This window comes from Lynx rufus, unplaced genomic scaffold (genome assembly GCF_022079265.1).
Source record: "Lynx rufus isolate CCGP_SWC_20201006 ecotype Redwood Valley unplaced genomic scaffold, mLynRuf1.p SCAF_3, whole genome shotgun sequence".
In the NCBI taxonomy this organism is placed as follows: Eukaryota; Metazoa; Chordata; class Mammalia; order Carnivora; family Felidae; genus Lynx; species Lynx rufus.
The window spans coordinates 201,066,092-201,208,680 of NW_025814845.1; the positions used below are offsets into that span (position 1 = coordinate 201,066,092).

At 54.6% G+C, this 142,589-nt stretch overlaps 2 protein-coding genes across 2 annotated transcripts; both read right to left on the reverse strand.

Moving 5' to 3' along the window:
- Positions 1-8,460: 8,460 nt before the first annotated feature.
- On the reverse strand, positions 8,461-83,151 carry MYOM2 (myomesin 2). Its single transcript, XM_047092079.1, has 37 exons — positions 83,029-83,151; positions 78,082-78,200; positions 75,612-75,755; positions 72,001-72,139; positions 71,727-71,884; positions 70,482-70,574; positions 63,740-63,828; positions 63,613-63,663; positions 61,089-61,253; positions 56,812-56,973; positions 54,309-54,450; positions 52,084-52,283; positions 51,396-51,449; positions 47,526-47,653; positions 43,553-43,736; positions 42,150-42,324; positions 40,486-40,607; positions 39,422-39,609; positions 37,219-37,345; positions 36,620-36,798; positions 35,491-35,605; positions 34,389-34,545; positions 34,200-34,306; positions 31,697-31,741; positions 31,019-31,155; positions 26,290-26,434; positions 26,120-26,179; positions 24,895-24,962; positions 19,961-20,074; positions 19,682-19,769; positions 19,123-19,161; positions 15,738-15,843; positions 14,514-14,677; positions 14,272-14,308; positions 13,037-13,059; positions 9,891-9,946; positions 8,461-8,775 (listed from the first exon to the last, which is right to left on the reverse strand). The coding sequence occupies exons 1-37, from the start codon at positions 83,149-83,151 to the stop codon at positions 8,461-8,463; spliced, it is 4,518 nt and encodes a 1,505-aa protein (XP_046948035.1).
- Positions 83,152-122,136: 38,985 nt separating this feature from the next.
- Positions 122,137-124,155, reverse strand: KBTBD11 (kelch repeat and BTB domain containing 11). Its single transcript, XM_047090737.1, has one exon. It carries the CDS (start codon positions 124,153-124,155, stop codon positions 122,137-122,139), a length of 2,019 nt encoding a protein of 672 aa, XP_046946693.1.
- Between the last annotated feature and the right edge of the window lie 18,434 nt (positions 124,156-142,589).

Below are 142,589 nucleotides of genomic sequence, written 5' to 3' on the forward strand. Positions count from 1 at the left end.
AGGCTCCTTATTTCTTAAAGAATGATCTGGCCTGGGCATGCCATGGGGGACGTCCAGGCAGGCTGGTGGCTGAGACGGGGCTGTGTTGGCCACCTGGTGCCCACGGCAGTGCCTCTCTGGCCCTCCCAGTGACAGGACATGGGGCCCTATCTGTCGTGATGGTTGTATGTCCGAGGGATGGCTCCCAGATCCCTGAGCGGGACAGTCCAGGTTATGAGACTGGCAAGGGGCTGGGAGATTTACGTACATGTCAAAGGGAGGTCGGAGGCATAGACACAGGAAGACTCCAGGCTACAGAGTTTCCTCAAGCTCACGTGAAGGCTGTCTTCATCAGGGCCTAGAAACTTCCAGACAGCTCAGAAAATGTTTGGGGCTGGCGGGACATCAGCTGAGCACTGCAGACAGACTTCGTCCAAGTGTAAGAACAGAAAGTGGCTGGGGTGCCTGGGTGTCTCAGTCAGTTGAGCGTCCGACTTCGGCTCAGGTCACGATCTCGCGGTCCGTGAGTTCAAGCCCCGCATCAGGCTCTGTGCTGACAGCTCAGAGCCTGGAGCCTGCTTCAGATTCTGTGTCTCCCTCCCTCTCTACTCCTCCCCTGCCCATACTCTGTCTCTCTCTGTCTCTCAAAAATAAATTAAAACAGTAAAAAAAAAAAAAAATCAGAAAGTGGCTGGGATGTGGAATCTTCCTCGTGGGACATTGCCCAACATTCCCTTGGGGCCCGCCTCCCTCACCTCTTGAACTGAAAGGTGAGTTAATGCCATTCCGTTGGGAACAAGGCGGGAGACTCGTGTTGGTCTGACCAGTCACAGGCGCCCCGCACACGCACCCCTGGAATTCTTTGGAAACCCTCTTAGTAGAAATCCCTCCAACCCAGAACCCCAGAATGGAAGAAAAGCTTTCTGTGAAGCACCCGGGTGATAGACTTTCCCCCATCGACATTCACACAAACCTACCTTTGTTTAGTTAATAAATAATTTGAGTCCTTAAAACAAAACAAAACCAAACCTTTATAGCAAGTACCTACCCAGTAATGAAACACTCTGGGTACCTTTTGCCACGAATGCGCATCTGTTTAATGCCGTGCGCGTACTTTCTATGAAATTTAATTTCTAAATCTATTTATCGTTTTTAATTTTCCAAGTCATTAACGTTCACATGTGGATTCCCACTGAGCTCCCCGGTTAAAACGTTTCATGGGGGGAAAGTACGTGTTTTGCTGAAAGGAACACATTTGTTACCCACTGAATGAGGTGCACAAATGAAATCCGAGCGCTAGCAATGGTACCTGTCTCCCTCTTGGCCATCGGAGTAAATCCCCAGAACGTGTCTCCTTCTCCAAAAACAGTGAGCCGCTCTGAGGTGCTGTAAGAGATGGGATTCCCTGTAATGTCTCTTGACTAAAGAAGCTAGTGGGGGACCCTTAGGGAGCAGCTGGTTCGTGCAAAGGGACTGCGGTCCCCTTTGCTTCTCTGCCATGCATCTCGGGGATCAGGGCTCATGTGATGTAGGTGAATTGCACTAAACTCTGCAGACAAAGTGGTTCATTCCTGTTCCCGGGTCTCCATCCACAGGAAGTTTTACTTTTGCCAACATGCCCTTCCGATGCATAAACCAAAACGAAACAAACACACGAAAAACAGCGATCCCAGAAAGGAGTCTCCAGCTCACGTTCTCATACCCTTTCATTCTGGCCAGGCCTGAGAGCAGAGAGGAAGAAAGTAAGAAATGAACTATTTCTTTAAAAACAGGACATGAGCAATCTTAAAATTTAATTTTCAGAAGATGCAAAATCCTTCTGTTTCTCCCATGAGTTGACCGGGGTAGCGCATACATTCCCCCAGCTCTAGAAGATATAACTGAGGCAGGACATCTGGCAAGGCATACAAGGTGCTGATTTAATATATCGCAAAGGGATTACCACCATGGCGTTGCCATCACATAACTATGATTTCATTTTGTGGTGAGAGCTTTCCGGGTCAGCTCTCTTAGCAGCTTTCCCATATATAATACCGTATTGTTGGCCATAGTCACCCTGCTGCGCACGGGACCCCCAGAGCCCACTCATCTTAGAGCTGGAAGTTTGCTTCCTTTGGCCAACACCTCCTGTTTCCCTCGCCTGCCCCTGGTAATGAGCATTCTACCCCCTGCTTCTGCGGGGTCTCCCTTATTAGAGTCTGCATATAAATGAAACCATACGGTGTTTCTGTTCCTCTGACTCCTTTAGGATAATGTCCTCAAGGCCCATCGCTGTTGTCTACAATGGCAGGATTCCCTTCCTTTTTGTGGCTGATATTCCACTCTGTGTGTGTGTGCGTGCACGCACGCATGTGTGTGCCTGTGTGCGTGCACATGCGCGTGTGCACGTGTGTGTCTGTGTGCGTGTGCATGCGTGCGTGCACGTCTGTATGCGTGCGCCTGTGTGTATGTGTGTGCACGCGTGCGTGTGTGTGTGCACACGTGCGTGCGTGCCTGTGTGCGCACACATGGGTGTCTCTGTGTGTGCCTGTGCACTCATGTGTGTGTGTGCGCGCGCGCACGCACACATCTTTAACGGTTCATCCATCCATGGACACTTAAGTTGTTTCCACGTCTTGGGGATTGTGAGTAACATGGCAATGACCGTCGGGGGGCAGGTGTGTCCGGAGACAGTAATTGCGTTTTCTTTGGAGATATGCCCACGAGCATTAACAGATTCCAGTGACAAGCGGCTAGTAGGAACGTGGAAAGCTGCAAAGAAGTGTTGCGGTCGGCTGTCCCCTAATTAGCCTTGACTCAGTTTTGGAGCTGATGACCTGGGACGTCATCGGTTTGGTGAGCACAACGTTGGTAAACGAGGACTCACTTTTCAGCTATTCACAGCCCCACACGCCCAGCCTGCTTCCCGCTCGGGGCAGCCGCGTCTCAGGGGAAGCCGACTTCTGGGGCTGACTTATGTTAACTGGTATCTAACTATTCTCAAGAGGTGACCCTAGAAATGGCAGAACTGATGCACATTTTTAACAGACGGCTGGTTTATTTAAAAGCCCCACCTCTACCCCAAATCACCACATTCTGTGATCACGCAAATCCTAAATTTACTCTTTCTGTAATGAGCTATTGGAATACAGACCACACCCCTCATAAAAGGCATCGTTTCTTCTATTTTCATAGGTAAAAGGAAACAAGGCTTAAAGAGTCCAACGACCGGCCCGTAATGAAAAAGCTGCCCGGCCACTGAGCGGGGACGCAGTGCAGGACGCGTGGACCCCGCGCACCTTGTTGTCCTAGGCCCGGGCGCGGTCGTCAGCCGGCAGCCACGGGTGGGAACAGGGGAGGTCGTGTCCGGGTCACGGGTCCTTCCCAGGGCAGCAAGCCGTGAAAAGGAAGCGTGACCCCCGACATGGGCGTTATCAGGGGAGCTCCCAAGTCCCAGCCGGAAGTGCAGCCAGGGATGCTGGCAGAGGGCGGGGGAAGGGCGTGTGCGGACAGCTCAGAGGTGCAGACACGGGAAGGGGGACTGAGCGGAGCACAGACGAGTGAACGGTGCCATCGGGCACCACAGTAAACACGGACATATTGAACACAGAATGGCACGGGGCCCAGGAGTCCCGTGCGACGGTGACAGACAAGGCAGAAGTGCGTGACGACGAGCGGAGCAAGGACCACAAAATGGCACAGGCACTCTTGGAGCCACGGGAAAGTCCGCGGGTACCACCCCCGGGGAGCATTCACCTGGTCTCCACGTGTCCCCGCAGACGGCTTGTGAGCCGCAGGGACACGCGGCCGCTGTGAGGTCCCTGCAGCCTCTGATCCCGGGACAGAAACACACTGCTGTGACGCGCAGACACTCCACGCGCCTCCGCACGGGCCACCGCGGGGGCCACCACAGCCGCGTGACCGTCAACGTATGCGTCAGCCAGATGGGCCTGCAGGAGGCCGGCACCCGTGAGGACAGAGGAGCATGTGATTCGGGGGACCGAGTGGACAAACCCCATCATCCAATCCGCTGGGGCCCGAGTGGAGCGAAAGTGAGTGGGAAGGTGGACTCACCCTGCTTGAGCTGAGACAGACTTCCTCTGTCCTCGGACACCAGCACTCCCGCCTCTCGGGCTTTCGGACTCAGGCTGACGGCCACCCCCCCCCCCCCCGTCTCCTGGGCCTCCACCTGCAGACGCGGTCGGTGGGATTTCCTGGCCTCTGTGACCCCGTGAGCCCTTCCTGTAACAGATCTGCTCATCCTGATCCGTCTATGGGCTATCATCTATCTATCCATCATCTGTCTGTCTACCTATCTATATGTCTATCATCTATCTATATATCTACATATCTATATATATCATCTATCCACCTATCGTCTATCTATCATCCATCTATCTCCGTATCTATCTATCCATTGTCTACCTATAATCTATTGATCGGCTATCATCTATCTCCTAATGGTTTTGTGTCCCTGGAGAACCTTAACTAGTGCAAATAGTAATGCAACCAGGGATGCATAGCTTGAATTTAATCATCAGTAAACATCAGCAAACCCCAATTAAGAAAGACTCTACAGGGGCGCCTGGGTGGCTCAGTCGGTTAAGCTTCCGACTTCGGCTCAGGTCATGATCTCACAGTTCATGGGTTCGAGCCCCATGTCGGGCTCTGTGCTGACAGCTCAGAGCCTGGAGCCTGCTTCGGATTCTGTGTCTCCCTCTCTGTCTGCCCCTTCTCCACTCATGCTCTGTCTCTGTCTCACAAAAATAAATAAATGTTAAAAACAGTTAAAAAAAAAGAAATACTCTATAAAATAACTGGCCTGTGTCCTTCAAAACTAACAACATGAAGAAAAGGAAGGGTGGGGAGCTGTCCCAGGTTTGAGAAAAGTCAAGAGACGTGGCCAGTAAATGCAATACAGGATCCTAACCTGGGTTCTGGATTCAAGGGAACCTCTGGAGCTTATGACTGGGATAACTGGCCAGGTCAGAATGTGGATTCTGCATTACAGTTCTGTACCAAAGGTAAATTCCTTCTACTTGATAACTGTACGGTGGTAACATAAGAGGATACCTTCGTCTTCGTTCGAAGGAGACATAGACACAGTGTTAAGGGAGAGAGACCAATGATGTGTGTGACGTGTGCCGTGTGCTCTCATGTGGTTCTGAAAACAGTGCTATTTCGGCTCACCGAATCAGCGCCTCAGCCGGGCAGCCTTGTGCTTCTCACGGCTGTCACGGGAGCACGCGATTCAAGGGAGCAAGTAGGGCTCCCAGGGCCCGATGGCGTCCCCTAACCGAGCCGTGAGCGTTCCTCACCCCCGTCCCCTGATCCTAGGCCAGCGCAGTCTCGACAAGAGCGGTGTGGATTCCAGAAAGGAACTAAAGGCAGACAACCACTCTTTGGAGGCAGAGCCCAGTCATTTCTAGACAGTTAATGGATGACACCGATACCTTCCCCAGGTACTTAATCCCTTCTGTCTCCCAGGAAGTAACTGGTAATCGTATTGGGATCACCTATGCTGTGCTGCAGAGATACAGCAGGTGGGATGTGTGATAAAACATATGAGATGACCCCAGCACCAGGTCTTGGATTCTGGTCCCACGGTCCAGGACGAGGAACCAGGTGTCGCTGGAGAAACGGCCGAGTCTAGGGCTGGGCCAGGGTAGATGCAAGGTGAGCCCGCGGTGTCCGCGAGAGCCAGGTCAGGAAGGGCTCAAAACAGCAAATGGAAAAGGACCTGGGGTCAAGCCTAAGAAGCCCGCGGGGGCCAAAGTGGGACAATCTGGGCAAGGAGAGCAGTCGCTTCATAATGGATCGTAACCCAGAGTAGGAAGGAAGTCTCCTGACTCCATGCCAGTATACATGAGTGGCTGAAGAAAGAAAGAAAAGGCAGAGAAGAGACTCGTGTTTCTTACCGAAGAACCCTAAATACCGTATGCAGACGCTCTCCCTCCAAGAGGAGGGCTCCCAGCCCGCAGACCCCTCCCTTGAGGGCGGAAGGGCCCTCGGCACTCGCACTCGGATGCAGGCACAGACCAGGAGAGGGGGAGTCGGTCACGCTGCGGGGAGAAACCACCGACACCCCTCGTCACGTGAGGAAGGTTAGCGCCACCCTGATGTGTGGCTGCGGGCCGCCCGCCAGGTCTTCCCAAAGCCCCCACCCCCCACCCCGGGCCCATCAGGAGGGGCCGTCGGACAGACCCAGACCGGACGGCATCCTCAAAACCATCGCGCTCTGGAGAAACAAGGGGAGACGAAGTGTCGGGGACCAGACCGGGGAGAAGTGGCAGCCGGGTGCCAGTGGCGTCCGGAGACGGCGCGGGTGCGACCAGCGGGGGGGTCCAGAAGCCGGCTGCAGCGGACAGCCAGCCTACCAAGGTCGGGCTCCTGAGCTCCCGCAAAGGTGCGGTGGAAGCCACGTGTGGGGCGGGGAACTCTGCGCCGTCTTCGCAACGGTTGTGTGAGCCTCAGGTTGTTCAAACAGAACAAGCTCGTGTCTGAGATAGTGTAAGCCAGGGGGCGCCTGGGGGGCTCAGCCACCTGAGCGTCCGACTTCAGCTCAGGTCATGATCTCACGGTTCATGGGTTCGAGCCCCGTGTCGGGCTCTGTGCCGACCGCTAGGAGCCTGGAGCCTGCTTCGGAGTCTGTGTCTCCCTCTCTCTGCCCCTCCACCACTCATGCTCTGTCTCTATCTCAAAAATAAATGAACATTTACAAAACTTAAAAAACGTAAAATATCATAAGCCAAACTGGAGACAGCGAAGAGGTCGGTGGCTGCCAGGGGTTGTGGGAGGAGGGAGGACCAACAGGTAGAGCACAGAGAGGTTTGGGGCAGTGAGACTATGCCGTTACTCTATAATGACGGACACATGTCATTATACGTTTGTCCAGACCCTCAGAATGTACGACACCAAGAGGGACCCTGATGTAGACTGTGGACTCTGGGCGATGACGACGTCATCAGTTCTAACAAATGCACCGTCTGGTGGGGGTGCTGGTGGAGGGGGAGGTTGTGCGTGCCGGTGGGGGGGTGGGGGGCAGGGGTGCCCAGGAAATCTCTGCACCTTTGTCTCAAGTTTGCTGTGAGCCTAAAACTGCTCTAAAAATATAAAGTCCACCAAAAGAAGTGATAGGGCTTTAAGAAATTCACAAGCGTTTCATTCTTTCCCAACGAACTACGATTGCTGAACAAAAATGACTACTGAAACTAGAAAATAAGCCAGTTCCGTTTAACCCAATAAAGGCCAAATAACAGGAAAATCTGTCTGTGCCCACCCTTGCCAAGATGTCTGGGAAATACGCTCCACACTACAGTACTAATAGAGGCAGCTGGAGTTCGCCTGCCCGACACAGAAGGTAGAAATACTTGTGGAAATTCTGGAGGGTACTCACTCTACCTGCTATAAACCCCCTCAACCACCTGGCGATATCAGAGACGTATTTAAATGGCAGAGTTTCTTTTATGACCTTGGGAAAATATAACACAATCTCATGGAGTCTGGATTGGCTTTAACGACAGAGAGAGAAAATAATCTGAACCACCAAAGCTTTTTCTGATAAACGTCACGTGTCTACTACAAAACTAAAATATGGAGGTAGGATTTCTGCGCCCAAGGGATTTCAGCCTCTTCCCAAAAGAAGGAAGAAAAAGTTCAAAGGAAGGCTGGGTCCATCCGTGCATTTTAACTTCACCGAGAGACGGACGGTCGGCCAAATTTCCGGTGTTCCCCAGGCCACTGCTCCGCTCCTTTCTAACCGCTGCCTCGTTTCTTGGGAAGCCCCTGATTAATCAGCACGCTGAAAAGGAACACAGCCACCTGCACATTTTGTGGCCCTCTACAGAGGTGTTCAGGCCCACGCGGTGATAACACGTAACAGTGCCTGTAGACGAAGTGCCCCTTCTTAGGACGCCCTCCTGGCCACCACCCCTGGAGGGGGCCCAGCACGGCTGGGCTCTGCCCGCCGCCCCGGCTCTCCGGATCACAGGCCCACGCGTTCGTGCTCCTGGCCACGCCACCACACGTACTTAGGCCCAAAAAGGGAGCAGGTGGAGTCAGGTACGGCTTCATACAGGAGAACCACGAGTTGTCTTTTAAAGTTTTATTCGTTTACGGCAACAAAAACCAGCGTGTACCCGGTAACACGTGCATTTAAGGCTCTACAACCAGGATTTCCGAGCGGCTGGATCTTGTCTACACACAGACTACAACCACCAGGAGGCCTGGGGCTTTGCACCCCGTGCCAGCATCGATGGAAACCGGAGCGGCCACCTTGCAACCCGCCCTCTGCGGGAACCCGCAGACCTAGCTCCGTCAGCCTAGTGCAAAACCTTAGCTTTTCCCCTTAGGTGAACATAAAATGCCAAGAATCAAATGCCAGAGTTAAAAGCATAACGCGTGACGGCCTATCGGCACACGTGGCATCCCCCGGGGCCGTGGTCACTCACTGGAACGGGTGCGCAGCACTCAGCGGCCTGCCCCCCGCCGGCGGCCACCCCCCTATTCCGTCATGGAGGCAGACGCCGGGATGAGCTTCGGCTTCGCCTGCTGGGGTGGTGCCACGTCGGGGATCTTCTCCCCGTACTTGTACACGCTGACGGTGACGTCGATCTTCTCACCTCCGTACTTGTTCTTCACGTTGATGCTGTACTTGCCCGAATCCTCGGAGGTCACGCCCTTGATGGTCATGCTCACGTACTTGGCCTGCTCCACCTTGACCGAGAAGTGCTCGCTGAGCTCGATGTCCTTGTCGTTCTTGAACCACACCACTTCAGGGTCAGGGTTTCCAAACACGGTGCAGGTCAGGTTCAAGGTCTTCGGGAGGGAGGCGTGGGCGGAGAAGGGAGGGTTAGAGACAGAGAAGTCATAGCAGCCTTCCAAAGGGGCCCGGCTCCCCGTGACACTCACTGAAGCGTTTACCTATCCCCCACGTTCATTTGGCCAACACGCTCTTTCTGTGTGTAAGCACCACGCTAGACACGCGGGATCCGAACACAGCACACGTGAGCGAGTTCGCCGTTCCGTGAGGCAGCTCATGAGAAAAATCAGTGATAGTTTCCCCTCTTTGTTCTCAGTTTTAATCCACGGCCTGACAAGATTCATGCATTTAGAGGTAATGAAACTACATTTTACAGTAGACGTATTTGGCCTGTTTCTAAATTTCCTTTCTATTCCAGCTAATGGATCCGTTTTACCAACATCTTCTCTGGATTTCCTCTGGCAAATCCAGAGAAGATGTCTTCTAACCAGTAATCAGGCGCAGCAAATGCACTGACAACGTGTGCTCAGCCCATGAGCAGCTGACAGCACCAGCACAGCCTCGTTGTGAGGCCCACGGTTCTTCCGTCTCAGGAACTCGCTAGAATTTCTTTAGCTGCTCAAGAAAGGGCCTATAAATTTTAGTGTCTGGGCCTAAGAAAATTCTCTCGTGTCTCTGTCCCCTCGACACTGACTTAGGACGGCTGCAGACAGAGAGAGGTTCCAGTCGGATGTCGGCAACTCCACTGACAGGCAACAAACACAAACTCCAGGAAGTGGTTTCCGTTATAAATTCCAGAAGGACCTCGAAAACCGGAGTGCTTTTCTACCTTCCTGCCGGGCCAAGGGTGGCAGGGGGTGGGGGTGTGTCCCACCTTCTCGGTGAGCAGTTACCACCTGGAAGGACCAGGACCCCGCAGAGGCCCAGGGCCGGGAGCCACACCTGCCACACACCGGCTGTGTGACACCTGCGTCGGGCTCCGTGGCCCTGTGGGCCTGTGGCTTCAGAATATTAAACTCTGCCGTCCCCTGAGAACGTGAGGGTGACCAGGGGTAGCCTGAGACCGCCATCGGGGTGGGTGGGGAGCTCCCCGTGGTCCGGGCTCTGGGCAGCAACCCCGTCCCCGGGCTCCCCCTACACTGGGCCGCATGAGTCCCACTGTCCTTCTTACCTTGCCCTCCATGATGGTCACCACGTCAGGTAAGCCACCGATCACCTTGCCACGATCTGCAACATGAAGGCCACTGGGTTGAGTAAACCGTCCCCGGGACGTTTCTAGGAGCAGGCCCCGTGCCGCGCAGCAGTGGATACAACACGACACGGGAGGGGCCCCCACCACTAGGAGCGGGACGACGGCCGGGCGGACCCACTGGTCCCGTGAGGGACGGAACTGAGGATGAAGAGTTCCCCGAGGGCCACACAGGGAACCGGACACATGGTCCCTGGAAGGGAGAGGGGTCCCCTGCGTCTAGACAGCAGGACTCTCCCAGGGCAGTGGACTGTCCACTGTGTTATGTTTCCACTGTTTTCTGGGTTACGACGCTTGACATCCTAGAAACCTTTCTGCCTGGGAGACGGCGCCTCCCCCGGCAGCCAGTTCTCGGAGACGACAAAGGTCCCAGCCTGGGACAGGCCGCCAGCCCATCTGGAGCCAGCCCACCTGTACCCACCCCTGCACCCTGGAGGTGACCCCACCCCTGCCCCCAGAAGGCGACATCCCTCCACCGCACCTCCCCCACCCACCCCTGCCCCCGGGACATGACCCACCTCCACCCTGTGTCCCCCCCCCCAACCCCTGCACCGGGATGCGACCCCCCCCCTCTACCCTGTGTCCCCCACCCACCCCTGCTCCCAGGAGGTGACCCCCCCTCCACCACACCTCCCCCACCCAGCCCTGCACCTGGAGGCGAACGCCCTCCACCCAGCCCTGCACCTGGAGGCGAACGCCCTCTATATTGCATCCCCCACCCACCCCTGCACCAGGAGGCAACCCCCCTCCACCCCACCTCCCCCACCCACCCCTGAACCAGGAGGCAACCCCCCTCCACCCTGCGTCCCCCACCCATCCCTGCACTGGGTTGTGACCCTCCTCCACCCTGCATCCCACACCCACCCCTGCACTGGGTTGTGACCCCCCTCCACCCTGCATCCCACACCCACCCCTGCACCGGGAGGTGACCCCCCTCCACCCTGGGTCCTCCACCCACCCCTGCCCCTGGGATGCGACCCCCCCTCTACCCTGTGTCCCCCACCCACCCCTGCTCCCAGGAGGTGACCCCCCCTCCACCCCACCTCCCCCACCCAGCCCTGCACCTGGAGGCAAACGCCCTCTATATTGCATCCCCCACCCACCCCTGCACCAGGAGGCAACCCCCCTCCACCCCACCTCCCCCACCCACCCCTGAACCAGGAGGCAACCCCCCTCCACCCTGCGTCCCCCACCCATCCCTGCACTGGGTTGTGACCCTCCTCCACCCTGCATCCCACACCCACCCCTGCACTGGGTTGTGACCCCCCTCCACCCTGCATCCCACACCCACCCCTGCACCGGGAGGTGACCCCCCTCCACCCTGGGTCCTCCACCCACCCCTGCCCCTGGGATGCGACCCCCCCCTCTACCCTGTGTCCCCCACCCACCCCTGCTCCCAGGAGGTGACCCCCCTCCACCCCACCTCCCCCACCCAGCCCTGCACCAGGAGGCAACCCCCCTCCACCCCACCTCCCCCACCCACCCCTGCACCAGGAGGCAACCCCCCTCCACCCCACCTCCCCCACCCAGCCCTGCACCTGGAGGCGAACGCCCTCTATATTGCATCCCCCACCCACCCCTGCACCAGGAGGCAACCCCCCTCCACCCCACCTCCCCCACCCACCCCTGAACCAGGAGGCAACCCCCCTCCACCCTGCGTCCCCCACCCATCCCTGCACTGGGTTGTGACCCTCCTCCACCCTGCATTCCACACCCACCCCTGCACTGGGTTGTGACCCCCCTCCACCCTGCATCCCACACCCACCCCTGCACCGGGAGGTGAACCCCCTCCACCCTGGGTCCTCCATTCACCCCTGCCCCTGGGAGGCGACCCCCCTCCACCCTGTGTCCCCCACCCACCCCTGCACCAGGATGTGACCCCCCCCTCCACCCTGCATCCCCCACCCACACCTGCCCCCCGGGAAGCGACCCCCCTCCACCCTGTGTCCCACACCCACCCCTGCACCGGGAGGTGACCCCCCTCCACCCTGGGTCCCACACCCACCCCTGCACTGGGAGATGACCCCCCCTCCATCCTGCATCCCCCACCCACCCCTGCCCCCCAGGAAGCGACCCCCCTCCACCCTGGGTCCTCCACCCACCCCTGCCCCCCAGGAGGCGACATCCCTCCACCCCACCTCCCCCACCTACCCCTGCACTGGGAGGTGACCCCCCTCCACCCTGCATCCCCCACCCACCCCTGCCCCCCAGGAAGCGACCCCCCTCCACCCTGGGTCCTCCACCTACCCCTGCCCCCCGGGAGGCGACATCCCTCCACCCCACCTCCCCCACCTACCCCTGCACTGGGAGGTGACCCCCCTCCACCCTGCGTCCCCCACCCACCCCTGCCCCCTGGGAGGCGACCCCCCTCCACCCTGGCTCCTCCACCCACCCCTGAACCCCGGAGGCAAGGTGACACCCCTTCACCCCTGCCCACAGGAGGCGACACCCCTTCACCCCACCTCCTCCACCTGCCCCTGCATCCAGAAGCCCTATTCCTCTGCCCTGATCATCCCGGGGCCTGGTGCCAGGCAACTAGGGGCCTCCCCTACTGACCAAAACCCACAAAACCGTTCAAACTAGTCAGTCCTAAGTTGTTCCCCTGCCCTGCCTGCGTGTCCCACGGAAACCCGAACACAGGTCACGGCCTCAGCGCTCTCTTCACTCCCGCCTCCTCCACGCCTGACCCGGTGCCGCCCCAGGTGCCTGCGTCTCTAGCACCTGCGAGTGTGATGGCCTCTGACCCCCTGAGCCTCCCCTCTGCCTCCTCCACCTGTGGCTGCACCTGCCTGACATGTCGTAGAAGACCGGGGGGCAGGCGGGTGGAGGGCGGAAGGGAGGTGGAGGCCACACAAATGACAAGGAGCTGACAAGGGGAGGTGGGCTGGGCGGGGGCGCAGGGAGTGCCAGGATCAGGAGGGCAGGTGCCAGGAGTTCTGGAAGGTTCCCCACCCACGGAGCAGGTCTGCTGTCTATCAGTGAATACACGGCATTAAAACTCTACCATGGGACCCGCTGCCCCTCCCCAGATAATAAAGGGTGCTCGATACCGCATAACATATACTCACTCTTCTCTGCAAAAGCGGCTGCCCTAGGGATTAAAGGGGCGGAGAGAACAGGAAGTCAGTCACGAGAAAAGGCTCTGCACGACAAGCACCACGCACCTCAGGGCTTCGCCGGGCAGGGGGCGAGAGGAACAAGAAGTGTGTTCTCCCCTTGGAAGGACAGCAGGGCACAGGGCCCGAGGAACCGTAAACTGTGTGCATTTCTCCTGCCCTCTCCCCCCGGCTCGTAGGCTGGAGAGATTTCTTTCTTCACCAAATTCACCAGATGGCACTGGAGAGTTTTAGATATCTTTGAAAACCCTGGTTTCGGACTTATCTCAGCCGTCCGTTCATCCGTTCAGCCAACGTCTCCTGACTAGCCTAGCATGGCCGGTGACCGCTGTCCATTCTGGGTACTCCCAAATTCAGAGACACACTTAAAATCTCAAGTGATTCGTTAAACAGTTGCTCTGAACAAGGTGATATTATCCAGCGCTAAACACAAAGGAGGCTTCGAGCCATGAGAAGACACAGAGCAGCCCTGAGTGCAGATTCACTAAGACAAAGAAGCCGGCCTGAAAAGCCCACACATCCATGATTCAGCCCCGCGACCCTGCGGAGACAGCAAGACCGTGGAGACGGGGGACAGTGACCAGCGGTCCACAACGAGGGACACAGAGGATGTGGGAGGCACTGAGAATTCTCTGTACGATACTCTAGTCGTGGGCAGGTGCCGCCATACCTTTGTCCAGACCCACAGCCACTTAGAGGGAACCGTGACGTGCACGGCGGACTCTGCGTGGGGATGATGTGTCCGTGCGGCCTCATCGACGGCAACGGATGCAGCACCCAGAGGGGATGCTGATGGGGGGGGCTGGGTTTCGGGGACCCGGGAAAACTCTGCACCTCCTTCCCCATGGTGCTGTGATTAAATGGCTCTAGAAAAACAAGGTCTTTAAAAGGAACCTAAATACCTAACATTAAAAAATTGCTCTGTGCCACATTACCGTAATTATAACTATTGGAGAAATCCATCATTATAATCACTGAAGCAACCCAGGGTTATGGGGGCTCTAGAAAGTTACTTTATAAACACACGCACGGCTTAGGGGCATACCTGCCCCCCCCCCAACACTGAACGCTTCAACCGCCACTTTTAGGTCAGTTCCCTGGACAGGGCGCCCAGCGGCCACCCACACGCCCACGAGGTCGGTGGCCCCACGGACAGACAGACCGCCACGCACACACACAAATCTTACTTGAGCTGCTGGAATTCTGCAAAGGCCTCATCGAACGCTGGAAGGAAACATTTCAAACATTTTAATGGTTTCGTTGCCAATGTATTGGCTTAATGAAAACCGACAAAGAGCCAAAGACTAAACTGATTATTCGGAGAGAATCCTCTCCGAATGAAAATCATGAACCCGAGCGCTTCCTCTCCCAGCATTCTCTGTGGATCGCCGAATCCGAAGTTAGGGGGTGCTAAGGAATGTGATCTTACCCTGGCCGGACAGGTCGAGGGAGCGATGATGGTTATCTTTGCCGTCGTAAATCTCAAAAGTGTACTTTCCTTTATCTTTCTCCGTGGGCTCACAGATCTGCAGCCAGGCCATATCCTCGGTGCCTCCAACCCTCATGTGCTCACTAGACGCGATCTTGGCATCTCTTTAAAAAGAAATCAAAGGGGGCGCCTGGCTGGGGGGGCTCAGTCAGCTGAGCGTCCAACCTCAGTTCAGGTCATGATCTCGAGGTTCGTGGGTTCGAGCCCCGCGTCGGGCTCTGTGCTGACAGCTCGGAGCCTGGAGCCTGCTTCGGATTCTGTGTCTCCCTCTCTCTCTGCTCTTCTTCCCCTGCTCGTGTTCTCTCTCTCTCTCTCACAAAATGAATAAATGTCCAAACGTTTAAAAAACAAAAAAAAGAAAATATGGGCTAAAAACGTTGCCTACGCCCTCAGGTCAGAGCAGAGACAGCCCGTCCTGTTCCCCCTGCCGCGGCTGACGCCTCCTCCTTTGCGGGCGAATGCTGACCTCCGTCCTCTGTGCTCAGAAACCACTTCTCTGACAACTGTTTCAGAGACACCCCTGGGGTGTGGGTTGGAAAGAACCAGACCGCAGGAGCCCGCCTGTGCCATGACTATCACAAAGTCCCGGCTGCTTTGGGAGGGGACACCACCCACCTAGAGAGGCAGGAGCAGCAAATGTGAAACAGAAAACCTGCTGGTCTCACAGACTTCATCTTCTTCCACGTTTTACCTCTGGGCTTCTTTGGTGCTTCTCTTTTTTTTTTAATGTTTATTTATTTATTTTGAGAAAGAGAGAGAAAGCGAGCAGGGGAGGGGCAGCGAGAGGGAGAGAGACCACACTGTCAGCACAGAGCCCGACGAGGGGCTCGAACTCACAAATTGTGAGATCACGCCCTGAGACGGAGAACTGGACACTTAACCGACTGAGCCCCCCAGGCGCCCCAGTTGGTCCTTTTCTTTGCAACCAAGCTAGTGAGGAGCTGACAGACTGGAAACTGAGAATGTGGTCTCCACGTATTATTTTCCCGTCGGCGGTCTGCTGGATTGCAGATGAAATGTGCGTCGGCAACAGAGCCACGTTTGGCAAAACCCAGAAGGTGAGGACATTTGTCTCCGGCACCTTCAGGCATTTCTGTCTTCCCCTTCCGTGAGGCCCGCCTGCTGTCCCGGGCCAAGGCCACAGGGAATCACACTTGTACTTACTTGTGATACCAGTTCGCTTTCATCTCTTCGGTAAAATATTTCATGAAACACTGAAGCCTGATTCCTTCTGGGGTGCAGAGCACCTTGAGCGGAGAAGCGGACGCGCCTGCAGGAAACAGAAGAGATGCGGATCTAAGAAGGGCAGCGTGTGCGCCTTCGGAACGCAAGGCGCTACTGCCCCTTGGCGGCTCAGCTTAAGAAGGGGAGGAAAATTCTCGCAAACGGCGCCGAACACCGTTCGTTCTGTGTGAATTGATCCGGAACTGAAGTATGGGGGGGGGGGGGGGGATGGTGAGTCAGCAGAAATGATGCAGGGAGGGGTCAAGGAGGGGTCAAGGACAGGTCAGGGACGGGTCAGGGAAGGGTCGAGGACGGGTCAGGGACGGGTCAGGGACGTGTCAGGGACGGGTCAGGGAGGGGTCAGGGAGGGGTCAAGGAGTCCTAAAACTGCAGTTCGGCCTTCAAGCTGAGTAAAGACGGGATGAGAGGGAGAAGGCAGGAGAGGCGACAGGGGAGGAAAACCCACAACGTGAGAACAGACTTCGTGTGTCTGGAGCAGGAACGCGGCCTCGCGCGACAGGACACAGGGTCTGGGGGGGGCGAGGGGTCAGGACTCGGGAAGTTACGGCGAAGGCTGACCCGGAAGCAGAGATCGTTACTAGATGCGTAACTTCAGAGAACCGGCGTGGGCCCAGGGTATTCCATCACCCAGAAGATGCCGTGTCCATGCCCGGCAAAATAAAAGGAAACGATATGATGGAGAAGGACCTTCCGAACGCACCATCTCCTAACTGTGGTAAGCGACCTGGAGACTTCTATTCATCCTAAAGTCACAGCACCCCACGCGGTCATCGTACCTGCAGGCATCGCCGCACCTGCAGCCCGAGGTGCCGGACGCGCGGTAGCTCTGGGGCTTCAGGTGTGACAGCCTTCGGCTCCAAACCAGGTGGACATTCTCCTGGAAGGGCCGAGGGGTGTGGGGTGTGGGGATGCAGGGAGAAGCTGGGCAGGAAGACAGACGTAGGGGGAGGGAGGGAGGGCTGAGAGCAGAGGAGGGGCAGAGGCTTGCTCAGCGAGGGGGCATCTGAGGTGTGAGTCTGTGTGTGTGTGTGTGTGCGTGAGGCTGGGTGTGTCTGTACGTGTGTGTGTGTGATTCTGTGTGAGTGTCTGTATGAGTCTGTGTGTAAGTGTGTGAATCTGTGTGTGTGTCTGTGTGAGTCTATGCATGTGTGATTCTGTGTGTGTGAGTCTGTGTGTATGTTAGTGTGTGTGTGTCAGTCTGTATGTGTATGTGTGCGTGTGTGTGTTTGTGTGATTCTGTGTGTGTCTGCGTGAGTCTGTGCTTGTGTGTCTGTGTGTGTGTCTGTGTGTGTGTGACTCTGCGATTCTGTGTGTATATCTGAGTCTGCGTGAGTCTGTGTCTGTGAGTGTGTGTGTCGATGTGTGTGTGTCTGTGCGACTCTGTGTATGTGTGTGTGTATGAGTCTGTGTGAGTCTGTGCTTGCGTGTCTGTGTACGAGTCTTGCATGAGTCTGTGAGTGTGTCTGTGCTTGTGTGTATCTATGTGTGTGTCTGTGTGTGTATCAGTCTGCACGAGTCTGAGTGCATGAGTCTGTGTGTGTGTCTGTGCAATTCTGTGTGTGTGTGAGTCTGTGCTTGTGTGTATCTGTGTGTGTGTCTGTGAGTGTGTGTATGAGTCTGCGTGAGTCTGAGTGCATGAGTCTGTGTGTGTGTCTAAGTGTGTGTGTGAGTCTACGTGAGTCTGTGGGTGTGTCTGTGTGTGTCAGTCTGTATGTGTGTGTGTCTGTGTGAGTCTGTGCTTGTGTGTGTGTGTGTGTGTGTGTGTGAGAGAGAGAGACTGTGAGTGTGTGTGTGTGTGAGTCTGTTCGTGGGCACTGCCGATGCTCCCAGGAGAAACCGAGGGAGGCGAGTGTGCTGTGTCCCCGAGGGTGCAGGATGGAGACGGCCCCACCGACAGGTCCAAGAACAAAGGCCCGAGTTTCTGAAAGCCGAGGGGACCCACGGCACAGGGGATGGTGGCCCGTGACGAACGGCAGGTGGCATGGGAGCCCACAGACGTCGCTCCGGGACTAACGCAAGGCCGGGACACCTCGAGGTCGCCAGAAGTGTCCCTGCCGCCTGCGAGGGGCCCGCGGAGAGGACGGCCCGGGGCAGCAGGCGGGGCCCTGGGGGTCCTGGACCGTGGCACGGGGCGCGGGGGCCGCGGGGAAAGCGGTGCGCTCCCAGCACACACGTGTCTTTCAGCAGACGGCAGCGGCTCCTGCCCCTTTCCCTCAGGGGCTTCCGCACACGCGGGCCTGGCCTCTCGGGAGAACACGGTCTTCGCGTGTGTGCCCCTGGAAGCCCCGCGTCTGTTCTCTCACTACTCTGGCCCCCGCACACCCCGGCTCACGTCTTCAAGGACGGCGCTCGGCTGCCTCCACGGCGCGTGTGACACGACAACTTAACACAAGGTAGTTCCCAGGGGCGCGGGAGCGCACCTCCCAGACAGCTCCATCCGCCTTCCCCAGGGGCTCCACCACCACGAAGGCGTGTTTGGTCCCTTAATGACCATCGAGGCTAAAACTCACGTAAAACGTGGTCACGTTTCCTTGACCAAAAGTAGAAAGAAGTGAAATCTAGCCCACAGAGCCGTTCTGAGGAAACAACGAAAACCACAAAACCACAAGAAGCTTTTGAGGAGAAGGTCAGAAAGCCTGGCGACAAAGCACTTGGGTTTGGAATTGGACGTGCGCTACTTGGCGGGAGAGCCGCGGCTCGAGCTAGCGAACACCCACAGTTGAGCCGGGTTCCTGCTGCGGGCCTGGCCGCTTGCTCCGAAGACAGAACTTAGGGGATTTCTAGAAAGCCCACAGCGATAAGTGGTGTAACCCTTAGCATAAAACTCTACACGAATGCCAGCTAAGGTTACTGAGTTACTAACCGATCCCTTCATTGTCCGTTTCCGTGGAAGGGGACGTGGAGAGAAAGAATTTATTTGCAAAGCTAGAGAATGGCCTAATACGTACGACGCAAAGCCAGAGGCTTAAAATCTACGATTGCTGCTCCACATGGGTAACAAAGACGCTGACAGCAATTACGTGCACGGCAATCATCCAGACAAAGCGGCGGCAAATCGGAAGACGTGGCTAATCAGGAAGTCCCAACTGGGTTTTTTAAAATACGACATAGATCCTAAATACAGTGCTGGAGACCCCTTTAGAAAGCCTTGGGAGCGTTCGGCGGACGGCTCTGTCTGGCCCCCGGGCCGCCCGGCGTCCACGCGCAGGTGCCTCAGCCTTCCCCTTGCGGTGCTAAATGCCCGTCTCCGCGAACGAGATGTCCGCACCCAAAATAACTCGAAAGTTAGTGGGCATTTACTTACCGCAGACTCTGCTCATTGCCAAAACCATATCCTCGTACACTGAAAGGAAGAAGGAGAGGTGCCGTTACGACGTACGCTTTTATCAGGACGCAGCATTTTCATGTTTAATTAAATGGATACAGGAAATCGTCATGTTCATTTGAAAAATGAAACATTACAACGGTGACATTTATCCATTAAAGGTTCACGTGTGTCATAAATCCCTCTAACCTGTTCGCTCTTTAAACAAGGAACAAGAAAACCTTACGCCACGTAAATCCAACTATACCTTTAATTGAATTTAACTTCCTCGCTGTTTCAATCATTTTAACTGCATTAGTAATGGGATAAAACCTGGCTGACGATGACACGCTCAAATGGCGTTTCTAATGAAGGCGAAGTAACATCACACATTCTTCTAGAACACTGAAGCAGGTTAGAATGGAAATAAAACACAAATCTACTTTCTCCTGCTGCGTTACCGCCATAAGGACACGGACGGACGTGCCCTCATAGCACGTGGCATCCCTCTGGCAAAACGGATCTCTCGTTGCGGGGAGCAAAGAGGGTTTTGTTTTACCCTTGCCAGCGATCTCCAGGACAGACACATCTTGACCTCTGTCGTCTTTCAACGTTGCCTTGTATTCGCCGAGGTCCTTCTTTGACAGCTGCAAGAAAACATACCCCACGTGCATGTAAAATCAATGCCAAGACGGAAAATGTAAGAAGTGCTAATACGGTTTTTAGCCAACCCTGGGAATTCAGGCCACAAACTGGGAGACAGCGCAGGAGGTTTTGCAAATTATTAGAAAGACGAGCTTTTGTTTGGCCCTCCACCGTTTCACACAACACGGCGTACCTTCGGTATGAGGAGCTGACAAACTCCCTTCTCCAGGTCAGGCAACGTCTCCGTTTCATACAGAACATCATCCTTCAGCCATTTGAAAACTGTGTCTTTCTTAGTGTTTGCAACCTACGAGGCAGAAATCTTACGGTTAGTATGTAAATCGCTCCAGGAAAAAGTCTCTGGATTTTAAATCACAGACTTAAAAAAAAAATATATCATCAATGTTTATTATAGCCTCAGATAGAGGCTTATGGAAAAGCTGTCAGTCCTAATAATGGCCAATAGACTTCTAAATTCCAGCTTCTGAAATAATTAAGCCCTCACAGTTGCACACGGAAGGACAAATTGTCCTAGTCCGCGGAATTAAATGATGCGAGGCGCTTTTGGTTTATATGAAATGCCAGTAATAAAAACAAGTCATAAGCAGTGTATTTTAAATTTGCAGATAATATGAAATACTCTTAGACGTCCATAAGACCATTCATTGGCTGCTTTTTGGCAGTAGGACATTTCAGATGTGTCCTTATGGAGTGAATGCAACCATAACACAAGATAAGCCCACTGGGAATGGGAACTCCCCTTCTACTAAAATTCCTCACAAGTCAACCTCTGACGTGAGCTTGAATTTGAAACTAAGCTTTGCAGAATTCCAAGGGGGAGTACGCATGTCGATCCACACGCTGTGACACGTACATCATACGGGTGAGAAAGAAGCCTGGTTCCTATGAACGGGACGTACCGGCCACACCAGAAGGCACGGGCTGGACTTACGTCCATTTCATTTACAAGATGCATTTACATCCCACACGGGCTCAGCCACAGTGAGGCCAGTGTCGAACAAACAAATGACAAGTATCCAGAGAGCGAGACTCGATCCGATTGCGCGGGAGCACGGCCCAGAGCTTCCGCGTGGGCCCTGAGCTGGTGTCACTGGTGACGGCGTCAGAGCGCCATCCCCGGACAGCAGGGACTCTGAGTGTGCTACTCACACTTGCACCCCAGGCCACGGCGGCACGCCCACGAATGTCTGCTGAGCGGGTGGACGGACTGTTCCCACCAGACTGTGGGACAGGAGCTTGGTTCTCTAGCCGGAAGCAAGAGTTGACAGTAAATGGCAGGACGGACTGCATCCGAACAATTCCGGCAGACGACCTCCTGTCCCTAACCAAACCTCGGTATCCATTTTCAGTGCCAACCCTCCCCCTCACATCCTTCACCTCAAGTCAGTACTACTTTCCCTGACTCTGGTTTTCCCGGCTGCGTTGTCCTTGAGCGCTAAATAAACCCTTTCCAAGGGCCTCCCGCCTCTGTTCTCTACAACAGACACCCTCAACTGGCTTCCCGGTCCAAGAGCTGGGACGTTCTTCCGCCCCTGGAGGACTCTGGTCTTTCCTCTGTACTCTCTACGATCTCTCCCTACTGCTCCTAAAATACGGGCCCCTGAAATGTACATAAATACCTCGAAAAGACAGTAGCAAGACCCCCAAGACATCCACGTGGCACACGCCTGACTCACTCTCCAAGAGGGAGCGCCCTGAGTCCCCACGTCTGCTGTACAAGAACTTTCTAGAAGATTTTCTTCGGTTTCAGACTCAAGTTGCTTTTACTATAAACTTTTCTTTTAAAAGACGTTTTTTTCTGGGGCACCTGGGTGGTTCGATCGGTTAAGCGTCCAACTCTGGATGTCAGCGCAGGTCATGGTCTCATGGTTCATGAGATCAAGCCCCAGATCTGGCTCTGTGCTGACAGCATGGAGCCTGCTTGGGATTCTGTCTCTCTCCCTCTCTCTCTGTCCCTCCTCTGGTACCTCTCTCTCTCTCAAAATAAATACACTTTAAAAAATATATACATAAATAAATTAAAGACGGTTTTCTGTAAAGTTATATTATGAATTATGTACCCTTGCATAAATTACCTCCATGTATCTCAATGTCTCCACTGTTTCTTAAGTAAATTTTAAAAATCTGCCCAAGTATCATTAAGGGAAAAACTATGTAAAACAGGTGACAGAATCACAGGAGATGGGGACACAAGTACACAAATTAAGTGTGTTAAACTGCAAAATACTCAAATCCCAGTTAATATGTATTCAGTTTCTCCAACAGCTGTGTTTAAACACTTATAAATCGCTTTGGTCAGGCAATGTGAATCGTCCTCACGGATTATATGTGAAGGCACATACCACCGGGATGATAGCAGATGTACACGCAGAAGGAGAATTCCCATTTCGCCCATGGAGGCGGGTACTGAATGCCCACAATCAGGAAAAGACAATGACCCAACCACCACCAGCCCCTCTGCCCCGGCTGGCCAACGAGAGCTGCTGACTGTCTGAAGAAGAGACTTGGGCAGTTGCTGGGGTCGAAAACTTTGAAGATACACACCTTCTTTGCATTTGACAATCATCGGAAAACACTGTTGTTCTTCTGATCCTGTTTCCGAAGTAAACGGCCTGTCCTCGGGGACCTTGTGGAGTTTCCCTGTAAATACCGACTGTTCCCACTTGCTGACCAGACACCTGTAACTTCGGTGCCCGTCGGCTTCTTGTACTTTAAGGATGAGGTGGGGGCGCCGGGCGGCTCAGTCCGTTCGGCATCCCACCTTGGCTCAGGTCATGATCTCGCAGTTTATGAGTTCATGTCCCTAATCGGGCTCCGTGCGGACAGCACGGAGCCTGCTTGGGATTCCCTCTCTCCCTCTCTCTCTCTGCCCCTCACCCACTCACGTTCTCCCTCTCTCTCAAAAATAAATAAACATTAAAAAAAAATGTTTTTAATGAGTTTGTCTCTGCGTCTTCCTTATAAGCATACCGAAGAAAGACATCCAGGAATTTTTCTGAAATGGCTCTATAACAACCTCGAGTGTGTCAAATATCAAAACTTTAGCCTCAGTTATTACACACACAAAAAGGCTAGGAACAGGGCCTCTAGTTTTGAATTAGTCGCCAACACCAACAATGAGTGGGGACGAACAGGAAAGGTCGGGGTAAGCATGGGGTCTCAAGGCCCACCGGGAATGCACCGAGGGCGCCCACGGCCCTCGCGCGGCTGCCTCCTGCAGACCGTCCTTACCTCACGCCCCCTGTCCCGGGGCCCTGTGCCCCCGCCGCATGACAGCGCCCTGCACGTTTCTGCACCTGAGCACGGGCCTCCCCTTTACCCCGGCCCCTCATCTGACAACAGCAACGTGGAGAAGCTGGCATCCTGGTGCCCCTGCCCCGCCACCCCGGCAACCCCACTATCACCCGTCTCCTCCTGCCCCCCCCCACCGAATGCCAGCTCCCTGCACGGATGCACACCCGCATGGCCCACCTGCTCCTTCTCCATCAACCCATCAGGCCAGGGGCACAAGCGGCTGACGACTGAATCACCAGCACACAGCGCCCGTTCTCACCTCCTCAGACCGGCCCCTCACGCCGTGGTCCTGACCGTCGCCCGTTCTCACCTCCTCAGGCGAATGCCGCTCCATCCTTTATCCTACTTTCCTTTGCTTTCACCCCATAACTCTTTGTCCTCGACTTCACTGAGATACAGTTGACAATATCATTATTTAAGTTTAAGGGATACGATGTGATGATATGATGTATTCAGCTACTACGAGATGGTCACCACCTTAAGATTAATTAACACATCCATCCCCTTACATAATCACCTTTTTTTTTTGTATATTTATGGTTAAGAACTCGAAGATCTGCCCTCAGCAGTTTAAGGGTGTTATATGGTATTACCAACTATAGTCACCATGCTGTCCACTTACCAGCCCTAGAACTACTCATCTTACCACTGGAAGTTTGTGCTCTTTGACCAACTTCTCCCCAGTTCCGTAATCCCCAGCCCCTGGCAACCACCCTTGCACTCCGCTTCTGTAAGCTCAGTTCTTTTAGGTTCCACATATACGTGCGATCGTACGGTATTTTCCTTCTCTGTGCGACTTACTTCCCTTGGCACAATGCCCTCAAGGTCCATCCATGTTGTCACAAGTGGCAGGCTGCCCTTCCTTCCAAAGGATGAATAACACTCCACATTAAGGATACACACGCTGCATTAACCCATTCATCTGCCCACGGACACTTGGCTGCCTCCTTCGGCTGTTGGGAAAAATGCTGCGGTCCACACGGACGCACAGATACCTATCTGAGTTCCTGGTTTCAATTCCTTTCTCTGCCGGATCCTCAGATAATTCTACATTTAATTTTTGAGGACCTGCCTTACCATCTGCCACGACGCCCAGCCTCCGAATATCCACAAGTTGGCAGCTTCCGAGCTCCGTTGCTTTGTCCGTGCCCTGGGCCTCCCTGGAGAAGTCTCTCCAACCTGACTGCCCCTGGACCATTCCTGGTCTTCCTCCAGTGTCCACCCCAAAAACCCTCACTCTGTTGAAATTCTCTGTTTACCTTCTCTTTCATCTGCTCGTCTGTGAGTAGCTTGAGGAACAAAACCCTGCATTATCGATCTTCCCCAGCACCTATGATAGTGCCAGTCTTGCAGGAGATGCTGCTTAAAGTCTGGTCCCCCAAACAGAGATCTGTATAGTCAGTAGTAACTAAGGCTTACTTTACTATTCAATTGTTAAAGAAAAGCGTAAGGAGCATCTTATTCCCAAAACATACCTTTTATTTCTTAAAGAAACCACGTGAGCGGCACGGGAATCACCGGATGAATGTCATCGTGGCACACTGTCCCTGAGTTCACTCACCAAGATCTTAAATCTTCTAAACGGCCCACTTGACTTCCCTGGCATGCCACCATACCATAGTCCCCTCATAAAGAGCAGAGACGGGCACGGAAGTGTAAGACCACAACGTCCACAAGACGCAAAGTCGCTCGGCACGCCCACGTGCGGCGTTTCTTCGCGTCCTGGGACGGACGGCACACGCTTCCCCGAAAGGGCTCTCGCTGGCCCACGGATGACACCTTACCACTCTCTTGTTGGAGCTCAGTCCTCACCTTACAAACAAGTCGAACCTCGCACTCGTCTGTAACATCCCAGTGCAAATATTCAGCAAAATGAGGGCCTGGGGGGAAAATAGAAAAGTTTTAAAAGGGGGAAAAAATACACACACACACACACACACACACACATATATATCACACTCACGCAATGCATATATATATATATATATATATATATATATATACACACATATATATATATTACACACATACATATACACGTACATACATATATCACACCCACACACATACATATCACGCACAGGCACACATACACATATATATGTGTGTGTGTATCTATACTTGTGATGCATTTTGAGCAGAAGAATATAGCTTTTCTGTCTGAAACTGAGATGACATTTCTGATGGATGTACCCTTTCCTCATCACCACCCCCCGAATCATTCATGTGGTAAGTACTGAGTTCTGACCGGCCCCGGTCCCCAGAAGCTCAAGGTCATGGCCTCCAAAACACCAGCTCAGGTCCAGCATATGGGAGTGGCCTGGAGATCCAGCTCGCACTTTGCACGGTTCCCCAGATTGAATGGGGGACCATGGGAGACTATGTCGCTGTGGGATGGCCAGACCACAGAGGGATGGAAAATGTGTGTGGGGGGAGGGGGGGGTGGAGTGGGACCGTAAGGAGATCAGCGGGCTCAGGAGAGACTAGCTGGTCTGCAGGTTGGCCACAGAGCCCGGGTACCTCTGGTTACCCTGATCATGTCCCTGATTCGCAGTGACAGAAGTATGAACACTACATAGTGGATTCCGGGACTTTTAAAGGTAGAAGCAAGAAAAGAATACAGATGAAATCCATGTAAAGTGCAAAAAACAGAAAAATACCCAGATTTCTGCAGATAAAAACCATCTAACATCGCATTCATTTAAAATAGCATTTAGTCATTGGGCATTGAGCAGAATTGGCTTTAAACAAGCATTCAAATAAACACTGAGTCTGGGGGCTCCTGGGTGGCTCAGTCGGTTAAGCGTCTGACCTCAGCCCAGGTCATGATCTCGCAGTTCGTGACTTCAACCCCTGCATCAGGCTCTGTCCTAACGGTTGGGAGCCTGGAGCCTACTTTGGATTCTGTGTCTCCCTCTCTCTGCCCCTCTCCTGCGTGCTCTCTCTCTCTCAGAAATAAATAAACATTAAAATTTTTTTAAAAAAGAAAACACTGAAACTGCTGGGGGATCGTGCTGGGGGTGGGTTAAGTACATACCTTGCTTCCTGAGGAACTCCTTTCTTTGAAATTCAGCCTCATCCAGAATAGCCTTGAATGCTGAATTCAATATTTAAGGGGGAAAGAAATGAAAGATGTTTGCTTCTGTGTGGTCAACACAATTTTCTTTGAATTTTCTTTTACAGGCATACAAAAACAGTGTTGCATACCGTCTCCGATGAGAACCAGAGAAGACTGACTTTTGGCTTTTCCGTCGTGAATCTGCACAGTGTAGGTGCCTTCGTTCTCGATAGTAAATCGGTCCATGACCATCTCGATAATGCCCGTTGCTTTGTCGCATTTAATTCTGTGTTTCTGGAAGCAATGGGGGAAGTAGAGAGGTCTACAGTGAAATTCCGTCTTCCGGTCTGATCCCTGACGTTAGGTAGTGGCATAATGTCACTACTGCATCTTCGGGGACTGGGACGTACACAGAAACACAGAATGAAATTTTATCCACTAAACCTCTTGGAGAACGGCACATCCACCAAGGGACACAAACAACCCCTCGGTGACCAAGCCCGCGTTCTGCGTGGGAGCCGACGACGCCAGGAAGGCTCACTCCCCAGAACAGGCGCCTAGCGCGAGAAAATTAGACACGCAGGAGGGACGAAACGGTGTGCATGTCAGCGTGCCCCACGCTGACCACGAAACCACGGGGAGCCAGCAGCAACGCACCGCGTGGCCTGCGGCTCCGAGGCCGCCGTGTGACCAGGGCCACAGGAGCTGCGTGTCAGGTGGGCAGAGGTTTTCCGGAGGAGTGAGGAGGAACTGTGCGTGCCTTGGCAGTCCTGGCACCTTGCGCCCGAGTCCGTCCTGAGGCCACGACCCGACACGGCCTCTGAACGCTCCCAGCTGAGCGCCGGCCCCATGCCCTGCAGACTGGTGTGGGGAGCACTTGCCCGAACAGCCCTGGGGATCGGCGGGGTGCCTTCCCGTGAGATCCCCGCGGTGCCCGCCTGCCCTACAGGGCCATACCTTGCCCCGGTTCAGACGTCCTCTCGCTGTCCGCCCATCCGGCTGGACGGTAAATCCTCAAGAGCGAGGACTGTCCTCACCCTTTCCACCTGGCACGTGTGCGCCCAAACGAGCGTGTAGGGGATTCTCGACGAGCAAGTCAGCCTGTGCCGATCGGCTCATTTTGCCGTCTACGGCGCGGAGCTGGCTGCGGTCCCTGACCACAGCGTAGTTCCCCACCGACGCGTCCGACCGGGGACATGACCCCGTGCTGCCCAGCCCGCCCGAAGCCCGGCTTCCTTTCACGCTGCTCTCATCTTTCGTGCCGGGCTGCCACACGCTGACGTTTTGTGGTGCCCAACGGGCTCCATCTTACTCCCACCTCGGACACCACGGAATCTGAAACGAAGCAGGGCCACGGGGGTGCGGGGACCACATCCAAAGAACGAGTCGTCTCCGATGCAGAGAATCAGCAGGGAAAGGACGGCACCAAGGCACTGGGGCTCCGCCCTAGAGATGCTGCTCACGGCAGGGCCTCGACCTCCGCGGGCCCAGGGTGACCTACAGGACGGCCCCGGCCGGCTCTCGTCCTCCCATTAGGCTGAGCCCCACTGGGACTGTGGCAGTGACTCTCCAACCTGAATGACGACCTCGCTCCTGAGAAGGGGAGGCCCACCAGCCAGGAGAACAGAACAAACACCCGTGACCCGCGGTCAGCAGGCTAAGGAAACCCCATTGGCCCCCTAGAAAGTGCGCTCCATGACATGCCCCTTTCTAAGAGTTTAGAATCTCTGTCTGCAGGTAACTTAACAGAAAACCTGTGAACAGGGGGGCCTGGCGGGCGGGAGGGGGGGCGGTCAGTCGGTTGAGCATCAGACTCTGGATTTCAGCTCAGGTCATGATCTCTCAGTTCGTGAGCTCGAGCCCCACGTCGAGCTCTCTTGGAATTCTCTTGGAATTCTCTGTCCCGCTCTCTCTGCCCCTCACTCTCTCTCTCTCCCTCTCCCGCTCTCTCTGCTCCTCCCCCGCTTGCTCTCTCTCGTCTCAAAATAAATAAACATTATTTAAAACATCTGTGAACGGAGCCAGAGAAACAGGACTCACTTTCTGACAAACACCGCGTGTAATTTCCACGGTGCTCTCCTCTCTCTGAGACCACACTGACGCCTCAGCATTCCAAACGGCTGTGTCCCAAGAGACTTCAGAACACAGCTATTGGCAAAACAGCAACTTTGCCCGGTTTACCGGTGAGCGCATCTCCAGGAGCATCGGGCACCGTCTGAACTCTCCCGCAGGAAGGCCAAGGCCCCCGTCTTGGCCCGCTCCCCTCCGGCTCCTGGCATCTAGCTGTCACACCGCCAGCGCTCAGCACAGGCAGCACCAGGCTGGCCTGTCCCCCGCCCACCTCCCCCAGACTCACCCCGGGCACCCCCGTTCCCCAAGCCTTCCTAACGGCTTGGGCCTCTCCCGTCTCCGCTGCCCCTGAGCTCAGATGCCCCTGCTGCTCTGTTCTCAGTCCCTGCGTCCTCCCCTGAGGGACCCGGTCCTCCAGCTCCAGGGGACCCTCCAGGAGGGCAGGCTCACCTCACTTCTCTGTCCCTACTGCTGGGCTGGCTCCGGGGGACCATCAAAAACAATTCGCAAAACATACCCCGCGGGAGACAAAGACGACTACCACATTCTCAGTGGTTAATGATGAGGCTTCAGGTCCTGGCTCATCAAATACACCTTGTGGGTTTTAAGTGAATCAAACCTACTCCCCGGCCCTGACTTCCAGTCAACATTAAAAAACCACCTTCATAGTTAGAAATTGCAGTGCGATTTCACGGACGTACGGCACACGATATGTGCTTGTTTGAGGTCATTTGCGCCGTGTCCAGATGGGACGCTGGTCTGTGGAACGTGATGGAGAGACAGAAATGAGCAAGAAAGGCTGGCTTCAGACCGCTTTCCGGGAGAGAGAGGCCAGGGTAAGAAGCGGTACTGATCACAGAATGTGGAGTCACTCCTGGTGGGGGTGGGGGGTGCGGGGGGCAGGAGGAGGGGAAGGCCTGTAAGTAAGGGGACACTCAGACACCTGTAAGTAAGGGGACTCCAGGAGCCTCCTCGTCAAGTCTGAGAAGCACAAACACGGCACTCTCACCCCCCAGATTCTTAATACAACAGCCGTTTCCATTTTCTCGGCTTCCGCACTGTGGTATCTGGGCAGGTTTTAGGAATTCATTAGGCTTCTCGCCATTATGCAGCCAGATGAAGTTCAACGATTTTCCGGTGCCATAAATACAGGCTTTTATGTGACTTACGCAAAATAACATCGATCTTCACATGGGAAAGTCACCTGTGGATTGCTAATTAAGCCAGTGAAACAGCTCAGCCCTACTCCGAAAGATTAGCCACGCGGCAAAGACATCAGTTTTTAAAGCAAGGTCTATGCAGCAGGTAGGAAACGTTAATCAAAAGATGTTCTTCAAATAAAGTGCAATTACACTAACTTCCTTTTCATCTCCTGGCACGATCTCTGCTCGAAGAAAATGCCTCCAATTCCTTCATCATGCCGTACTCTCCCAGGGACAAGAGTCACGTTTCTGGCTTGTTTGCAACCAGGAAGAAAATACCGCTATCTGTCAGCCGATCCTCCCACGTCTACGAGTCTAACGTACGTCACTGTTTCTCAAGGTGAAGAAAAATCACACGCTCCTTGTCCATTCAGGATTTCTGCCCGATAGCCGCTCACGCTGCCAGATAAGCTTTACCAAACGCCCACCGGACACAATGCCCGCACTAGGGGTGAGGGGCCCGGTGAAAGGCACCTGCGTGGCTACAGCGATTCCCACATTTCAACCGCCCCGTGAACGTGTGTGCAGCACACACAGGGGGGAGGCGTTCAGGGGTTAGGAGGATGGTACACGGACCAAGGACACTTCACACTAAGCATCCAGGGGAAGAGCAGAGGAAGTACAGTCCCTAGCTTTCCGTGCAACAGTAACGAAAGGGCCCATCGAGCAAGGTTTTCCTTTAGCTGGATCTCCAGGTGTACTATAGTTACTAGACAAGAAGAAATACGTCGAAACGTAATCAAGGTTCCACAGCCAGAAAAGGAATATTTAGAATAACTGTAGGATTCGTTGCACACGACGAAAAGCAGAACAACGGTAAAAGCGTTTGAATCCCAGCACACAACACATTGTTGGCGATTCTGCTGGTCTTTGCCCAGATCTGCCATAACAGAGAGCAGCCTAAAAGTTCAGGGAAGGCGCAGAAACAGATTTACCAGGAGGTGCCTGATATGGGAAGTTCTCCGTGGGAGGGGGGCCCCCAGCGGCCATGTTGCAAAATGCATGCCTTCAAAACCACGATCGAGAATAAATACACCTATGCATCAGGGATATTCCCACGTCCCTCGTGTCACCTGGACCTTTTGATAAAACCAGGCTCAATGTCTCCGGGGGGGGGGGGGGGGTGCCTGGGTGGCTCAGTCGGTCAAGTGTCCAACCTCGGCTCAGGTCATGATCTCGCGGTTCGTGGGTTCGAGCCCCGTGTCCGGCTCTGTGCTGAGAGCTCGGAGCCTGGAGCCTGCTTCGGATTGTGTGTCTCCCTCTCTCTGCCCCTCCCCCGCTCACACTCTGTCTCGTTCTCTCTCAAAAATAAAAAAAAAACATCAACAAATTAAAAAAAAAAAAAAAACAGGCTCAACGTCTCTAAAACATAGTGTGTCATTTTTTTTAATGCTGGCAGGCTGGGATTCAGAGGGCTTCCGATCTCTTCTCTGGCCCAGGCCAATCTCTGAACATCCCAAGAATCAGCCATCACACAGGCATCTCACCAACCTGCTACACCCCAAATTCTACCGCTCAAACACAGAACCCTGACTTTAAAGAACTGACCTACTGAAGTAAAACCTGGCCCTCTTCAAAGCCCCAGATCACTCACACATGAACTCACCTCGCTGTCGGAGACTTCTCTGTCGTTAATAATGAATCGGTAGCTGGCATCTGGTGATAAGTGCTCAGCCTGGAGCCAGAAGCGAACCTGGCCCTTATCAAAAATCTCATAAGCTAATTCTGATTTCAAAGGAATTGCTACAGGAAGAAAAGAAATCAGAAGTCAATAATGCATGAATCCTTATGAGAAAAATTGCTACATATTGGTGGAAAATATCAATCCCAGTTATTAAATTTTTTGCGAACGTGAAGCCCAGGAGTACCGAATTGGATTATGAAAACCCAAAATAAAAACAAACCCCTCGTTAGCCTGCTGTGGTTAAAGGTGTGCCGTGCGAGCTTGTGCGCCCGTCGGCACAGCCTCACTTTCCTGGCTGACCCGACGGCTGCCAATGAATGTATGGATCTGTGTATTCAGTGTAACTCAATCGCCCAAGGTGCCATCTGACTGACTCGCTCGGATTAGGAACAGCCATGCTAAGCCCCAAATTCAATAAAAATTTCTACGAGTTACAGTACCAATTCGTTTTTGTTTTAAATGTGCAGGGGACACGCCTGTAAGCTGGGAGCGTGAAATGAAGGCGCTGTGCCCCAAAGAGCTCCTCCGTGAGCTCCGTGCGGCAACAAACACCCCCACTCCCCCGGTGGCGTCAGCCTGCAGGGTCCCCGGCTCACTTACTGGGATTTTTGATTTCGTTGCTCAGGGCCATCAGACGTTCAAGCTCTAAAATTAAGAAAAATACTCGTGTCGGTTTTGCCCTGTACATTCAGAAGTTTATAAACAATCGAGCGGAGATGGGACATCACCGAGATTTAATCTGGGGTGGTGTAAGAAACGTGAACCGGAAGTGAAAGCACAAGTCGGAGGTAAGCCACCTTCGAACACTCTCTTCGGCTGAGATCCTCACCATTTAATAACCCGGTCCCGACGGGCAGTGGGGTGTGTGAGGGCGGAGCCTTGGGGACAGCGGGTTTGGGGTGGGGGCGGCTTGCAGAGGGGAGGTTTACAGAGATCCACTTCCAGATCCTCTAATTCCATAGGATCCTAACATGGTTCCGGCAGGCTGGGGACAGGTGGTGGTCTGTGATTTTCTTCCCCCTGCAAGATGGCTTTCTTCCAAATGCTTCATCCCCCCCCCCACGATTTCACTGTGATGTATTATTGCCACAAGTTAACAAAAACAAAAATGCATCACTCCTGAGTCTCAAGGACAAGCTAAGAAACCCCAAAGGTTCTCAGCCATTTCTTCCCTGCTTCCTTCTTTCCTTCTCTCCTTCCTCCTCAATGAGAATTGAGAAAGGCAGCCATGGTCACGAAGGCATGTGTGAACACGCTGATTTGAACTCAACAATGAAGTTAGACTGCTCCTGACTGGACGGCTGGCCTGGCTTCCCGATGAGGTCTAAGGGTAGGAATCCCTGTAAATCAAATGGGCAAAACCTGCAGCTTCATCCACAAGACAGACGTCCAAAGTCCACATACGTTACAGAACATGCTGTAAATGCGCATCGTTCTCAACTATTTAAAAGGAGGGGCGCCCGGGTGGCTCAGTGGGTTAAGCGTCCGACTTCGGCTCAGGTCGTGATCTCGCGGTCCGTGAGTTCGAGCCCCGCGTCAGGCTCTGTGCTGACAGCTCAGAGCCTGGAGCCTGTTTCAGATTCTGTGTCTCCCTCTCTCTGACCCTCCCCTGTTCATGCTCTGTCTCTCCCTGTCTCAAAAATAAATAAAACGTTAAAAAAATTTAAAAAATAAAATAAAATAAAAGTAAAGACGCCATCTAGAAACTTAGCGATGGTGCCGAGGGGGTACAGACCACTCTTCAGGGTTACCAGGGGTGTTTGCAGCCTGAATGGTTTGAGGACCACTGAGTTGGGTCAGAAAAGGCAGCCTAAAAGGCACTGGAGCAGATTGTGGATGTGCCCCTGTCTCTGGGCACGGGCACACTGAGCGAGGACCCCACACGCAGACGCTGTGCAGAGCCCCCCGCTGGAGTCCTGCTCAGTCTCGTGAAATCTGCATTTGCTTCACCAGGCTTCCCAGCACCTGCACTGGACACGCAGGGGCCTGACGTCGGGGCAGGGGGCGCCTCCCGGCGGGGGCCCAGGCCGCTCCCGCCTACCCACACCGGACGGCCACTCTAGGTCAGCTTGCCTCGGGACCACACTGCCTCCGGCCACCACGCCACGGGTGGCCGCACGGTCTGCTCATCAGGCACGAGAGGCATTTTAATAGAGGGCTCGGAGGGACTCAGAAGCTTCAAGGACCTGAAGAAACCTGTCTGGAACTGCACGGTTCACCCCACATCCCGGTAAGGCTGACCTTGACCTGCACGTACGGCGGACAAGGGCTGGACACAAACAGACCGAAGCCCAGGCAGCACAAGAATCCGCCTCCCGAGGCTCCCTCGTTTGCCTCGCGGAGTCGGGTGTGTGAGCCCACCTGAGACCACCTCCCCCGAGCCCCGTGGCCCGAACAGACTTTGCTCATTTCCGCCTTCGGTCTCCTACTCCTAGGAGAGTGCGAGAGGTTGACTCTGCTGGCTAGACCCTATTTCACACGCAGAAAATGCACGTTTTCTTTTATCGTCCTGATTGTTCAATGTTGGGAGGGAAGGGGGCGTCTTCCGTACGTGTCCCCTGCATCAATCTCACGGGCTTACCTGCTAATATGCCCCTCCCTGCTTGCAAGCCTCCGAAATGTAGCAAAACCCAACGTTAAAAGCACAAGGGGGAAGCGGGGGCCGCCTGGAGGGCTCAGGTGGCTGAGCATCTAACTCTTGGTCTCGGCTCAGGTCGTGATCTCAGTTGGTGGGTCCGAGCCCCGCATCGGGCTCTGTGCTGACAGCGCGGAGCCTGCTTGGGTTTCTCTCTCTCCCTCTCTCTGCCCCTCCCCTGCTCACTCCCTCTGTCTCTCTCTCGAAATAAATAAATAAACTTGAGAAGAAAAGGCACAAGGGGAAGCTATAAAGGCAGCAGGTCCTGGGCCGGTGATTTGCGTGGCGGACGGACTACAAGCTCCAGAGTCTCCTCAGGCCCACGGTAGGTTTGCTTCTGTAAATGTCCCGCACCCCAGCCTCCCCCCGGCACACACCCTTTCCCTAAGTGAGTCCTTCCTGTGTTGCCGTCAATCTTTCCAAGCGTCACACACCGAACCTGGCGAGCCCACGTCACGTGGACCTTACCTTCTTCATCCAACACAAAACTGGAGGACACTCCGTCGGTGTCGCTTACGGACACGGAGTACGTTCCTAAATCCTCTTTATCCGGCTTTTTGAAGTACAGCTTCGAGCTGAAAGGGAAGAAGCATAGGAAACGTTACCGTTTGTGACGGTCCCCCGGAGTCCCAGCGGCCAGCTCCAAAGCGGACTTACTGGTCTCCCACCGTCTCGATCCTAAACTTCCCGTCGTCTCCGACCTCCTCGTAGGCTTTGCACCAAGTGAACTGGGAGGCGTCTGTCATTTCTTGGCAGTCAAAGCTCAGGTAGATGTTTCCTTCCTCGTCCACACCCGCACTGATCTCCTTCGTGCCTGCAGGGCGAGGACACAACTAGACGCCTTAGGATTCTTTTTTTGGAGGGGTGGCTCCTTTTACCCCGACTCATCAGGTTGCCTTCCACGGTCACCGAGGACGCTGAGTCGGACCCGTCGAAGGGCAAACCACCGCGGGAGCAGAGGGCAGAGCACGCGGGGCGTTCCGCCCATCCCCCTCTCTGCGTCCAGGCCCGCTGTGGAGAGTGTGTCGGCCAGGAAGACCCTTCCTCTCTCTGAGATCTGGCCCCTCACCCCTGCTAGGGGCCCGGGCAGCCGTGGGCACACGCGGGACCCCCTCTCTGCTCTCCTTCCCTGAGGGGCAGTGGGGGGGGGACTTCTGGCTACTCTGGGAGCAGGTGGACACCCGGCCCATCGCAGGCCAGTCCGAGTCGCCCCTCGGGAACCAGGGACACGTCAGCCTGGGCAGGTACGAAGAGATCACCGGTTTCCGAGAAGACAGAGAGGCACGGAACGCCGGGTGGCAGAAGGACATGAAGCCAGCCCCAGGGAGGGGAACCGCCGACCCCCCTGTCTGCGGCTCGAGCACACTCCTTCCCCACGTGCCCTGTGCGCCGACCTCGTCCTCAGAGGTCACCTCCACGGGGCTTTGGCTACTTGGAACCGCGAGCAGTACCAACGGCTTCATGAGCTCCTGGTCCAGAGGCAGCAGTGAAACGAAGACCACCGTCATCCCCGCCAGTTGCGGTCCTCCTCCACGTAAAGCTGCCACTGACTCTGCCACGTGGCCTGGGGCACCCCACCCTGACCCAAGGGTCTGCCAGGGCACGGGGCTGGCTGGACACACGCGCTCCCGTCTGCCACTCAGCTGCTCCAGCATCGCGACGGGACCCAGCTGTCGCCGCGCTCACGCGGACACAGAGCGCCCGCCCCTCCTCCCGCAGCCCGGCCACCGCCTCGCGTCGCTACGCGCTCCAGTCTCACCTGGTCTGGCCTCCACCAGCACCGGCTCAGACGTGTCCGACGGCCTTCCCACCCCACTGGCGTTCACGGCCCGGACCCTGAAGACATAGGTCTTACCCTGGTGCAGGTTACAGACCTTGGGAAGACAGAGAAAATACCCCATGTCAGTCGACAAAAGACACAGACTTTATACTTTTCACATTTTACCGTGAACCTGCTTTTTAAAAAAGCAATTCATTTTCCAGCTAGAACGGCTGCACGCAAGGAAGCAGGAAGGCCAGAGGTGAGACAGGCTGACGATCACTCCCAGCCTTACTTTGCAAGAGCAAACCAAACACTCACTCTTCAATGTTGATACGTTGTTTCTTTTTTCTCTGCATGTTTCAAAGCAGAATTAAAATCACACCTCCAGTTTGCAACCTGGGGTTCATACTTAACACGATTCTATGGGACGAAATATTATTTTCACGGTGAGTGCTAACTGCGCAACATATCCCATCATTTGGAGGCATGAAGATTAAATCATTTTCCTCTCGCACATACGGAGGTAATGTGTACCGCAATCCGCACTGGTAAGTAAAGTATACCTAAGTCATTTGTTTTGCTAGATCCTTAGAAGCTGATCGGTTCATTCAGAAGAACCCGATCTTGTTTTACGCTGTCGGCTTGCTTCCCAGAGGCTGATGCCGATTTACGTGTCTGAAGGTGCAGCCAACTCAGGTGTGGTCTTTCCGTACAGGCGTGTACGTGCCACGCCACGGAGACCCCAGTCAAGCGACGAAAACCCCTGGGTGAGGGCAGCTGGGGAACAAACCAGCCAGGTGGCCTCCTGCTCCAAAGACCAGGGTCACAACTGCCCCCAGTGATGGGCAAACCGTAGGTGCTAAAAATAGAAACACGTGGAGCAAGAACAGTGCAATCTTGTGAAATGTACTAAAGCTGTGCGTGTGCTTCTCAGGCAGACGTCTGTGAGCGATCCTGAATTATTCGGGCGAACTCCAAGGCCTGGAGTGCAAAAAACCAGTAGTGGAGACCGGGCACGGTGGCACCGAGCTATGCGGGCGGCCGCCTGGTGGCCCGGAGCCCGTCCGCAGCGGGACCAAAGTCACCCTCCCCGCGAGGCAGCGAGCGAGCAGAGGAACACGGTCACCTTTAAGTAACGGTTGGCGGTTGCTGCCTCGTTCACGGTGCTCCATTCTCCAGAATCCTCCTCCTTATAGTCCACAAAATACCCAGAAATGGGGCTGTTGCCCGTGTACATGGGCGCCTTCCAGAGCATGACCAGCGACGTGTCCCTGACCTCACAGAACGTCAGATCATAGGCAGGACCTGCAAAATGGAACATACCCCGTGCCCATGCATGCACACGCCGGCCGCACAGCACAGCCGCCGCCCCGGGTAAACACTACTTTTTCACACCACGGTCGTCGCTAATCTGCCTACTGAATGTCTCTATCGGCGTTTGTCCGAGAACGTCCGGGAGGAGCGTGCAGGGGGGAGTGGGGGGCGTCCGGCTGGCCCCACAGCCGCGCATGGGGCACGGGGGGCACTGCGGCCACCCTCGCGATGGCTCGTGAGCCCACATCGCTGCTCAGGACCAGCAGCCTGTCTCACAGACAGAGCAGGTGCACCCAGGTGGGGCATGCGTGTTACCCACGCCCACGCAGGAAACCTGTCCGCCGCAGGGCCCGCCCCCTGGCCAGCCCCATGCGTGCACAGGGCACTCGGGGCCCCAGAGGGGACTCGTACCAGGCTCAGGCATGGTCCACGCCTCACACTTGAAGAGCTCGCTGGGGTCCGACGACTGCCCGATCCCCGCCAGGTTGACGGCCGCGATTTTGAACTCATAGAGTGAGCCTTCTGTCAAGCCATCCACCTACGCGGATTATTCAAGTTAATGCATGAAATAAGCGTTGCGTTGCAGTCCATTCATGACTGACTCACGAATGAACCCCGAGGGAGGGGCCATGTCGGTAAACTGTGCAGTGATGTCAGGGAGGGCTGCGGATGCCCCTGCCACATGTGGCCGCTCCAGGGGACCTCACCTGCTTTGCCCTGTTCCTTCCTTGCATAACCTCGCCTACAGGGGCGGCGTGATGACCCCCCCACCCACCGGCAGATAGGGCTCCGGGGGCTTGGAGACACGAAGGCACAGAGGCAAGTGAACAGCAGAGCAGAGGGGCCTGCCCTCAAGCCCCCCGTCCCTTCTGTGAACGCCGGCACGTTGGCCGCCACGGGCTGGGGACCCGAGGCCTCCCTGCCAGACCAGGGCCTCACTCTGTGACACCGGGCAACCTGTCACCGTCCCCAGCACATCGGTCGGAACCTCAGCCACACGAGGGTCTGTACCCAAACGTGAGAGGAAGGCCTTGACCAGGACCCTTAGCGCTGCCTGGCAGTTTCCAGACAATACTGTCTCTAAAAACAGATGACCTGCAAAGCAAGTGCGTTTAAAGTTCAACGGCCTCGGGCGCCTGGGTGGCTCAGTCGGTGAAGCGTCCGACTTCGGCTCAGGTCATCATCTCACGGTTCATGGGTTCAGGCCCTGCGTCCAGCTCTGGGCTGACAGCTCAGAGCCTGGAGCCTGCTTCGGATTCTGGGTCTCTGTCTCTCTCTGCCCCCACCCACCTGATCATTATTGTCTCTCTCTCTCCCTAAGGTAAATAAACATTAAAAAAATTTTTTTAAGTAAATGCTTTTCTCTTAAAAAAAATTTAAAAAAAGGAGAAAAAAAGGGGGCGCCTGTGTGGCCCAGGTAGTTAAGTGTCCAACTTTGGCTCAGGTCATGATCTCACTGTTTGTGGGTTCAAGCCCCGTGTCGGGCTCTGTGCTGACAGCTTGGAGCCTGGAGCCTGCTTCGGATTCTCTGTCTCTCTCTGCACCCCCCACCCCCGCTCATTATTCTCTCTCTCTCTCTCAAAGGTAAATAAACATTTAAAAAAATTTTTTTTAAGTAAATGCTTTTCTTTTTTTTTTTTAATATTTTTTTTTAATTTTTTTTTAACGTTTATTTATTTTTGAGACAGAGACAGAGCATGAATGGGGGAGGGGCAGAGAGAGAGGGAGACACAGAATCAGAAACAGGCTCCAGGCTCCGAGCCATCAGCCCAGAGCCTGACGCGGGGCTCGAACTCACGGACCACGAGATCGTGACCTGGCTGAAGTCGGACGCTTAACCGACTGCGCCACCCAGGCGCCCCAAGTAAATGCTTTTCTCATACACACGTGAACCCATATGCACACACGTGTGCACTCACACCCATTCACAAATACACGTACACATTCATATGCTCATGTGCACACACAGGCACACGTGTGCATGCTCACATGTGTTTGCACTGTGCACACACACTCATATACACACGCGTGCACACACATTCACACACACAAGCCTGTGACCTACACTGTGCGAACGAGGAGTGGGAATGTCAGAGGGCAGAAGAGAAAGCCCACGGGCTGCTGAGGGTTTGTGTCTGGATTCGGTCCCGGATCTTCCTTCCTCCAAACCCACGTCCTTCCCACTCTCTCCGCTCGGACAGAACAGGGGTTTGGACAAGTGACTCGCTCGGGGGCGGGCATGCAGCCTTGCTCAGGAAAACCACGACAAAGAAGTCAGGGGGCAGGGGGACTCCCTGACTGACACCTGCTGGGCACAAACATCACATCCCCGCGGCAGCTCGCTGCGACAAGCTCGGGGCCTGGAGCCGGCCGCGGTGGTGACCCTAACCCCCCTCCCCTGCCCGCCCCCTTGCCTCTCCACCTGCTCCTGCTTCACAGGACAAAATGCGTCCTAAGGCCCAGTTCTAGAGATACAGGATCTCAGGAGACCGCGAACTTTTCTTAACCCACTTTTGCTTCTGTGTCACGTGATCTAGTGTCTGAGTCGCCGAAGGAAGGACTCTGCCCGGGACGCGAAAGCAGAGCGGAGACCCGTGAACCCGGAAGAACCAACCGTCAGGATCCTCTCCTTCACAGGCGAAGAGTTGACCTCATGCCAGTTCTTATGCTGAGCCTCGCGCTTGTCTATGTAGTAACCCAGGATGGGGGCCCCGCCGCTGAACCTGGGCACCTTCCAGCCCAGCGTCATGGAGTGGCCGTCGCAGTTCAGAAGCGTGACCCCGTACGGATGCGAGGGGACAGCTGCAGGGACACAGGGCGGGAGGGTTACCCCAGAGTCGGCCTGGGCACCCCCTGCCCCGCGGGGCGGCTCCTGCACTGGGGTAAGGGGGGGCAGGCGGCAGCTGGGGGGGTGGCGCCCAGACTCGACCCATCTTTGTGTGTCTTCATCTCTTCCTTTGAAGAGAGGACGCGTCCGTTGTATGTATTTATTGCTATTTCTAAACACATCCCCCAATAAATAACACAGGCACACAGACATCTTCCAATATTTCAATAATACAAGGGCGATAAATTATTGAAATCTGGCCCGGATGGCTGAAATATGAGATTCCTCCCCCTCCTCTGGGGAAAGCCCCAAGGAGCCGTCTCATCACATCCACGAACGACACCTGTGCCCCCGTGACCAGAGATGATGAACGTTACAGACGCCAGAATCACTCAAGTGAGCACGAATTTGTATTTTCCTTCTGAACCCATTTGGAAATAGACCATCTTTTCCTACCGGGTTGAAGAGGGACACGTCTCTGCTCCCCCACCCCCAACTCTGGGTGACCTATGCCCAGCCGTCCTCTGTCACCTGAGACACAGGTGACCCGGGAAAGATCCATTCTCATCACAGAATAAAAATGTAGACGATTGCTTTTCGTTTAGTAGAAAGGACTCGAAGAGGAAAATGGTAACGTTTGGAAGTCCTTCCCGGGAAAAACTGACAGATTAGAATAGTGACCTTAAAACTAAAGAGTAACTGATTTTTTTTTTCTTTTTCTTTTTTTCCTTTTTTTTTTTTTTTTTTTTTGCTCTATTTCCCACCTAAGTGTTATCGGACCCGACATTCCTCGGAAATTCCGTAACACTGCGTATTGTCAGAAATCGTAAGTAAGCCCGCGGGTTACTCACTGAGAGCGGCCTGGACCTTGATGACGTCCGACTCCTGAGAGTTTTCACTTGTGCCGACGGCATTCACCGCCTTCACCCGAAACACGTACTGCTCACCGGTGGTCAGGCCGTGCACCACGAACCTGAGGGAGACACCAGTCAGGGGCACGACTACGTGGCTGAACCGTTTTTCTCTCTCCCGCAGCACAAGTACAAATCGTGGGGGACACGCCAACGTTTTTTCCACGGGGGACGAGAAGGAACGTTACTCTGAATCAAGTTGTGTGCACACGGTATACACGGGTTCGCGCTGGCAGTTTTAGCTTTCTGATGCAAACCAGCACGCGGGGTCAGGAAGGAAGGCGGCGTGACGCCTCGCTACGCCAGGAGCTGGAGGGACACAGGTCTGGGGGCACGGAAAGCAAGCCCCTCAGATCCTAAGCGCCCCTCTTCCTCCGTGTCGCCCACGTGCTCTGTGCCCCCCCTCCCCTTCGCTTCCCCAGTTACCAGGTTCTGTCTGAATCACACGTCTATCACGAAACAGCATTCAAGTCCTCATCTAAAGAACCCACATGTGGAAGGCTTAGAAACAGGAAGCGTTCCGGACACGGAAGGGACCCTAGTCAGACGAGCCTCAAACACCGGCCTCCACACTCAACAGATTTGGGCCCCTAGTCACGTGCCTCCCCCTTGGTGAGGCTGCTAGCCCATCTGTGAAACGGGACATCGGCCCCTTCCTCCAGCACCCCTGGCAAGTGTCACCCGGGAAACGGCACGGGAGGATCTGGGTCGCCCCGCACAGGCCGGCGCTCTGCCGGGTCCGCGTAAGCGGTCACCGCTTGCCTCACCGGGCCTGTGAACGTGCTGTGACCTTCTACAAAACTCCGGCCTGAGAATGCTATTTTCACTTCTTTGGTCTGAGATCTCTTTCTGTATTTGCCGCCCGTGAACTCTAAATAACATCTAACCAACGCTCTCGCTCTCGGTCGTATCTCTTCTTTCGCAGCCACGGCCTTTTCCAATCTATTACTTCCTTAAGAAGACAAACGGGAAAGACGGCTGAGCCATCACTGACCGCCCGTCCATGGTGCAGAGCCGGACAGCTGCCTCTGTTTTCTGGAGAAGCACATCCTGGAGAGGGCCTAACAGGGTCTGACATTCTGCACCCTTGGCAGGAAAGGGGAGTGCGTCGATGCCGGAGTGAAGACGCTCCCTCCCACGGCAGGAGGGGCCCAGGTCCCCTGCACCAGAGATGGGACGTCCCCCGGCTTTGTCTCAATCGGTGGTAGAGTGCGGGCTCTCACTTATGCGAACGAAGCAATTTTAAAGTTTCGAAAAATCGACACGGAAAAATGAAACGCCTCTCAGGTCGCGGTTGCGACTGTAACTTTCCCGCTGGGAGGGAAGCCTTAACTGCTCCCGTGTCGGGAGAGCCAAGGTTCTGGAGCCTCCTCTGTCATGAACACACTAATCGTTTCAGGCACGAGCCTGGGGACCCGAGCAGCCTGTCAGCTCTGGAGTCCTGCGCCCCTTACGTGGGCATAAGAAACAGACCTTTGTGTAGAGGCTCACGGGCGTGGGCGCCACGGCGTGGACCGCTCTGAGCCTGAGCGGCTCCTGTCTGGTTTTGCGTCTCCTACTCTGTCCCCTCACACGGCAGTTCTGGAGCCCCCGCAGGGCCACACCTGTTGTAGCCAATGGGCTTGTGATTGCACGGCTCCCAGACGTTGGACCCCGCCACGGAGCAGTCCACGTAGTAGCCGAGGAGATCGTCTTCCTGCTTGGGTCTGTCCCACCGCACGACCACCGACGTCTTCGTGTTCCGCGACGCCAGCACCCGGCCAGGGGCAGAAGGCACGGCTGTGCAGGGGAGACACGGTGACAGACGGGACACGGTATCAGAGTTTTGGAAGCTGTACCACAGACCCTCGAGCCCTTGTGTCCACAGGGAAGGACGACCTGAAATCTGCACACGGAGGGAAGTGGGGGGCAGGCTGCCACCCGGGGAGCCAGAAGGTGCCGGACCTTCCTCCGTCCTCCCAAGTCCTACCCGACTCACAAAGGAATTACAACCACCGAATCTCCCATACCCCCACCAGAAAAGTTGAAAATCACGTTCGGGGGCGCCTGGGGGGCTTAACCGGTTGAGTGAGTGTCCAACTCTTGGTTTCAGCTCAGGTCATGATCTCACGGTTCATGAGATTGAGCCCCACATCAGGCTCTGTGCTGACGGTGCTGAGCCTGCTTGGGATTCTCTGTCTCCCTCTCTGCCCCTCCCTGCTGGTTCTCATTCTCTCTCTCTCTCTCTCAATAAATAAAACTTAAATAAATAAAAAATAAATAAAAAGCATATCCTGATGACACACACACTTTGGCTAACAGGGTAGTTAACAATTTCCGGAGGGTGAAATGACTGATTTTAAGAAAACAAGACACACTTCTACCAGATTGATCAGAAACTTGACGGGATTCCAAATCTAATCGTGACTTGACCATAGATTTTTCTCACCGGTGCAATTCAGAATTTCTGTAACTCCTACTTGACATCTTCCAAGAGGGAACTTGAAGCCATACAGGCAAGGAGTTCCAGTGTGTTCAGGGTTTTTAAAAAGGTGGCCAATGCCTAAAAATATTTCTAACCCATTTATTAGTTCCATGAAAATAAGACGGAGGGGCACCTGGGCAGCTCAGTCAGTTAAGCATCTGACTCTTGACTTTGGCTCAGGTCATGATCTCATAGTTTAGGAGTTCAAGCCCCAAATCGGGCTCTGCGCTGACAGCACAGAGCCTGCTTGGGATTCTCTCTTTCCCTCTCTCTCTGCCCCTCCCCTGCTCACAAGCTCTCTTTCAGTCTCTCAAAATAAATAAGTAAACTTAAAATAAGACAGAACTTTGGAGAAATGTTGAGTACCAACCAACACAGGGCAAAGAGCTCTCTGTCTCCTGTAAAATGAAATTTTAAGACAGCTTGAATTTTAACTCCCGTACAACACGAATTGTCTTTTTCAACACAACATGATGGCCTCTGATGTCAGTGACTCAGGGCCTGTCCCCAGCTGTCGTCGCTCACGGACATGACCGTACTCACCAATCATATCCTGGGCCTGAATGGGGGCGGTGATCTCCGATGGTTCGCTCAGGCCATGTTTGTTGGCTGACAAAACCCGGAACACGTATGGCTTCCCTTCAGCAAGGTCAAAGACGGCGTAGCGAGGGGACCGCACGGCCGTCTGGGCGTTGACCCGCTGCCAGCTCCCGCTCCCGACCACCGACTGTGAAGAGACATGGGATTCGCCAAAGGAAGCCAAGAACTGCCGAAACACATGCTGACGGAACCATTCTGCTTTAGCTAGCAAACTAATCTCTAGGGACGTCCGGGGGTAGAGCGCATCCTGGGCCATCAGTAAACCTTTCCTGAATCACGCGAAAAGGGAATTCAACCCGGAAAAGTAGGTAAGAAATTACCCCAAGTTGGAAATGCTCAGCAGTAAAAAGTTTTACGTGAAAGCAAATAAACTTCAAGGAATTAACACATAGGTTGTAGTTTTAGTAAAGTGGAATGAACTGTAAAGAGTTAAAGATAATTTAAGATATTCATAAAATTCTGGGGTGCCTGGGTGGCACAGTCGGTTAAGCGTCCGACTTCAGCCAGGTCACGATCTCGCGTTCCGTGAGTTCGAGCCCCACGTCAGGCTATGGGCTGATGGCTCAGAGCCTGGAGCCTGTTTCCGATTCTGTGTCTCCCTCTCTCTCTGCCCCTCCCCCGTTCATGCTCTGTCTCTCTCTGTCCCAAAAATAAATAAACGTTGAAAAAAAAAAAGAAAAAAAAGAAAGATATTCACAAAATTCTATCGTAACTCAACTGGTCACATTTCCATTTAAAATGTACAGTATTTTGCGACTATTATCGTAGTAACAGCAATCTACCTAACCAGCAGCAACGTAAGACGCGCTACGATACATCCGTACATTGGAGAACGTAGTCACTTAGGCTACCTTATAAAAATCCTCAATCGGAGGAGAGCGACTGTTTTGCTAAATGTAACACAGGATGCCAACTGTACCGATGACATATAAAGTATACAAAAGACTATAGAGAAAAAGACTCTTAATATACGTATCACACGTTCATCGTGACTGTTTCAGGGGTGCCCGGGGGCTCTGTCAATTAAGTGTCCAACTTCGGCTCAGGTCATGATCTCGTGGTCTATGAGTTCGAGCGCTGCATCAGGCTCTGTGCTGACGGCTCAGAGCCTGGAGCCTGCATCGGATTCTGTGTCGCCCTCTCTGCCCTCCCCCACCCACTCTCTCCCTCCTTCTCTCTCTCTCTCTCTCTCTCTCTCTCTCTCTCTCTCTCTCTCAAAAATAAATACTTTTTAAAGCATAATGACTATTTCAAATGATGGAGTTATCGGTGATTTTCATTTTATTCTATATAATGTCTCTGTATTTCCCAAACTTCCCATACTGCAGGTTTCGTTTTTATCATTTGATCGTCTCATCGCTGATAATTATTTTTTTAAACTTCAGTTACAAGTTTCACTTAATTGTTTCCTACAGAGAAAGATCCCCCTTCCTGAAGGAATCCTGAGGCAGCAAAAGCACGTGCACGGTGACCCTTGGAAAGGCTCCCAAGAACAGTGAAAGCGTTTCAAATGGCCCCGGGCTTCTAGAAGTCAGAGTCACATTGAAAGCTGTCTCTCATTTCAGCAGGAGCGAAGTCACCGCCTAGGGGCTGGCGCAGGCACCCGCAGTCGGAGGCCCCCACGCGCCCCCGTCTGACACTCAGCTGGGGCCGAGCAGAGAGGAGGAGCCTCGCGTTGGAGGAATGACGACAGGGAGGAGGGAGGAAATACACGGGGCTTACTGCCAAGCTTCTAGAAGCCCAAGAAAGGCTCGGGAGCCAGAGCTAAGTCGGGAGCTGCTCATCCTTCAGTGGAGGCTGGAAGGACACGTGTGGGTCCCCGTGCCCGGAGCAGGGCCCCCAGGGCATGCGTCTGGAGCACAAGAGCACTCGGGGCACCGCCAGCCTCACCTCAGGCAGACTAGCCGCTGAAGCGGCCACTAGCCGCTGAACCACGGGCGTCAGAAATGACCGGCCACTAGCCGCTGAACCACGGGCGGCAACACGGCGGGAACGGCCCGGGAGCCGTCCAGGAGCCACCCAGCGGAGGCGCAATCGCGCTGGAACTCCGCTCCGGGTGATGCGGCAGGCCACCCGCTCGGCGTCTGGGTGCCGGGCTGCCGCCCCCCACGCTTGGTGTCAGCATAAAGTGGGAAAGAGGAATCCGCGTTCCTGCGCTTCCTTCCGGGCCTTGACAGGAATGAAGTCACCACAAGACCACCTCAGACGGGCTGGGGGCGGACCGCCCGCCAGGAGCCCACACTCAGTGTGGCCCAGCTCCGGCCCCTCCCGGGGGCCTCACGCTGCTCCCCGGGCCCCCGGCGCACGCCGCCGGGCCCTGAACGCTTCGCCCTGCAGCACTGCAGGGTCAGCCGCCACGTAAGGCAGCCCCGCAGACCAGCGGTGAGGGCCACGGGGTCCGTCCACGCCCTGGAGGCTGAAATAGCGCTCACTTCATTCCCGCGTCTGCTTCCTCTAGTTGTACCACGCGCCGTTCCTGTGCCGCACGCACCTGTTACTTGCTCTGTCCCGCGTGCGTGCCATAAACGGCGCACTCCACACCACACTGTGGCGTGAGTGGAGGGTCACAAAACCAGCCACGGGATCTGGACCACAGCGATTTTTCTCAATATGGCCCACAGCCCACTAGCACGTCACTGAGCCCGTGAAGGGGTCAAAAGCTGCGTCCAGTGCTACGGGACAGACCAAAGCCGGAGAGCATCATAGCATGCGGTAAGGATGTCGCGGTTTGGGAGTTGTTGGTTACACGTGTGCACGTGTGTGTGCGACTGCGTGTGCAAGTGCATGCATGTGTGCACGTGTGTGCATATGTGTGTGCGTGTATGAGTGTGCACATGTGCCCGGGTGTGCGTGTGTGCGCATGTGTGTCTGAGTGTGTGCATGTGTGTGCCTATGTGTGCTTGTGTACATGTATGAGTGTGTACGTGTGTGTGTATGTGTTCGTGTGTGTGTGCAAATGTGTGTGTGCTTGTGCACATGTATGTGTGTGCGTGTGCCTATGCATATGGGTGTATGCATGTGTGTCCACATTTATGAGTGTGTGCATACGTGTATGTGTGCTCACGTGTGTACGTGTTTGTACGAGTGTGTGTGCACGTGTATGCATATGTGTGTGCGTGTATGACTGTGTGCATGTGCCCATGTGTGTGCGTGTATGAGTGTGTGCGCATGTGTGTCTGAGTGTGTGCATGTGTGCCTATGTGTGCTTGTGTACATGTATGTGTGTGCGCGTGTGTGCGTGTATGTGTGTTCGTGTGTGTGCAAATGTGTGCATGTGTGCTTGTGCACATGTATGAGTGTGTGTGCATATGCGTATGGGTGTATGCATGTGTGCATGTGTGTGCACATTTATGAGTGTGTGCATACGTGTATGAGTGTGTGCGTGTTTGTATGAGTGTGTGTGCACGTGTGTGCATGTGTGTGGGTGTGGGTGTGTGCATGTGCATATGTGTGTGCATTTATGAGTGTGTGTGTGCGTGCGCGTGCAGGGCTGCAATACACAGCTACTTCTCTCTGCGTCCAGACCTAGTGCCCTCCAGCCAAGAACCGGCTCTCCCGGCCGGCTGCAGTGTGAATCCCTGTACAAGACCGCCACCAAGTGGCCACGCGACCTCTGAACAAATGCAGAGCAGCAGCAAACGACCCTCCTGCCCACGTCTCACTCGTCCTCGAGTGAGACGTGGGAGCTAGACCGCGTCGGCAGGAAGAAAACATGCAGATCCCCCATTTCGGTGCCTTCGTGGGGGTGGGGCCGCTCGCTCACAGAAAGGCCGCAAACCCAGACCCAGGACGCAGTCCCCTGATTCCCACTTGCACGGCCGGGCTGGCCACGTACTCACAGCACAGCCGGCGCCCTGGCGCCCTCAGAGCGCAACCCACTGAACGGCACAATGTGAGGGTTTACAACACACGGTACCTTCTCGATGAAATACATCAGCGGCTCCTTGCCGCGGGGAGTAGGCGGGTCCCAGCTGAGGACCACGTACGTCCTGCTGATCTCTGAGGCGTGCACGTTGGTGGGCGGCCCTGGGATCTGCACGTCGCCTGCAGGAGTGATGACCTCAGTTAGTGCTGGGTGTGCCCCGTGTCCCCCCGTTCGCCGGAGCCCATCGTGGGAGCGCGGTCCCCGGGGTACATTCCCAGGCACCAAAGACCTGCCCTATCAGTGACGTCCTCTGCTTCGCTTCTATTTGGGGACGGTAAGCAAACTATTTCTCCCAGCCAAGTCTAATGCACTGCTTAAGATCACCTAATTAGTTTTGTTTCTAACATAAGCCGGCTCATTAAAAAAAAAAAAAAAGAATCTAATCCAAAAATCTTCCAGAGCTCCGCTGGAAGGGGAGGCGGGAAGATCCACCCGGAAGAAACAGAGTGCTTAACCAGAGTGGAGCTTTAGAGGGGCCGGGAACCCATGCAGAGGAGGTGCTCGCGGTCTGTGTTCCGCGATACGGAAGCCCTCTGGAAGGGGATTACCCTCGCTCTGCTGGTCCTCTGGGTTACCTTCCTCGTACTGCTCGCCCTCACCGCCCTGGATCTGTACGCCGACCTTCTATAGCCCGTCGTTCTGCCCTCCCTAGGGGGGCCCGGGCCACGTTCACAAGCACTGGAACCTATACCCACAGGTTTAAAATCCTGGAGCGATATCAATAAGCCTCTTGCAAATAACTAGTTTGGAACATTTGTGATCGGAGGCGTCTGCTGTGCCTGGCTTGTGACACACCCCTTGCTTTAACACACGTGAAGGTGTCGGGGGCGTTATATCTGGAGAGAGCTTTTCATGAGATGTGGAGGTTTCCCAGACCCACAATCTCCGTAGCTGTGATACAAAATATTATGAGCTTCCGATTAGATTAGCACATGATTAAACCGGTTTGAACGTCCCCAGGACACGTCCGAGCCCTTCTCCATATCCCATTGCGCCCTGGGGACTGTGCAGCCGGCAAGGAACTGAACCACCGCATGGAGACGGGACAAACAAGACTGGGTCTGGTTTCCCAGGAGTCCTGTTACACATTTTACAGGCCACTCGGCACAGAAGGGTGTCGTGGCCTGATCTAGGAGCTTCCTGGCAAGGGGCTTGGATTCAAACAAGGACTCAGGGAGTCTCTCCAGGAAAGTGCCAGTAGGGCCGGTGGAGCGGGGCCTCCGGACACCCGATGGGACCCACGCACTGCGTCCCTCCCGAAGAGATCCGGACACAGCCCTGACGGGAGAAGATACAGGAACCTCGCCCTCGGGTGACGCGTGCCGAGCCCCCAGGGCTGCAGCCTGGTTTATGCTTTATGTCCAAGGTGCCGCAGGACGTGGGAGGCAAGCCCAGGGAACAGAGGGCGGCAAGGCAGGTGGTGAAGGCAGTAAGGACGTGTGAGTGCCCGCTCACAGAGCTGCCGTCCACGTGCTTTCAGGTCTGAGCGTGTCACTGTTCTCAGACCCCGCACAGAGCTGCCAGGCCCAGAGAAAACGGAGCAGGAAGCATCCCGTCCGGTGCTGGGGGAGAAGGAAAAGTCCCTGTTCGTGTCAGCAGGGGACCCCCGGCTGGGGCGAGATGCTTGGGTCCCAGAGCCCTTCGGCATCAGGCCGACCCACAGCGGCGGGAGCCGCAGGGATGTGCTGTTGGCGTCAGCCACGGACAGCAGGGGGGGGCCAGGGAGGGGGACAAGGAGAGGCCACGGGCAGAACCCACCTCTCACCCACACTCCCAACAGCCGAGAGGAGGGCGCAGAGAGAAGCAAACGAAAGCAAACGGAGAGGACAGGAAACTCCAAGTGCGTTACCAGGTTATCCTGGGTGTCCCTGCGCCCAGAGCTGTGCATCTCTGGAGCCCACGGCACTCCCGCGTGACTGTAGGTCAGCAAGCTGGGACGCTCTCCCAGGACCCAGCTCGCAGCGGTGGGACAGGGGGCCCAGGCCCTGGTCCCCCGATCGCAAATCCTGCACTTGGTTCTCTCCACCCTGGGAGACTGCAACCCCCACAGGCTGCCCAGACGTCCCCTCCAAGTCAGTGAAACCCGAGCTTCATCCCCGGGATGACAGAGCCCGAGAGACCGCGCACGTCTTCAGAGCGCACGGTGCCTTCGCCCCGGACGCCGGGTGTGCAGTTAGCGGAAGGCAACCATCTGCCTGGGCTGCGAGGCCTGTCGGCCCTTCCCAGAACAAACTGTGCACCTTGTGAGCGAGCAAGTCAGGAAAGGCTGGGAAAGCTGGGCGACATTCAGAGAGGGGCACTGACCGTAATTAACACGTTTGCAAGGGGGGCGCCGGGGTGCCTTCTCTGACCCGCCTGCCCCTGACCTCGGACAATGTGTGGCCGCACCCCGGAGAGCTGGCGCCCGCTGGCTGGACTCCGGGAGTACCATGGCCCGTCTGAGCGTCTCAGCCCCTGGCCCGCGTGGCCAGACACAAACAGAGCCTCAGGAACACCGGCCACAGTGTGGATAGAACACAGCCACGTTCGAGGGCGCATCACACAAAATGAAGGCACCCGCCTTCTTATAAGAAAGGAAGCACTTGAAAGCACCATTGCTTTGCACGGTGACCTTCACGTAATGCAAATTTCACCACTGATAGGCGTGGGGAGCAGCCAACGCCTCCTCCTTTGGGGTAATTTTATGCGAATTCCTACACACCCGCTCAGGATGGCTCAGATGGTTCTCTCCTCACTGACCCATCGCCCACCAGACGCGAACAAAGGAACTTCCTTTTCCTCGCTCCTGTCAAAAGCGCCTACCTTACCCAGGCTGGGGTGCTGCAGGAACCCCTCCTCCACTCTTAGCAGGACCAGATTTTACTTGTTCAAAGAGCGATGTTTCCATCGGGTATTTATGAAGCCACAGTTAAGTCAACCTTCCCTAAATTGTTTTTCTTTTGTCACCGCTTTCCTGGGCATCTCCCCCCAACTCTGAGAATGTCTGGAAGCGGAGGTCTCATCTGAGCCTTCAGACGTTCCCGTGGGGCTCAACCAGGACTCTTAAAGGGCGTCCCTCCGGACGTTGGGTGTTCTTCTTGAGATACTAGAGAAAAATCATTTTAGGTGCAGAAGATTGCAAGCCTGGAGACCATCTGGGGGCAAATATAGAAATCAACGAAGGACCCCTCAGTCACGGCTCCCTGAGGACAGAGCGCTTGGACCACAGCGATTTCAAAGGAGGGCTTGCTCCAAAGTACGTGTCCTGAGGCTCCAAACTCAACTTGCTTCGTTTTTAAGCTTTTCATTGTTCTCTATGAACTGTCCTTGTAAGTCCACGTAAGATCTTTGGCTTTGTGATTCATAACGCCAGGTTCCCCTCCTTAATAAATTCATCCTCCTCCCTGTCTCTGAGAGAACTATCTAGGAGAAGTGTTCATAAAATCCAGTATAAATGAGGGAAATGCAAACTTTCGGACCGGGGATACCGACCGCAAGAACTCACTCCATTTCGGTTAAAATGCTGGAAATACAATCTTGGCTTAAAGGGAAAAACTAAAATAGTCCTCCACTAACGGAGTCTGAGAGAAGGGGCCCCAGCCTCGGCCGGTGATCAAGGCTCAGATTCAGTTTGATCTTCTCTGCACGCCCCCAGGAGAACGCCGTAGCGAACCCTACACGGAAGCAATGAGGCCCCGTGAGGACCCCTGGATTCTAATCCTCTCCTCGCTCTGCCTTGCTTGGGCTTCCTGACTTCTACAGGCCGTAAGCACGCAGGCCTGACCCGCGGGTTTTACGTTTACATGTAAAGCCTGTGCTGACCAGCTGATCACACTCGTCTCTACCTGCCACCCTGCATCCCCAGCCGAGGAGGCCACTTACCCTCAAGGTCGTCCTGATACATTACGACTTCTTTATCCCCCTCCAAATGGACCGCTGCAGAGAGAAAGGTTGGTGCTCAATTTGGCATCCGATGGTTTCCTGAAGAAAGCCCAGCTTCCCTAACCGAGCGTGGGATCCAAATCACCTCCGCGTTACGATTACAGCATACTCCCGACTCTACGGGAATCAGCGTAGGTATTCCGAACAGGCTTAAGAGTTAGTGCTTCCCAGATCTTTGTACCGGATCAGAAAGACCGGGGGGGGCGGGGGGGTAAGGAACACGTACGGGCTCACTTAAAACCATGACTGAGGGGCCCACCGTCCCATCCCTTTCGGGAATCTGGGTCGTGGGAAATTAAACTTCGGAAACAGAGCGGCCTGGTCTCAAAGCCTTCGGAGCCTTAGCATGTGTTGAGATCGCATCACCAACGGACTAAGAAAAGGCTAATTCTGAACCCAGCGATCTGGATTCCAGTGGAGGGGCATGAGGACGGCAGTGTGCGTTCGTGGTGAAGCACACGCGCCCGCCCGGCCGCCCCGCCCCTAACGTGGCCCCGGTGGACACACGGGTACCATGAAATATCACCGCCCCACGCTCGGCCCCGGGAGACGTTCTTAAGGCTCACATACAGCTGAGCACAGAAGACAATCCAAGACACGACTGGAGCTTGAAATCTGCACGGCCTACCTTGTAACCTCCTGAGGTCTACGGGGTCAAGGGCAGCCACGGCCTCGGAGACTCTGGAAGGCCTGCTGATGCCCGCGCTGTTGACTGCCCTCACGCGGAATATGTAAGACCTCCCTTCGAAAAGGCCTGTCACGGGGTATTTGCAGATTTTCACAGGTGCGTCATTGCACTGAACCCAATTGTCTGTCCCCACTTCACATCTGTGGATTACAAAAAGAGTAGAGAATAACAAATACATCAGCCTAGTAAATTCACTCAGGTCTATACATCTATTCTACACACATGTGACGTATCTAGGACAACCGTAACAGGAAAATACCTTGCGTTGGTAGAAACCGATGCTGGTGAAGTACTGATTTATGTCAAAAGTAGTACAAATAAACCATAAAAGACAAAGCTACTTAGGAAATGTGAAATAGATATAGTTATATATTTAAAAGCTTGATGACTTATAGCTTGAAAATCAGTTCCTGCCTTCAACCACATTTAGGCAAAATGACCTCGAAAGGTCACTCGAGGCGTATCCTTGATAGTCCTTTTTCCGACACACGTGGCGAAATCACAGGATGCCCTAAGCTCCCCAGCATGCCCCATGCCAGGGTGCAGGGGAGTGCCCCGCTGCCCGTCCCCCGCACGCCTCCCACCCTACTGAGCCCCGGGAGTGAACGGTCTCCAGCCCGATGGCTCAGTCTCTCCCGATGCCAGAAATACGTGTCTTTCAAGCGCGTCTCGTGTGGAATTTGGAAGTCTTTTGAAAACAGTTAAGTGCTGACCGGACACCTGGAAATGCAGAAGAGATCGGCCTCCATTTTTCACAGGCTGAGAAATTTCAGCACCAAAACGTCATGGCAAATTGCCAGGAGAACACAGCAAGTTCAGAGAAATCATTTTCGGAGCCATTCGGAGCCAGGCTGTATATTCGCTTTAAAGAATCAACTCTCTTTCTCACTCTTCGGAATTTTTAATGGAAGTTCTGCGACCCACACGTGCTAACCTGTTACAGGCAGAACGTGACATGGTCATAGCTGAGCGTCTGGCAGGGAACAACTTGGCTTAAATCAACGCCTGGCTGTTGCAGGACGGGAGGGAGCGTAGGGTAAGAGCTGCCTCCCCCGACCTGAAGTCCTGTTGTGTTTATCTTTGTCAATGAAGGAGAGAGGGGGTAGGTCATTAACTGCGAAGGGCCATGAAATTGTTTTCGCCAAACGGCTGAAAAAATTCTCAAATATCACAGGAAAACAGAAAATAGCTTTGTTTTAGTTTTTCATTTTTTAATTCAAGGTAAACCCTGACCGATGCCCTCTGCAAAAGCTGACCTTAGCGCTTCCAAATATCATCCCGATGGTGAATATTTTACCTAAACAAGCAGCTTTGTTGGTGTGGAAAAGGGAACTTAACAAACGTACTGACAAAAAAAAAAAAAAAAAAAAAAAAAAAAAAAAAGATTTGATTCTTCTGAAACAAACGTCTTATTTTACTGTGTTTTATACATACGGCACCTTAAATCCCTCCCCAGATGCATCATCTTCTGATAGATCCATAGCTTAGACCTTTTATCTTACTTCCAAATTCATTTTCTTTGACTACAGTTTTTCTCAGTGATTGGTGTGTGTGATTGAGGCATAAACTGCATGTGCAACAAATTCACCGACTCTGCTTGGTTTCCTTCCCAGGCCCTGAGCGCCACACCAAGTAAAGGAACATGAAAGAATTAAGACTCTGATGCGTTTTGTGATGATCCACATTTAAGTTATTAACTCAAAGGTGAAGTCCGATCTTCTGTACTTGAAATGTCAATAGATTTTTTTTAACTCGGCAACAAGAAGAAAACCTAATTTAATGGAGAGGAAGACTGGAATTTGGGTACGAATGGGCGGCCGCTCTTCCCAGCTACGCTTCACGCGGCCTGTCTTCTGCTCCGGCAGGAGGCGCGGGACTGAAGTTCTCCCCGCGTGCCGGGAGAAGCTGGAGGGCGTTCGGTACTGGGTGTCGGACAGGCAGGCAGAGCTCCAAGCAGCACATGCAGAAGTCTACCCGCCCTCGCCCCACCATTTGGTGATATCTTCCAACTATCCGGTCAGGAGCCTTAAATAACCATATAGTGACGTACCTGATCAAGAACGCTGTCATGAACTTGAGTTTAGAAGTATATCCAGAGACACCGTCCATGCCAACAATAATTTCAGGAACGTTCCCATCCCCGGAAGAAGACAACGGGCACTCACCGATCAATGAAATAGCCAATGACAGGGCTCTCCATGGTCGTGTTGGGCGGCTTCCAAGTCACGATGACATAATCGCGGTTTGCGTCATAGCACCGCAAGTCCATAGGCGCACCAGGAGCCCCGGTCACCAGTGGGTCTGCGTCTGCACCGGGGGGCGGGGGAGGGGAGGCATGAGGCTTGGGACACTGTCAAGCCTGTTCATGGCTCCTTCAAACTCAGACTTGTACCTACTCGACTCGATCTGACCCCTGCTTCATCCTCACGTCTAAATGACCTGACTTCTTTTTGACTATGATGGATTGGTGACAAGAAATACAAGCCTAGTTAGGAGGTTTTAAAGTCAACATGTTCTTCCCTCTATAAGATACTCAAGTCTATGATTTTTTTGTAATTGATTCCAAAATGGAAGGTCACCTTCTCTTGATAGTGGATTATCCCATAAGGTCATGTCAAAAACTAACCAATGAAATGATAATAGTGTGGCCTTTTTAACACCTGAGAAATATTACCTTAGACGCTTTTATCTTTCAAAATCCTTCGGAGATTGAGGATTTAAACCTTCCTTTTTCTGCAAGCTGTGAGCAAATGTTTAGGTCCACACGACACTCACTCTTTCATGGGCCACTCGTGACCATGGTGCACATTAAGTTTTATTTTCAGGTTTTAATTACAGGAGCACTGAGGCCAGCAGAGCTATTCAGAAAGTGGATATGCCAAACATTGAATTTCCTTATCTACAATCTGTATTTATTCCGTAACCATGACTGTCACATTCTCTTGTTCGAGGCATATTAAAAGCTAAGCGTTTCGTGACATTGAGCCAAATATTTTTCTCTCCCATTCAAAATCCTCAGAAAGTAATCAGAACAGTAAAACTCCCCCCTACGTGCATTATTTTCCTCCTGCTGGTGGTGCTGAATAAGCAAGGCGATTTCGGCTATGCTGTATTTATTGCATTTTTATGGGGCGAGACATCTTGCCAGAAGGCGTACAGGAGAACGGGAGGGACACTTTAATGCCCACCTAATAAAAATGGTAAAACTTCACAGAAGGGCCTAAAACCCCGGCCCTGCAGGTTTATGCCATCTTGTGGGAGTGGGGAGGGGGAGGGTATTTGTTTTACATTTATTCCTTTTTTTTTTTAAGTTATAATACTCCCTGATGATACAGCCCTTTCTTGCGCTCTGACGGCTCCAGTGGAAAACAGAGTATGCTGATGGGACCATCCCAGGCACATATAACCAGAGCTGGCGGCAGGCACAAAGGTGCCCGGAACACCGAGTGCAGGTCAGGCTGGGCAGCCCGTCCGAATGGAGGGGCTCAGGACAGCAGCACCGGACAACTAGAGCGGAAGTGTTCTGGGATCTTCGGCGGGGCTCAGCTGGGCCCTGCGGAGGAGGGCCTCCAAGCTGGAGGCCACAGGGGTCTGGGAGTAGATACAGGGAAAAGGGCTCTGCCAGGTGAAGAGAAAAGCCCGGGGGCTGTTGAGTGTCCAAGGGAAGGCTCCAGCTGAGGGTCCAGACACCTGACCCCCTGCCCCTCCAGCCTGGAGAAGTCCCCCAGGCCTCTGAGCCTCCACATTTGCATTTGGGAAACTGAGAGTAACAGCCCTTGCTAACAAAATGCGCCTAAGAATTGTAGGGTATATACACATACTTGTGGGGGTGTGTGTGTGTGTGTGTGGACGTGCACATGCACACCTGTGTGCACACATACACAGACACATACATACACTGCATACGTATGATATACATAATTTTGTCCATTTCATGTGTCCACGTGTCCGTTTTGTACAGGATAGATATACGATGTGTACGCATATGACACGTCCACGTATAAACGTGCACATACACATACACACACCTCCGTGCCCGCGTGTGATAGGGATTCATAGATCATGTACAGAACGTGTGACCCCGTGGCTGGTATGCCATGACTTTGTCCTCAATTCCATGAACTGGGAGTCAGGAAGCCCCCGGCGGGACCACGTGAGGAAGAAAGGGGACAGCCCGCAGACTGCTGGATGTCAAGCCCTTTGCAGGTGCCAATGCCACGCGGGCGTCCTACCCACACACTCGCTGGAGGCAGTGGTGACAACAGCAGCCCTCCCCTCCCGGCCTGTCCTCGCGAGTGCGCCCAGAGGCGATGAGGGGCGCCCCCCCTGGAGCCCCCTACTCCGGGGCCCCCTCAGCTCTACAACGCTCTCGAGAATTAGAAACGCAGGCGTATTCATGCTGGAAAGCCGTCTCATAGATTCTATCGATTTATCAACGGAGAGACAAAAATGGAGACTCTGATCTGTTCCCAAGTGTAGTCAGGGACTCGTTGTCAGGACAGGAGCTGACACGCAGGACAGGGAACGCTCGCGTCACGTCAGGAGGCTCCGAGGAGCAGAGTGAGTGACCCCACACACGCACCTGCTCCGGCCTAGCCCCTGTGAGGTCCCAGCCTCCCGCGCTCACGCCCTGACTGTGCCCCCCTCGCCCCTGGAGGCTCCACGTACCGCAGACAAACAGGAAGGCGCTGTGCTCGCTGATGCCCCCTCTGGACACAATCCTCAAGGTGTACAGACCCTCGTCGTCCTTGTTCAGGTGGCTGAACGACAGGGAGGCCTGGCCTTCGCCGAAGAACATCTTGGTCCACTTGGACTCCTTCACTAGCACATCTGAAAGAGCGTGCAACACGGGATCGCCTCAGAAACCGTCAAGGAGATCGGACGATGAAAATGCACAACGTGTCCTGGCCGGGCGGCGGGACACAGAGGAAGGGAGCCTCAGCCTCACAACGACCCGAGGGCGTGTGACACGCCAGGAGCACACACAGCGGCCCGTCGGGAGGACGGGGGCATCCTCAGGACAGGACCGAGGCCCGCACTCGGGGTGCGCAGACACCCGGCGCGTCTCCGCGGGGACGGCGGGTCGACCTGGGCTCAGAGCTCCCGGCCGCGTGACTGCTGTCTGCCTGCCCCGCCCCACCCGCACCTAACCACGTGGTCTAACCCCCGCGGTCTAACCACGGCCACGGCTTCCTCGCAGGTAACACTCTCCTGGGCGGAAAGCTGGCCTGGGAAAGACCCCGCCCATGCGCCTCAGCAAAGAAAGTACAAGCACCGACAAACCATCCTTCAGAGGCCGTGAAGCGAAAAAGGCGGCTGCGGAAAAAGAGCAGATGAAACCACAAAGCGGCGAAGAACACCCACTCTGGAAATCAAGGAAACACCGGACGAGCGATCCTCGTCCGCCTCCTAATTTGGCTACATCCACGCTTGGGAAGGGCAGAGAGACCCCGCCACCCGCCTCCCGGGGGAGAACAGCCACACGGGGTGAGTCTGAGGACAGGCACACCGTTTGGGGCACAAGCACAAGTTCCAAGAACGTGTCCCAGGGGGTGACAATTTCATTCAAGAACTGTCCCCGGGCACCTGGCGGGCTCCGTCAGTTAAGCATCTGACTCTTGACTTTGGCTCAGGGCACGATCTCACCGTTCGTGGGTTCAAGCCCCACATCGGGCTCCATGCTGGCAACACAGAGCCTGCTTGGGAGTCTCTCTCTCTCCTTCTCTCTCTGCCCCTCCCCTGCTCGCTCCCTCCCTCCCTCTCAAAATAAATAAGCTCTAAAAAAAAAAACAGAATTGTTCCTAATGGGAAAAATAAAGACCAGCTCAAGCCCTGAGACCGAGGACAAATACGGACCATCCTACAATGGGATACGGTGCCCCAGAGCCAATGACATCAAACAACTACTGTTACGGAGACACGGTGTGGCCTTTTGCGAAATGAAGAAAAGGAGAGTTGTAAGTGAATGTATCTTCCCTGTTTTAACATGTATGTACACATACAAGATATATTCTACAGCCAAGTGGTAAGAGTAATTTTGGGGATGGGGCACCCGGGTGGCTCAGTGGGTTGGGCGTCTGACTTCAGCTCAGGTCATGATCTCATGGTTCGTGAGTTCGAGCCCCGCGTCGGGCTCTGTGCTGACAGCTCAGAGCCTGGAGCCTGCTTCCGATTCTGTGTCTCCCTCTCTCTGCCCCTCCCCTGCTTCTGTGCGCTCTCTCTCTCTCCCTCTCTCAAAAATAAACATTAAAAAGAAAAAAATTTCTAAAAAAGAGTAATTTTAGGGTGAGAAAAATTACAATTTAGGGGTTTTTTTTGCAAAAAACAGACACGACATTTGTATAAGAAAAAAGTTACTTGTGTATTTTCCATTTTAAAAACAGGCTTGTCTCAGGCTTGACTGGCAGGCTCAGGAGTGCATTGCCCGACAAAGTACCCTGCTGCACACAGTAGGACTTTCCCTTCCTGGAGCCCAAGAGGCGAAGCCCCACTCAGCAGCACTCTGTCCCGACAGCATGGAGCCTGCTGGGATTCTCTCTCTCTCTCCCCTACTCTCTGCCCCTCTCCCCTTCACACTCTTTCTCAAATAAAAATAAAAAATATTTTTTAAAAGTTTTAAGTATCATAAAAATAGAAAAGTTTAAAATATTTTATCACTTTTTCTCTCTTATCCAGAGGAACTAGCACAGAACCTGATACACAGTAAGTACAATATAAATATAAATATGATATAAAAATATAACGTGATTTAATACAAAATACAACGTTAAAATGTAACACTCCAGAAAGAAGTGAGTGAGATAGGATGATCAAGTCATTGGAGTGGAGGGGGAAGGCTCCCCAGGCCGCAAGCCAGTGCGGGGGGCCTTGCGGGCGCCCGGGTCTTAGACCTCCAGCCTCCAGAAGTGTGGGAGGTCCGTCCACCGTGTAAGCCGCCCGGCCGTGGTATTTCTGTCAGCGCAGCCGGGATGGACTAAGACACCAGGCTATTCCCGGCAGGATGCTGTCGTGGCTCGTGCTCTCGAGGACCTGTCTGTCCCCACAAAGTCCCTCACGCGCCATAGGGAATGCACAGCACGTACGTATGTGACTTGCTTGCAGTCACATGTATTTAAGACCAGGGCCCATCAGCTGGAGTGGCATGTCTAGCCAGGAGCCAGTCCCCCGACCAGAGGCCCACGCCACCACGGGCTCCATAAGCATCTCAGGACTTGCCAAATCGGCCTCAAGTGCAAATCACACCCAAGGGTGGGTCTCGGGTTTTAATATGAGTAAACTTGGTTCTCCCTCCTCCTGTTAGATTAGAGTTCTAATCCATCTTAACTTGTGTCCCCAATTCCACACGTCCCGTTTGCACGGTGCACCTGCCGTGCCTCACGGAGGATAGCATTCCTCGGGCTGACATCACCTTGGGGTTTACCAGCCACCTGGAGCCTCACGGCTCATTAATTTTATTTTTTTTTATTTATTTTTTTATTTTTTTTTTCAACGTCTTTATTTATTTTTGGGACAGAGAGAGACAGAGCATGAACGGGGGAGGGGCAGAGAGAGAGGGAGACACAGAATCGGAAACAGGCTCCAGGCTCCGAGCCATCCGCCCAGAGCCTGACGCGGGGCTCGAACTCACGGACTGCGAGATCGTGACCTGAGCTGAAGTCGGACGCTTAACCGACTGCGCCACCCAGGCGCCCCACAGCTCATTAATTTTAAAGGGTAAAAAAAAATCCCAAAATCTCCTTGCACTTTAATGTCTACAAAGAAGCCACTGATAAGTCTCTACCGGTTCCCTCTTGAGTACTAAAGCCCGTGAAGATCTTACCGTGACTGTGCACGCGGGGCGTCTGGCACAGCTAAGCCCCCTAATGCCACAAGGCCCCAGCTCGCCACGGGGACAGGCCAGGCACTGGCTCCGAGCACAAGTTCTCCGCACACAGGTCAAGGCCAGGAAAGTGCCGCGTCACTCGGATGCCAGGCGCTTCCCCGTCACTAGGAAACCCTCCAAAGCTGACATCACTATCCTCCGGGGACATAATGAAAACTTTCCTCAAACCTATGTCATTCTCCACAGAAGAAGTAAATTAGAATCTTGGAACTCAAGTTAGACCTCCTGTCTTAAATTAGAACTACAGAGGGTAAATTAAATCCCGTCTGTCACCACAGAGTGTCCCCCTCCCTCCCTCGGCTCCGCTCAGACTGGACACGTGGTCCTTGCCATGTATTTGGCAAAGCGTCACGTTCTGGGACATTTCTTACACTTTAAAAAGACACGGCTTTATATTTCTATTTTCCTGCAGCCGGATTATAAATACCTTGTGGGCAGGCTGGCCTACGTCCCTGTCATATTTTGCACCGTGTTAGGGCCCAAGAAGAGATAAGCAGGCCAGTCGCACTGGCTGCACAGAAAACCGGTTTCTGTTAGGAGCCCCAGGGCAGACACGATGAAGGAAAACCCTCTCGCACCGTCCCTGCACCGCGCAGGACAGCCGTGCACGCTGGGAAGGAGCGCGGCGTCTGCCCCAGTCCTGCTGCGCAGGAAGCACCTTGAACAAGCCCCTTGTCGCAGCGCCCACCTGTCGCAGGGAGCCACAACCCCATCCCCGTCTCGGGTCCGCGTGGAAGAAGGGTGTCACATTCAACACACAGTCCAACACACAATAAATGGCGGGGGTTGTTTTAGCCAAGGAGGAACATGAAGACACAGACACCTCGCTTCTTCTTAACCCCAGAAAGACCCTTCTTAGGCAGCTATAAAGATCTCCTGTGCCTCCTCTAAATTCGGGCACCCCCGTTAACCTCTCACACGCCGGGGTGCAGGTCAGGGTCCGTGGCAGGCTCCCGGCTCTCCCCAGTCTCCCTGCTTGCCGTGCTGTCTGCAGCGACCACGGCGGGGACACGAACGCCCAGGGGTGTCCCCGGTCGGGGGGTTGTCCCCACATCACACTCACCATCCCGGTACCACTCGGCACGCGGCTGCACCCTCTTCAGCTCCGGCGTCACCAGCAGCGTGCACTTGAGAGTGACAGTCTCGCCTTCCCTCCTGAAGGTGACTCCAAATTTCTCCAGAAACTGGACGTCAAAGTGCATGTATGGGATCACGGACGAAGGGGGCACTGCGCAGAGAGAGCGGGACAGCGTTACGGCGGCAGGCGCAGCCATTCCCAGCCCAGCAGGTGCACAGCAGGCCATGACCGCGAAAGTCCCCCAATCCACCATCACACATCCCGTCCTCGAGAGAGGTGCGTGATGGGATAGACTGGTGTCCCCCAAAGTCACGTGTCAAAGCCCTAAGCCCCAGAGAGAAGGTATGAGGAGGTGGGGTCTTGGGAAGGGGAGGAGTTCTAGATCAGGCCATGAGGGTGGGCTCCGTGATGGGACTAGCGTCCTTATCAGGACAGGCAGACGCTCGGGCTCTCTCTCCTCCGTGTGCGGACGCGGTGAGAAGGCGCCGTCCGCACAGCTGGAAGGGGGCCGCAGCCGCTGGGCCGACACAGTGATCTCTGACTTCTGAGATCCGTGAGTAGACGCGTGAGGTTGAGGCCCCCAGCGTGTGGTCGTGTCCTGGCAGCTGAGCTCACTAACCCACTCCCAGAGAACCAGAAGACCCGTCCTGGAGAGGAGCGGACCCTCTGTGACAGAGGGGACAGAAACAGGCGGGACAGGAGGCAACCCGGAGTCTGAACCACAGGTAAGAGTAAAGGGTTTGAATCCTGCATCGACCCCACATGGGGGGCTCTCTCGTCGTCAGAATGAACTGTGGCACATTCATCAACTGAATGCCGTTTATGCTGCAGACAAAATGGATTAACCAGATCCAGAGGCACCGAGACTGAATCTCAAAAATACACTGTTTAGTGGAGGGGGCAGTATTTTAGAAAGAAAGTGCACAGTAAATTTTCGAAATAAAAACCACCTGTGACTGAGAAACACATGCCTGCAGGGAAGATGTTTTTAAGGAGCTGGGAGCTTCAAGGTGATGGTTTCTTCTTGGAGGAAGACGGGTGAGGGGAAGGAGGGAAGGATTGTGGAGATTCCTCAACTCCTGATAGTTTTGTTCCCTAAAAACACCCGAGGGTCACCGAAGTGTCCATTTGAAAATGCTTAGCTTTGTGTTCTGCCAACTGGACTCCAGTTTTTTAAAAATAACTGAAAAAAGTGGGAAAATATTCACATCTGCTGAACACGGGTGGTGACCAACTGCACAGCGTCTATTATGTCACGGTCCGTGCATATCAGTATGTCATAGATACCGCAGAGGTTTTACTCGAGCAGACACAATTTTAACCAACAGAGGAACCCCGGGGGACGGGACCAGGGAACAGCCCCCAAGGTCCCTTCTGGCTCCACCGGTGCCTCAGGGCCATCCTCCCAGCGGGCTCCACATGGTCCCTGGAACCCAGGGGACACCGTCAGACGTCTCCCCAACACACACGTTCTCGGGCCTCCCTGCCTCTCCACCTGTCGGCTCTGAACTTGTCCTGCTCGCTTGCTAATGGTCTTCGACAACCCCCGAGGGAAGGGCACGAGCCAATCCAATACCTGACCCAGAAATGGCCAAGGGCCGACCACACACAAGTGTCCAGCGGCTGCCAGAAAGGCTTTCCCCTCGGGCACCCGACCCGAAGTCAGGTCTTCACCGACACTTGACCTGTAACATCTCCACCTCCCGTCAGGGTAAAATGAAAGCTGCTGCGGAATCACACGATTATTCTTTTGGAGGGTCAGGTCAACCCCAAACCTCACTCCCATCCCGTGAAAAAGCCACGGTAAGTCACTGAGTCAGCCTGCCAAGTCCTGGTCCTGGAGATGCTACGGACACGGCTCCCTTCTCCACCCTCACCCGACTCGGGCCACCCCAGCTTCCTGGCCTTCTGGCTTGACACCAGCCCTGGGACTCAGGAAGACACTCGACTTGCCTCATCAGGGGCCCACCTCGGTCGCCTTGGAAACAGGGGGCCCGCCGGTGGCCTCCAGTCCCCAAGCCCCGCAGAGGAGCTGACAGCATCAGACACGTGTCCACAGTGCAGAGAGGGAGAACCTTCCCAACAGGTAAGCGAAAGAGCCGGGTCCGAAGTCACAGGGGCTACGGGCATCACACACAGCGGGAAGGGAGCGTCCACCATTTAAAGGCAGGGCCCCGAGCCAGCTTCTGAACGTCATCTGCCACACGCCGTCACCCTGCTCGACGGTGGCTGTTTGCTATAAATGGGCCCTGTGGCAACAGCACGCATTCAGGTCAAAGATCTGGATTCCGTGTTGTCCCCAATCCAAAGGTGTGAGGTCCGTCAGTTTCACCAGCGTCTCAGAATTCTACCTCGCCACAGAGTTACGTGGGGACAGCCTGTCAGCATACTAGCAGTGCCAGCAAACACACGGCTTTCAGAAACGATTCGACCCTCAGAAAACGACTTTTTAACTCTGTGCTGTGTCGCCACGCGTTTTTCTGCACAAAAAGGAAAACAGCGGACTTACATCCGATAGGGAGTCCCACCGAACGGAACGGCTCCTCGTCTCCGTGGAACCCTGCAAGACAAGCCGCTGAAGGGCACGGGGGACGGGAGGCGCCAAGGCGTGCCCGCACCCCGGGAGGACAACTCACTTCTCACGACCACGGCAGCGTTGGTCGACACCTGTCCGTACCCGTTTGTGGCCACCGCGGAGTACGTTGCTGTGTCGTCAAAGTTCGCCCTTGGAGGAGAGAAAGCAAGGTCACGCCCTGAATGCACTGTGGGACTGTTCTGCAGGGGCCGGTGACCCTAATCTGAGCGCAAGGTTCCTCGAAAGACACGCGTGTGACCCAGATCCTTTGTTCGTGAGTGGTTTGTTTAAGAACAATGCCAGCTCTGTCTGTGGAACGAGCTGTTAATTATAGACACGGCAAGGTCTGATCCCAGACTATGGCTTCCCTGTCCTCGAGGAAAACAGTAGTACAGATGCTTCTCCATCTCCTCGACTGCATTCTCAAGGGGAAGTCTATGTTCCCCTCTGGCTCAATTTTTCTTCCTCTATAGGATTCGTGGCTTTATTTTGCCAATGGGAAGGCCCCCCGACCTCCACCACAGGGAAAACTAACTCCACCTCACTCCACACCCGGGGTTCCCATGTGGACGGGAGAGTATTTCCCAAGCCCCAAAATAACAGATACGAAGCACCCACTTGGGGGTGTTTTGAAGGTGTCGAACTGGACCCAGCCCAGGCAGCCACCCCCAGGGCCATAGGGACGATGGACACCCACCTCCAGAAAGAACCGTGACCCAGGAACCACCAGACCCCAGCTTCTCCAGGCTGGAGCCCCTCCGCACCCCCCCCCCAAAACTGATCTGGAAAAAGTTGAAGCTTCCCAGCAGAATACAGAAAATGTCACAGAGACCACGGATATAGGCAGGAAATTGAGCCCCAACACGGGGCTCAAACTCACGAACCACAAGGTCATGACCCGCGCCGAAACTGAGAGTGGGATGCTTAACCAACCGAGCCACCCCGGCGCCCCAAGCCATTTCGTTTTCATAAATGCATTCTGCAGACAGGAGGGTATCCTGCGTCTGGGAACAGCCCCACACCTGCCCCTGGAGGCCGCACCCCCACCGGCAACAGCACGGCACAGCCGAGGCCACACGGAGAGAAGCACGGGGGTCTGTGAGAACCGCCGGGTCAGGGTGTCCCGACCCTGCGCCACGTGCAGAGCGGGGAGACCGGCCGCCACAGGAACACGGGTCCTCAGGGAGCACGGATGGGGAGGCCACTTAGCGCTGTCCAGTTGGGCATCGTGAATCTCTTTCCTGTCTCCTTGGCCTCCTGGACTTCGTACCGGTGGTCCTCAGGCTGCGCCCCGTGGTTTACAAACCAAATCTTCCCATTTTGTCTTCAATGTATATTTTAGCAGTTTTTCAAAGTACGGCAGGGGTGCCTGGGTGGCTCAGATGGTTAAGTGTCCGACTTCAGCTCAGGTCACGATCTCACGGCTCGTGGGATCGAGCCCGAGTAGGGCTCTGTGCTGACAGCGTGTAGCCTGCTTGGGATTCTCTCTCCCTCTCTCTGCCCCTGCCCCACTCCATCACGCACATGCACGCGCTCTCTCTCTCTCTCTCTCTCTCTCTCTCCATCAAAGTAAATAAAGTTTAAAAAGAAAGATTCTTTAAAAAGTGCAGCAACCACAGGCACTCGGCAAGCGGTGCTGGGATATTAGGAGCTGGCAGACGGGTCACGTCAGATCCTCGCCTTCGCTCCACCTGCCTGACGAGTTCATCCGCTGACTTTGTAACGGATAGATAGCACCCGCCTTAAACTTCTCAAGTACGTCTACCGTGCACCTGCCCTTCACTCAGGTGACTCTGACAATCAAATAAAACGACGTATCTGAAAACATTTGTAGTTTGTAGGACCGTCCCTCGCTCGTGCGTTATTCATTAAAACGTATTAGCAGAGCTCCCGGACCCAAGTTCGAAGATGCTTCCCTGCTGGCTCCATGACTCGGGCTCTCTCCTCTGCCTCCACGTTCCAACAAAGCAAAACAGACTTCTAAGCGTTTTGAGAACTGCAATTAATTGCTCTTTCGTTTCTCTGTGGGTGGAACGGCCAGAAGGGACAGGGGAAGGGAATGCGCCTTGTGACAGAGTCCCTGGAAACAACTCGGAGAAGGGAAGGAAGGGGCAGGGTGAGTCCTGCAGGGCAGGACCCAGCCAGGCAGCAACTTCTACAAGATTCCGAGCTCGAGCTCGTGTCTCAGCCGAGAATAAGAGACGGAGGGGAGCTCCCTGACACATTAGCACTGACAGGTTGTCAAGGGACCAATTATCACTTAGTACTTAGCGGCAGGGATGGGGCTGGGGAGGAGGAAGCCGGTACTTAGGAGCTGGAACCTTCCTCGGTGACACATAGACTGATTGTGCATGTGCTCGTGTGCATTTATCCAGAACAGGGTCCACGGCGCTCGTCCGGGGTGCGAGGAAGTCCATACGCCCAAGTATCCAGACGCCCCGATTTACTGCAACCGTCCGGGGGGGGCGTCCCGCACGGGTGCTGGCCGTGGATAAGTCGACACTTGGTCTTACGTTTACTTGTATCTCGTTGCTTTCGCGTTTCCCCTTTGCAAACGTTTTATGTTGCATAAAAAACGCCGGGACATCGAGAGGCTGTAAGGAAGCGTCCCTGGGTGTCTGGGGGTCCTGCTCACACACGCTGCCCCGTGCTGCTGCTGCGTGCGGGCTGCGGGAAGGACGGTGTCTGGGGCACTGCAGCAGCGTGGAAGCAGAGGGTGGACGGGCCGGGCACGCAGATTTTGAGCAGACTGTACCCAACTCAAAATTCTGTCCAGCCTTCCCACGTTCTCTCTCTCCTCCCCCAGGAGGCCGCACCGGGAGGTGGCATTGGGCAATCCCCTCCCCATCCTCCGCCACCCCCACCCCCCGGGGCAGAGCCTGCTTCCGGCCTGTCCTTCACGCGGTGGGAAACTGCAAGCGAGTGATTAAGAGGCAAACGGTTTTATTTTCTGTTGGGACAGGTTGCCGGAACAGACAGAGGGGGGGTTCCTTTGGTCCCCGTCTGTACAAACTTCCCGGGGGCACTTCTGTGTCTCAAAGTCTTGATCTGAACTGCCTCGCAAAGGACTCATGATATTGTATCTAGTTTAAAGAGGACGGACGAATGTTTCAGTGGTCTGTGGCCTGCCCTGGCTACTCTGGCCCAATGTCCTTACGCGGGAGTCACCATTTGACTCGAATCAGAGTTTGCATATGGAAGTCTAAAGAAAGTGCAAGAGGAGGTCAGCCGTGCTGAGCTCAGCAGGCATGGGGGGGGGGGTGCTACAAAGCAAACGGGAGCCAGATCCCTCTAAACGCTCTCATTACACTATGAGAGCAGCATTAAAATTCCCTGAAGAAACAGGACGCGCACGATGAGTCCCCAGAGAAAATCTTACGAGCGTATAAAATAGTGTCGAATTCGAGCAGCACCAAAGGGTCAGAAGCTTCCCTTCCGGCACTTTAAGAACTCACACGGCCGCCAAGGAGTATTCCTGGAGGTGAACGTCACTCCTGCGGCCACGAAGGAAGAGCTCGCAACCCCCGCCCCTCCCGCCCCTGCCCTCCCAACAGACGTGGCCAGCACATTCCCCACCACTCGGAACGGCCACAGATCAAATGATGGCAGGTCAGCACTTTGGAATGAACAGCTGAGCCCAGCGGCAGCTGCGGGGGCCCCCCCACCTCCACTCTGTGTCTGAAGAAGGTTCACGCTGCCTCTGCCCAGAGGGTCCCGACCCAGGCCTATCTGGGTTCATGAACTGCGGATGACGGCATCCGGAGCCCTTCGAGGATTTATCAGTCTGTTTGGTCCAAAGCCTGTACAAATTTAAACGTTTTGGGGCCTCTGGGCGGCTCAGTCGGGGGAGCGTCCAACTCTTGATTTCGGCCCAGGTCATGATCTCACGGTTCGTGGGATCAAGCCCTGCGTGGGGTTCTGTGCTGACAGCACAGAGCCTGCTTGGGATTCTCTCCTCTGTCTGCCCTTTCTCTCTCTCTCTCTCTTTCAAAAAGTAAATAAGCATTTTTTAAAAATTTCAAAGTTTCATACTTGAGAGTAGAAAGTGGTTTTTCCTCTTAAAACTGTCCTTACCCCGCGGCTGGAGGGGAGCCGGCTGGATCGTCAGCCTGAGCCTCGTAACCCTCACCGGCCACGACGCACCCCGGGCCAGAGAAGAGATGTCCCCGAGCACAAACGCACCCCCCAAATGAGGGCGGGCGTTCTCCTTCTACACAGCGTGGCTCTCTGTCCACTAAAGTTTCGTGAATCGTGGAAACCAGAGGAGAGAAAATTGCAGCAAGGGGCCAGGGCATTCCAATGCCCCAGGCGAGGAGACCCTGACCCTCTGTGCGTGCTTGCACCTAGACCCGCCCCCCTTCTGCCTGCTCATCTCAGCGGCCCCCCTTTCCACGAGCACCCCGCCTCCAATCTGTCACACTTCCTGTCGTTCTCTCTCCAGAACCCGTGTAGAGCCCACGCCCTTCTCGCCAGCCACGGCATGGCCACCAGCACTCAGCCCTGCCTTCCGTTCAGAGCCAGGCTTTAGACCCTTTCAAGACACGGGTCAGATCTTCCACCGCCCCCCTCAAAGTCCTTGCCACGGCCCACGGCGTCCGTGTGGCCCTCACGGTCCCGGCCCTATCTCTGACCTCCTGTCCCTCGCTGGCCACAGCCCAGACCAGCCCGAGGGGCTGGGACACAACCTCTCGGAGCCTCTGCTGCAGCTGCCGCCTCGGGCCGGCACCCTCGTGGCCCAACTCCCCATCTATCCCATTCACCATCTCCTGTAAGCCTTGTTCAGAAGATGTCTTCTCAGGGAGGGCTGGCCTGGCCACCCCACTTAACCCCACAACCTAGCCCACCCCCACACCAAGAGACCCCCATTCCCCACGCCCAGTACCACAGCCTCCTGATTTACTCTATAATTCACTATTTTATTACGCTTACGGTTCACGTCCTTATGCCAGCACGTAAGACCTCAGAGATGAGGACCTCAGTTTTGGTCCTGTATCCCAAGCATGTGGACCAGTGCCTGGTACACAGTAGGCTGTCAATAAACAGCACCAGTAGGCCCATGAGGCCAGAACCTCCAGCTTCCTGAAAGAGCCTCATATTTACCTGGCAAAACAGGGTAACGACTTGTCAGGTGCTTCCACGTTCATTACCGTCTTCTAACACCTGTTCTAAGTAATCTGTAGGTGCAGTGACAGTTCTGGTGACGGGGAACCTTCCGGGCCTCCAGAGGCACATACCGGGCCGCGCGTGACTGACGAGGAAGCCGGCCTCGCGTGTTGGGGGGGGGGGGGGGGCGGACAGGCAGCCTGGGGCTGACAGCCAGCCGGCCCCCCGTGCGGTGCGGTCCTGAGTGCTGGGTGGCCGGTGCCCGGGGGGCTCACGCCTGGGCTCTACCCCAACGTCAGAGTGGGAAACAGGGAGGGAGAAAACGGGCAGGAGGCAGAGGATGAAACAGCGAGGGCGACGAAGGAAAGCGCAGAAAGGAGGCGAGACCGACTTCCCGCTGGGTGGAGGGGAGCCGGCAAAGACTCCCGCCCGGATCAACCTGGGTCAGCCTCCGCCGAACCTCAACCTTGGGCCTCGTCCTCATGCTCGGGAAGCCCGCCACATCAGCTCAGGGAGCCCCCAGCTCTGTGTCGGACCGGGCTCCTCACCGCCCCCCAGGCGAGTCCCATCGCCTGGCCGGCCTTCGGCACGAGACCCGCCGGTAGGTCTGGAAGGACCCCCGCCCCCGGACGCTTCCTCGTGGCGGTCTCCCTCCGCGCCCCCGCCCGCTCCGAGGAGCACACCCCACTGCCCTTCTGGGGCAGGGGCCTGGGCCCCACCCCCTGGTCGCCAGACGGAGCGCCCTCAGAATCACCTTCTCTTTAACGGAACCCAGGTACGAAGGCTTTTCAACAAAACAGGAGAGAATCCCCTCGGCGGAAGAAGCGCGTCTGGAAGACGGAGCCAGGTAAAGGTGACATTGTACTGACTCGTGACTTCCACGAGTCGTCTTGGGAATTATTTCATTGGAGCTATTTCACTGGGGATTCCCTTACCTCTAAGTAAACTGAACCTAATTATGACATGGTGGGACATGGTGGCTCCACAGGGTGGTCACAGTGAACCCAGCAGAGTTATATATTCTAACGTCTTACTGATTTCTTGCCTTTATATTAGGATCCCTCATCTTTTCCTGGAAAGGACTTGATATGACGTCCTACACGCACACACTCACCACCTGTTTAGATCACGTACGTCAACGTGGATGTAGTGTGTGCGTGCATGCCTGTGTATGTGTTGTGTAAGGAAAATGACAGGCTATCCATCCAGCAAAATACGGATGCCAGCTGTGGGAAATACGATTTTTTTCTTTCACTTAGCTGTATCCTACATTTTTTTCAATTTCTGAGAAAAAAATATAAAAGTTGTATTTCCTTGAGGAGCCTGGGTTGAGGGACTACTCCTCAAACCTGTACGAGACGCAGCCCCGCGGCCGGACAGGTGTGGAGGAACCCTCTGCACCCACCATAACCTTTACACCTGAGCGTGTCCATCTGTCCTTAAACCACTTGCCCTGTTCCCAGAGCAGGGGCCCGGACAAAACCACTGGGTTTGCCTCCCTGCGGCCCGACACCGAGGATAACAAGGGAAGCTTCTACCACAGATTAACTCGGAAATACCACCGAGAGCACGTGGAACCCACAGGGACGGGGTGCAACCCGACCTCCTGGTTTTAAATTCGGTTTCTCTCCCGCATGAGCAGCGCTGACTATTTGGGGCAGGTGTCCCAGGGCACGTGGCCAGGCCCACCAAGACCTTACCTGTTGATCTCCAGGGTGTGCACGCCATACTTGCTCTCGATTCTGTACTTCCCCGGCTCTCCTGCTTGGCAGATCAAACTGCCGTCTTTATACCTAAACGAGGGAAACGCCGATTTTAGTGCAAAGGCAGAGTGGACTTTGCATTTTGTCCCAGCCTTCTTTATGGCCCCTCGGGACGCTACTCCCTGCCTGCGCGAGCTTCACGCAGGGCCCGTGGGCACGGCGGAGTGGCCGGGGGGGCGATCTAGGGCCCGTGTCTGCCTGTCTGTTTAGGGGAGAGCAGCTCTTGCAGGATTCAGCCCATCTGGGCGATCCTCAACCGATGACAGCGAGGGCCGCAGGGCTCCTTGGACTCCGTCAGGAATCCAGGAAAAATCCTTCCATGAGAACGAATTGTTGCCAGCGTTAGCTGGGTTCCGGGCCAGCCTCTCCAGAGAGTTCCAGAGGATCAAACCACACTGGACCCTGACTCGAGGAAGCTGGCCTCCTTGCCCCATGCAGGACAGCAGGACCTCGTCTCCCTGAGACCCAGAGGCTGGGGTCGCAGCCTCCCCTGCCCGCCTGGCACATGGGCTCCTTTTTTCTGATCTGGGCTGAGCGCCCCAATCCAGGGTGTGAGTAAAATGCTTACAGTTTTTGCAGCAAGCTACAAACTTCGGGAATGTTATCACTTCCAGCAAGTGAGGAAACAGACAAGCACATATGGGGCCTGGAGACTTGTCTTGGCTCCTAAGGTCCGGTCGACCACAGCGGGGAGCCTTCCCAAGTTAAAAGCAGAGCCACTCGTGTAAACACAGGCCACCCGAGGGAACTCTCTCTGAAATAAAAACCCTCTGAAAACTCGGCGGAGTCTGTTGCACCGACGTGAAAAACGTTGCCATGGTATCTATAATGGACGCCCTGCGAGTTTTTATAAAGGCCTTTCCCGGAGTCTCGCACAAGGTGGTCAGCGGGACGGGCCGTGTGCCACGTGCTTCCTTCGCGTGGATCTCCCACTGCACGGCTCAGGCAGCCGTTTCCAGATCCCTGCAAGAAAGTGCAGGCGCCGGGGCGGCTCTGTGGGTAAGAGTCTGACTCTTGATTTCGGCTCAGGCCATGATGTCACCGTTCGTCTGATTGAGCCCCATGTCTAGGTTTCTCTCTCTCCCTCTCTCTCTCTCAAAAATAAATAAACGTTAAAAAACCATCATTAAAAAGAGAGGGCGAGAACAGGACAGCCCTCCCCGGGCCGGGAACGGCACTCACCACTGCACCACGGGGGTGGGAAAGCCTTGCACGGTGAAACACAGCTTCACGGACATCCTCTCCCACACGGTGTGGGACCGCAGGCGCACCAGGATCTCGGGGGCCCTGCGCATCCGCTCCTCGTACGAGTGCCTTTCCCCGGAGAGCTTGTCCTCCACCTGTCCCGGGGACAAGGACGCGTCAGCGCCCCTGCCCTGCCAACAGGCCGCGCGAACGCATCGGGAGCACCCAGGACGAGGCCCGCGCCGCTCCCGGAGACGCAGGCGGCCCCTACCATCTGCTGAATGGCGTATCTGTCCAGCTGGTGCTGCGCCTGTGAGCGAGCCAGGTGCACGTTCTCCTCCATCTCCGCCAGCTCCCGGAGGAAACGCTGCCGCTTGGCTTCTCCATACGAAGCCACCAGGGACTGGTACCTGCGGGAGAGGTGACGTTATTCTCAGGACACACCGAAAAGGGCACGTCTGCCTGTGTTTATCTCCTTCGAGACCTCTGTGCGCTGGTGAGCCTGCACCACACAGAGCTGTGACGAGGGCAGGTGTAGGAGGCGTGAATGAGACCATGCGGGGGGCGCCTGGGGGGCTCAGTCGGCTGAGCGTCTGACTTCGGCTCAGGTCGCGATCTCGCGGTCCGTGAGTTCGAGCCCCGCGTCGGGCTCTGTGCTGACGGCTCGGAGCCTGGAGCCTGCTTCCGATTCTGTGTCTCCCTCTCTCTCTGCCCCTCCCCCGCTCACGTTCCGTGTCTCTCTCTGTCTCTCTCTCTCTCTGTCTCGCAAAAATAAATAAAAAATTGAAAAAAATGTAAAAAAAAAGAAAATTCAGGGATTGAAACAAAAATGCATTATTTTTTATAAACACATAAAACGTTAAAATTGAAATATAACTGGGGCGCCCAGGGGCTCAGTTGGTTGAGCATCCGACTTTGGCTCAGGTCATGATCTCGCAGTTCATGAGTTCGAGCCCTGCATCAGGCTCTGTGGTGACAGCTTGGAGCCTGGAGCCTGCTTCGGATTCTGTGTCTCCCTACCTCTGCCCCTCCCCCGCTCATGCTCGTGCTCTTTCTCCCTCTCTCTCTCTCTCTCTCTCAAAAATAATAAATAAACATTTTTTAAAAAGGGAGGGGGCACCTGGGGGTTGAGTTGGTTAAGCGCCTGGCTCTTTCTCGGCTCAGGTTCTGATCTCCCAGCCTGTGAGTTCAAGCCCCATGTCGGGCTCTGTGCTGACAGCGTGGAGCCTGCTTGGGATTCTCTCCCCTCCCCCTCCCCCAGTCACACTGTCTCTCTCTCAAAATAAATAAACATTGAAAAAGGGAGAAAGTCAGCATCTGGCGGCCTAGGGGTCTGACACCCCACGCTGAGGCGCCCACACAGACGACGTGAGATGCCTCCTGCGCAGAATCCTATAAAAACCGTCTGTTCTCCTGGGGAGACTGCTGTTCTGAATGAATTTAGGACTGGGTTAAAGCCTCCTGAATCCACAGCTACAGACAGGAAGCAAACCTGTGTTCCAGGAAAATAGAGAGGATGCAAACAATGAAGCTCCTTTCATCTGTGGGAGCAGAGAACGAGGTGCGGCTGATCTGGCCCGGGTGCCATCTTTGTGAGCCCAACAGGGCCCGGCCCGCTCCCGGCCCGCCTCTCCTGCCCCTTCTCCCTCTCTCTCCCTCTCTTCTGTCCTTCTCCCTCCCTCCCTCCCTCCCCTTCTTTCTTCTCTCTCCCTCTCCCTCCCTCTCTCCTCTTCCCTCTCCTACTCCCTCTCCCTCCCCCCAACCACTGAGGGAGCATCTCCGCTGCTCTGTGATGAGGTGTCCGGGCCTCTGGCCCTCTTCTGCAAGCCCACAGACAGCCTGTGTGATGCACGGAGGCCCGTCTTTCACTAGCACAGAAGCAGGGGCATGAAAGGGCTACTTCTAATCCACGTATCCCCCAGGAGGACACGCTGAGATGTGCAGAGCTCCCGACGAGTCTTGGGTTCCTATTTTACGTGAAGATAGAGTGGTAATTCCAACGGACGCACCCACGGGTTCATCTTTCCAGCACCAATCAATCTGTCCCACGCGTTAAACTAGTTTCTGCCGTAGGAGGTGAGGAACAAAATGAGCTGGGGAGACACGGGTTATAACCCACATACCTGCCATGAGTCAGCTTCCTACTTTCGGGCGAGTAGCCTCGTGTATCCCAGAAAGATTTCCCACAGCCAGAAGGTCACCAAAGTCATTATCGCCAAAACCACGTGAATCCCTGACCTCTCAGATCAACAGAAGTCGACCTTCCCCCCATTTCACTCCCTCACAAACTGAGGAGTGGAGAGTTCTTGTGGCATGTTCAAGGACACAAGGAATGGCTCATAAACTTATAAAGCTCTAGTCCTCTCACTCCCCGCACCTGAACCCTAACTATGGGTAGAACCACTTTTTAAATAATCCAATACCAGAAAATCCAGAGTTTTATAACGTACACGTTTTAAATTTTTTAAATGTTTATTTTTGAGAGAGAAACAGAGCGAGTGGGGGAGGGGCAGAGAGAGAAGGCGACACAGAATCTGAAGCAGGCTCCAGGCTCCGAGCTGTCAGCACAGAGCCCGACGCGGGGCCTGAACTCAAGAACCGTGAAATCATGACCTGAATCAGACCAAAAGTCAGACGCTTAACCGACGGAGCCCCCCAGGCACTCCTCTAACGTACACGTTTTGAAGTGATTCTCTTACAAAAGAAATCCTCACTTTATAATGAAATTCATGTGTCAAAATTCCCATAAGGCATTTAAAAGATCATTCAAAGATTAAAAATGAGAGCTAATCTCTTCAGCTGTACATTTTTATTACACAGATCCTTCCATCGTGAAATTCATCAAAAATGAAACCTGTTTACCAAAATCTCATTCTTCTTTTAGGTTTTCAATGTGTTAGAGATATCGAGAAAATTTTCTAGAAGTAGGAAGGAGAGGTGAGGGGGGAAGCAGCAGGAATGAAATAAAGCACTCATGACCCACCCAACTATTTTGTTCTTCTAAGATCACCACCTGCCTCTCTGATCCGGAAATAATTTTAAGACTGACGTCCCTATTAATCCATGTCACGCCCGTGACATTTTCCCCATGAGCTGAGTCCCCTGACATGCACGGCACGGCCGTCTACGGGCCCCTCACGACGGTTTCCCCACGGACACCCCTGGGAATGCCGGCGCGTCTCAGGAAGATCGCCTTCCTGGAGTCGGCGACCTCACTGCCCCGCTTGAGCAGCTCAGGAGGCTGTCGGTGGGGGTTCCACATGACCTTCAAACCGCCAGGTCTTAGGGCTTTAATGTGAGAATGCCACTGTGCGTGGAAAGCTAGCGAGTGCCACGTGGGACGGCGACCGGGACCTGATACAGGATGCCAGTGGCAACGCACACATGGCACGCGGCCCCGTCTGCGACGTTCCCTTCTGCAACAGTTATCCTCTTAGGGTCCACTGAGGTGATGTCACCGATGAATAAGCAGGCAGCGGGAGCTTATGCTTTTGTTAGAAGCAAGCACCACCGGGGCACCGGGGTGGCTCAGTCGGTTAAGCATCCGACTTCAGCTCAGGTCATGGTCTCACAGTTCGTGGGTTCGAGCCCCACGTCGGGCTCTGTGCTGACAGCTCGGAGCCTGGAGCCTGCTTCGGATTCTGGGTCTCCCTCTCTCTCTGCCCCTCCCTGCCCCCCAAAAATAAACATTTAAAAATGTCTTTAAAAACAAAAAAGAATAAAAAAGAAGCAAGCGTGACCTTCCAGGCTCTCTCGGGTGTGCGTCTGGCTGCCGCCCAGTCACTGTCCCCCGCTCTGGCCTTCAGGCCCTCCCTCCCGAGGCCCGGTGACTCCGCGGGCCTGCGCGGCCTTTGCAGGCAGTCTGGGGGAGGCGGGGGTTACCTTCTCTTCTTGTCCTGCTCCTCCTCCTCCAGCTCGGTGCTCACCCTCTTCGCACAGATACTGCACGTTGTCCCCAGCGCCGTCTGGCCGGAAGCCCTCTGGGAAGACGACTTCCTCTGGGCGGACGACTGCGTGGAGGTACGCCTGGGTGAGCGCGGAGAAATCAGAGGCGTCAGAGAAGTACACGGGGAAACGTGACAGATTGCACGCAGGGCGCGCGAAGGAAAATGAGGTACAACAGAGAGGGAGCAGACCGTAAGAGGCTCGGCAATACAGACAGCAAGTGAGGGCTGCCGGAGGGAGGTGGGGGGGATGGGCCAGACGGGTGACCGGCACTAAGGAGGGGGCTGGCGGACGGGCACTGGGTGTCATACGTAAGAGATGAGCACTGGGTTCTACTCCGGAAGCCGGGACTGTGCTGTAGGTTAGCTAACTTGAATTTAAATGTTTTCATGCTAAAAGCAGGGGTACTTGGGTGGCTCAGTTGGTTAAGCGTCCGACTTCGGCTCAGGTCACGATGTCACACGGTTCCTGAAATCAAGCCCCACGTGGGGCTCTGTGTGTCAGCACCGAGCCTGCTTTGGGTCCTCGGTCTTCCCTTCTCTCTGCTCCTCCCCCACTCATGCTCTCTCTCTCTCTTTCTCTCTCACCTCTCTCAAAAATAAGTAAATGTTTAAAAACAATGGTAGGGGCGTCTGGGTGGCTCAGTCAGTGTAGTGTCCGACTTCGGCTCAGGTCACGATCTCACGGTTCGTGGGTTCGAGCTTCCTGTCGGGCTCTGTGCTGACAGCTCGGAGCCTGGAACCTGCTTCGGATTCTCTGTCTCCCTCTCTCTCTCTGCTCCTTCCCCCACTCGTGCTCTGTCTCTCTCTCAAAAATAAACATTTTAAAAAAGTGTTTAAACAATGCTAAAAAATAATAAAAACTAAAATTAAAAACAGTACACAAAGTTATCATCGCAGACACGCCACCTTTCCCAGCGGCGGCACACCGGCGTGGAGCACGCACACGCGCGCAGACACACGAACGGGTGCGTGCACGCTAACAGCTAACACATGCGCATGCGTGCACGCACACGGAACTCCGCCCCCGTCTGCACTTGCCTGTGCCCGGAGGGGCGCGTGCGCGCGTGAGTCGGCCTCTCCCCCTTGCCATTTTCCATCCGTGCCAGCCAGCGCCTTCCACGGCGCTCTTGGCCCAGCGCCACGATTATATATATCTCCGGGGATCTGAGGCTCCCGGAGGCTGCCGGGAGCGCTGCGAACGCTTGGCTGTGTGTCACAAGGATGGCAAAGGACACGGGGCCGCGGGCGCGTCTAAATATAGGGTGTCGGCGACACGCACGAGCCCCCGGGCCGGGCCGGCACACCCGCGGCGTCTGTCCGTCCTTCGGCACAGCCGTCTGACCGGCCCAGGCCAATCCCGGACTCGGCACACAGGCACGTGCTGCGGGTCCCCGAGGACGCCGGCTTCAGAAACCACCGGATCTGCGGCTCGACGCCAGCCTACTAGGCAGCGGATACGTGTACGGTTTTGCTATGCGTATTATTGCGGCAAAATTACGGGTGTCGGCCTCCACGTGATCTTCACTCTGCCCCCATGAGCTTTTCCTCCCTCTGACGCTCTTCCCGTGGCCCTTCCCGCCGCCCTTGTGCTGACTGGTTTTGTTGTTGTTGTTGTTGTTGTTGTTGTTTGGTTTTATTTGAGGGCAAGAGAGGGAGCCGGGGAGGGGCAGAGAGAGGGAGACAGAGAATCCCGAGCAGGATACGCGCTGTCAGCCCAGAGCCTGACGCGGGGCTCAAACTCACGGCCTGTGAGATCATGACCTGAGCCGAGATCAAGAGTCACTCGGGGCACCTGGGGCGGTGGCTCAGTGGTTAAGCGGCCTCTCGCGGTTCACCGGTTCCAGCCCCGCGTCGGGCTCTGTGCCGACGGCTCGGAGCCTGGAGCCTGCTTCGGATTCTGTGTCTCCCTCTCTCTGCCCCTCCCCACTCACGCTTCGTCTCTCTCTCTCTCTCTCTCTCTCTCTCTCTCAAAAAAATAAACATTGAAAAAAATAAAAAAGAAAAAAAAAAGAATCAGACGCTCAGCCAACTGAGCCCCCCAGGCGCCCTAGACTTTCTGGACCCTAGCTCTGGAAGGTGTGTAGAGAAGAGCAAAGTCGAGGAGCACTTACGAAAAAGTCTCTGCGTTCATCATCTACACTAGGGGCTCAGAGCCAGTCTACCAGCACCTGCCAGGATCTGCCAGGATCTGCCGGGACCCGCCGGCATCTACCGGGACCCCAGGTGCGCAACCTGGAGCTTCCGGTGCAGCCAGGAGAGCCAGCTCTCCCCTGGGGTGCTGGGCGCGGGCGTCAGGCGGCCTGCCATCTCTGACCCTCCCGACGCTCCCGTCCAGGTTGCAGGGGACCGGACGCCAGACCCCACGACCCAACCCCTCCCAGTCTAACCGCTGAATTTCAACTTACTTTTTGGCAGCATATTCGTCCAGAAGGTACCTCGTCTGAACATTGCGGTACGACTGGTCAAAGTGTTTGTGTCGCTTCTGGTAGAAGGGCACTGCGGCGAGTGACATCTCGGTGGGTACCTACGAGTGAGGAGGGAGGCGGACGGTGCTGAGCTCCATCCCCCGTGCAGTCCTGCCCGGGCAGTGTCTACACCAACATGTCGGGTCGTTCCAAGGGGGGGAACCAACTTCAGTCCATCAAACCCCTTCGGGGGAGGGACGGATGGAAGAAACGTCGTGTAAGTGAAAATAATTTTGGGCTGGGAGACCAGACACCTATCAAGTTCCCTGGGGTCCGACATCATTTTCTGTTTGGTTCTTTGGAAATTAGAAGATTGGGTTGTATGTTTCTTTTCATTGTGAGCTCACCAAATGTTTCCACAACACCCCGTTTACCCAAGGCAACGTGAAAGGCAGTGTGAGTGACCAGGATAAAAATAGGTAAAACACAGATTAGAGAAATAAACAAATACTTAGAATACAAGATAAGAGCGGAAAGAGGGACACACGCCCTGGGAAGCTAGGAGGGGGCACACGTAACAGGAGAGAGGACAGCCAAATGAGGTCCCCTGAAGTAGGTGACATTTGAGAAGAGCCTTGACAGATGGATAGGCTGACAGATGCAGACGGGGCAGAGAGAAGGGCATCCCATGAGCGCAGGTAGGAGGCGGGGAGACAGGATCTCAGGATACTTGAAGAGACGGGACAAGAAATCACTCTGGAAAGCTTGTAACCACATACGGTGACCTGGAAAGGGAATTCGTCTCCAGGACGCTGTCCAGATCCACGCTTCTAAAATCCCATCCCGCAGGGTACTTGTAGATGCCCACGGCTGGGGTGGGCGGGAGCAGGGCTGAGCCCAGCAGGGAAGCCAGGGGGGCGCGGGCACGCGACACATCTTGGTCAAACTCCCTGAGAATTCGTCCTGCGGTGCGGCGTCTGGGAATTTGCAGTAGTGCTGGCACCTGGCCACGGGGCCACCTGCACCCACAATGAACAAAGCGCCACTTCTCACTGGGCTATCTGGCCATCTCCGAAGCATGACACAGGCTGTATGCCTCGATCTTGGTGACCCCTAACCCCCCAAACCGAGGGGCGAAGGAATTCTCAATCCGAGCTCCACTTTGGTCCTTTGTGTGGAAGTTCATCCCCCCCACTCGAAGAAGAAAACGCAGAGGCAAGGCAGCGCTGGGGGACAACGGGAACGGAGACCAGGAGTGGTCAACACGCAGGTGCGGCTCTGAGGCGAAACGGCCTGGCCTCCGCCACCGTTCAGACCTTGGCGCGGGTGTTACAAAACCCTCCAGGCGCTCTGCTGGTGATCCCTGTAGACTGTGATCTCCCGGAGTCACAGAATCGCAGGGCTCGGGAAGATCCTTAGGGATTATCTCCGCCCCCACTGTACTGGGGGTGGGGATGGGGGTGGGGACGGGAGCAATGCCTCCCCTGGAAACGTGCAGAAAGGGCTTCAGACTTCTATCTCTGGGCCTCTGACCCTTTGCCACACGAATGCCAATGTTTCCTCTTAAAGACCAACCAGTCAACCAGCCTCCACGGGTCCACTGAGGGCCGGGCATGTGTTTTACAGCATAAATCTGATTACAAATACGCAACAGAGCGTGGCGCCTAGTGGAACACAGCGAAAAAGGCGCCTCTCCGTCCACCTCAGCTCTGACACAGGTATTCTAGTGCTGAGGCCAAGACCGCAGGTTTGACATCGGGCAGACCGAGGTCTAAATCCTGAGCCCTGCCCAGTGACGTGGCCGCGGGTGACTCTCTCGCTGCTGTAACCCCGGGGTTCTGAACGGATTCTGTGGAACGTTTGGCACGCGGTCTCCAACAACCAAAATCGGCAGCCGTCCCCGTCACGCTACGTGCCGTCGCTGTTCTCCAGCCAGACGCTGTGGGTAGGAAAAGGTATCTGAAAAACATGCATCCTGTCACTTGACTATCTGAAACGTCCTCAGTGGCATCCCTATGGGTTCTCCGGCGAGTTCAGCAAAGTGAATCTTCAAGAGAAGCTTCCTGCCCACAACCTCGTGGCTTCCACCGATTGCGTCTGGGGTCCCCCGTGTGCTGCGGAAAGCTCACGAACCGAAGTCAGACCGGGGTCGGGGGACACGCTGCACCACTCTGAACCAGCTTCCTGTCTCGGGCTTCTCCCACCGCACCCGCAGGGCCGGAGGAAAATTCTACGGCACCGATCCAGGACGATGCCCGCAGGTGCTGTGATGCCAGGTGGTCACGTCCCATCTCGAAACTTGCTAACGTTGCCGTTGAGTCAACCTTCAAACGCGTTTGCATTTCTCTGTGAAGGGAAGAGCCCAGAAATGGCCCTGACGATAAGAGGTGATACGCTATCTTCACATGTCTAAACTGTGGCAGCCGGCACCCAGGGGAGGGTAATACACACTCGAGGGGACCCGTGCTTCTGTTCTGACTTAACCTGGCATGTGCTTGTGCGGGTCTGGGAGTCCTCAACACTCCCCGTTCAGGGAGCCACACTTTGTACCGATTAGCGACGCAGGGCCGGAATCGAGAGCACACGGCTCCGGCGGTCCTCGCTCCGACTCCTAGACCTGCTATCGCTGTTTCTCCCGACCCCAGACGGCCTTGGGCAGGGCAGGAAGAGAGCACTTCACTGCACTGATCCCACATCTACTCTCTGCTCACTTCGCGACACGCTGTGCGGATGGCCATCAAAACCAGGGGCTTCCGAGGACCGTGCAAATGCAATTATCCTCACTTCTGCCCACTTTTCATGCCACAAACACGTGGAGCCCCTGCCCCGTGGCGGCCACGCCCGAATCACAGGACCACCGCATGTCAAGGACGGGGCCGTCTTAGAGGCCCCCCCCTTGCCCCAGGGATGACGTCACGTCTTCCATCTGAGCCTTGTGCCAGCGACCTCGGCTCCTCCTGCCTGTGCTGGCTTTTCCCAACCCCCTGGGTGACCCAGACCGAGCGGCAGGACCACCACGCGGCCCACGCCCACGTCCAGGCCACTCGACCTCTTCCCCGCCCAGTGGACCTCACGTCTCAGTGCCTCCGCGTTGTCCCTGACCGCCCCAGACCGGGCATGCTGAGATCCCTGCAGGCTCAGCACTTGCTCGCAGCGGCAGCCTTGGGTCGCAAGGCATTTATCTGAAACCACAGAGCGATTCCACAACTTGCCACGGATGATCTCATTCTGCCCTGGGTGGATCTCAGCCTTCCCCGCGAGGAAACTGAGCTTCAGAGGGTAAAAATCATCTGCCCGGGTCACTGGCTCGTCGGAGACAGAGCCGACGTCCCACCTCGCGCTTGTGACTCTGTGCCCACCTGCCCACACCCATCCCTGCCATTCACGGGACGCTTCTGACACGTTTGGGAATTAGGACACCAAAGTGAAATGCGAGCCTGTCCTCAAGTACAGGAGACCGTGCGTCTGTGACATGCTTAGACCTAATCCCTTCCTGCCAACGATATTTGGAACCCGCCTTCCCTGCCACCAAGAAGAAATTGAATTTGTGGACGCATGTCAACCACAATGCATTTATTTCCATTTAATAAAAGAAGCTGTGGCCTGTGCAGCTAAAAATGTCCAAGTCAATGAGCGTACCAAGCGAAAGCTTTTCTAGAGGAAGGAAAAGGATTGGTTGGCGCCCACAGTGGGCCGATGCCCCCCAGGTAACTCAACCCTCAGGCCCCGAGACACGTTGTACCCGCCCTCATTCACACCGAGGTCTACTTTCCCTGAAGCTTTTTGCAAACGACTTTGCACCAAAAGACAACTGAGCACAGAACCGCTCTTAAAATCAGCCTCGATGACAAATCTAATACGGTTTGACGTCTAATGTCTGGCGGCTGAATTTCTCCAGTGTTCCTCCGAATCATCTTTCGGAACCGTGACCTGAAGGGCAGAGGCCTGCCCTCAGGGCCACAGGGCTCTCCGGCTTCCAAGGACCCCGAGTCCCTGTGTCCTGATGCCGAAGCAGGATCAAATTCGATCAAGCAACGAGATCGTGTGCAGCTTCCTGGACGAGAGACGGTTGCCATTTCTTCACAAGTTCAGAGAACTGAAAACAAACCAACAGCTCCGGAAATATTCCAGTGCCGTGAACTTTTACGCACAGAGTCTCTGGGTTTTGTGTGGGTGAAGGTCCCCCGTTCAGCGTTAGTTTCCGGTAAGTTCGCTGCAAATGTGACCCAGACCTGGTTTGCTTAAAACTTCAATTATCTTTCTTCCACTCGCTCTTGGATGCCTGTGTCACTTGTGTCCGGGAAGCGAGAGCTGAGACCCAGGAGGTGGGAAAGTGACCCTTCTGCGCACAGGCCCCCGCCCCAGCGCCTTCCCCGTGGACGCACCTCCAAGGGCGGGAGGGAGCACGCCGGCTCCGCCGAGGGCACCGAGCCCAGAGACTCTGCAGGACTGTCGCTCATCACGGAGCACGGAGAAGGCGGCGTGGGGAGCTGGCAGTGAGCCTTCTTCCCCTCCCCCAGACACCAGGGTCCAGGGCCACGCTAATGTCCCTGCTTCCTCCTTCTCTCCAGAAAATACCTTTTATTCCACACCTTTTCAATCTGCACTGCCCCCACAGACTCCTTCAGGGCTCAGACTCTGGAGAAAGGGCACGGGCTCCGGGCCCCAGTGAGAAACGCCGCAGAGCTCGGGTCAGCCGGCAGGTGCCCTGAGCGGGTCGCACCCGATAACACTCGCGACCGTGACCTCGGGAAGCATTGGAAGCGTAAAGTCTAGTCCGGGAAGGACAGACGCAGACCGAGCCGTTGGCTGTCTTGTCTGTCCAACGGAGCGCCCTCCCCCGAATAGGTCCACCTCGGACACCTGACTGCTACCGGCTCGCCGTGCGTCGTTATTCCTTCTTCCAAAGCCCCGGGTTAGAGAAGGAAAGAAGAAAAGGGGACTCACCCAGAGAGAAAGGAAAACGGCACAGAGGAGAGATGCCCTGCCGGCCTGGCTCGCCCACGACGCGGCTCTGGCTGAGGAAGGCACAGCTACTTCTGCCTCCAAGTGCCCAGCCCTCCCTCCCATTTATGGCCTGGGAGGCGCTATATATAGCCACAGGGACTGCCTCGCCCCGAACTAATACCTGCACCATAAGTCATCAGCCTGATCTAAAAGGGAAAATTCTTTGAGTCGGAAAAAATCAAAATCACAAAGTGCACAGTGCCTGTCCTGTCCGCAAAGCGCACCTGTCTCTCCCCGGGCATGGGTGTGACAATTCGGGGAGAGCCCCAGGAAAAGAGGGACGGGCCGGCAATCCACGGGGCTGGCTCTCCCGACGCATTTTAACTTTTATGCATAAACTCTCAGACTTCTCTTCAATCCTGTGGAACCACAGGTTCCCTGGATCATAGACTGCCACCTCCAGAGGAGTCTGATGACGGCCAGACTGCCAGCGGCATTTGCCTTTTGTCCCCAGGGCACCTGAGCGCTTCTGGTCCTGGAGGAAAGGAAGGCAGCCTCCGTGGCTTTTTGGGTGTGTGGAGTTGTTTTGTTTTGTGTTTATTGCAGAAACGATTCGAGCTTTCTCTGGTCTCATCCTGAGGTTAATTTAGCAGGAACTGTCCTCCTCAAAGCGGAGCCAGCCCAGTCGGCAAGTTACGTCTTATTTATAGTTATTACCACAGATGTGCGCTGCGTCTAACGACCAGATAATTGCAGGGTGTCCGTCTTTTCGCACAGCATGTGTCCAAATATAAATAACACATGCCTGGCACGGCCACGGGCTGTAACCTGGCACGAATCGCCAAGAGGAGGGGCCGTGTGGCCGTGGCCCTCGACCTCAGGATTCAGAGGACTGCGGTCAAACCACAGCTCACCACGGAGGCCGTGTGACCTTCGGCCAGCTGGTCTACCTCTCTGTTTTCCCCACCTGGAAAGCTGTCTTTACGTTTCTTACAAACATTGGAGAAAATACTATCCTGGGAAGGGCCTGGGCACTAAAAAAGCCCTCTGTGTCCGCACAGCTGGTGTATCAGGAACACAGCCAAGGACCAGCAACACAGGTCAATGAGTGTGTAAATCTCAGCTGAGAGTCCCTGACGTACTCGGTCAGGGGCTGCACGCTTCTATTCGGGGCCTTATTCCCACTTAGTGTTCCAGTGGCCTAGCTTTTAATGTAATACATGTTAGTTAAATGGGTATCAAATAAACACAGGTAGTTGGTGTGTTACCTGTTTAGCACCTTCTCGAAGGAGACCAATCCTGCCCTCGTCCGTGAGCCCCGCAAGACGGCCCATCGTGGGCTCTGCCCCCCGCCCACAGGCACGGCCCCACAATGCGGAAAGGACGATTACAGGGGCCCGTCTCCCATCAGATGGCATCGCAGTCAACTGAGTCCCAGGAAACTGGCCTCTTCTGAGAAAACAATCTCATTCCAGGGAGAGACCGTCTCCTGACGGGACCAGAGGCGGACCAGCTTCTCATGCTCCTCACCGTCCATTTCAGAATTGCCCCGGCCCCTCCTATAAGGTAGGGGGCTCGCCTCCTAGAATGCTGCCCTAGGAAAGGCGCACCGTCTCAGCCACACTACGTAGGGAAGCCAAACACTGATCTGGACAGAGCAGGCCCCTGACGGGAAGAGAGGCCCCCTCACTGAGGGGTGAGACCCATCTGTCTCGGTGCAGCCATCGCTGTCCTAGAAGATGACGCCACGGGCACTGTGAGGGGCACTTGCGGGCAGGCTGGGACCCTGCCCGTGTGCTCAGACACGCCATACGGTCTGACCTCCGCTAGACCTCCCCATCTACAGGACCACCAAAGTCTCTGCTGAAGCTCCCTGGACGCGGGCTCGTATCCTGCGCGACCCAAAGAATCCTGACAGACACATAGGAAAAACGATCAGCGATTTTATTTCCAAACCCACAGCTGGAGTTTGCGCCGTGCAAACGATAAGCAAAATCGGCATCAGTGAGAAGTGTCAGATGATGTAAAAAAGGACACGGGACGCTAATAAGTGGCATCCGGTATTTTCCATCAGAGGAACCGGGTACGGTGCGTGGTTCACGGGGCAGAGTCAAGTCCTCAGGATTTCATCAAATTCTAGCGCAGGGCCCAAAACTGATATTCAGGTCACAAAATCTATTTGAGTGTTTGAAAAAAGGAGCAAAATTGTTCTTAAGGTATTTTGCTAACTTCCATATACTCTTAGGAAGCAACAACCAAAAAAATGGCCTGATGTATTTTAGAAAACGTCTATCCGACAGGCCGGGTATTCCTAACTGTTCTACATTACAAAGGATGAGGCCACACAGAAAAGGAGCATCCGGGAGGCCGCGACGTGGGGGGTGGCAGAAACACGGGCCCTGGCACGCCAAGACTTGCGCCCGGCTTGGCCATCTGTGAGCCACGCGGCCCGTGGACGCTCCTTAGCTTGGATTTCCTCGTCTCTGAAGTGGGTCCCCCAGTGCTGCCCGGAGACAGCACGTGTCCGACACGCGTCAAGGCCCTGACGGACAGCAGCTGCGGTGACGGGCTGGGGTGCCGGACCCCCAGCCCCAGGCTTCCCTGACTCCCCCTCGACTGGTCATCTCTCTGGCACAGGGGGTGTTCATTTCATCCCAAAGAACTTGATCCCGGTGGTCTGGCTGCAGTAGGACGGAGCTGCCCCGGCCCGCCCGGCCCGCCCGGCCCTAGGCTTCGGCCGAAACGGGTGTCCTGCCGCAGCTCAGCTCACTGGCTCCGTTCAGCTCTCTTCCCGGCAGCTGCCACCTACACAGGCCTCACAGGGCCATGCGCCCCTCGCCACGTCCACGAGGGTCCCGGTACGTTCGCCTCCTGGCCCGTGAGCGTGCGGAGCTCGGGGCTGCCCACGACGGCTGGCTTCACTTCAGATCTGAGCTAGTGAAACTCTAACAGAGACGCTTTTAAGTGCCATACGGCCGTCTCTGCCCCGATCCCATTTTAATCTGCTTAAAATACGAAACTTCTGCGTGAAATCTCTGAAATAACCATCTGATTCTTAAACTGGGCAAAATCTGATTCTTAAAATGGGGGGGCTCAGTCGGTGGAGCATCCGGCTTTGGATCTCATGGTTCGTGAGTTCAGGCCCCACCTTGGGCTCTGTGTCGACAGCTCAGAGCCTGCTTTGGATTCTCTGGTCTCCCGCTCTCTGCCCCTCCCCCACTGTTCTGTCTCTGTCTCTCTCTCTCTCAAAAATAAACATTAAAAAAAACAGGCAAAGGACTTGAGTAGACATTTCTCTAAAGACAATGCACAGATGGCCAACAGACACATGAAAAGATGCTCAACATCCCTCCTCATCAGGGACATGCGAATCCAAACAAGATACCACCTCACGTCTGTCAGAACAGCTAGCATCAGACAACAACCACAAAAACCCAGAAAACAACAGTCGTCGGCGAGGATGCGGAGGAGTTTGAGGCCACGCGCACTCTTGGTGGGTGTCTTTGTATCGTTTCCGCTGTGATCATTTCTGACAGTCTGTTCTCATCGCCCCAACAGGGACAGCCAGCTTGGAACACCTGGTGGAGAGGTTTCCACATCGCTTCCCTGGGCGTCGGGGTGTCAGGTGATCTCCCCGCGAAGGCGAATTACTAGTTCTCCCCTCCTCCAGACGTCTGGAGTAGACCACGCTTTTGTACATACAAGTACGTCTATTACCCCTCTATCCGTAACACAACTGCTCCTGTCGGGACAAGACTCTGACCCAGAACAACTACAAATCCAGCTTCAATACAAATAAGGAGGGGCACCTGGGTGGCTCAATTGGTAAGCGTCCAACTTCTACTCAGGTCACAATCTCACAGTTCATGAATTCAAGCCCCACATCAGGCTCTGTGCTGACAGCTCAGAGCCTGCTTGGGATTCTCTCTCTCCCATTCTCTCTGCCCGCCTCTCTCTCTCTCTTTCTCAAAAGTAAACATTAAAAAAAAATTTTAATATAAATCAGGAAAGAGATGAGAGAGAAAGAAAGAATAGACGTACGAGAGATCAGATAGCTGATAGATGATAGATAGAAGGTAGATAAGGTGGATCAATCGATCAATCAGCCAGGACGAGAGATGCTAAGGCCCCTAGAGAGAACTGTGTCTTCCCGCCCTCTGTTCTTGACCTTTGGACATTTTCCGACTCCTGGCTGGCTGAAAGCTAGGAAGGCAGAGTCCCGCTCTAAGAAGCTGAGAGAACAGTGGAGCTTTCTAGCAGTGTCACAGGGCTGGGGAGAGAGAAATTGGAGCCTGAGTCAGAGGACGCGTGCAGGACGTGAAAGGCCAGGATGCAGGGAGAGGGCGAGGCCCACGGATGTGAGCCCAGGGCGCGGCACTGACTTTCACCACAATGCGCCGCGAGAGCAAAAAGCAAACAAAGAGTAGTAAAGAGGCAAAGCAAGGTTTCCAGTGGGCCCGTGGTGCCACTGAGACCGACACTGGCGTTTAGACCCCCCAAAAGGATAGGGCCTTCTTAAACAACCCAGGTTCTCCACGGGGACCCCGAACAGAGTGGGGGCACCCTGGAGGCAGAGGGCCTCCTGCTCCTCCAACCGGCTTTGCTTGTCCTCGAGACCCGTTGGATCCAGGTGCCATCTCCCCGCTGCCATTCAGGACAGGTGGCCCCATTCCACGAGACCAGCATCACCCCGGACCCGGACAATATCTCTAAGGCAACTTCAGTCACTCAGGCCAAGTCCACTCAACAGGAAGACTGTCGTTTGCTGTGGGTGCTGTAATGACTGTCGCGATCTTGGCGGCTCAAAACGACAGAGATGTGGCCCCTCCCCGTTCTGGAGGCCAGATGTCAAAACTCGGCATGTCGGGGGCCTGTGCTCGCTGCAGGCTCCAGGAGGGATCCTTTCTCCTCTCTTCCAGCTCCTGGTGGCCTCCTGTCATCCACCACCGTGGACGCCTCTGTCTCGGGCACCTCGGTGTCTGTCTCCACGTCTCCTTTCCTGTTTCTGTGTCCTTTTCTGTCCCTCATCAGGGCACTCACATCGGATTTAGGGTCTACCTACCATAATCCCGCATGATCTCAGAACAATCTTTAACTAATTGTATCTGCAGGAACCTTACTTCCAAATAAGATCACATGGTGTGTGGCCAGTGGGTGTGAATGGGGTTGGGGGTGGCTATTCAACCCAGTATAAAGGCCTCCAGAATATGCTAATCACAGGGGGCAGCTATATCAGTTAAGTGACGGAGTCCTGACTTCGGCTCACAGTCTGTGGGATCGAGCCCTACCTCGGGCTCTGCACTGACTGCACAGAGCCTGCTTGGGATTCTCTCTCTTCCTCTCTCTCTGCCCCTCCTCCCTCCATCTTTCCTGCTCTCAAAGAAATAAAAGCTTTAAAAAAAAGAATAACCCAATCATATAAAAAGAGCCCAGATTTCCAAATCATTGGAATTATCATACACATTTTTTTAATATCTGCAATTACTATGTTCAAGAAAAAAAGGGGATAAGATGGAGAATTTCACCAGAGAACTGTATTTTTTAAAGAACAGCATGGATATTTTTTGTAATTTACTCCTTATTCTTTTTGAAACAGACTCTATTTTTTAGAGCAGTTTTAGGTTCGTGGCAAACTTCAGTGGAAAGTGCAGAGGTTCCCATACACCTCGTGTCCCCACGTGTGAACAGCCTCCTCCACTATCAAAATCCCCACCAGATGGTACCTTTGCTGCCACTGATGAACCCACACGGACACGACGTCACCATCCAGAGTTTACATCAGGGTCCCTCTTGGCAGGGTGCTTTCTGTGGGCTTAGCCAAATATGTAATGGCATGCGTGCACCATTACAGTGTCACAGAGAATAGTCCCACTGCCCTCAAAATCCTCTGTGCTCCACCTGTCCAGCCCTCCTCCACCCCCACTGATCTTTTCCTGCCTCCATAGTTTTGCCTTTCCCGGAACGTCAGAGTTGGAATCACACAGTACATTGTTTTTGCACACAGCCTCCTCTCCCTCGGCGTCAACATTCAAGGTTCCTCCGTGTCTTTTCACCGCTTGAAGGTGCGTTTCTTTTTAGTGCTGAATAATATTTCATTGTCTGGATGGACCACAGCGTCGCCATCACCTACTGAAGGACGTTCCGGCTGCTTCCAAGTTTGGGCAAGGATAAATACAGCTGCTATCAACATACGTGTGCAGGCTTTTAGGTGAACATAAAACTTTTAATTCATGAAACTTGTTTTCCTGAGTTTTCAACTCATCAGCACCACTGCTGGATCACATGGTAAGAGAATGTTCGGTTTTATAAGAAACCACCAAACTGTCCTCCAAAGTGTCTGCACCATTCTGCATTCCCTCCTGTGGTGAGCGAGAGCTCCTGGGGCTCCCCCTTGTCACCAACCCTGGGCGTGGTCAGTGCTCAGGCTCTGAGCCTCTCTAACAGGAGTGAGGTGATACCTCAGCGTTGTTTTACTTTGCATCTCTGTAATGACATGTGCCGCCGAACATCCCATAGGCTTACTTGCCATCTGCCTGTCATCTTTGCCGAGGTGTCTGTTAAAGTCTTTTGCCCATTTTTAAATCGGGTTTTCCATTTTCTTGCCGAACTTTACAAGTCCTTTATATATTTTAGATATCAGCCCCTTATCGGAGATGTCTTTTGCAAATATTTGTCCCCGACTGTGACTTTCTGCCCAATCTCTTCACAATGCTCTGCACAGAGCAGGAGTTAGTTTTTCATTTTAATAAAGTCCAGCTGATCAATTATTTCTTTCATGGATCATATCATTGGTGTTGTGTCTAAAAGTCACTGCTGTCCTCGAAGTCATCTAGATTTTCTCCCAGAATTGATTTTTTTAAAGGATAAAAAGAAAATCCTAGAACTGAAAAATACAACCAATGGTAAGAACTTAATAAAGAGCTTTAACAACACTCCGTTGCTCTCCCTCTCCCCCTCTGGCCCACATGCCCTCCCATGCATGGACTCCACGCCCTCATGTGTGGAAACTCCCGGAGCTCACAGAGGGTCTGGAACACTCTGCATGCCCCTCAGGCAGGAGGGCGATCTCCTGGTTCATGGGATGTTTGCACTGACTCAGCGGTTGGGTCACCATTAGCCCCAGGAGAAAGGCTGCTCTCACATGTCCGTGAGCTCCAGAAGGTGGAACACAGATCGAACTCACTAAGTAACACAGAAAATGTTAAAAAGATCCAAGTCAAACTTTTGTATGTGAAAACGGCCACGTCTGAGATATTTTCAGTGCACTGATGGGGTTAACAGCATATTATTTCAGAAGAAAAGGTCAGTGAATATATTGGAGATATAACAACAGAAAATATGCAAAACAAAACAACCAGGCAAAAAAAAGCAGGAAAATAAAAAGAGCCCCCGCCCCCAGGACAAGCCTGGCCCCCACCGCACACAGCAGTCAGGAGGCAGCAGACCCCTCTTGGGCCAACACGATGACCTCGAAGTCCCCGTCACACAGGAGTTAAATAGGTTCCGGGGCCCCCTAACATCATGCAAAGTCCCTCCCCCTCACCTTATGCAAATAACTTCTCCTCCCCCGTGGGCCCCGCCCCCCACACCTGCCCTGAGGCTCTTCTCTCGCCCCCACCCTCTACACCATTGCTTCTCAGTGCCTCCCCCCGGATATGTCCCCATAGTCCCCAAATGTCCTCCAACCTCCCAGACCCTTTCCTCGGCCACACATCCTGCTGCAGCTGCTGACCTGTCCTTCCAGCCAGACCTTGGAAAGAGCTGCGTACGGTCACATTTTTCCATGCATTCACCGTCCCCAAACCCTTTGTCTAGTCCAGCCTGCCTTCCACTCCTGCCACATCACACCCCAAAATAGCTGGACGTCACCATGGCCACCAAATCCAACGTCTTTGTCCTGCTCTCCCGCTGTCCACCTGTCCCCATCCTCCGAGCCCGCCGACTGTCTTCCCGCCTGGAGTCCATGCTCCCTGGGCCCCTGTCCCTGCCTCCAGCCCCTGCAGGGCATGGCTCACGCCCCCTCCCTGCTCGTCCGCAGCTGGGCCACGGCTTTTGAGGGGCGAGGCTTCGATGTCAAGCAACCTCTCTGCCTTCTTCTGAAGAGTAAATGGAACCTCAAACCCAACAGGTCAAAGACCAAACTCGTGCTCTCCCTGCAGCTCCCCATCTGGCCTCTGTCAGTGTCCCCTACCCCTGAGTGGCACCAGCCGTAAGCCGTGGACACCTTCCTCAGGCCACACATCCCAGGCGTCGTCCCTCCTGGATACCCCGGGATACCTCCAGGATACCCAGCCTGCCACCCGCCTCCGTCCACACCGCCCGGGCGCCACCTCGCCCCGCCTCCCGCATCCCACCGCGTGCCCCAGCCGGCTGCAAACTGTCCTCCAAACCAAGTCCCACACAAGTGTCTCAGAGTGCACACCTGGAAAGTCACCCCGTGGCACCCTCGCCACCACTCTGTCTCACCCACAGCCCCGCCTGGCCCTGCCTTCCTCCGCACGGTCCCTCCCGCCTCTTCCAGCCCCCGGCCTAACTCCCGTTCAGACTCCCCCTCAAACGCCCATTTCTCAGATGCCTTTTCCCACCCCAGTCTGTCAGGTTCCTTTGTGACACATTCCCGAGAGCCGTGTTTCCTTCTCCCAGGAGCCCTGCCTCGACTGGCAGCCACACCTTCCTTACGGCCACTGCCCCGCACGACCGTCTCTCCAAGCCGACCGTGAACGCAGGGTGTTTTCCCAACCCCCGGAGGTGCAGAGATACACCTCAAGAAACATTCGCTTCCCGAACCAGTAAACCAGATAAATTCGCTAATGTGCCTCCTTTTTTATCAATAAGAAACTGAGTGGTGATAAAACCGATAGCCTTCCCCAAACATCAAAGCAACTAGATTGGTCGGTATTTGGGCGTCGCTCAATGGCTCTGTACTGAGGCCCGAAGTTTTTCCATGTTTTGTAAATCAACACAGCCTAGGAAACCTGGCAGGCAGCCCTCGGCAGGTATCATATGTGCATTCTGCCCGGCGTGACCTCCGTCGTACCCGTCGACGAGGTGGGGTGTTGGGGCCGCACGCCCAGGGCCGTGGACACACGTAGCCCGGCTCACCTAGCAGTTACAAGTTCCTCTCTGACTCACAAGGATCTTCCGGACCAGGTAGGGGGTAAACATTTTCTCGGCAGAGAGAAACCCAAAGGGGGTGCGGAGACCCAGGCGGGAAGAAGAGAGGCCAAGACCAAGGTCGCGTATGGTTTGCGTTAGACCACCGCAGGCTCCTGCATCTCGGTAAAACTCAACACGAGCACCGGGTGATGTACAGAAGTGTGGAGTCATCATATTACACGCCTGAAACTAACAGAACACCGCATGTTGACTGTACTTCAATGTAAAAGATGAAAACGTGGCCGTGGATGCGATACGCATGGTTATATTTAAAACCGTACGAATCGTCCACCTGCCCGAGTCAAAACCATACAACGGGCTCCTTTCTCCCGAACGAACTGTACCCAGTGACCACAGGGTTGTGAGAGACAAAAGTGGCTGCAGATCCCCTGACTCTGACTGAAAGTGCGAGTGTGCCTTGTGCATCACAGAAACTCAACAAGTACCTTTTTTTACCCTGTAGATTCTATTTACAGGTTTCTATTTACAGATACGGCCCTCCATTAATGGGAAGTTTATCTCTGCGATGTCATTAAATAATCACAGCGAGGCTACAGAGGCCGAGATCTGGCCACCGAGCCCCGAGCCGGTCGTCAAGGGCACTGGCTCCGGGCCTGGCTGGTAAGTTTGCTAATCTGTTGTCAAAGCTGCGTGACCCGGGCAGAATCTCCTCGACCGCCCTGGGCCTTGGCTTTCCCGCCGGTAAAGTGAGACTTGGATTACATGATCCCCGTTTAAGCCCCAATACGCTACGATTTCAATCCCGAGTGATCATGTCCAGGGAAGGGAGCGTCCCCGCACATGGACACAGTCACCAGCTGCCTGGCTCCAAATAGGATCCAGGAAACAGGAACCAGAGCAAAGCCGGCCACGCCAAGAGGATTCCATTCCGAAGGCACTTAATGGCTTAGAGATTACCAACAATGCGGCCCAGCCATGTGCTTGGAAGAAGAGTGGTCGTAATAAAATAAAAATGGATGGAAGGCACTCGTGCGCACATTCAGCTGGCAGGGCCGGCCTGTCCTGGCGGAGAGGGAACCAGCCAAGTGCCCCTGGGCTCCAGGAGAGGGCGGGGCGGCTGCAGGCTGGGACAGGAAAAACTGTCCGGGGTCACAGGGCTGTGCAATGACTTTGAGCCAAAATTTAAGTATCTTGATGTCAAGGCCTTCGCTACTCAGCCTCCAGGGAGGGGTGGTTCCCAGGTCAAGGTCGAGGTGAAGGCCATGAGCCTGTTCTGCACTCGACTCTGGCCAAACCTCCAGGGGTAGTTACTGGGTCACGTCTGCTGAGACCCTAGGCTTGATGCATAACAAAAGCAGGCTCCGGGGGCAAATTCTTCTTAAATCCGTGAAAGTCAGAAAGGGTCACTAGAATCCTGTGTCACTTCCCTGGCATTGCTACTCCCAGCGGGGTGGTCTGTTCCTGCTTCCTAAGGGCAGGCTGTGCTCGGGCGGGGGCCCCCGCGATGAGACTGGGCTTCCGCACCGGGCGAGGCACGGAGGCATCTCCCCCAGGAGGCTGACGCTGTGATTACTCCAAACCTACCGGCCCACGCAAACCTTAAGACCGTGCCCTTCACAGCTGTCCCCAGTTCCCCCGCGACAGCAGAGAGCATGGCTTTTTCCACCCGCATAACGAGGTGGGATGAAGGAAACTTTCTTCTCGGGGTTAAACGGAGGTCAAGGCAACACTCACCCATCATCCTCAGACAGCTAAGCTTTTGGATGTGCCTGGCTTAGGATGAGCCCCGCTCTCCAGCACATTCTCAGGAACTGGGTCCTCACGTGGTCTCCGGCTCTTCGAGTCTGTCTGCCGTGGGGAAGCTGCCATCGCACAGCGGCCTCTTCTCCCGAGGGGCTCAAGCGCCAGCCTCCAGCAAGTCCCTCTGGGGCCACCGCCATCATGCCAAGACACCCATTAGGCCACAGGCAAACTGACTAAAAGGAGAGATAATGACGCCGAATAAGTGGCCGTACACGTGGTCCCGGACTGACACTCCAAGCGTGCATCCTAGAGACGGTCACCGATGAGCCCTGTGACATCAGATCACACAAATATGCAGCCTCCCGCTAGATCGCAGGCGGTAAAAAGATAGTAGTCAAACAAAGCAATCACTAAGATCTACCTCACCCCCAAGCGTCCGTGGTTCTGTTACAACGCGGGGACCACACAACCCATGACCCACACGGGGACCCCCTCAGCAGTGGGAGAAGGGACTAATAATCGATACGCTGCGACAACGGGCGTGTATCTGCCATCACCCTGTGAGGGGTCATTTTCATGTCAACTTGACCGCGCCCAGGGAGGCCCGGGGCGCTGGCGATTTCCGGGGCGTCTGTGGGGGTGCCCCCAGAAGAGATCGGCACGTGAGCGGAGAAGCCCTCTGAGATACAAGCGGGCAACATCCAATCCGCCGAGGCCCGAAAGGAGCCCCAATCCCCTCCCTCTGCGGGGCTGGGACAGCCGTCTCCTCCCGGCCTCGGACCTCGCTTCCCTGGCGCCCAGGCCGTCGGGCTTGGATGGAGTTCTCCAGCGCCGCTCCCGGCGCCCAGCTCGCAGACGGCACACGGGGGGCCTTGCCCGCCTCCCTCATCACGGGAGCCGATGCCCGTAATAAATCTTACTTCCACCGACCCAGCGACCGACCTGTCCATCTACCCGTGGCGGACCGGTTCTTTTCCTCCGCGGACGATAACACACAGCCTCGTTATAACCAACATGAGGTAAGCATCCAAGAACGGGACAGCGCCGGCCACCTCACACTTTGATCAACGGTCACCACCGCAGGAGGCACGCTGCATAAAAGGGAAACACAGGCAGGCTCTCTCTGGGCGAAGGACAATTAAAGTGTTTCTCCAAAAGACCAACGTTTGTGCGGGGTCCACGTCGTTCTGCCTACTTTGCCCGTGAGCTCTGTACTTAGTTATTTTCTTTTATAACTACGCGGTGCTTACACGGAGTCATGTCACTGAACCTGGGCTTTCGATTGTCATCCTTCCTTAAGTATTTTTTATTATTATTATTTTTTATTTTTGAGAGAGACAGAGAGAGCAAGTGGCGGGGGGAGGGCAGAGAGAGAGGGAGAGAGAATCTCAAGCAGGCTCCACACTCAGCGCAGAGCCCAACGCGGGGCTTGATCCCACGGCCCTGGGATCATGACCCGAGCAGAGACCAAGAGAAGGACACTGAACCGGCTGAGCCACCCAGGTGCCACTGTCATCCTTCTTTAAAAGCATTTCTTCCATCAGAACAGACTTTCTTACTTGCAGAAGATTCTGTGGGGAAAATGTACACACCAATGGCAGAATATCTTAAGTTAACGGAAAGTTTATGTGCACAAAATTCTCATTACCGCCAATTAGGCATAAAACCACAAGTCCCAATGCCAGGGGCCCAAGAACACTCACTTATTCATAAATTAAAAGATGATCTTTCTGAGTTAAATTTGGGAGTGATGTTAGGAAACTGAGCAAATTATTTTTAGATACGTACATAGATACGTTATTACTGTCTCACCCCGGGAGAGGTAGAAACTAGTCTCATTGTCTTGTTATAGTTCAGCGATGTCCCTGCACATATAATAGATACCCAATAAGTACTTTTTGATTTGGTTGTTTTAAAAAAATAATGACATAAGCTGAGGTAAGACATGTGGTCAAGTCAGGGATGGAAACTGCTTTTAAACTATGAAATGTAAAACTATAATTATCAACTACTAACTGTTTTGATATACCAAGGAGATGATATAAAGTAACAACAATGAATAAGATATGACTCAAATTATTATAGTGTTTTTCCCATTTTTTAAATATTTATTTTGAGAGAGAGAGCACGCACGAAGAGGGGAGGGGCAGAGAGAGAAGGAGACAGAGAATCCGAAGCAGGCTCCAGGCTCTGAGCTGTCAGCAGAGAGCCCGACGTGGGGCCCGAACCCACGCACTGTGAGCTCATGACCTAAGCCGAAGTCAGATGCTCAACCAACTGAGCCACCCAGGCGACCCATTATAGTTTTTGAATTCAGTTTTACATTTTATTTTTAATTCTCTGTAGATTATCAGGTACTATTTCTTCAATCTAAACATTCTCAAACGTTTTGGTCAAATACTCCGGAGCCCTACGCACCCTTAAAAATGACTGATAACCCAAACAGCGTTTCTTTATGTAGGTTGTATCTACTTACGTTGACCACACTAGAAATTTAAATGGAGAAATTTTTTATAAAATTCGTGTGCTTTTTCATTTTAAAGTAACAAAACGAACCCATTATATATTAACACCAACAACATATTTATGAACAATAACGATATTTTTAGAGACAAGGAAACAGCTAGAACGGCACGTTTTCGTATTTTTGACAATCTCTTCGACGTCAGGCTTAGGGAAAGACAGCTGGGTGTGTGTTTGTGCATTCGGTGTGTTGGGACCCAAGTGCGGGCTGAGATGTGTGGAAGAAACCCAGTCGGGAGCAGGGTCAGCCCCGTCAGACGGCTGTGGACGTTCTTCCTCATCGTGCTCTGCCACACGGCAACCTCCGGAGGATGAGCCGCGACGTGGGATCTGAAACCACACCAGCCCCTTCGACAGCTCCCACACGTGGGTGGATCTTCACCCACGCAGAACCTGGTAACGTCACACGTTGGCCATTTGGAAAATAACAGTTCACTGAATTATGCAATCCACCCAAATGCCATCACCCGGAAGCAAAAACTCACATTGTTAAAACAATCACTGACCTTATCAGCATCATGCAAATGATTCGGACCCCTCGGCTCCCTAAGAGATATCAGAGATCTCCCGGAGACTCCTGGCCACACCTGGAGAAGTGCCACGCCAGCCTCTTTTAAAGTTCTGCACCTTCCAGGCTTGGGAAATCTCGCCAAAGGGAGAATTCAACTTACATCCACTAGATGGAGCTCCAAACCCTCAAAACCATCTTTGTCCTTCTAAGGGGGAAAAAATGTACCCATATCAATAACTTTGAGAAGAAATCCAAAAGCACTTTATGAGAGAGAGAGAAAACATTAAACAAATTTAACTAATTTTATTTCTGGGGCACCTGGGTGGCTCAGGTGGTTGAGCATCTGACTTGATTTCAGCTCAGGTCATGACCTCACGGTTCATGAGATCAAGTCCCACATTGGGCTCTGTGCTGACAGCTCAAAACCTGCCTGGGATTCTCTCTCCCTCTCTCTCTGCCCCTCCCCTGCTTGCACATGCATGCCCTCTCTCTCTCAAATAAATAAACTTTTAAAATTCTATTGCCAACAATCTTTTGCAATTTTGGGAAAAATTATATTAATCCTAACTTGGCTCCAACTAGTCATAGTAATAGTATCTAACCAAAAACATATCAGTGTAAAGAACTCCAAGTTGATTAATGGCAGATTAGTTGTTTATAACAACTCTTACACTGAAGATAAACTTTGGACTATCTGAAGGTGTGTGTGTGTGTGTGTGTGTGTGTGTGTGTGTGTGTGTGTGTTTGTATATGCTGTGATGGTTAACTTTAATGTGTCAACTTGGCCATCCCATGGTAACTAGATGCTTGGTCAAACACCAGTCTAGATGTTGCCATGAAGGTATCTCTTAGACAGGATTAATAGTTAAATCAGTAGGCTTGGAGTAAAGCAGATAACCCTGCATGGTACTGGGTGGGCCTCATCCTATCAGTTGAAGGCACCGATAGGAAAAAGACTCATCCTCAGAAGAGGGAATTCTGCCCATGGATCACCTTCAGACTCAAACTGCAACTTCTCCCTGGGTCTCCAGCCTGCTGCCCAGGCTACAGGTTTTGGACTTGCCGAAACCCCATAATTGGGGGATCCAATTCCTTACAATGAATCTCTCTCTAGGTCTGGTTTTTACATTTGATTTTATGTGTTATCTTCTGTTGGTTGTTTCTCTGGAGAACCCTCATTTCCTCTCTCTTTCTCTCTCTCTCTCTCTCTCTCTCTCTCTCACACACACACACACACACACACACACACACTCACACACACTCACACACACACACACACACAGAGAAGAACTGACCAAGAATTTCACAAGGAATACCAGCCTAAACAGAAAAGAATAATAAAGTTCTACACGATGAGTATGGAAACAATTTTTCCTTGATGGCTTCTGTTAATCACACACACACACACACACACACACACACACACACACAAAACCCTTTCATTTGACGGCCTCACTTAGGAAGGCAGAAATAAAACTCCCGTGGCTGAGAGGAGGTGAGGAATCTGGCGGGCGACCCCCTCCCAACCAGGAAATCCAGAGGGGCACAGGTCAGGGTGAACACGGGGCTATGCACAAAACCACAGCCTCGGGTCAACCCCCCAGTACCATCACAAGAATCCTGTGCCTTGAGCTTGGTGGAAGGGAGTCCCAGATTAAAAAAATTTTTTTTAACGTTTATTTATTTTTGAGACAGAGAGAGACAGAGCATGAACGGGAGAGGGGCAGAGAGAGAGGGAGACACAGAACCGGAAGCAGGCTCCAGGCTCTGAGCCGTCAGCCCAGAGCCCGACACGGGGCTTGAACTCACGGTCCGTGAGATTGTGACCTGAGCCGAAGTCGGACGCTCAACCGACTGAGCCACCCAGGCGCCCCTGAGGGAGTCCCAGATTAATGGTTCCCACCCCCGCCCACCCCCGCCCATCCCCGGCAGCCTGGTGGAACTAAATGTAAACAAAAAGGAAAAGGCACCTCATTGGCAGGAACAAATGGTTCCTACAATCTTTCAAACACAGTAACTAGCACATTGTCAAAGAGAAGGAAAGATCTGTGACAACTACCCCATGCATCAGAGACAACGGACAGCAAAAACAGATTCTGAGACTTCTGCTGCGGCCGGCATCAGGCAGACACAATATGCTATAAACCGGAGAACCATACGCTCTTAACAGATGTGCTTACGGCATTCGCCATCAGGGAAATGCACATCAGACCACAATGAAACACTGCATGCCCGCTACATGGCTATGACGTTCAAGGCTGATGGTAGCCAGCATCGCAGAGGACCCGAGAAAACAGAACTCACACACACCGCTGGTCGGCAGTTTAAACGGTGCCCCCGCTCTGGAAAACCATCGATGCCGCTCCCAGGTACGCACTCGAGAGAAATGAAACCAGGGGCCCACACAAAACCCGTGCATGAGCGCTCACAGCAGCATGGCTCGTCAGATCCACAAAGTGGAGACAGCTCGACCGTCCAACAGATGATCAACAGGTAAAATAAGACGTCGCGTACCAGTCGTGAAGACCACCTACTGGGCGATTCCATTTAACGAAGGGTCCAGAAGAGGCCAATTCTTGGAAGCTGAGAGAACTTAGTGGCTGAAAGACTGAGGAAAAAAGGGGAGTGACCATTGGCGTGGACAGGGCTGATTTGGGGATGAGGAAGACATTCTAAAGCTGCTCATGTGATGGGCGCACAGCCCTATGAATGTGCTACACACCAGGGGATCGTACACTTTAAACGGGTGAAGTGTATGGTACGTGATAGATACAGATATACATACAGAAAACCTTGGATTACGAGTGCTCCGCAAGACGAGCAAACATTTCTAATACATTTTAACTTGCTAGATGAGCGATGTCTTGCAATTCGAGTCGTACGTGACACCAAATGTCACATGATCACAACTGAGCCAATGGTTTTTGAAATTTGCTTGGATGTACGAGTGCTTTAGGTTAAAAGCATGTTTCTGGAACAAATTATGCTCACAAGCCAAGGTTTTACTGTGTGTGTGTGTGTGTGTGTGTGTGTGTGTGTGTGTGTGTAGCCATGGGGCTAAAATATATGCTAAACCACTGAAATAAAAGGCAATCCTGAAGGTATCTAAGATAACAGGAAACCATAAAAAGGCACACCTCAGATTTTAAAATAACCAACTAGAGCTCTCAGAAACAAAAATTAAATAGCCAGAGTCAACAACACAATGGGTAAACCTAACTGCAGATTCGTCACATTTCACGAACCGGAATATGAATCAGAATAAATTATCCAGAGACAAAACTGCTAAGAATATACAGAATAATGTGAGAGCTATACAAGGTAGAAAGTAAGACATTCTAAAATCTGCTTTATTAGAGATTGACACAGAGCCAAAATGTGAAGAGACGATAACATCTTTCCAGAACTGATGCAAAATACCAATCCACAGATTCCAGAAAACTCACAAATGCCAAGCAGAAGAAAGACAAAGAAATCCACACCTAAACTGACTGCGAGAGAGACAGACAGGGAGGGCGAGCCGACAAAGAACCGAACAAAAGCGGAAAGGGGTCCGGGGTTACCCGCAGTTTGAGGACAGTGCACCCTCCACAGCAGCCACCGAGAACAGCGACACCGGAGCGGTGTCCTCTGCGGCCACGGGGAAGCGGCTGCCCCCCGGAACCGCGTCTGACAACCAGAGAGCCGATCCCCCGAGAACAACAGCAGTGCGGGCGACGTTCCAGACAAACAGCCACTGAGAGACTTTCCGAGCAGCAGAAAACGCTCAGGGTGTAACGCAGACGGAAGGAAAACGGCTCCGGGTGGGAAACGTACGGGACAGAGCTACAGGGCAAAGAAAGCGGTGAACCACCCCAATCCTATAGAAATGCTCGCCCATGAAACTCACGGAAAAAAAATTGCTTTAATTGGGTTGAGTTTTATAAGACCTCGATGACATCCTAACGGGACACGCATCGTGGCCCACATCGCCGGCATCTGCCTCGTTTGCAGGACACGCTCATCTCGGGGAAAGAGGGCACGCGTGTTTTTGTACACGGCCCAAGTCAAACGGCTTTTGCATTTTTAAAAGGTTGTAGAAACAAAACCAAACACAATAAAGAAAAATACGGACAAAGACCAGTAGGTCCACCGAACCTGAAATATCTACTGTCTGGCCCTTTAGGGAAAACGTTTGCTGACCGTTGGTCTGGAGTATTTCGATTACGGGGTGGTGTTCTTTGGATTTGCTTTCTTTTCTTTTCTGTCCTAGGTGCAAAAATATTTTCAGTGAAAAGAGCAGCTTGTTTTTCTCGGGCAAAGAAAATGTGGTCATAATGGGAGAATGTGGCAGGAGGTGACTTAACAAACTAAACCCCAGGAGCCAAGGATGGGTGTCACTTGAAACGTGATGTCCTTAACTTTGCTAACAAAGTCACCTGGGAGCTCCTGGCCACATCTGACAAGCAGCTTCCCCGTCGTGGGTCTGTCTGCCACGTGGATGGCCACGCTTACCGAACAAAAGTGAGTTTCTCCTCAAAACAAAATTTAAATCCATGAAGTTTGAATGACTGGACAGAATGGCTGGCATGTATGAATTTATATTTGAAAATTTCAAATGGAATTATTTAGAGATATACTTCTTTTTTTTAAAGATGGATGAAGTCCTTTTAATATATGATGCTAGAACAGCTGGGTATCTACATGGAAAAATATATACCCGGCACATGCCAGACATGAAATTTAGTACGGGGACGCCTGGGGGGCTCAGTCAGTTGAGCATTCGACTCTTGATTTTGACTCAGGTCATGATCCCAGGTTATAGGATCGAGCCCCATGTCAGGTTCTGAGCTGACAGCATGGAGTCTGCTTGGGATTCTCTCTCTCTCTCTCTCTCTCTCTCTCTCTCTCTAAAACAAAACAAGTAAAAATTAAAAATCTTAGTATAAATTTATATTATACAAAAATTTAGTATACGCGCACAAAAATTGTGGAAGCAGAGATATAGCCCTAAATGTAACAGTAAAAGCTATAAAGCTTTTGAAAAAAATATAGAATATCTTTGCAACTTGGGAGGAGACAAAGACTTCTTAGGTCACAGAAAGTAACACCACGAAATAATAAAATTGATACGTTTGGACTTCATCAAACGAAAATACTTCTGCTCATGACACATCACTGAGAAAATTTAATGGACAAACCTCAAATTGGGAGAAAATATTTCTTAGAATGTATATCTGACAAAGAATACATATCCAGAACACAGAAGAAGTTCTTACAACCCAGTAGTCACGTGAACAACCTGCTGCAGTTTGAACGTTTCTATCGTTCCCCGCCCCCCCCCACTGTCCCCCCACCCCGCCAAAGTCATGGGTTGAAATCCTAGTGCCCACTGTGTTGGAATTAGGGGCCTTTAGGACGTCTCAAATCACGTGGGTGGAGCCCTCATGAGTGGGATTAGCCTCTTAAAAAAGAGACCCCCCCATAGCTCCTGAACTTTCCACCATGTGAAGTTACAGCAAAGAGACAGCCACTTATGAACCAGAACGCAGACCCTCACCGACCAGAACCAGACCAGCTGGTGCCTTGATCTTGGACTTCCCAGTCTCCAGAACTGTGACATTTTTCTGTTCTTTATAAGCTACCCAGTTTATGGTATTTTGTTATAGGAGCCCAAATGGACACAACCCAGTTAAAAATTCAGACAACACTACACAGAGGGAGATACAGAGACAGACATAGAGATATGTAGATATAATTAGTCATCAAGGAAACGCAAATTAAAACCACAATGATACCACTGTATCCTCATTAAAACTGCTAACATTAAAAAGACTGACGATACTGGGGCGCCTGGGTGGCTCAGTTGGTTAAGCATCCGACTTTGGCTCAGGTCATGATCTTACAGTTTGTGAGTTCAAGCCCCGTGTCAGGCTCTGTGCTGATGGCTCTGAGCCTGGAGGCTGCTTTGGATTCTCTCTCTCTCTCTCTCTCTCTCTCTCTCTGTCCTCCCCCTATCGCACTCTGCCTCTCTCTCTCAAAAATAAACATTTAAAAAAAATTTTTGTAAAAGACTGACAAATACCAAGTTTGGCAAGGATATGAGGCAGCCAGAACTCTCGGGCATTGCTGATAGAAATGTAAAACTGTACAACCGGGGCGCCTGGGTGACTCGGTCGGTTAAGCGTCCGACTTCGGCTCAGGTCATGATCTCACGGTCCGTGAGTTCGAGCCCCGCGTCGGGCTCCATGCCGACAGCTCGGAGCCTGGAGCCTGTTTCAGATTCTGTGTCTCCCTCTCTCTCTGCCCCTCCCCTGCTCATGCTCTGTCTCTCTCTGTCTCAAAAATAAATTAACGTTAAAAAAAAATTTTTTTTTTAAAAACCGTACAACCGCTTTGGAAAAATATTTGGACGTTTCTTACAAAGTTAAACATACACCTTCCCTTTGGTCTAGAAATTCTAGTCTTACAGATTTTAGAGATAAATATTTCAAAAACATTTACAAATGTGACATCAGAATGCTACGTGCCTATATACACACACCCACTCACACACACTCACACATACATACACGTGTACATACAGACACACAAACACACACATATACACATACAGACACGCACACACATATACACACTGTAAACCAAGTTAGGAACACCACCGCTCACGTGATAAATCAGCATTGGCTCCGAGGGCATCTCAGGCTTTGTAAATCAACTGCTCCCACACATTCCCCATCACACATCACTCTTCCTCCGCCTGAGGAAACAATACACACCAGGCACTACTAGGGGAGGAAAAGGATCTAGAATATTAATTCTTTGTTCTCTCCAGAATTCCAACTCGCCGCTCATTAGTCTCTCGATGTCGTCCCCAACGCCCTCAGATGTACATATGCGTCCATATGTCTGTATGTCCCCGTATTTACAGGAAAAACCAGCTTCCAACGGTCTATAATGTTCCCGTTGCTAGTTGGGTTTTCTGGGGAGAACCAGCACCTGGTGCAGCCACAAGGCCCAGGGGCCATGTCCCAGCGCTGGTCTATTCCTGCAACAAAGGGAAAAGCCAGCTGGTTCACTAGATTTTTCCCAGCAGCAAAATTCTGTGTTGAAATGGTTGATTCATAGCAGTGAGCGCCACCCAAGATAGTACCTAAACTTTGTATCTACACTCGTGTGAAGCCAGTGACATTTCCAAAACCTACAGGTCTTTCGGGGCACCTGGGTGGCTCACTCAGTTGAGCGTCCGACTTTGGCTCAGGTCATGATCTCACGGTTCATGAGTTCGAGCCCCGCGTCAGGCTCTGTGCTGACAGCTCAGAGCCTGGAGCCTGCTTCGGATTCTGTGTCTCCCTCTGTCTCTGCCCCTCCCCTGCTCATGATTTGTCTCTCTCTGTCTCTCAAAAATAAACATTAAAAAAAAATTTTTTTAAGTCTGAAAAGAAACCCCAAAACCCTACAGGTCTTTCTGCTACAGGCTGCCCAGGGTCCCAGCCAGAGAAAATGCCTGAAGACTGGGCCGGAGCAGGTCCGTGCACAGATCGGGGAGCTGGCGCCCCGGGGACAAGCCCGGCGCACACAGCGCACGGCACCCACGCCACCCTGGCACAGCGTCCAGGAAAGCCACAGGGCCCCGGCCCCGGCCGCGTGAGTCTCCCACCCTGACGACCCCCATGTCCTCTGTCAAGTGTTACCCACATTGCAGAAAAATCTCCTGTAGCAGCCAGGGGTGGCCGTGAAGGGACGAGCCCGTGACTGGGGACAGCAAGACAGAGGGCTAAGCTGGGTCTAAGCTGGCCTCGAGACGCCATGCCTTTCCACGCCCACACCTGTCCACCCAGCGGGTCCCGGGTGCACCTGCTCCGATCAGGGTTACTCAAGCGCTGAAGATCAGGCTATGTTCCACACGCCCTCGGAGAGGCCGCGGGACCCAAGGGGGTTCACAGAAGCGAACAGCCACTGGCTGCTGACCCGTACCGAGGTGTGGACAGAGCAGGGAAGGCGCCCAGGAGCCCAGCCGGGGTTGTGACTTGGGCCAGGTGATCCCGGAGGAGCTCACGAGAAGGTGACTCTGGGGTAAAGACCCCCGGTCCTGGCTTACACTGCACACAGTCCTCTCTTCCTTCATATTAAATGATTCTACGGTTGCTAAAAATAACGTTTGATGTGTTCTTCCTCTCAGATTGCTGATTTTTTAAATGTTTATTTTTGAGAGGGGGTGAGGAGGGGCAAAGAGGGAGGGAGGGGCGGAGAGAGAGGGAGAAAGAGAGAGAGAGAGAGAGAGAGAAGAGAGAGGATCTCAAGCAGGCTCCACGCCGTCAGCACAGAGCCCGACACGGGGCTCAAACCCATGAACCGTGAGATCATGACCTGAGCCAAAATCAAGAGTTGGACACTCTGGCCGACTGAGCCACCCCGGTGCCCCATCAGATTGCTGATTTTTCACATTGTGAACATTAGGTGTAATTTCTCTGCCTGCTTATAACTCTAGGCTGACATCTGGGTTTCTCCAAAAGGCTGCTGATCAGAGGAATCCCCTATGTCCACTCATTATTGTGACTTCTGGGACATCACGGCAGGCACAGAGAGAGGGACCCACGCGCATTATATTCTTAACACAAATACGTGTCACTATAGGACTTAAGTCATGCATTACCTTTGACAAAAAAAATGCACTCGAACTCTTTAGTTAACCAGCATTTATTACATGAAGCTACTTAACATAATATTAAATGTATGTAAAAGGGTTTTGAAAACACATTACATGCCCTGACTTGTTTCACAGTAGCTGTAACATGATTTAAAATAGTTTGGTTATTTCCCTAATTCAATGTCCTGAATATTTTCGGGCGTCCCAGAAGTGTAATTCTCCGTCTTCCCCAGCAGATGGCGGAATTGGAGGCACGCAGGCTTCTCGAGGTGGCCTTTCCAGGGCGAGACAGACCCCAGACTCACACCATCTCAGAGCCAGCAGGGCCCGGACCCAGCATCGCATCTGACCCACGTGTTCTGCGGTGAGAATCCTGACCCCGAAATGCAGCGACAGGTGGCGGCGGGGTCATTTGGACCACGACGGAAACAGGGGCAAACAAAACCTCTCACGCCACTTAAGTCGGGCAAGGTACCCAGGATGTGCACATCTATATGGGGACTTCACGTGGAATTCAAAAGGGAAAGGATACAAACTATTTTTAAAAGTAGAAAAGCCACCAGATGAAGCCCACGGCCGAGGGGGGAGCAGGTGGGCTCGGGGGCTCTGCCTCCCAGGGTTCACTCAGCCGCCCGGGCCGCTCTGGTGCCGGGACAGCTGTTTGCCCCGTGAGGGCTGGTTTCTGTGTCCAGCGACACCTGGATGCCCAGACTGAGCGGTACTTGTGGGTAGTCCGAGGGTGCTTCCCGGAGGGGTGAGCACCGCAGAGGAAGAGCAGTGGCCGTGACGGTCCCCAGCGTGGGCAGGCGTCACCCCCTGCACGGGGCCTCCCTGCTCCAGCTGGACACGCGTCCTTTGCCGACAGCACGCCCGCCTCGTGGCCTGCCGGACAAGGACCGCAGGGCTCACGCAGCAGCCAACACGGCACAGCAAATCCCTCTCTGGAAATGTATGCGTTTCCTCTTGGTTCTTTCTCCGGGGAGCCTGACACAGCCTCCAGGTTCGCTCAGCAGAGATGACGAGTAATGCAAGGAGAGCTGGGCCGGGCGGGCGAGCAGACAGGAGGATGGACGGGGATGGCGGGATAGGTGACGGACGGGGATGGCAGGACGGGGGACGGACGGGGATGGTGGGACAGGCGGACGGATGGGATAGCAGGTTACAGATAACAGATGTGCTTCCACACTCCTGGTAAGAAACACACGCATGTTCCAGGGTGGGACATGTGCGTGTGTGTGTGTGTGTGTGTGTGTGTGAGAGAGAGAGAGAGAGAGAGAGAGAGAGAGAGAGACAACTGTCTGCCCTGACTGCAGGGGACAAGCTCTGATATTTTTTTATTCTTCTACTTTGACTTGTACCTGTTAATTCCTTATAATTGTGTTAACAATGAAAGGGTTTTGCAGGAAGCCTCCCCGCTCGTCCATGCTGGGCCCGGGCCGTCCTCACCCCTGCGCCCTCCCCTCCGCAGCTCGTCCAGGATGCTGCCAGGCTCGGCATCTGTCGAAATGACATCTACTAATGCTTTTAATATCATCTCTTCCTTCCTCGAATCCAAATCTCTGATGCATTCAACCCAAACAGAGAGGCATTTGTATTGCACCAAATAAATGATTAGTGAGAAGGCAGAGAGAGACAGAGACAGAGACCCAGAGACAGAGACACAGAGAGAAACAGAGAGAGACCGAAACAGAAAGAGACAGAGACAGCCAGCAGAGACAGAGACACAGAGAGACAGAGACAGAGACACAGAGACACAAAGAGACAGAAACAGAAAGACAGAGACAAAGACAGAGAGAGAGAGAGAGAGAGAGACGCAGGAGAGGGTAGGGAGGCATCCATCCTTCAGGGCTGGGATCAAAGAACGACTTTCTGTCTCCACTTACCCATCACTCCTACCTTGACCTCTTTTGAAAAGAACGGAGGCAGCAACATCAAAGAAAACTCTGATTGTTAACAAAATGGTACAGAATTAACAAATAAATGTTCTTTTTCTCCACTGCAGTGACCTCCTTAAGCAGCAGAGGCCACTAAGAGTCTTCCCGTTTGTCCCTGGACCCCGTCCCGCCAGAAGGCGGGAACAGTGAGGAGATTCAGGCCAGGGCCCAGAAGAGAAAGGGCCTTTGTTCTCCCCGGAGCCGAATCGCGCTGGCTTTCACACACACACACACACACACACACACACACACACACACAGACAACGGACACTTAGCCCTCTGTGTTTCTGGTTCTCAGTATTCACAGACGGTGACCCAGGGCAAGCATGACGGAAGGGGAACAGCATCTTGTGTGCAGAACCCGCCCGGAATTCAGTGCCGTCATTTGTAAAAATCCTTCCAGGAAGAGGAAGTGAGGGCCCCAACGGCAGAAAGGCCCACGGGGGGAACAGGTGGAAACCGCCAAGGCAAACGTCCGTCCATGCAGCACCCGAGACGCGAGATTCTGTTCAGCCCCGTGCCGGCCGTGTGTGCGTGCCAGGCCGGTCCCCACCAGTGTTCGCAACCCTGCCGTAGGAGGCACCTCCAGGACTCTGCCGTCCTGACCGAAGCTGTGCAAACCGGCCTCACGACGGATCGGCCCCCGGTGAGGCACCCTCTCAGATTCTCGAGCAGACGGTGTGCCCCCTGCCCCGCGGGCTGTAAGTCAGACTGAGTCGCCTGCTGAATCCCAGAAACCACCCAACATTTCCAAGAGTAAACATTTCCTAAACAGCAACAGCTGTGGGGCAGCATTTAGCCGAAGCAGGACCCGGGTCCTGACCTCGCAGTTCCCGGGATCGCCGCCTGAAGGGGAACAGCATTGTTAGCCTAACAGACTTTACGTGGAGTTAGTCCTGCGTCATTCCAGGCGCGGCTGTCTAAACCCGGGGGAACGTGGCAGCCTCTCGGGGCCCGTGCAATACTATTTAAATGGCTCTACGATGCTGATACCGTGGTGGACACGATGTGCATTTTGATAAGCGCAATGGTATCATTACCGCTCAGAGTTTAGAGAGTTTCCGGATTATGCCACTGGAGCAGAAGGAAATGTCTGTGGAATGAACTACCAAGGTGAGCATCGGGTTTGCAGAGACACCAGAGGACCCAGGTCCGGATGTCGCTGCTCAACGTGCCCGAGAACTGCAGAACTCCGGGCAGATGGGACTACCCAAACCCGGGCACTGGGACCTAGAGCCTGTGAGGCTGTGTCCTGGGGGAGCGCTGGACCCACCCGCGAGAGTCCCGTGAGAAGCCGGGAGCCTCCAGGAGAATTCACCAGCCAGCCAGCGCATGACCCCGTTTCGAGCATTTACTGGAAAGGACTCGGAGCCCCGACTGCTGTCTCTGGGATGGGTACGCCCCTCCCACCCACAGGAGCATCTTGCCCAAGGACCTGAGAGCCGTTCCTTGGAAACGGAGTCATCAGGAGGGACCTCCGTGTCCTGGTCCCTGCAGAGAGGGTGGGGTCCCCACTCAGGTCACGGCCAGCGGGCAGGCACGCCCATCTCCTCGCATTAACACCGTGCAGCCCTCTGCGGGTGGTCACTGTGCCCACTTCCCCGTCCCTCCTCCCTCAGTGCCCCTTGAAAACACCGTCACCTCCGCACAAATGCCACTCTGTGCTCCTTCTCTACTGTCAGGAGGGACAACAAAACCTGGTGTCACCACGGTGACGTCCAGCGGTGACGGCCTGACGTGCTTCGGAGGTCAGCAGTTCAGGCACACACACACAGCCGCGCCTTTCCCGTGGCAGGAGACCAGGGGCCCCCGCCGTGTCTTCTGGGCTGCGCTGACAACCTGGCTTCACACCCACCCCCCTCACGACAGGGCACCAGCCTCTCTGCTCCCTACAGCACACATCACATCCTTCGTCGTGTTTGTGCAGCCGACTTGAAGGCAGGTTAGACGGTGTATCGAGAGAACGTGTTTCAGTGTGGACTTTCTTAACACAGAATATGCTCGTGGTTCCTTTTATTCAAAGGAACTTGACAACACATTAGCATTTACTCACACATCCTGTACCACTGTTAACAAACATTAGACACGCCGTTTGTGAAACTGCTAAAGGCTCATCCCCAAATAAGAAACCATCAAGAAAAAAATTAATGGATTTAATTTCTCAAGTTAAAGATGAGTTACTGCTCCGTAAAAGATCCCCACCCCCCAAAAAAATGCTCACAGGTAGAATGTGAGAGAACACATTTAAAACCCCTAAAATAAGCCAAGGGGCAGTGCCTAAAATCTACGAGAGATTGTAACTCAACAAAGAAAAATGTACAGGGGCGCCTGGGTGGCTCAGTCGGTTAGGCGTCCGACTTCGGCTCAGGTCACGATCTCACGGTCCGTGAGTTCGAGCCCCGCGTCGGGCTCTGTGCTGACGGCTCAGAGCCCGGAGCCTGCTTCGGATTCGGTGTCTCCCTCTCTTCCTGCCTCTCCCCCACTCTCTGTCTCCCTCTCTTTCTCAAAAATAAACACTAAAGAAAAATGTACAGAGAAGGTAAACAGGTCACGGGTCGCAGAGCGGGCAGGTGACAGGGACCCAAAGGGCCCTCAATCCCGTAACCGTCAGAGAAATGCCAATTAAAACAAGAGGGAGCCCTCTCCCGCCCGACGGTCAGGCACGGAGAGGCCACACGAAGGCGAGTGCCGGTGAGGATGCGGGTGGGCGCTGGGCGCCCGGTGATGGCAGGACGCGAGCGCAGCCGCGCAGAGAGGCCCCTCGCTTGAGCGGTATGCTATCACCGTGCACGTGCCCGCAGAGCTGCTGCCTGGGGTGCGCACCGTTGACGAGCCGTCCTGTATCGCGGGGGCACCCGAGCGGCTCATCCCGGGAGGGCCGCTAGGTGAAGGACAGCACGCGCACAGGCTGGGTGGCGTGCCCGGCTCGGGAGGAGACGACGTGTAGAGAGGCGCCTCCCAGGAGGTGGAGACCAGGCGTGGACGGCAGCCTCGTGCATCCTCCTGGCACCGCGGCCGGGGCAGACCCTCGGGATCAGACGGCGGGCCCCGCGCCACCCGGTCACCAGCCGGCCTCGACGCGGCCCCGCCTCGCTCACGCGGAATCCGTGGACGCACAGGTGCAGCCGGTGGCAGAGCCGTGCTGGCTGCAGGGCGAGGGGGCCACGCCGTCCCCCCCCCCACCGCCGTGCCTCCCGGGAGGCAAGTCCCTTCGCTGCTCCAAGCAGGAGGTGCCGCGGCCTCAGACGTGACAACGGCCACCGCACGCACCACGGAGACGGGCCAGCGGCCAACGGCGGCGGGACGGGTCGACACCAAGCAACTCAGGCGGCTTTCTTTTTAAACGCGTGAAGACAGACAAGACCCAGTCGGTGCCGGACACGTCTGTGTGTCTGCACACGACAAGGACACGCGTCTGCACGTCAGCGGGCGCTGAGGCCCGTTCACACTCCGAGACCAGCTCATCCCAGGCACGGCAGGACGTGGGACATGTGCCACCAGGACGGCGCATCGGATCCGCCGCTCAGGGCACCCACGCCCCGGGACAGCCACACGCACACACACGCCGAGGGGCAAACGGGGAAAGGAGAGGGCAGCCCAGGCAAACGGAAGCCGGGGGCACGTGGGTCTGACCTGATTTGGTGTGGGGGCAGACCCTCCTACCAAAGGACTGGGGGCCTGTCCGCCGAAATAACGAACTCTCACTGCTCACAGCTTCTTTGGAATTGCCCTGACGGTCGCACTCCCGGCCGGAAGTTAAGAAACAAAACAAACGAGCAAAGGAAGGGAAAAAGGAAAGAGGGAGAGCGAGGCGAACCCGGAAACAGACTCTCCACGGAGACCACAGACGGCTCCCAGGGGCAGGGGGGGATTCAGAGCGCAATTAGCATAAGGAAGAATAAAATGAAATAATTAAAAAATAGAGGTTGCCCTGACACGAATGTTTCTAGAAAGACATAAACGGCCAGTTAAGGGCTGTGTCTCTGATGGCGCGGGGTCTGTGGGCTCCGTCGGGGGGGGGGGGGGGGCAGGCAGTGGCTGTGCTCACGCCTGCCGGTGGGGGAAGGGGGACTCGTGAACGCACCTGCTCCTCGGTGGTCTCGGCAGCCGCACAAACGGGGGCTGGGTGCCCCCCACGGGCCAGGCGCTGGCCGAGGGTCCGGGGACACAGGGGAAGGGGAGCCCACATCTTCGCAGGGCTCGCTCCGGTGGGGACAGCAGACACACAGGTGTCCGGCTGAATAATAACAGTGAAGACGTGACATGCGGGGCATTGATACAGACCGGGCGTCATCCACCTTAGGAGTGAGAACGCGGTGCGAACGGATTAGGAACATGAGGGACGCTGACGGTGAAGTCACGCTTACAGGACAGGACACAGTGGATTATAGTAACAGAGACGCCATCTAACTAGACGCTGATGAAAACCACCCGCGAAGGCAAGGCCTTCCCGGCGAAGAGGAGGTGGCCGAGGGGCCCCCAGTGCCAGTGCCGCGGGGGGGACAGCCAGGCAGCCAGAACGCCTGGAAAAGAGGAGGGAAAGGCAGGGAGAGGGTGCGGGGGGGGGGGGGTGTAGCGGGATTCTCACACAGAGAGTGGTGACACAGAGGCTTTTTCTTTTCCAGAAGCAACTTTATTCGTGCCGGCCCTGCCCAGGTGGGTTCGTACCCGGAGAACTGAGCCCCGAACACCACGCGGTGTAGCGTTTTACGCTTTTTCGATTTCTTTGTCTCCCGTACATGGGAACACAAACATGCAGTGAGTGGTCTCAGTTTACAAGGTCGTGAGGGATGTTGTCACGTAGGCACACAGCCAGGTTACCCTGAAGCTCTCTCCTTTTCTCTCTCCTTAGGGAGGGGACCCCACCACAGTGGGGGTGGACCGAGGAGCCCCTGGGCCGGGGCTGGAGTCTCTACTCCATGCTGAGGCGTCAGCATGCTCCCGGAGAGTCTGAGGGGACGGGGAGGGATGTCCCTCAGACAGACGCTCGGCGTGACAACAGCCGAGGGTGAGGTTCACGTCAGACCCTCTCCACTGATGTTTAAAATCCACGCGAGCCCAGCCTTTCCACTCAGCACCGGTTCGGGTCTGAAGGGGGCAGGAGATCTGGTCCTGGGAGTCGAGCAGGGGGTTCCGAGCCCTCACAAAGGCAGCCAGAGGCCGAGGCCTGAACGTCTAGGCCCAGTGTCCTCTGTGGAGTCGGGCCAGGTGGAGGCTTGCATGGCACCCCCAGGGAGGAGGTGCCTCCAGGCCACCAGAAAGGGGACGGGGGACAGAAGGGCCTCAGACAGGCCAGAGCGGGGAGCAAGAAGGGAACCCTCAGGGACGGGAGGACAAGGGGGTCCTGTGTGGAGCCAGGCCCGGCCCCTGTGTCCTGTCTGCCTCTGGGACCCACGGTTGGCGGGCACTCTGCTCCGTGTTAACGGACCGGCGGCCAGGGCAGCCCAGAGCTTAGGGCCGACCCTCAGAAGATACACAAGTGGTCGCTGAATGACTGACTGGTCGATGAGGCTCCAAAGAGACCAATGAAAGCCTCACCCGCCCTCACAGCCCAGACAGGACAGCACGACCCTCCCCCGTGCTCTTGACTCTCACTGCTTCTGACACAAGCAAAAACTCATCGCAACCGCTCTTTAAATTTTAGCCTCGCGGTCTGTGAACAGAGTCTGAAACCCCAGCGGTGTCTGTGCACTGAGCCTCTGGTCCGTGGTTCTCAAGCAATCCCTGCAGTGGGCCGCTCTGGGGGGCACGACTCCAGGCCACATCCACGTGAGGGGTGAGTCACCCCCACCGTGAGGGGCGGGAGGCCGAGGGCACAGAGGGCTGGTGAACGTGCCCACGGCCAGAGGACGGTCGGGCAGCCCTCACGCGGTCTGGCCTCCACCACGCTTACTCAGCCTGTGAGTAATAACCACACGACGGGGGGGGGGGGGGGGGGGGAGACACTTCCAGTTCACCTGCCGACCCTGCGCGGTGCTGACCACAGAGAAGGCTTCATAACTGATGCCCGAGGGCATGAGCCCTTGACTGCAGGCGCGGCAGGTCGATGGCCGCTGGGTCACATCCTGGGAAGGAGAGCACGTCGCCCTGTCTGTCTTCAAGACATCGTCAAGGAGGGCTGTGGGGTGCTGGTGGGGTTCACGCTGCGTCTCCACACCTGGAACAGAACCTGGCCCTTACGAGGCGCTCGCTCTTGTTGAGGGAGGGCACCGGTTGGTCGACACTTGGAGAAAGTTTCTGGGCACCGGGAAGGAGAGTCCAACCCCGGGGTCACCTTGGAACCGGTGCACCTGCATGGGGCCCGCATATGAGTGTGGGTTCGCTCACACCTGGATGGCACTGCGGGCCACCCCAGGTCAGGACCTGAATCTGGGAGGGCTCAGCTATGCTGGTGGGCAGGCTGTCCTGAGCTCTGGAAAGACCTCGCCGTGCTGAGTGTCACCTTGGGGACCACGAGGTACCTACCCCACAAATGTCTGTGAGGCGTGGAGGTGATAATGTGTGCAAAGTGCCCGATGTGGCCTCTGCCTGTGGATGACCCATCAGTGAAAACCGTTCACTTAAACAGTAAAGTATCTGATAGCTGGGTGCTCTTAAATGCTTTATAACTGGTGGTGATTTGCTTTGCAGAGATGGTTTGGTATAAAACATAGGTGGCTGCTACGTGATCTGGGGAGCGAGGTCGCCCCAAGTTCATTTACAAGGTGGTTCGTGCCCCCTTTTGGCGCGGAATGATTGCGTGTGCCTTTACGGCTACCGAAAATACGACAAAAGGTCATGACTTCCCCCCAAGCCGACAGAGAGAAAGGACTGGGGGAGAAGGCAGGGTTACTGCCGACCGACCAGCAAAGAGCACCCATCTGACCGTGAATTTCACAGCACGCTGCACAAAGGGAAGTTACACGGCTGACAGCATGTGGGACCCAAAATCTGACAAACTGCCAGGCAGAATTTAGGTATTCGTGGCAGGACACAAGCATCCACGCTGTCATTTATCACACAATTGACCAGAAATCTGGCTGGGAAAGTGCTGTCCTGCCCCCGAGACAGCCGTTATAATTAATCCAGTGTTCCCTACCATCACCCCTGCTGCCTACAGAGCTTCAAACACTGAATCTGTTTTGAGGAATAACCTTTCAAAAATAACTTGCACAAAAAAAAAAAAAAAAGATCGACACACACAACATCTAGATGGATCTCAGAACATCGTGCTGAATGAGGGAAAAGCGACGACAGACAAAAGCAAATGCTATATGTCTCCATTTCCATGAAACTGAAAAACGGGCAAACGGATCTATAGGGACAAGGGCAGGACAGTGACTGCCCGGAGCCAGGGCGCTGGGGTGTGGGAGCAAAGAGGCACGAGGGAAGCCACGGGTAAGGGACTATTCTGTGTTTTGCCTGTGCTCTAGATCCGTGGACACCTACGTGCATGTGCGTATATGTTTTGTCAGAAGTCCTTGAACTGTGTACTGGAAAGGAGTGTATTTTGTTCTGTGTATCTTTATCTTAATAAAGTTGATCTTGGGGCGCCTGGGTGGCTCAGTCGGTTGGGCGACCGACTTCGGCTCGGGTCACGATCTCGCGGTCCGTGAGTTCGAGCCCCGCGTCAGGCTCTGTGCTGAGAGCTCAGAGCCTGGAGCCTGATTCCGATTCTGTGTCTCCCTCTCTCTCTGACCTTCCCCCGTTCATGCTCTGTCTCTCTCTGTGTCTAAAATGAATAAACGTTAAAAAAAATTAATAAAAAAAAAAAAATAAAGTTGATCTTGGGCGCCTGGGTGGCTCAGTCGGTTAAGCATCCGACTTCGGCTCAGGTCGTGACCTCACGGCTCATGGGTTCGAGCCCCACATCAGGATCTGTGCTGACAGCTCAGAGCCTAGAGCCTGCTTCAGATTTGTGTCTCCTCTCTCTCTCTCTCTCTGCCCCTCCCCTGCTCGCTCGCTGTCTCTCTCAAAAATAAATAAACGTTAAAAAAGAAAAAACTTACACACACTTTATCCTAATTGCCAAAGCTTAGAGGCAACCAAGGTGTCCTTCAGCAGGCGGATAAATCAGTAAACTGAGGTACGTTCAGATAACGGAATAGCGAACGCTAAAAAAAAGTGAGCTATCCAACCATGAAAGCACGCGGGAACCTTAATGCGCATCGCTCAGGGGAAGAAGCCGATCTGGAAAGACTACTTACTGTGTCATTCCAGCTCCAGGACGTCCTGGAAAAGGCAAAACTACGGACACACTGAGAAGATGAGAGGCTGGCTGCCAGGGGTTGTGGGAGGAGGGAGGACGGACAGGTGGAGCAGAGGGGCTTGGGGCAGTGAGACTAGGCTGTGTTATTCTATAATGATGGACACGTTTGTCCAGACCCACAGAATGAACACCAGGAGTGACCCCACGTAGACTATGGACTCTGGGCGATGACGATGACGTGTCCGTGCAGGTTCATCAGCGTAACAAATGCACTGTCTGGTGGGGGTGCTGGGGGAGCGGGAGGCTGTGCGTGCTGGGGGTGGGGGATTAGGGACTCCTGGGTTCTGCCAGAGGCGGCACGTGTCACACCCGCCGGGAAGGTTCACTGGCGTCCCCAGATGCGGCACATTCCCTCTGGTTTCTCAGCCCAGTGTTACTGGACTTTGACGTCGCAGGTCTCGGTAGCTGCTTGGGATTCCCTTACTGTGAGTTATAATAAAAAGCTCTTTCCTGGCTCCTTCCTTTACCCACATGTGGTTTGTGGCCAGCACAGGCTCGCACCCCAACGTAACACCGCAGGTGGGGTCTGCCGTGGTCGTGGGTGACGAGGGGCAGGCCGGGGAGACGTGCTAGCAGAGAGGACAGCCGGCCCGGCACAGCCCTGGGCTCCACGGGGACCACCTCACCGTTCAGGCCCCACGTGTGCACACGGCCAGGAGCACCGGAGTTACCTGTGCTGTTTGTTAAAATGCGAATTCCTGGCCCCACCTCAGACATCTTGCCTGGGAATCTCTCATGCTGGGACCCAGGAACTCGTATTTTTAATTAGTTCCCAGAGGGGGGCGCCTGGGTGGCTCCGTCGGTTAAGCATCTGACTTCGACTTAGGTCATGATCTAAGATTCTTGAGTTCGAGCCCCGTGTCAGGTTCCGTGCTGATAGCTCGGAGCCTACTTGGGATTCTCTCTCTCCCTCTCCCTCTGCCCCTCCCCTGCTTGCCTCTCTCAAAATAAACTTAAAAAAAAAAAACCCACAAAATTCCCAGAGCGATTTGCCCAGACCGTGGGGTTTGAGAAGCCCTGCCCTAGTGGGGCCCTGTGGCAAGTACTGCACACGCCTGAGCTCGTAAGCACTCGGGGGGGGGGGGGGGTTACAATCCCGAGTGTGCAAACAAGGACATGTGACGGTTCGCGAAGCAGAGGAGTCTGTCCTGCATGTTCAGCAGGCGGGGGACAGTACTGCAGCTCAAAACGAACTGCAAAGGACCCCCTTTCTGTGTGCTTTTCCCGCCGAGTTGCAACCAGCAGAGAGGACAGCTTCAGGGAGTGAAAGGGCAACCTGCAGTGACCCCTCGCCAACCACGGGTGCCCACCCCCCGAAACACTCCCATAGTGCCACTAGGGGGAATTCCTTGGGTCATGGCCGAGGGCATCCAACTGCTGCCCTTGGGTTGCTGGAGTGCTTGCAGGCACCTCCCAGGAGCTACCAGACCATTCTAAAGGCAGCGCAGTGCCCAGATCACTGTCGTGTTAGCGCCAAAGGGCAGGGACACCAGCCACGGGCAAAATGGGTCCCCAAGGAAGGTCCTCAACGGGCCTTTGTGGTCTCTAAAGAGTTGAGTGCAATGGACTCTCCTTTGCAAAAACATTTAATTTGTCAGAAGTGGTTAAGAAAAAACAAACCACCACCGTCCCTTCTCACTGAGCGAGAATCTTAGACTAATGTGAACTTTTCCCACATCCTTCATCGGCCCCGACTTAGTTACAAGAGTCATCACCTCAGTCTGAAAAGCCCATGGGTGTTGTGGCATTCCGTCTAATTTAAAAGATGCGAAAGGCCAAGAAAATCATTCCAATCTATTATCAAAATCCCAAAACTCAGGGGGAAAAGTTGCAGCTGTGGAAAAGTTCAGATCTAATTCTATTTTTGCAGGGGGAAAAAAATGCTATGAAGGAAATTACAGACGGCAAGGTCGGGGCGGGGAGCATTTTAGTGCACCCTTGCCTCAGGATGTGCTTTTAGCAACACCGCCCCCTTCCCATGAAGAAATGTTTTTTAAGAGGAAAAGACCTAATTTTTTAAAGAGCCCTTCCACATTAACAATAACACAGGTCCGTGCTCATGGGGAGCACAAGCTAGAAAGAAACCTTTGGGTCTATAAACCGCATTCCCAGGAGGCTACGGGAGCACGGTGACCCAGCGGTGTGGCTGGCATCCCGACCATGATGAGCCACCACCCGCGGCCAAGGGGACAGGGGAGGGGGAGGGGAGGTGTCTGCACACATCCTGTAAGTAGTAAGAGACCCCGGTACCTGAACCTTGGAGCTGCAAACTCCTCCTTCATGAGACCCCAGCCCCAAGCCTCACAGGCAGGGCTAGAATCTTCCCAGCCCAGGTGACCACGTTTCCCACGGGAGGGTGCCTCACCTGCTCCTCTGCTCTGAGGGGGGAAAAGACGGGCAACTCTATCACAGACTTGAGGAGCTGGTTTATTTCATCTCGGCATACGCAGACACATACAAGGTTTTACAGCATTTGTGCCCAGGTGGTGAATACCAAAGCGTTAATAAATACATCAACTGCACGCAAGCATCAGCTGGCCTGAACCGGGCCACGAGCAGGGACGGTGGGTCTCTAATCAACGCCACACTGCAGTTGTTTGCGGCTTGGAAGAGTTTTGGAGGAGGCTCGGTATCACGTGAGAACACATCCAGCCTGCACTTCAGCTCACTGTAAGTGATTCACTGAGCACGCGGAGAGCGGCTGTGCCCGCAGGTGGGGCGCGAGGGCCGGTGGCCGCCGGGCATCTCCCCGTGTGCGGGTCGAGTGCCGACTGCTTACTGATGGGGAGGCGGGCGCCCCCGGACCGGGTGCTCATTGTGAGTGCCACCGTCTTCTTCGTTTCGTTAATGCCCAGATAAAACATTTTGTAAGCCAGGAAAGCATCTGAGATAAGACAACACAACACAGCGCCTTTGCTTACACTTTACCCCCACAAGGTGTCACAGCCGGCTGCGTCCAGAAACTACCTTGACTTCAGGAAAAACGGCAAAGGGCCTCCAACACATCCCGTTTCCAAAGCTTGCCCAGGATGTTACCCAAGAGACCCACAGACGAAGCGGCTGCTACCAGCATTACTAAGGCAACAGCGGAAAGCGACAGAAATACAGCAGAGGGCTCCGCTTCTCAGGCGTCTGCGGCAGAACCCACGCTGTAAGATCTTTCACTGGAGCCAAAGCATGTCCACAGCTTCGGCTAGTTCTCTTAGAGAAAAAGAGAGAGGGGCCACCAGAGACGCAGAACTCCAATCAGCGGGTCCCGGACGCAGCTCCAGAAAGCCGCCGAGCCGTCCGCGCCGGTGCTGAGGCTGTTCCCGAGACCAAGAGAAAACCCAGGAAGTGAAGCCCGTGTCTCTGGCTTTCAAATGAGCCTCGACGGACGGTACAAAACCACTACTGGTAACCAACCAAAGCATCAAGCTCTCATGTCCACCACAGTTTCCCCTGACGATGCCACCGCTCTCTCCAATCTGTAGAAATGTCAGCGTGCGGGGATGAATCGTGTGAGAACTGTGGGTGGTTGTCCTCCAGGCACTGGCTTCACTTGCCGCTGACAGATCGATCATCAGGACCATGTCTGCACCTACACGGGTAACGAATAACACCAAGGCATTCCCGCACAGTGCTGGGTGCAGACTCGGAACATCCCGTGGTACACGAATAGACCCCTCCTGGCGACAACAGCCCTCAGAGGCCAGTCCCCGCAGGGACTGCCCGCCGCCCCCTCCCCACGCAACCCTCCGCATCGGCGACCCCAGCGGGATGGCTTTTTGGCTCGTGTGACTAGTACAAACCCGTGCGGCTGCACCTGCAAATACCGCCCGCCCCCCGAAAGCAAAATCAACTGGTCCTCCTGGCGTGCCAGGTCCTGCAGTCATTTTTATGAGGTATTCCTATCTAGAAATAAGACACAGAAGATTCTACAGCCCTCACTCACCCTTAGGCCTCCCCAGATGTCCTCGGGCATTCCACCGGGACGAGCCCCCAGGGATCCAAGGCAAGTTCCCCCCGGAAGCGCCGCAAGGCCTACGACCAGCACTTCTTTATTAAATCAAGTCACAAAACAAAATACAGAGCTGCAGGTGGGTGTGTGATCGCAAGCCTGTCTGCACCGGACACCCGACGCTCCCCAAGTCCCCCGGTACCCCCTGTGCGGGTGACTCTAGTTCGGAAGTCCCCTTCCGTGGCATTTTGTTTTTGAACAGTAAGCATCACAGGAATGGTTTCTCAAGCAAAATCACAGTGATCATATTTCATGAATTCGATATTTAAGGAAAGAAAATATCAGCCTGGTTCCATGTCATAGAAAAGCTTTAGCATAAATATAAGAACGTTCTAGAGAAAAATGTGCTGCGATACATTTCTTTCAACGACCCTTGTGTCCTTTTGCTCTAAATTCTCTTTCTACTACCATTTCTGCATTCTGCTCCTATAAAAGGCCGATAAAGTCAGGCAACAGGACGTCTGTCTGTCTTAAGATGCTTAACCAGGCTGCCAAGCTGTCCTCCTGGTTGGTGAGCGGAGTCACGAGCAAGCACACAGATCACCAGAAAGAATAAACTTGTAACCGAAACCGTAAGCTCCATTCCTCTGGCACATGCATCAAGATGAAACCGGTCATTTCTAAACATACTTAACCGGTAACTTTCATAACCACAGACTCTAACCTGTTTCCCAGTTACCCACTATTGCTACAGAGAGGTCAACCCCCATCACTGGATGAACAAGTAAGGAGCCATAAGGTGTGTATGATTCCATCTAATTACATGCCAGTGACTTTCAACGCAAACTTTTCCCGTCATAATCAAAGAGTGGATTGGGTTCGGAATCCAAATCACTTCGCCTCCATTTGTGAGCATGTAGCGTACCCTTAAGTTCTTAGTAAGTAGTAAACTCAGTCTACACCGATCTGGAAAGTAAAATGTTATAACAAATGAGGATCGACCGATTTGTTTTTAATGCTTGTGATCCCTCAAAGTACTGAGCTCCACGCTAAGTCTACTAGGGTATTTTGGAATTCAATTACAATTCCCGTAATTACTTACTATTTACGTTTTAAGTAGATGTTATTTTCCCTATGCTAATATGCTTTTTGTCACTCTGCTATGTTTTCTTAGAGTCATGCTTAAAAAATTAATTTCCCTCATCAGAATTACGTAACATATATTGGGAACACCGTAAATAGCGGGTTCCAAATGTGCCTCCGTGTTGGTCTTCGGAAGCATCAAAAGGAGTGGTTTTAACCTTCTTTCTCTGGGAGGGAGAGATAATCAATTCTTTGAGCCCATTATAATACATGAAGGTGGCTGAGAATATTCTCAGTCTATCAAAGAGAATATTCACTGTCTATCAAAGGCTCCTCTTCCAACAGACAGGCGTCCTTGTCAGTCAGCTTTCCCTACTCATGATCTGCTCTTTGGGAAACACTCATTCACCAAAGATCTAAGATTCAAAAAAGAGCAAATCATTACTATTTCATCAAACATAATCATTAAGATCCTTTAACTTGAAAACATTCAACCGTCAGGGGATGCCTGGCTGGCTCAGTCCTAGAGCGTGTGACTCCTGATTTCTGGGTTATTTCATGAGTTCCGTCCGGACCTTGGGGGTAGGTACCACTTAAAAATAAAATCTCAAAGTATTCAAGCATCGTAAACTGCTCTTGAGAGAGGGGTGCGAGACCCACCCTCTGTGGCATCTGCGGTAGACACGGGAAACGTCTCTGCTGGCTGCTGGACAAGAGACCCCACCTTCTTGCGAAACCTGGAACAAACCCAACCCACACTTGAGCTTATGATGACATGAGCTTTTTAAGTAATTAGAAAAGGTTTAAGAGTTCTACTTATCAGTGATAAGGGGCCCAACGGCAGGGTGGCCCTCTCCCGGTGGCTCACCAACACAGCTCACGGTGGCCGACTTCAGGGATCTCGCTGCAGCCTGGTGGCCCCCGAGCCAGCTACTGCGCAGGCTCACGTCCGGCCGGCTCTCCACTCCGCCCGGGAGCGCACGTGCCCCCCGAGGACCCGGGCGCACCCCCGCCCACCCCGGCACGCTCTGTGTCCCGCCCACTGTACCCCAGGCCTAATCTTCCCAGTCCTTTTCCTTCTCCCTCAGGTATCCCGTGTCATCCTTGTAAGGCTCCCTATTTGCACACAGCTTACACCGTCGACCCCGTTAAGCAAAGCGACGCGAAAAGGAACGCGGAATGGGGCGGCAGACCTTAAGACAGCGCTGCGAAAAATCTTCAAGGCCGCGCGACAAGCTTCCAACTTATAAGCGTTTCAGTGGTCCCCGCGGACAGCGCCCATTCTCTCTCTCTCCCCGCCCCCCCTCCCCCTCTCCCCACTTGAATCTCGGCCCACGGGGGGCGTCCCTGAGGGAGATGCCCAGGTGGCCCCAGCCCGCCCTACGCGGCGCCCTCCTCGCCTCGGTCCGGCCTCTCGGGCAGGTTGAGCACGAACGGGAAGAGCGCGCCTCGGGCGTCCAAGGGGGCGCGGAGCGGCGCGGGCTCGAAGCTGCCGCCCTCGCCCGCGCCCACGTCCGCGCCGGGCTCGCTGTCCCGCGGGGGCACGAAGCGCCAGGTGCCCGCGCGGCTCACGCAGTAGATGGCGCCGTCCAGCGCGGCGCAGCGGAAGGGCTGCAGGCCGGACGGCGCGCCCGGGGGCCGCAGGTGCGCGGCGCAGCGGCTCCACTGCTTGGCCAGGCAGTGGTAGCGCAGCACGCTGACGCCCCCCGCCGGCGCGGCGGCCGCCTGCGAGTCGCCGCGGCCCCCGCCCAGGTCGAAGCGGTAGATGAAGCCGTCCAGGGCCACCATGGCGGCGGAGCGCTCCCTACTGCTGCTGCACGGGCACTCCTGCCACTCGTCGCGCCGCGGGTCGTACTTGAGCAGGCGGTAGAAGAGGGAGCCCCCGGACACGTAGATCTCGCCGTTGCAGGTGGCGGCCTCGTGCGCCACGGCGAAGGCGCCCCGGGGCAGCGGGGCCACGGCGGCCCAGCGGTCGGCGCGCGGGTCGTAGCGCTCCACGCTGAGCAGGCACTCGCCGCCCACGGCGTACAGGTGGCCGTCCAGGGCCAGCAGCTGCAGCTGCGAGCGCGCCTGGCGCAGCGGCCGCACGGTGCTCCAGCGGTCGGTGGCCGGGTTGTAGCAGAAGACCTGGTCCGAGGGGCGCGCGCGGCCGTCGGGCCCCGCGGGCCCCACGCCGCCGGCCACGAAGAGGTAGTTGTAGAGCACGCACAGCCCGCAGCCCCGCGCCGGCGCGCCCTCGGGCAGCCGCGTCAGCTCGCGCCACTCGCCGGCCGCCTCGTGCAGGCAGTAGACGGCGGCGTCGCCGCGGGCCTCGGCGTCCCCCGACGGGCTCTGCGGGCGGCTGCCCGCGCGCTCCCCGGCCGGCCCGAGCGCGGCGGCCAGCAGGCGGGCGCGGCCGGCGCGCAGGCGGCGGCGCAGCAGCAGGTCGCGCTCGGAGCCCGACAGGCGCCCGAACACGGCGGGCTCGCGCAGCACGTCCAGGTAGTGGTCGCTCATGAAGCGGTAGGCCGCGTCGCGGAGCTCCGCCAGCCGCTGCCGCTTGGCCGCGCTCAGCACCTCGTAGCAGTTGGCCAGGCTCAGCTGAGGAGCCACGGCGTCGGTGGCGCGCTGCACCGCGCACGGCAGCTGCAGGCGGCGCGCGCCGGCCACCACCTCGGCCACGTTGTCGGGTCGCACGCCCGCCATGCGGCCGCTGTACGCGTAGGCCAGCAGCAGGCGCAGCGCCGCCCAGCCCACGCCCTGCACCCGCAGCACGTCCCGCGACGCGCGCGCGCGGAAGTAGTCGCTGCGCGCCGCCAGCACCGCCTTGTGCGCCCGCAGCCGGCGGCCGGACACCTCGATGACCAGGTCGGGCTCCCCGTGCGCGGGCCCGACGCCGGGGGGCACCGGCGCGGGGTCCCCGGGATCCTCCGGGGACGCGGGCTCTTCCGGGGTCGCGGGCTCCTCCAGGGACGCGGGCTCCTCCGGGGACGCGGGCTCCTCGGCGGACACCGGCTCCTCCGGGGACGCGGGCTCCTCCGGGGACGCGCGCTCCTCGGCGGACGCGGGCTCTTCCGGGGACGCGGGGGACGCGGCGCCCGCGCTGCCGACCTCCCACTGCCTCTCCACCACCCGCTGGCCGCTGCGACGCGAGGGCGGGGGAGTCGCTGCGCCCTCCGCCGCGGAGGCGCGAGACTGCGGCGGGGAGTCGTCCCCGGAGTTGAAGCACAGCGACGCGCTCAGACTGCAGGGTGTCTGCGCGTCTTGTGGCTGCAGGCTGCCCTCTCCCGGAACCGCGGCAGCGCCGCCCCGGTCCCCGGCCTGGCCGCACGCTCCCTGCGCAAAGGCGTCCCCGGCCTCGGCCCCGCGGCCCTGGTCCTCCCGGGGGTAGAGGGCGCAGGGGGGCACCGGGTTCTCCATGGGCCCGCCTGCGCTCGCCGCCGCCGCGGCCCGACCCCCGCTCAGCAGCCCACCATGACCGCGCCCTGACTCAAGGTCGGCGGTTCCTCTGGGCTCTAGCTGCGCAGGCTTTTCCTGGCCCGCGATCAGATTTCACTTCTGCGTCCACAGCCCCCGTGGCGCTCACACAGCGCTGCCCTCTCCCGCGTGCAGGAGGCGGTCGGCCCTAGATGCACTCTCGGCCGAGCTGCCGAACCGCAGGCACGCTACTGATGGCCAGCCGGGCGTCGGGGTCTCCGTGGCTTGGTCCCCAGGCCGCAGCACTGATGCTTTGATGAGGGTCCCGCGCAGGCACCGGCCGGGTATCCGCGGCTCCGTCCCCAAAGCACTGGGCTACTGGGTACGGCTGACCCACCGGGGCATGCCCCCTCCTTCCGAGTCAGTGTTCATCACTCCGGGTCTCCTCACTGGGTCCGAGGACAAACACCACCCAGGCAGGCTGTCTCTAAACTTCAGAAGGGGGACTCGAACTCGGGCTTCGGTAGAGAGCCCCCCCACGGAGCTTTTATTTGTACGACTCCCATTTATATTAGTCTCGCCTCGCAGCATCAACAGCAGTCCTGATGCGTCTGCGTGCGCACTGTTCACCCCCCGGGGGTGTCCATAATTCACTTGCCCGGGTGTTAGAAAAACACAATCACTGCCCTGAGAGCTGGCCTTCCTCACGGATCCGCCAGGAGCCTCTTCCTTTGTGGAACATCAGGTGTTTCCATATGGTGTCACCACACTCTTCTTGTTCCTGTTTATGGGGGAGAGAGAGAGAGAGAGGGCGTTTGAATGTGCACTTTTCAGTGGGGTTATTCTGTGTCGGTGGGGTCTACTGCGCTGCCCCTGACTTTCAGGTTAGGGGACTCACGTTTGGTGGGAAAGGGGTTTGTGACTTCGGGCTGCTGGAGAGTTTGATGGAGAACATATACAGAATAATTTAGGGATTTTTGGAAGTGTTCTCTCCCCTGTTCCTGCCCTGACTGTGAGGCCCCCGAAGGAGAACTCAATTCAGGCAGAGGGCTTCAAACACATAGGGTTGACCTGAACAAAACTCATTTTGCGGCTAAAAAGCAGTCAAATATCAACAGCTTATTTTCAAAGTAATGAGATGTATGTGTAAAGAACGGTCAGCGAGAGAGCATAATTGACCTTATTAATTGTATTAAGATGAGTTTTCCTTCAGTCTTTTCCAGTTGATTCAAATTAAGTGGCAAAAGATACTGGGAGGAAGGACCTGCTCTGGAGCTGGCCTCAGAGGCCTAACTCCGAAATCGGTCCGCCCTGCTCATTCTTGGAATCGTGTCTTTAAAACCTCAGGGAAGCAATTCCCCACAAACAGTCCATGCACAGCAAAAAAAAGCCAAAGCAACAACAAAAGAAGAAGAAGAAGAAGAAGAAGAAGAAGAAGAAGAAGAAGAAGAAGAAGAATTAAAAAGGAAGTATGTGGAAGGCAGATGTGAGCACGTGCAGGTGAACCGTAAAGTCATGAAATATCTTTCCCAAGTTGGCAAAACCTTCTGAGACTCCCCAGCCTGGAAGGATCTTGGCAGTTTTACCACGAACGTAAACGGACGGCCCGACCGTGTCCCAGCTTTCTGAAGAAGAGAACTTACAGGGAAGGAAACCACATGTAGGATGTGTTAGCCTCTCCGCTGAGATCCATGACAATCACCTTCCCTCAACCTCTCCTGGTTTCTACCTCGCCTACCTGGTCCTCATAAACATTCAGGTTCAGCATTTACACTTGCCTGCCCTGTTCCTCCTGCTGCTATTACTAAAAAACTATTCCCGGGGCGCCTAGGGGACTCAGTTGATTAAGTGTCCGACTGCGGTTCAGATCATGGTCTCCTGGTTCGTGAGTTCAAGCGCCGTGTCGGGCTCTGTGCTGAAACAGCTCGCGGAGCCTGGAGCCTGCTTTGGATTCCGTGTCTCCCCCTCTCTGCCCCTCCCCTACTCGTTCTCTTTCTCTCTCCCTCAAAAATAAACAAACATTAAGAAAAAAAAACTTTCCCATTATGTTAGCAGTAAATGTCTTCAAGTTGAAAATTCAAGACATTCAATTCTCTCTCTCTCTCTCTCTCCCTTCCTCTGTCTCTCCTTTCCAGATATCTTTAACAGTAACTTTCAGGGCACGTCCGCTGTGTGCAAAGCAGAGTCCCGGGACACAGGGAAATGCAGAGTAAGCTGAAACCCTGGCCTGCCCGGGGGCGCGGGTGGTGGAGGAGGCTCTCCTGTTTACTCAGCTGTGGCCCAGCCCCGCTGTGGTGCAGGCTCAGTGCTGTCCATCCCGGCCCCGGCGGCCATGCCCCGGCGAGGTGGCCGTGACCGCTGGCCCACAGCGAGGCAGCGTGACAACGAACTGGAAACCTGTACGCACTGTGTAAGCAAAGCTCGTGGTGTCTCCCCAGGGACCCAGTGGTGCTTTCTCATCAGTGAGGTCACTCAAGGGAAGGTCTGAGATGTACTGACAAATCGTACTCAAACTTCACAGATGCAGAGAACAGACTGGCGGCTGCCAGAGTCAGCGGTGGGGGAAACGGGTAAAAGTATCCACCCGTGAACCTTCACGTCGGGCAGAAAGTCAGAGGGACTGGCTGTGTTCTCAGGCTCGTTCTTTCACACTTCTGCACTCCGCCTAAGACCGTAGACCTCAGAGAACCAAGCTAGTATTTTATTTCTTTTTGTGGCTGAGAAAGGGCCCCAGAACTTCCTGGCTCTTTCTCTGGCTCGACTCGGTTCCAAGAAAACCCTAAGAGTTGTCTTCTTGTAAATCGTCACAGACCGAAAGGAACGGCAGAGAACAGGACGCATTTTTAAAGCTTACGCTTGGGGCTCTGTGTTTTGAAAGCCCTACAGCATGAGTGTGAGGCCCAAGAGACTCGGGCTGGGAAGCGTGGGGTATGTTGTAGCTACAATGAAGCACGGGCTCTCGCTCCAACACAATCCAGAGCAGCCCGTGGTGTGGCCGCCGGGCCGTCTGCTGGCCGGGGAGAGACGGAACCGGTTCTCGGCCCAGCCACCCAGAGAAAGATGAACCATCCTCTCGAAAATCCTGCCTCTAGAGTCCTAGTGACAATACCACGTCTACTCCTCGGCACACGTGAAAGTTGTGAAACTGTCCCCTTGAGGGATATTTGCAGCAGAGACGGTTTCATGCTGTTCCGCGGACGCTCGGGCCCCGGGCTCCCCGGGGAACCCGGCTGGGGTTAGAGCCGGTGGGCAGAGGCCCCCTTGCCTGGATATCAGTGATGCGGCCCCGAGAGCCCCTCCCGGCTCAGCCACGTGCCCAGCTGTGCACCCCGGGACCAGGCCAGTCCCTGCTCACGTCCAGCCAGCCAAGGCGATGCCGCACACGGGTGTTACCGGCCGGGCCCCAAGACGGCCTGCCACTCGACGTCAGGCACGGTGATGCCGAGTCAGGAGCCGGGAGGCCAGCCCTCCCCACCCACCCCCCACCGGAAGCTCCCGGCCAGCGCTTCTGGAAGACGGTCCCCAAGCACCACTTCGGGCCTCTTCCGAGTCTCCCCCAAACCTTGAAGAATGGGCGGGTCAGAGTCCACAGGAGAAATGAGGACATTACGCAGAGGGACCACTTCCTTTCCCGAAAGGTGTTAAAGAAGCTCCACAGGAGTAGCTCTGTCTTCCCTCCTCCCTGAATGGCCCGTTGCTGTGATTTTGCCTGAAAACAGATGGGGAGTAGGGACGCCTGGGGGCTCAGTCGATTAAGCGTCTGACTCCTGATCTCGGCTAGGGTCATGACCTCATGGTTCTGGGATCGAGCCCCATGTCGGGCTCTGTGCTGACAGTGCAGAGCCTGCTTGGGGTTCTCTCCCTCTCTCTGCCCTCCCCTGCTTGTGTGCATGCACGCTCCCCCTCTCCCAAAATGAACTTAAAAAAAAAAAACAAACACATGGGAAGAGTCAGCCCGTTTTGCATCTAACAGCCCCGAGGCCTCAGCAATCCTGCTGACGAGGTTATCGCCCAATTTCCGCGGGCTGGGAGTCACAGTTTTCCCTCCATGTGGTGGTTGGTTCTAGAATCAGAATTGGAGTCCTGCAGGACTCTGGGCAGGGTGCCCGTCCTGACCACATGAAGTAACCGAAACCCCGCACCCGGTCGTGGCATCAGGAAGGACTTCTTTCCCGAGTGATCGCCATCAGGTGTTGCCCCGAACACTGCTTCTGGGGGCTGCTGAGGCAGATGGTGAAAAGGGACGTGTCAGGGTGGATACGTAGGTGACAGTGACAGGCTCCCTTCTTGACTGTAGTCAGAAAGTGTTTCAAGAACAAGTCTTATTTAAATGTCATTTATGTAGCGTTTCCCCCTGAAGGAGTTTCTTCTTCACAGAAACCTAAACCGAAGTTTTACAGTTTCTTTCCATGAGTTTCTTCACTATGAACAATGAATTTTTTTTAATGATCGTACGATATCCTAATGGGAACATTGTTTGTGGCTCTAACGTGGAAATTAGTTGATTTAAAATTAAATATGCTTCATCGTAATATAGGTTGCTAAAAAGAATCCTTTAAATAATCACAGTCAGCTTTTTAAAAAAAAAACGTATTTGTCGGGGTGCCCGGGTGGCTCAGTCGGTTGAGCGTCCGACTTCGGCTCAGGTCATGATCTCTCGTGATCTCGCGTGATCTCGCGTGAGTTCAAGCCCCGCGTCGGGCTCTGTGCGGACAGCTCGGAGCCTGGAGCCCGCTTCGGATTCTGGGTCTCCCTCTCTCTCTGCCCCTCCCCCGCTCATGCTCTATCAAAAATAAGCAAACATTAAAAAAATAAAAAAAACCTGTATTTGTCAATCGACTTAGGAAGCTTATGTGAGTTTCCGTGACACGTACTGCTTGTAAGGAGCTCCTCCTGGGTGCCGTCCACGTCCTGCCCAGCCTGTTGCTCCATCGACGTCTCCATCCACACCCGTCAGGTCCCAGAGGCCCTGGGGACGGCGCCCGTGCTGTCCCCACGTGTGCCTCCCTCAACACCAGAAAGACACCATCCTCCTGGTGAGCAGCCGGCACTCGATGTGAGGTTCATCAACAAAGAAAGCCATAGACAGAACTGTCACACAGTCTTACAAACTCACAGGAAGCTCCAGAATTTTCTATTGGATTAAAGAATGTGTTGGTTTGCCTCGGCTGTTCACACCAGTATTACTTTTCAAGATGATGTCTTCTTTGGGCCCCAGTTAAAACGAGTTGGCAGTTTTGGAGGGGGCCTAGAGCTGGTGGGTCAGGAGGGAGCCCAGGCTGTGGATGAACCGATGTTCCGCGAGGCTCTGATCTTCACCCCAATGCCTGGTTCATGTTTCCTCTTCGTAGTACAGAGTGGAGTTTTAGGAGGGCCATCACACTATGTGTGCAGAATTACAAAGTCCAAAGCCAGGCGTGAAGAAGCATCGATCCCAAGATGCTTCTTCATTTTGAAACACATCCCAGTAACACTGCTGTCTGGCCACCAAGAGCACGGTGATGCATGGTGTCGGAAGACGGGAGAAGTGGTCCACACCCAGCGTGTCTGGGAGAGAGCTACGAGGTTTCAAGCATGGAGATACTCCGTGAATAAAAGAAAACTAAAACCAACTTAGGTAACACAGTCTGTGTAGTTTAGAAATGGACAGGGTAGGAGTGACTGGGGGGGTGGGGGGGCTCAGTCAGTTGAGCGACCGACTTCGGCTCAGGTCATGATCTCACAGTTCATGGGTTCAACCCCCACTTGGGGCTCTGTGCTGACAGCTCGGAGCCTGGAGCCTGCTTAGGATTCTGTCTCCCCCTGTCTCTGTGCCCTTCCATGCTCGCTCACTCTCTCTCTTTCTCTCTCTCAAAAATAAACACTTAAAAAAAGAAAAGAAAAGGAAATGGACAGGGTGGCTGGTGACATACTTTGGTGAATAATTTGATGAGTAAGTGGTGCCCTTCGGGAGGTCCAGTGACATTGGGGTTTATGTGACCACACTACAATGTATGATTTTTATTTTTTATGAAGGAGATTCCTAAAAGCACAGATGAACTGTAACACAGGCTGAGCACACACTAGTAGCGATAAAAACGATAGCAAACATCTCTTATGCCAGGCACGGTTCTCCTGTGATAAATCATGCAAACACGCACAACCCTCACCACCGTCCTGTGAGGCCCTTGCTTTCACTAGCCCCATTTTACAGAAGAGGAAAGGAGATGTGAAGCAATCTCACCCACATCATACAACAAACCAACCACGCGGCTGGTAAGTGGCAGAGCCAGAGTGGAACCAGCGCCCTGGCTCAAGTGCACCTGCCCCAGAAGCGCCACGCCCAATGCTTCCGCACGCGCTACTGATCGCGCACGAGGGGACTTCCGTCACAGCCGCGAGCTGGGCGGACTGAAGCCCACACTGTCTCCAAACGCTCTGTCCGTTGCCCAGGGCGTCCTGTCCCCGGTCCTAGTAACTCTGGGTGCCCCACCCAGCTCTGAGAATAAAGCAGTCAGCGGTGTGCGTGCACCTGCTCAGAGCGCTTTGGCGGGAGTCATTTAGGGCAGTTGCGATCTTTGTAACTTTAGGGGGTGAATCTTTGGCAGGGCTCACTTGCACCAAGTAAAATTTCAGAGAATTTCCTGAATAACAGGTGTATGTAACAGCTCTTCCTAAAGTCCCGAGGCCAAGGCTGGTGAAGGAGGCTCTGAGCTGTTCCCAGGACACCTGCGCCCTCGTGCAGGCCTGTATCTTAGATCCTGGGCTGACGGGTTCCTCCTGCCCCGAGCCAGCTTGGTCAGCATTTCAACTACGATCCCCCTCCTTCTTGAGCTCCAGCCCCGTGCACCCCATCCGGTAGAAACCGCTCGCCTCCCTTCCCTGTGAGGTGGTGTGGTCTGTGTTCCCAGAATGTCTTAATTTAGCTCCACCTAGTATCGCCCCCCATCTGCCTGCGCACCACCCTTTTCTAGAAGAACGTGAAATTCGGGACAGAAGATTTCATTAGTCATTCTGTCTTTAGCACAGGGATGGGTTCTCCAAGCACAACCAGTAAACGCTGGAGGGATGGATGGACGGACGGATGGATGGATGGATGGCGCTAACTAGGTAAACAACAAAAAACAAACTCTGAAAACACATGAAAGTTCGGAAGCTGTACCGAGGATGACACACATTACAGTTCTATCAAGGAGCGAGGATACTGCTGACAAAAAGAGTTCTTGAAAGGGATTGGGGGTTGAAATAAAGATGGGCTTTCTAAGCTCCTCCACAACTATGCCGGGTTCTCCGTTTCCTAGATAAACGATACCGCTCTGTAATCCTAGAAGATGCGGGTGGGTTTCAATTACAGGGCTGCTCCGGGCCCGGCCCGCTCCTCGGTGCCGGGTTCAGCGGAGCACGGCCTCAAGCCAGGTCTTTTGCGGCAGTGACACATCAGCCTTCCAGTTGATGCAGGAGGAGAAAGGGCCTTGCCTCCGCGGGTCGGGGAGCTGAAATCAAAGGAAAGCTTGTTTTCAGTAGAAGAAAAGGAAGCCGACACACAGAGCAAAACCTAGGAGATGGAAAGAGAGGCCCCTGGATCGAGCCGTGCCCAGAGCCAGCTGCACCCCGGGGCTTCTGACGTACGTGAGCTAATAAGTTCCGTCCGTAACCTATGCTGACTTGGGTGGGATTCCCGTCCCTGGAAACCGCAGTCAGACTGGCTGAAGACAAGAGCCGCCGCGCTGCATCGCCCAGGGGGTTAAGCGGGACGTTTAGGGAGAACCGGGCACAGCACAGCTCCTGCCGGGAAAGCGTGCACAGCGAGGTCCCCGCCCCGACAGCAGCACAGAAGGCCTCGAGCGGGACGAGGGAGCGCGAACAGCCCCACCCGTGTACCCAGACGAGCGCCCTCGCGATCCATGCGTGAGGACAAGTGTCACCACCGTCTTGACTCAGTAAAGGAGAAAACGCCTGAAGCCCAGACAGTTCGAGTTCCTAGTCTCAGAAAACCAAAAAAATCAGCAACAGACCCAAACCACGGCAGCCTTCTCTTTTCCCATCTCTGGAGCGTTGACTGCGTGGCCTCAGGAAAACCTGCCCGGGCTCATTCCATGCGTTCACCAGCGGAGCGGGCCACGGGAGCCACGGGGGCCACAGGGGTGAGCACCCCTGCCGGTCAGCCCGAGGCGTCCTGCTCCAAGCGCTGTGCTCCCGGCTCTGAGGGCAGCTCAACAGTGCTGCGCTAAAGGCCAAGGCATCGCGGGCTCTCTGGGCCCACGTCCTCGGCCGGGCTGGCAGCTCGGAGCCCGGAGCCTGCTTCGGATTCTGTGTCTCCCTCTCTCTCTGCCCCTCCCCTGCTCACGCTCTGTCTCTCTCTCAAAAATAAATAAACATCAAAAAACTTAATAAAAAAAAAGAATGCCAACTCAAAATCTGTTGAGATAGAAGCATCTCTCTTTCTTCGTGGGTCAAGATTCAAGAATCATGGATTTGGCCCAACATACAAGTGCGAGCACTAAGGTTAGAGAATCACTGACAGTCTGCAAATCGTAGCTATAAGATGCAGTTCTGAGCAGTATTTGGGTGAACCTGGCCCTTTCCGAGTGAATCTGTTCTGTGCATCCACTGAAATAAAGTGGAGTGTCCCACAATGACAGAAAGCCGGAAAATAAGAGACTCCCCGTGCCAACTCAATCCCGGTTTTTCTCAGTTGTGTTAACTTCCCATGGATCCCTCAGCACTGATAAATAACGAACAATGTGCATTCGTTGGCTCATTCCTCGTTGATCACGTTGCACACCCACAATGTAGCAGGAAGTGTACGACGTACCAGGAAGCACCGAGGAACACAAGAGGTGTGGCCCCGGGCCCCATGGCCCTCACGGGCTCGTGAGGAAGGTGAACCTAAAGCCGTCACGTGAACTCTAACGGAAATACAAACCGTGGCGGGTGCCATGAAGGAAACACACACTTCTGAGAGTTGATGATGGTGGACGGGATTCCTACTCCGGGATGGGGAAAGAGTCCTCCGAGAGTATGGAAGGTAGGCTGACCGCTGAGAGGGGTAGCAGTTAGCAGGGACGGCGGGAGAGAGCAGCCACGGGGAGGTCCTGGGGTGAAAACAAGCCTGAGCGGTTCTAGAAACAGAAAGCGGCTGGCTGTACTGCGGAGGACCAGCCACGTCCATGGAGCCCCTCCGTCTTGGTTACAGTGGGGAGCCACTGATGGTTTGTGAGGAAGCGCAGGGAAGGTGACCTGGCAGCGACCGTGCTCAGTCCTGTGTTTTAGAGAGAATGCTTTGTGTCCTGCTGCACAAATGGAATTCACTAGACTGCTTTTAGACTACTCTCGTGTCTGCCCAAATCACTATATACGTGAAAATGAGCTAATTTACATGACTATGAATACATCTCAAAAACACAACTTCGAATTTTTGAGGGTTTGCAGTTGGTACAAAGATACCATGCAATACCGTCCACATCCTGCACATGAAGTAAAATCCTGTAGGTTGTTTACAGGATGTGAAAAGAAGAGGAAGGAATCTGGCACAGAGGTTACTTCCCAAGAAGGAAGGAAGGGGACGTTTTCCCAGCTTGGTATCATTTGGTTTTTCTGGAAATTTAAAGCATCCAAGGCAAAGGATAACTCGTCTGTTTCCTTTTACACATCGTTTATGGTGTTTGAGATATTTCACAACTTAAGATGTCAGATGTTCCTCTGTTTGTTTAAATGGCTATCAGTCCTTATCAATTCATGAATCTGGCTTCACTGAAAATTAATGGAAGCCATACGACCTTAATCATAAGCAAGCAGATTTAATCAACAGATAGTAACTTACTTCATTCCTAGTGCTGGAGTGCTTGATTAACTTATTCAGGATGCTTAAAATTGTACTGGAATTGAAATATGGTGACCTTAAGTAAAAACTCACATTTTGTCATTTTCAAAGTTTTAAGCTCTTGGATTTATAAAAGGGAGCCTTGTCCAAGATCAGACCGGATACCTACAGAGTGTAATTAAAACCTGTGCAGAGTCCTGGGAGGTGGGGGGCACCTGGGCGGCTCAGTTGGTTGAGTGTCTGACTTCGGCTCAGGCCATGATCTCACGGTTAAGTTGGTGGGTTCAAGCCCCGTGTCGGGCTCTGTGCTGACAGAGTGGAGCTTGCTTGGGATTCTCTCTCTCCTTTCTCTCTCTGCCCCCCCCCCCCCGCTCAAGTTCTCTCCCTCAAAAATAAACATTAAAAAAAATTTTTAAACCCAACTATGCAGAGTCCTAACCCAGTGCCCTAGCTATCAATGTCATTGTTTATCTACTGTTGTTGATACACATTGAAAATAAGGTAGAAACCCTTCTCTCCAACTTCTGCTCTGGTTTGATTAAGACAGAATGCAGTCTTCCCTTCCCACTGCACCTGCATCACCAACACATCCAAAAACATCCTGAAAAAGAGGATGTTATTTAGCTTGTACTTCCTCCTCGGACATGGCTGTTCCCGAACAGTGAGTGTGACCGCCGTGGGTCCAGGGAAAACACCTACGGTGTGCTTCAGGTCACGGACGGCCACGCAGAACAGGCTTTCTGCCCAGTGTCCAGGCGGACGTGAAGTGCCAATTGCTCTCACTGATATTTTAGCCGCTACCTTTGAAGGAGAAATCAAGACCAAAGGTCTGACGAGTGTGAGTTCACGTGTGTGAGCCACCAGACAGACCACTGGGCGGTCCAGACACAGCCAGGTGAGTGCAGATGCGGACGCTAAAGGTTCATAGTTCTGGCCTGAGATTGAATCTGAGGAGCCTTTGTGCTGTTATCTGCTGTCTTTGCAGACGCTTTGAACATCGGACCGAATGTGGTTTCTAGATGAAAGTCGCCAACGTCTCGACGTGTCTTCATTTTGTCCCTGGGAGCATGAAGCTAACGCGAAGTGAGTTCAGAGCGAGAGAGGAAACCAGTCTCACGAAGGTGATGATTTTAGAAAAAACCAAACAGTCCCACTTTGCAGATGCAAAATACAGTAAGACATCGGAGTGGCTCTGGGGCGGCTGCGACTTCGGTGCATGACCGTGAGGCACCGGACAGCGTCCCCCGCAGTGTGTCCAGCGTTTGAAATTCCAGGAGGACGCGGACAGTTGCTGTGTGTCAGGTCTGGACAGAGGCGACGAAACCAGTGGCGATGAGCCTCCCCGCACAGAATCGCAGCACAGCTCGTGTCTCCTCGTGGGGAGGGTCAGCGCTTCCTCGGCAGGCGACCTCTCACAAGGAGCCAAGGCCACATGCGGGGCGTTCCTTCCACGGACGCTCGGCCTCTTCTCCCGACACGTAGCCTGTGTTTGCAGCCACCCTTCCGTTCGGGGGTCTCTGCAAGCCGCCCGGCCCCTCAGCCCAGCCCCCAGCGACAGGAGCTCCAGAAAAGGCCTTTCGGCTTTTAGAGACGTTTCTGTGGACTCTAGGACAGAGTGTGGACCCCTTCGGAGCAGGAGAACGCAGTGCTTTGTCAAACTGCCTTAACCCAGAGTGCACGACCCGCTGAAAGCAGGTGGGGGGCGGGGCGCGCCTGGGGGCCGCGGTGCTCACACAGGCTCCCTGTGCGAGGACGTGCTGCTCGGAGACCCGATCACCTCGGGAGACCTGCGCCTGGCATGTCCGAAGCACTCACGATGCGGACGGAAGCCCCACTCTGGAAAACCAGAGCTCTGAGGACAAGGACTTCCCACAGCATTCCTATCTGCAAAGCCCTGGGATAACAGACCAGGAATTTTACCAACAAATGCCGTCGTGTTCATAGGCCCTTGTTAAAAGCTACGTTCTCGAAGTTTCCAAGCATTTGTGAAAACTCCTCGACCACAGTGACTCTAGAGACCAAGATCACAGGGCAGCACATGCCACTTACAGAGCAGTATGTGTGTGTGTGTGCACATGTGTATGTGTGTGCATGTGTGCACGCGCGTGTGCACATGTGTATGTGTGTGCGCGTGTGTGCACATGTGTATGTGGGTGGGTGTGTGCACATGTGTACGTGTGTGTGCGTGTGCACATGTGTATGTGGGTGGGTGTGTGCACACGTGCATGTGCACACACAGGAGAAACCACAGAAAAACATTGAGAAAAATACCAAAAAGTCTAAAAAGCTTGTTTGTGGCAAGATGATGTGTGACTTCTCTTTTCATAAATTTTGCTGCCCTCAAATTGTCTATCCTCAACAGGTACTGCTTTGGGAATCAGAGACATTATTCTACATGCACACCCCTCTATGCACAGATGTGCACATATGCACGCCCGTGTGTGTGCACACGTGTGTGTGTGTGTGTGCGTGTGTGTCCGTGCACAAAATAAAACAACACTGACTCCAGAAGGGCCCCAAAAGGAAGGGCCCTCGGTGAAGAATTCAGTGAGATGGCCAGACTTTCAGGCTTAGGGTCCTGAAAAGAAAACGTCACTTTCAAAAGTCAAATTCTGCTAAATCCGGGGCCTGCCGTGGGCTGCAGGTTTGCAGGGAAAACACCCTCACACAGCCTGCTGGATGTCAAAATGTCCAGCTCCAGATCCCGTCCCCAAACCCAGGCCTCTGGGGACCCCGATGGCCCCAGTTCTTCAGGCGCCCTGCCTTTCACTTCAACAGGGGAAACTGAGACCAGATGGGTCAAGTGACTGCTCCAGGCTGACCCGGACTCACGACCCCAGTGTGCCCTGCTTCCTGTGTGGTGTCCTCTCAATTCCAGGAGGGCGGAAGTCTAGGATCCAGCCATTTGTACAGATTCCTACAAAGCCCACGACACCACGGAAGACAGGCCACGCGGCCAGCAGTGCATCACACTGACAGCTCCTAGAGGCTTCGGGGCCGAGGCTGTTCCTCCAGGAACAGGTGGTAGCAGGACAGCGTGAAAAGACACTACCATGCCTCTGGGCCTCGTCCTGTCTGCCGCCGAATGCCACCTGCTGTAGCAGGGGACCGGTGGGGGGAGGGGGGAGAGCTCCATGGGGGGTGGTGGGGGCAAGCGCCTCTCAGTTCACACCCCATGTCAGCAGACCCAAGGCACCCACAAACCACCAGCTAGAGCCACGCCCGAGCAGCATGAGATTTGGGACCACGGTCTCCCCATGGCCTTGGGGCTGCTCGTGGAGACATACCCCAGGTGCCTGGAGTTCACTCAACGTTCCCCCTCGTGGTTCACAACCTTTGGTTCATAAACTGGGCTTCTTTTTCCCATCCCAGTATTTCTCCTTAAAAAACCCAATGGGGTGCCTGGGGGGCTCAGTCGGTGAAGTGTCTGACTTCGGCTCAGGTCGTGATCTCGCGGTCTGTGAGTTCGAGCCCCGTGTCGGGCTCTGTGCTGACAGCTCAGAGCCTGGAGCCTGCTTCCGATTCTGTGTCTCCCTCTTTCTCTCTGCCCCTCCCCCGCTCATGCTCTGTCTCTCTCTCAACAATGAAAAAAACATTTAAAGAGTTAAAAAAAAAAATCCAACCTTCACATAAGGTCTCCTTAATAAATAACAAAAGTGCACATAGCGAATCATGCTGTCTGCCTGCCTTCAGGAAATGAAGAGAACTGTTCTTTCCATCTCGGCTTCGTGATCAAAATGACAACACACGTGGCTAAAATTACCGAACCCGATCGCCACTTTCGGCCAAAGCGGGGTTCCCGCCAGCTCCAGGGGCAGTGACCGTGCAGGTGAGCGCCCCATGCAAAGTGCCAGGACTGATGAATGAGAAGCTGTGGCATGAACTAAGGCACAGACTTTTCTTGCCCCGGTCACGTTTCACAGCTGCTATCTTGTCCCAGGACAGAATTCCACAGCCGGCATCCGTCCTTCCAGGGCAGAGGGCGGGGGAGACCGGCTCTCCCCTGCACCACGAACTCTCTGCCCGCCGAGAACACAGTCCTTCTGGCAGAGACACAGCCCACGCACTGTCCAGGGCCCTGTTGGGTGGGCTTCCTTCTCACTAAGTCATGCATTCGTTCGCAAACGCACACTGACGGAAGCCCACGAAATGCCGGGCACGGATGACAGGGAACAGGCCACGAAGAATCCTGGCTCACAGGTTCCCGCTGCAGGGGGGACGCCCAGCCCTCATTCATCAGCCCCCCAAGCCCACCGGGTGCCGCCCCACACGGGGCGGGTACAGGACGGGTTTCCCGGGGCTTCTGGTCCAGGAGGTGAGACAGACCCCCCCCCCCACCCGTCCCCAGTGACTGAGTGAATGATCACAGATGGGGGGAGCACAGGGGACAGACCTCCCCGGCACGTCCAGGGATGCTTCCCAGAGGAAGCCAGGTGTACCTGGGGCGAACAGGACGAGCAGGACTTGAGAGGAGGACAGGAGGCCTGAAGACGCGGTCCCCGCACACAAGCGGTAAGATGGGCACGGGGGCATCGAGGGAGCCGCCGGCAGGCCATCAGGAGGAACAGGGCCCGAGGAACACACGGCTGGCCCGCCCTGGCCCCCCCGGTCCAGCCCGTCCCACGCTGCCCTCCCCAGGGGATGCTGACCCCTTAGCATCCTCTGGACCTGAGCGGCCATGTTGCAAACAGCAGCTGCTGGTTCTCGTCCTCGTGACACCCACACCTGGATTCCCGTGCCCACACGGCGGGGGGGGGGGGGGGGGTCACTGGAGCGCCCAGCCAGAGGGGCCACCAGAGACAGCGGCAGTGCTCGCCGGCAGGCACCCCAGCCTGGGTTTTGGAAGGGCGTGTGCACCTGCGGAGGCTCTGTTTGCATTTCCCTCAGCTGAGTGAGGCACAGAGGACCCTCCCTGCAGATCCCTGCAGAGTGTGACCAAAATAAACCCTGCTGTTCCGAGCGGGTCTTCTGGAATGACTGGTTGTGCACCCCCCACCCCCACCCCGGGGCTCTCGGCCAGGCAGGGCGCTGGATCGGAAGGACGTCCAGCAGCTGAGCAGACGCCTGGCAGCCAGCGGGCCCCCGGGGGCCAGGCCCCTGCCCCGAGCCCCCTGTGACGGGGCGGCAGAGGGGCTGAGGGCACGGCCAGCCTCGCCGAACCGACGGCCTCGGGGCGGTCTCCACGCAGGTCTCAGTGACGCTGCTGAGGTTTTTCTCGGTGGCGCGACGGAACGAGAGGAGACGAGGTCCGGGAAGGAAGCAGTCAGTTCTCAAGTGACACTGGGACCAAGCAAGTATCAAGGAACCGGGCCTTGCTGGGGGCTGGGGTCAAAAATAAAACGGGCCCGTTTCCCAGCCTCTCCAAGAGCGTCAAATTAAGGAGCTTCAAGGAAGGGTCAAACCCAGATCTTTTGTGGAGGCCTCGTAAATGTCGGACGGGGCGCCTCGGCGTCTCTCAGACAGGAGTCCCCTGAGGCGCTCCTGCCTCGTGGACACTGAACTGCAGCTTTTGGGAATTTCAGGGACTTTTTTTCTGCGCAGCCCTGGCCCAGCGGAGGTCCAAGGCAGACCGAGGACTCACGCCAGCGACATTCGTGACCGCTGCTTCTGTCAAACGGCACGAGTCCCAACAGAGCCACAGGCGGCCCCCCGCGTCTGCAGCACAAACAGGAAGAGGCACGACCAGCGTGGACTCCGTGGGACGGAGACATCACAAGACGGAAACAGGAAGCAGGCTGAGAAAAGCGTCAGCTGCACACACCAGGCATTTCTTCTGGACAAGAAAGGGTGACTTCCAAGGGAGCGCCACGAATCCAGAAGGCAAGGCCAAGAGCAATGGAAAAATCGTCCTCAGGAATTCGAATCGAGCCCTTTCCAGGAACTGCCAGCTTGGGCCGGACTGCAGCGCAGGACGCACGGGCCAGGCTCTGGGGGCCTCCCACATCCGCTGGGGAAGAGGCGGGTGTGACGGGGACGTCCACGTGTCTGCGTGGCTGGGCCCCGGTACCCAGACGCTCCCTCAAGCACCCGTCTGCGTGGCTGGGCAGGCACCGTTTAGAGGGAATGATCGCTTAAGCTGGTGGACTTGGCTACGGCAGAACCCCCTCCCTGATGCAGGGGGGCCGCATCCAACAGTCGAAGGCTCGGAGCGGGGGAAGGGCTGAGGTCCCCCAGGAAGAGAGAAGCCCGTCCCCGGACGGCCCTCAGGCTCCAGCGGCGGCCCCTTCCCTCCCTGGTCCCCTGCCCGGCGGCCGCCAGCCTCACCGGCCCCACGGCCACAGGAGCCCGTACCTTAGCAGAAACGAGTCTGTCTCTGTCCAAGCACGAACATCCTGCTGGTTCCAGCCCCAGGGCCCGCGGCATCTGTCCCACGCGCGTCTGCCACTGCGTGTCCGGTGCGGGGCAGGTGGCTTGGGGCGTGGGTCCTCACGTGAAGAGCGTGTTCACGAAGCTGCACTCCTGACCAGCAGCCAGGACGGCTCACGCGCACCTGGGCCTGATTTCGGTGACGGGATGCTGGAGCCTGAGCCTGATGCCACGACAGGATGAGGTTGGGGGACCCGACGGGGGGGTCGTGACACTGCACGCGGGAGGAATAGGAAGTTAGTGGCCAGAGAGTGGGCTGCGACACAGGGTATTTTCCAAAGATGGCCCCACGGACGTTTCCCGTCCAGCACGATCTTCTCACCACGCGAGAGGACACTCGCCACGGGAGGTGAGGTCCACGTTCCCTGCCTTTGAACCCGGGCAGGCCGGGAGCTGCCGTGAGGTGACACGGGGGGGACTTCCAAGCCTAGTCTGGGAAAGGAGGCGCGGACTCCCCCCGGCTCTCCCTCCTCAGGACGCGGTCCTTGGGAACCGTGCCTCGACGTGGACGAGGTCCAGCGCACTGAAGCGGCCAAGCTGGGAGAGCACCGGGAGGGGCCGCAGAGAGACAGGGACGCTCCAGGGGCCCCGCCTGCCTGAACCAGCCCCACCCGGAGCCCAGACAACAGAGCTCAAGGCTGTGCGGGCTCTAAGCCACCACGCACCGCACCGCCCGCCGAGTGGTACAGAGACGAGCCGTCCTCACGCCGCAGATCTGTAAGCAGATTGTTCCCGTGTAAAGCCACCCTGAGTCTGCTGACGTTGCTATACAAAAACATCAGAGACAACAGATACTTATTTCTCACAGTTCTGGAGGCTGGCAAGTCCCAGATCAGGGGGCCAGCATGGCTGGGTGAGGGTCATCTGGGTGGCCGACTTCCCGCTGTCCTCACACGGTTGAGACAGACTCCTGTCTTCTCGCAAGGGCACGAACCCCATTCACGCGGGTTCCATCCTCCCGACCTGCTCACCCCGAGGCCCCACCTCCAAACACTATCGCAGTGGGGGTTAGGGTTTCGCATGCAGCGGCGCATGCGGGCGTTTGTGGGACAACCAGAGCAACTGGGGTCTCACCGCCCATGTGAAGAATTGTGGGGTGCAGCTTTGACAGTGGGAAGCCACTGACGCCCCAACACGGTAAGATCTGTGTTTGTAAATGACTGCTCTGACCACCGTGTGACAAACTGACCAGAGGAGACAAGAGGAATGTGCAGAGCCCAGACGGGGGGGCTCAGCCACAGTAAAAACGAGAGAAGACGGTGACTCAAAGGTAGCAGGTTCCTCATTCACACACTCGAGGGACCTCACAGCCCAAGACTTTGTAATACAATAGTACTAACAGCATTAACGCTGGCACTGTGCTTATCAGCTTATGAAACGTTTCGTCTACATCATCTTATTTGGTGATTTCCCTTTATGATTCGGTAGATCTCAGCTCTGCAAAATTAACCCATATCCTACTCTATCAAGCCCTAAAGTATGAAGCCCCATCAATTTACATAAATGAAATATCACAATAACAAAATTATATGAAGTTACAAATTACGACTCTCTGCTCTGGCCTTCCTTCAGTTTTCCAGTGTGCCCTAGTCCTCACCACATGGCCTTTGCACACGATTCCCCCTGGGACCTCACCATATCATCCTCCTTTGCCACTTCTCACCCTTCAGATCTCAACTCAACATTTCCTTGTTATGTGCTTTCATGGTTTATTCCTTTCCTTCAGAATACTTGTCTTGATCTGTTACTACACACGGTCATGTTTACTGACTTTCACACGAAGAAAGAATTCACACGGTCATGTTTACTGACTTTCATCTCGTTAGAGTCTAGGCTGCAAGGGGTTGGGGACTGGGTCTACTTCATTCATCACCGCCCCTAGAATTGTGCCTGACCCATGGAAGGTACTCAGTAAATATTTGTGAAAGGAGGAAATTAATTTTTAATTGGTCAAACATTGCATAAGACAGAGAATGGCTTCAATTTCCAAGGCACTGTTTATTTTAATATCGTTTCCAGCAGGAGCCAGGGTCTTGGCAAAAGATAAACTCCTAGAAGTTTTAATTTTATTACAAAAGTTATTGCTGCTCTTTGCGAACTATTTTGCAAATATGTGCTGGGTACCAACGCTGTAATTTCAACATAATTACAATAACTGCAAGAGAAAAACTCCAATCAGGGCCACGGTGGAGACAATAATCCCTTGAACTCCAGAGAAGAGCAGATCTTATCCTGAGTCACCAGGGGAAGATGTGTGAAACGACACGGG

Bases quoted from the DNA above. Each gene is read 5' to 3' on its own strand.
- MYOM2 (XM_047092079.1), bottom strand. From the start codon at position 83,151: ATGGGAGGGAGGGCTGGGCACTTGGAGGCAGAAGTAGCTGTGCCTTCC. The intron at 61,254-63,612 runs GTAAGTCCGCTG...CTCTCTGCGCAG, and splicing joins GGTGGGACTCCCTATCGGAT to TGCCCCCTTCGTCCGTGATC. The intron at 24,963-26,119 runs GTATGTACTTAA...TTTTCCCCCCAG, and splicing joins GGAGTTCCTCAGGAAGCAAG to GCCCTCATTTTGCTGAATAT.
- KBTBD11 (XM_047090737.1), bottom strand. From the start codon at position 124,155: ATGGAGAACCCGGTGCCCCCCTGCGCCCTCTACCCCCGGGAGGACCAG.